Source organism: Haliotis cracherodii, unplaced genomic scaffold (genome assembly GCF_022045235.1).
Source record: "Haliotis cracherodii isolate W230 unplaced genomic scaffold, xgHalCrac1.p SCAF_8, whole genome shotgun sequence".
NCBI classification, from domain to species: domain Eukaryota; kingdom Metazoa; phylum Mollusca; class Gastropoda; order Lepetellida; family Haliotidae; genus Haliotis; species Haliotis cracherodii.
This window is the reverse complement of record NW_027266341.1, coordinates 38,142,681-38,278,556: the sequence shown is the minus strand read 5'-3', so window position 1 is coordinate 38,278,556 and position 135,876 is coordinate 38,142,681. Positions and strand designations below refer to the sequence as shown.

The following is a 135,876-nucleotide window of genomic DNA, read 5'->3' as shown; positions in this document are numbered from 1 at the left end:
TGGTGGTGATCGGCCTACCAACAGTGTTCATGGAGATGGCCCTTGGTCAGTTCGCCTCAGAAGGCGTGATCACGGTGTGGAAGGTCAGCCCGGCATTCCAGGGTAATGGTCTGTTTGGACACCTAAAGAATGTCACATGAGCAATATTCCTCCTTCTTGTTAGAAACGTCTACGTCAGACACTAATCAGTCTCGATTATCTGCCGAAACACGAAAAAATAACCGTTTCATATAAAGATGAACAAAACATATCTATTCTGAAATTAAACATGCATCTTTCAATACATATTCATAAAGACTTCTTCTCGACATCAAGGGCGAGATTGACAATTTGCATGTGCATGTTCATTTGGATGTTTGCATCTTCGTTGGGAGCATGGCACACATACACGGGATCAGGTGCTCAAACAAACATTTTTGTTTGACTGTAAATAAGGCTCACCTAATGCCACGGCTTGCTGAAAGTCAACGTCTACGCTGTTGCTATGTTGTAAACAGAAATGGCGCAAAACGAAGTTGCCAGACATTTTAATGTTCATCTCAACACACATTTTTTTCTTTGGAGATGTAATCTATAGCAGAGCAACACTCATGACTGACAACGTGCCGTTCGTCCACGTGTGAAGTCACGTCAACAAGACAACAATATTTAGTTGGTGCATCTACGGAATCGATACCAAACTGCCACAGTAATACCTCGGACAAGTCCTGGGCTGATAACACTTAGTGGCAGAACCGGTCGCAAGCGGTTCAGGGAGCACAACATCCGGCCCAGACGTCCAGCGATATGCCGAATTTTGCTTCCACATCCTGGCTTGGTGTATACAGCATCTGCGATTCGGAAGACAAGACTGGGACAGTATGCTGTTCACAGATGAGTCCAAGTCTCATCTGTACAGCTGTGATGGTCGTGTAATGGTTTACAAGCGTTCAGTAGAACGTTTTAGTGAGGCTTGTGTTACTCAACGTCGTCAGGTTGGGGGTGAAAACGTAATGGTATGGTGTGGCATCACAACTCATAGGAGAAAACAACTCATCATTGTTAATGGCAATTTCTATGGTGTACGCTACTGTAGCGACATCAAGTTCTACCCTTTGTTCCAATGCAGGGGGGTAAGTTCTTCTTGCAACAGGAACAGAACAAACCGGTAAAGCTAGTTCATTTGTTCCAATTTTTGGTTTACATTCGGAACAACAGCCCCCAGGCTCATTTCAATCATCTTGTGTCTTCAATGCACCCCTTCTGCCTCGCTTGTATCAGTGCAAATGGTGGCCACATTTATAATTGAGTTGTTACACTACTTTCAGACTGTGTCGCTCTGTTTCCTGTTACCAGGTATGGTTTTGTCAATGAATTTGTAATGATAAGATATTGACTAAATATCATGTTGTTATTCTTAATAACATTACATTTACACTACGTTATATGAAGCATGAATGGATCACTGAAAATCAGTGATGACACATTGTATCCGCGAACAGAATAAACGTGTCCTACGTTACCGGTAGCACCCGCAAGTTTTTGTTTGTTGCCTAATACTGCTCTCGTACTCCTGCCATGCGACGGCTTCATGTGAACATTCGAATCAAATACGACATTAATATATAATCTGATGATATTTCTCCATACAGGATCATGTACACATAGCTTTACTCCACGGGCATTGCAGTGCATTACACATATTGAAAAAAAGACATTCCACATACATTGTACATACACAAATTACATCACTTCTCCATCCCGATTTAAGATTCAACGACTGTATGTGTATTACATTAACTCTGAATATATATATATATATATGCCATATGTTTTAACCTGCATTATCAATTCGTTTAGGTCTTCTGTACTATGTTACACTTACGTATTTAACATTCCCTTTTCTACTTACAAAATGTAGATGATAGAAGAAGACATTTTCATGTTCACTGATGTATGCAAATCCCCTTTTTTCTGATTTATTCCAGGTATCGGGGTGGCTATCGTGATCACCATGACCATCGTTGTCATCTACTACAACGTCGTCGTTATGTACGCCATCTACTTCATGTTTGTCAGCTTCGTTAACCTTGACGACAGGGTACCCTGGGGGTCGTGTGGCAATCTCTGGAACACAGCTTCCTGTCGGTCGGAGCCTTTCCCTCTGCTAACGTCGATGGATGAGGCAAATAGAACAACGACTCTGTTTAGTAAGATTTCTTTAGTGGCCCTTAAAAACTGTAGTGACAATGACGATAGAGTTAGCTTTGGGATTTAAAGTCAATGAATGTGGTTTTATGCCACTTTTACCAATACTCCAGCAATATTATGGAGGAAGCCACCAGGAGTGGGCCTCACACACTGTACCCATGTAAATAATCGAACCCCGTCTTCGGAGCGACAAGGTTACGCTTTTACCACTAGGTTACCCAGCCGACCCTCGGATGTAGAATAAAGAAATTGAAATCCATAGGTCAACCCTATCTTTTTTGTTTGGTAAGTGAATGAGTGAGTGACTTTTTAGCCGCTTTTAGCTATATTCCAGCAATATCACGGACGGGGATTCAAGAAACGGGCTTCACACACTGTACCTATGTAGGGAATCAAACCCTAGTATTCGGCGTGACGAGCGAATGCTTTAACCACAAGGCTACCTCTCCGTCCCAGTAAATCAATTGCTGTCCTTTTAGGCTTTACTTTTATTGGATCTGCTGTTACATGAAATATACCCACCATTATTCATTTGTCTACAGAAGTGCTGTACAAACAACCATGTCTAGACGGCCTCCTAAGCAACATATCCGACGTCTACAACTCCACCTTCAACAGCACCGATGACCTCAACTCCACCATGATCCAGGACGACATCACCAAGAGCTGCCTCATCAAGTACACCACAGCCAGTGAAGAGTACTGGGAGTGAGTATCCGATTCGTCTATTGACGGACGCGGTTGAGGCCAATTTGTCCACTACCTATTGTGAAGACATCAAAGGCACTATTATCCTTCAACTTAATTTAAATTGTAAAACAGTTGTATTTACAGACATGCTCCCTACAGTATAAATAGTCATCTCAAAACATCTTGTTTTGATTATCGAGAACAGGCATGATACTATTGCACGCATTTAATAATAATTATTATAATGATGATATTTGTAATTTTGGCGCTATGTACTTCGTCTCCATGAATCGGTTGGATTTGAGGATTTGGGAGGGTTCAGTCTAAAGAACACTATGTGCCTATTCCTAACCTGGCTCCTCATCTTCTTCTCTCTGAAGAAAGGAATCAAGTCATCCGGCAAGGTACCCAAACACAAATTATTTGTTTCCCAATCTCTGGAGGGGCATAATGACTCGGCTACTATTGCTCGTCATACAGTAGTACTTGGTGATTCTGATGTATTAATCTGTTATAAAGTAGTTCACGTTCACATTTGTGTCATCCTGATGTAAGTTTCTGCTATTAAAATCAGAAGGCAGGGCGGGAAAAGTTTGGCCAGAACTTGGCCATACAGAAGGAATCGAGCTGCATGAGCAAACTCTTCGGAAAGCTATGGATGAATTGATCTATTTTATGTCGTAACATGTACGTATGACCATTTGCCCAGAAATACTTTTCTGTTGAGAAATCATGCAGAATTATATTGCTACCAGTATGTTCCTTTGTGCATCGAACCAATCTAATATCTCTTAAATATGAGCAAGTCTTTATATCTTAACCAACATGGTATCCGCGTTTATTTTGGTGGTGAGTATACATGCACTACCATGTTATGACCTTGACGTATTTTTGCAGTTATAAAAAGTGTTCTTTCAGTGCATGACGATGTACACACTCTTTGGTTTCCCTTTGTCTGTCTCCCCTGTCCAGGTTGGACAGGTGTTTGTAATATTTAATCACATGTATTCAGACTAAAACATGAAATTATCGCAAGTCGTATGCAAATTTCAATTTACTTCCAATCTTGTCTCCATTAACAGTGACAATAGGTAGACAGAAAAAATAATTATTATCCTGGTTTTAAACTGAGATTAGTCCTGGTAGTAATTCCAGTAATTTGATAGGCCTTTAGTACAATTGTAGAGAGAGTTCCGGCACAAATAATGTAATAATTTAACAAAAATAACGTTATACAAATGGAGCAGTGTTCATTTAGGTGTAAACACAAGTAATTTTTACAAAAGCAATGCAAGCTGCTGCAAGGCTGCGTCATTAACATGAGTTGATATGACGTACTCTTTAACTGAAGGATGCGTTTGTTTTTGAAACATTATATTTTGCATAGTTATTCAAGATCCGGACTAGAATAGGTCTTCAGCAACACATGTTTGCCGTACAGGGCGACTATGCTTGTCGTAAGAGGCGACTAACGGGATCGGGTGGTCAGGCTCGCTGACTTGGTTGATGCATGTCATCGATCCCAATTGCGTGGATCGATGCTCATTGTGTTAATCAATGGATTGTCTGGTCCAGACTCGATTATTTCCAGACCGCTATCCAGACCGCTGGAATATTTCTGAATGGGTCGTTAAACAACAACCAACCAACCATAAACTCTGTTGGTAAAAAACATGTTGTCATCTCTCATAGACATTATGTAAACATTGCAAATTTTCCTGGAATGTGCGCATTAATATAAATTACGCCAGAAGGTCAGTGATTTGTCTGTCAGACAGTGACAACGGTTTACACAGTTCCAACTAAACCCTGTTTCTTAGACAGTAGCATAACTACATATAGGCAAAATAACAATTGCCTACTCACATATTGTTTCCATTTCACTTTCATGGCAATCTATCGGTCCTTCCGCTGGAGTAACTACCCTCTATTAAAAGGAGGCTACTCTAGCCCTAGTCTATGTGACGTCACTTTTGTTTAGAGTCTGCATGGCCATTCCTCATCTGATCATTACGTTACTAAGTTCATAGTCAGATGTACCCACTGCGACAACACGAAACAAGGTAACAATTCGGACATATTTCGGCCAAATCCAACTGTTTTAAATTTGGTAAATGATCCAAGCCGCAGAGGTATCCAAGCAAAGATATGGAAACGGATCCCGCTAAGCTGCTGTCCTCGCTAAATTGTTTTGCAATTTATATCTCAAAAGCTGACCAAACATGTACAATGTCTCAGCTACGTCCCTGTTTGATACTGATTTTCAGAATCTTTTTTCACCATTGTTTTGATAATAACAATTATCACAGTCGTTTCTTCATATTTGGGATATTATTTGTGGCGTGATCGCCGATTGACAAGGGCGACGCCATGTTCGTTCGGAGACACTGAAAGTAGTACCAACTTGACCTTTCATCTCTATCCGCATATGACCCTAACATATATCTTGCCGAGAAACCACCTCGTGATAAATTATATTATCATTTCTCTATACTGTATACAATTAAATGATGTTAGGAAGGATGGAATCTGCAGTGATCCCTTAAGGGTTATTTATCATGGATATGTGTGGCATGTATTTCTCGCAGTGAATGAATGAATGTATCTCTACAGCAAAAGGAGATAAATAGTCTGGAATGCCACTTGTGAAAGCCTACAGCTCTTGATATAATTGTTCATTCTTCTCTGATAGATGAACACCAACATTGCTCGTGTTGATATTATAGATACATTCCTGAATGAGTTTGACTAGTTCAAAACATGTTAGGGTTAAACCTGAATAAATACAATAGGTTACAATTGAAAGAAGTTTATGTACGACAAATAATTCCTTCCCAACAAAATACAATCAGATTTGCTTTGTCCAAATGTAGTCATGCCAACCAACATTCCAGCAGCTCCAGCATTTGGTGTCTACATTTCTACAACTTTTGAAGTACAATACAGCTTGCTGTTTCTACGAAGAGCTTCACATATGGCCCCTGTTCAAATGTTGTTCAATCAGGGTTACAACTTAAAAGGATAAAACTCGCAAAAAGTTCATGGATGATATTTACAAATTTAACGCATCAGTTACCAAAATTATGCCCGATTCATATCCATAGATTGACTAGTACCATATCATGTTATACATGATATCATATCACGTGCTTTTTCAAATGAACAATTTACTTGCTTTTGCATGTATGTGTGATGCGTGACACAGGAGGAGTCCACCTTTTCGGTATTTAATGGTGATCCAAGCTCATGATAAAGTCAGATTCGTACCATCTACTGCTTTTGCAAGAGAATTCTTATACATATGGAACAGATTTGTCACTATTATTTTATTTGTAAGTCATCCTCACGTTGTTAACTTTTTATTTAAGAAATCTTAGGCCGATGAAACAGAAACTTGGCATGAATGATCCTAGCCGTGGTGCCTCCAAAAGGTGCTCACATAATTCGGATCCAACTTTTAACGTGTGCAAAGGCGACATAGCCATTTCTGTGCACGTCATTATGACATGTGATATGTAGCAAGCAGCAAGTAGCAAGTATGTAATATCATAAATATTTTATTTTTTTTGCACAATTATATTTTTTACCCATTATGGATATAAGATTATGTATTTTGTCTCTGACAATGTGACACAAAATTCCTATCAAAAACATGGCTGCCGTTATTTATTTATAATTCATGTGAGCTACAGAGACTTATGGTTCTATTAGTAAATAACAAATTACTACTGAGTGAAGTTGATGAATTCGACCAGATATTTCTGCAGAAATGCATTTTGTATGGAATACTGTAAGGGACATATTCTCGCGATCTCGCATTCTCGCGATCTCGACCTTTGGAAACGAGGTATATATGCCCAAAACACGAGAATGCGAGATCGCGAGAACGCGACATTTGGACATGATGCAAAATCTCTCAATCTCGCAATCTCGAATTGTCAAATTAGGCCACAAATAAAAAGCACGAAATCGCGAGAATGCGACATGTAATTTTCTCGCAATCTCTCAATCTCGCGTTTTAGACGCAGTCCGTGCGCATGCATAATATCATAGGTCAAGGCTCATGCGCACGTTAGTAGTCCTTTGGTCATGCTTCTTTCATGCTCTTCATTCTCCAAGTAGCATTTAGCAAAATTATGACTTGAGCTTGAAAATGCTATGTCCTATGTGGAATAGAGCAGAGTCCTCTCCTGTTGTGACACTTTCCTGTGTACTTTATACTAAAACCCTCAACATGCTCAATATGATTAAACAAAAGAAATTGTGTACATGAATGTCCAATGATAGTGAAAACATTAATGTGTCCGAAAGCTGGAAACAAAGCTATCACCGTCAGTGAGTGAGTGAGTAATATTGCTTAAAGCCTCATCAGCAGCATTGCAGCTTTTCGCGGCTACACTGTCAGTTACAGAAATAATTACAAGCCAGTGAGTTTCTCAATGAGGCAATATTATAAACCCGCTAGCATATTCATGAAAGGAAAAATTCTCACAGACCAATTTGAAATACGAAATTAATTATCATATTGTCATCCGCTCCAACTTGACTACAAAACATCCCCCATTTACATTATTTTATTGCTAAAATGGATAAAATTATCATTAAACCGGCCGCATGTTATCATCAATGAGCGGGCCACTGATGAAGAAATAAACGACGAGTGGGGGTACAATACAACAGGGAGAATAAACCATGAGGGGCGATCGCGAGTGTTTAATTGTGCAATAAACAACAACCACGAGTCGTTTAATGATTATATGATATATCAACATTATGTACAGCCTCTTTAAGGATGTAGATAAAATGTACAAGGTTTAAAAATATTTACCCCTATTTAAGGTGGGTACTTCCCGCATATGCTCACACAAACCTCAGGTCGATTACACGTATCTTTTCTCCCAATACCGATTGTAACCGGGGTTTGTGATGGAAAATACAATTTCAAACATAGGCTACGGGTGTGAGTGTTTATTGCCCGAGTAGATAATGACATCCTGTAATGTACAAAACAATAACATTATAAAAACAATAGTACATAGGTTTCATACACATAGATATTCATACAATTCAAAGCCACCATTCATTTCATATAAACATACGTCTATATCCTGTACATGAACATGAACTTAATAATCAATGAAATACAAAATCATTATCTTAACCCTATAATAAACAAACAATTCATCAAGGGTGATAACTCGATCACGACATCACTTATAAGATACAATATAAACCTAGTCCATGTTGTAAAATACACTTAACATATAACATGTTTCGAGACACGACAAACATGTAAATTACCCGTACCCTGTGGGTGACACTGAGATGTTTATCGTCTTCAGGCAGCCGCCTTGACGAAGAAAGTGATTCAGCATCTATTGAGAGCAACCTAATAGACACTTCCTCTCACAATTAACGTCGTCAAACACACATGCAACTCAGCAGTAATAAGGTCATGAAAGATCCATGTTTAATCGTATAATACACCGCGCTTCGTTCTTCATTGATCTTAGCGATTAAACGCGTAGTCATCTACAGAGTGAGTTGGTTTTAACACCGCTTTTAACATTATTCCAGTTATATCACGGCGTGTCAGCTTAATATGAGAGGAAAGCCCGAAGTGATGCAGGTATCAGACGTTTACCTCTTCAATGAAACCCACGAGCACGGGTATGGTGCTGACAAACCTTGAAACATAATCGGGGCGAACCGTGATTCGAACCCACAATCATAGGTTTCTGGCGTGCCCAAGGGACGCAACACTGCATAGCGAATCGTGGCGCCTTAGACGATTGGGCTGGGCCACCCTAACAAATGTTGATATATTTGATGTCAGACCGTCGTCATATAGCTGGAATATTGCTGAGTGTGGCGTTAACAACAAACAAACAAACAAACAGATCTTTCTGAAAAATACCATTGGGGATCCATGTTGGTTATTTGACTCTTAGTTTTCAGACAATATTTGTCAAATTCAGTCAGTTCACAGGCAAGAAACGGAGCGTGTTCTTGACTATATTATGTTACTAGTTATATGTGTACAAATCTACATATATGTTTATGTATAATCAAAAGACTTGGAAATTTTGCATTGTGACATTGTCAAAAGTCACGTGCTTTTGGAGCAGCCATTTTGAATAAAAAACTGCTTTAATTTGCAATTTTCTACGAACGTAGTGGTTCATCTCAACGTTTTGATGTCAAAGACACGAGCGTGAGATTTTATTCATCATCCAACATCATTATTCCAACAGTAATAAGCACTGTCTTAAGTGTAAAAAGTAATGCTAACAGCTTCAGTGGCAGAGTCATTAGTTATGTCATGTGATTGTGACGTCATGGTAACCAATGTCATCACAATTGTCCGCAAGGCATTGTGATGCAATTTGATTGCAGCCACATCTGCATCCAGTTTTGGATGATAAAACTTGATAATGCCCTCATATTGATTTACGACGGGCCATTACCACGCCCGTTGTCAATTGCCATATGACGTTCATCTGGTTTGTTCCAATCACATTAAAATCAGATCTAAGTTCTCACTGCCGCTAAACAAAGATCTGAGGACATCCCATTACGGTACACGTCAAAACGCGAACTTTGACCGACCACTGATACGAATAACAAGAAGTCGATATCAGCCAATGAGAAAGCAGCTTTCTTGAGCTTTACGGCACTCGTTTCAACCTGGCGACTTCCATCTCAGACTACGCTTGAAAAATATGTTGACACAGTTCTCGATTAAAATTTTGAAAAACTGAACAAAAGAACAATCCGGAATGTCTAATATAGGGTAACGATTGTATGGTAGTGAGTGAGTGAGTGAGTGAGTGAGTGAGTGAGTGAGTGAGTATGGTTTTACGCCCCTTTTAGCAATATTCCAACAATATCACGGCGGGGGACACCAGAAATGGGCTTCACACATTGTACCCATGTCGGGAATCGAACCCGGGTCTTTGGCGTGACGAGCGAACGCTTTAACCACCAGGCTACCCGACCGCCCCCTGTATGGCAGTGCTTCCCATGTACTTTGCAACGCCTCCTCCGTTCAGATGTTTATCCTACGGAAGCGAGAGACAGACGATAATTTTGACTGTCGTTCGGAATACCCCGTTTCAACGTTTTCGAGGTTGCATGTTTAGAAAACACACTCCGACTGTCACTTTCATGATCTGATAAGCGATGCTGTGGTTGGTCGGATGAAAGGTCGTTCTGACGTGACCCGTAATGGGATGTCCTCAGATCTTTGTTTAGCGATAGCGAGAACTAAGATCTGATTTTAATGTGATTGGGTTTGTTCTATGTTGTTTCCTTGTTTGTAAACGTGTGTCAGTGACATTCGTTGTTCGTTAATTGCAGTAAATGTTTCAAAACCGATACTGTATAATTTAATTTGATAACAAATGCTATCCGTTTGAGCTAACGTCAAATTAAAAACTTCACATTTTAAAAAGTAATCCCAGATATGATATATAACGGACAAATGTACCAGAGAAGGTAATTTTTAATCATTAATGTTCAAAGAAGGATTTTAATTAACGGTGGTAACCATAATTTGTTCCAAGCACCTACGGTATTCGGTAATAACATCAACAGTTTAAATCATAAGTCCCAAGCACGATAATCACACAAGTTCAGTAGCATGTATGGCCACCATGTGCGTTGACAACTGCCAAACAACGCCTCCGCATGGACCTTGTGATGCTTGTGAACACATGATTGGGAAGACGACGCCATTGTTGCTGCAAAATGGTGCCAAGATCTTGCAAATTCTGTGGTTGGTTCTGGAAAGTGCCCAGACTTCTGCCAAGAGCATCCCAGACGTGTTCGATGGGATTGAGGTCGGGAGACCTTTACGGCCAGTCGATGACGTTGACTCCCGCATCCTAAGGGAAATTCCTTGTCAAATTGCTGTGTGGGGTCTGGCATTGTCGTGTTGGAAGATCAAACCAGGTCCATGTGCTGCCATAAAAGGCAGAAGTTCTGGTGCCAGTACCTGGTCGCGGTAAGCAGCAGCGTTGAGGTTGCCACGGATGACAAGAAGCCTGGAACGTGCATTGCCACAGAAAGCACCCCACACCATGACACTTCCGCCTCGAAATCTGTCAACTTCCTGTACACAACACTGGGCGTAACATTCATGACGGCACCTCCACACCCTCGCCCTACCATCAGCAACCGCCTGCAACATGCCGATGGCACGTTCACGTTGCACATTTGAAAGGCGTGGCATGACAAATGGCCGTAAAGACTTTTGTTTTCCTGTGTTTTTCTTTTTTTGTTAATGACTGCTAACAAGTATGGCTGAAAAAACGTGCGGTATTATGGCCACGTGACCAGTTGCACGTGAAAAAACACTTTTGCCACTATAGTGCTGTGCACATGATTTTGATCGATTCACCTGCACAAAAACGGATGTTATCTGAAGACAATACGTGGCCATTACTGTTTAAATACACAATAAGGGCCCACAAAGATAACTGGTCAAAATGTTAAAATTTTAGGATTGTGAAGTTTTTAATTTGGTTCAGTATATTTGCAGAAGGCCTCGGTCTTTTCAACTGCTCTCCTTCGTCGGGCAGTTAATGGAGGCCTCGGGATTCTGAAGAAAAATAGAGGTTACCCTTATACTATTGCCTCCTAGTTCCTGGAACTTTATATACTTATACATATCGCTAATATGTATATGCCTTCTTTCTTTACTTGATGAAATACTCCAAACACGTAGCCCTACTGAACATGCATTATGCATGTGAATCGCACCCTTCGACAGTAATCAATCAAACTCTAACTATTAATTTATTGCGGCCTGGCCATCTACATGCTGGGCAAGTGTGTGATTTTCGCTTATAGACACAAAAGCACGAGAACGCGTGTCGTGCTTTTTTGCTAATTGCCTATACAGTTATATGTAAGATCACGACTCTTGACCAATGTCGCGATCTCGCGATCTCGTTCATTTGTGTCAGTTTCGTGGTTCTCGTGCTATTTTGCTCATTGCTTATACAGTTATATGTAACTATTTTCAAAAACACGGGAACGCGATAACGCGAGATTTCGACATTTGTCAAGTATCGCGATCTCGCGTTCCCATGTTTTTGTGCTTATTGCCTATACAGTTATATGTAACTATTTTCAAAAACGCGAGAACGCGAGATTGCGACAAAGGTTAAGTGTCGCGATCTCGCGATCTCGCGTTCTCGTGTTTTTGTGCTAATTGCCTATTCACTTATATGATACTATTTTCAAAAACACGAGAACGCGAGATCGCGACTCTTGACCAATGTCGCGATCTCACTTTCATGTTCTTTTGTGTCAATTTCCCATACAGTTATATGTAAATATTTTCAAAAAGGCGAGAACGCGAGATCGCGACACTTGGCTTATGTCGTGATCTCGCGATGTCGCGTTTTTCTGCAAATTACCCATACAGTCATCTTGTGGCTCAGTCGTCTGAGTTGTCGCAATTCGTTGTGTAGAGTTGCGTCCCTTGGACGTGCCAGAAACTTACAATGGTAGGTTTCCTCCAATTTTAAAGGGGCACTGATCTACAGCAATGCCCCGAGACTGGTTGTCGCCATTGTTATTGTTTTTCCCCCGTGAGTATCCGGATGATATAGCAGAAATCTAGACTAGTTCGCGACCTGTGCTGCGCCATTCGTAAGCGCATGTATCCCTTTTATTGATAGTATTTCATTGTGGGTATATTGTTTAGCCAAAAGGTATAAAGTTTCACTTAGGCAATTTTTAAAAGCCTAAATATTCAGTTATTTTACAAATTGACTGAAAATCGGTCCATTTATGTTATTTTTATTACGAATTCCAAACATTTTTATGTTTTAATTTCATCACCCAGTGACTGAATATGATAGAATTAAAAGAAAACGAAATTCAAAGTACGTTTCTATAGTTTTGGCTTCTAATACTAGCGGGGCGGTCAGATAGCCCAGTGGTAATTGCTGGGTATATTGCTAAAAGCGGGTTAAAATCAAACACACTTACTCACTCTAATAGTACAGGATAAATAGTCTATTGTGATGTTTTAAGCCCTTTTGAACCTCTAAAACATTATTAGTCAATCTGGACTTGGATTCAGTCAATTTGAATATAACTGAAATATCTAGACATTTTATAAATTGCCTGAGTGAATCACTTTTTACACATTGAGTGTAACATATACACGCCTACAGGAACAAGAGGAACAAAAATGATTCTGTCCAATGCAACAGCAAATGAATGAAAACAAAATGCAAATAAAATGCATAATTACGACCAACGGAAGTTTATGTATAAATCTGAGCAGCTTCCTTGTTCGAGGAATGTATCCGTGAATATTCACATTTAGGAACAATATCCCATACGTCTGCAGCTGTACAAATAAACTTATTCGACGTCACGTGGCTCTGTTACAATCAAATATTTAAAAATATATGTATAGCGTTCCTGGATATTATGACCCGTGTTCGTTTCTCAACTGATCACTAAGTTTGTTTCAGATGTTTCACAAAAGTGTCAAGTCTCATCGGTCAGCACATGTGACAAGTATGTTCATGGGGTTAGAAAGCAATGAACAATCAATATACGTATTATCGGCTAATCCTTTGAACCACGTATGTTGTTTTTACATCGGCACTTCACGCCATGATATGAGTGTATTCCGTCTGCTTTAGTAAACCTACACATGTAAATACTTACTTTTGTCAAATCCACTGTGCAAGATAACAGTGATTAATTAATGAACGTATTTTCTGTGGAACTTATGATGGCGAGGAATGATCCGTTTACAAAAAAGTAAATGAACTGATCACTCCTCTTGCTGGGCTGGCATGTGAATATTACATAACATACATTTCACCTCACTTCAAACCTGGATTCAGATGAAATAATTACCCAAGACACAAGACATGCCAAATGGGAATCTTTGTCAGGTAATCTGAGTGGTGCTACCACTAACTATACCTGTAACAGGTTCATTTACTGAGCTTCAAGTGAATGACAACAAAGACAACGGTGTAGGGTTATGCCAGATAGCAATCGTATTATCCGCGCAATCCAAAATCCGAAAATGCTTTCACTGCTGGGATACCAATTTTTAAACTATTAAACTATAACCATCTGGGGTATTTCCAAATAACGACACCCGAGGGGCTTCCATCGTTCTTTTGTCCGTTAGTTCAGGCTGAAGAAATTAATTAACATGCGCCCTTTGTCTGAGATTCATAGATTACAGGTAACCAATCAGTGTTCTTGTAGACGGTAGCCCAGTCTCTTGTCACCCTCAGTTGCGTCAGGAAGCAAATCGATTCATGGCAATTAGTGAAGATTAGTGCCCCTTTAAACCGACAAGCCGAAATATAAATACTGTTCAAAGCAGTGTTAAGCCAAACTCACTCACTTATTCAGAGTCATGCCGGTCCCTCAGGCTGGATATTGGGGGTACTTTTCCAGTATAAGCATGCCTGTCATTTGGATGTTACGGCCGCAATAAATTAATAGTTACAGTTTGACTGATTTTTAAAAAAACCATGGGAGACAGGAGGCATTTTATTTGTAACGTTTTATTTTGTTCTTATCGACCTACTTTAGGCATATGTGTACAATTGCTGTCGACGGGTGCGATTCACATGCATCGTGTGTGTTCAGTAGGGCTACGTGTACGGAGTATTTTATCAGGTAGGAACGTAGGAAAGCAGGAACACTCATATTAACGATACTTCTATTTCAGGAATTTGATGGCATTAGAATAATGTAAGGCAGGATGTTTTGTTGTCAGGCGGGAGCGGATGAAAATCTATTAATTAATCTTTTAGCCGAATGCTACAAATTGGTCTGTGAGAATTGTATTTTAATGAATATTCAAGCCGTGTATAAAATTGCCTCATTGAGAAACTCACTGGCTTGTGATTATTTCTGTAACTGACAGTACTAGTGTGGCCGCGAATAGCTGCAATACTGCTGATGAGGCTTTAAGCAATATTACTCACTCACTCACTGACGGTGATAGCTTTGTTTCCAGCTTTCGGACACATTAATGTTTTCACTATCATTGGACATTCATGTACACAATTTCTTTTGTTTAATTATATTGAGCATGTTGAGGGTTTTAGTATAAAGTACTAACGTGCACATGAGCCTTGACCTATGATATTATGCATGCGCACGGACAGCGTCAAAAACGCGAGATTGCGAGAAAATGAATTGTCGCATTCTCGCGTTCTCGCGATTTCGTGTTTTTATGGCCTACTTTGACAATTCGAGATTGCGAGATTGCGAGATTTTGCATTATGTCCAAATGTCGCATTCTCGCGTTGTCGACATTTGACAAAAAGTGCTATGTACCAAAAACACGAGAATGCGAGATCGCGAGATCGCGAGATTTTGGCCAAATCTCGCATTCTCGTGTTTGGGGCATATTTACCTCGTTTCCAAAGGTCGAGATCGCGAGAATGTCCCCTACAGTATTCCATAATTTTGTTATCTAATTAGACGGTTAACAACAATGAATACATATTGGGACAAAGTAGATCATTCAATCTCATCCATAACTTATGTAGCTCGATTTCTTCTGTATGGTCAAGTTCCGACTCCTGGCAAATCCGAGGTTACTTGTCTGCTTTGCAGGCAGTTTGATTATTCAATACTTCTTATTTAGTTTAAGTTTATATATTAACGCTATTATCAAGCTGTTTGATGTAAGTCATCTATTGCCCATTTTCATAACGTCTTATTATGTATAATGTATAATCTTTGTGTGGTTACATATAATTATTACATATACAACTGTGATAATCTAGTAATTTTACTGTCCTTTATTGATGGGGTATAGTGTAAATATATTTATCATCAATGTCCTTTCACGATATGGCTGAAATATTGCCGATGTGACTTTATTTCTTAACTCACTCACTCACTCACTCACTCACTCACTCCTAATATTTTCATTATATATGTACAATTTTATTTTTTCAACGAACACACACACGTTTTTGTCAAAAAGCATGTATATATGTGCACATGTGTGTACCTACTCATGCTTCTCTGCCAGGTTGTGTATTTCACCGCCACCTTCCCCTACGTCATCATGTTGGTGCTGCTGATCCGGGGCTTGACGCTGCCAGGACATGAGAAGGGCGTCGCATTTTACATGACACCACAGGTTCCTAGGTTGACAGAGGCCAAGGTTTGCTAATTTTTAAAGTTTTGATTCATAACTTTTGCAGAGAATAAGCAGAATAATTTTTATTTACCTGCTGGCAAGTTACATTATCAAATCAAATAGTTAAATATCATATAACAAATACATAACAGAAGGAAGACCGATTAGAAATAATGAATTGCCATCTTGTCACCATTTGCTCATTGTAATTCAGGTGTGGGGAGATGCAGCTACTCAGGTATTTTACTCTTTGAGTGCTGGCTTTGGCGGTGTGTTGACTATGTCAAGTTACAACAAGTTTAACAGCAACTGTGAGCGGTGAGTTGATTGTAGAATCATATTACCTTGTTTCCAACAAAAATGATCGGTTGAATGGTGTGTTAAGGTGTATTTTTCAACATCGCTTTTTTCAATATTAATTGGGATGGAGAGGGAAGAGGAGCGAGAAGGACAGGGGGCGTTAAGTTTTTCGAGCATGTGCCTATGGTCATGTTTACACAGTGTTCTGTTTAATATCATGTTCTGGGGTCAAATCATTTAAATATATAGAAATCGTAAAATGAAAGTAGAAAGTCGGTAGGAATGGCGTCTTGTCATAATCAATGGCGTCTTGTCATAATTAATTTTTTTAATGGTGCTTTCAAAATGTTTTATGTTTGACTTGTGGAGACTTGTGTTTGTCCATTTACCAATTGACTTGCCTTTGCATGAGTTTGTTATGCATACGGGTGCCACCGGTGGGGCAGCATACGCACACCTGTTTGCGAACACCTGATATCAACACTATTTGATAGTGATTAATACAGATGTTCTTATGACATCGTACAATGGACTTAGAAGAGATTTGTTTTGATTAGAGAATGGGTTTTGTCGATATTTAATTAATTAGCCTAAGTATACCAACAGTAAGACTCTTGTTAGTCTAACTGCAACGAAAATACTTGTCAACGTCTCTACAACAATCCTCTTTGTGAAACGATAACCGATTCTTGCATAAAGACATGTTGAATGACCATAGACATTTATGAACTTCGTTTGTGGAGTTTATTTGTCTTATTACGGAGTTATTATTTAACGTCATCTTGACAGAAGGTAAGCCATATAGAGATGAGAAAAGTTATATAGAAATAGATCTGCCACAAACGACAATACGATGTCAGCAATACAATTACAAACTGTAGATTCAATCTTAAACGTTTCAACTACTAAAGCATTCAAATCAACACATACATCAATAGCACCTTTCAAAATTTAAAAATACCAGCTGCAGCAACCAAAACTACACGTTCTTACTGGGGACCATGGGGACTTATTATACCTCTGTTTACTTCATAAGTGCCCATCAGGGTTGAAGCTATCACTCAAGCTACTGGTAGTTGTAGAAAACACTAGCCATAAATCAAAACCCTCTTCAGAAAATTAAGTTTCCTTTGCGATGCACTCAGATACTATTTAGATTAACGTGCCACCATCACGGGACGATATTTCAAACCCCTAAAATGACAGTCTTTATAATATAAGTTCTCAATTATATCAAACTTATCTAAACACATTTATTCAAACTGTTTTGGCAAAACATCTTTCCCTTTTAAAACCCATAGTTGAATGAGAATTTACTTATATCAAAAGATCATTTTAATTTAAAACTTGATCAAAAGTAATCCTTGTTAGGGAAACGTCCACCCAGTCACGACAAGGGACACGCACTGGAGGGTCATATACATCTAAAAATACTCATGGACTTAATCTTAAATGAGTGAGTGAGTATGGTTTTACGCCGCTTTTAGCAATATTCCAGCAATATCACGGAGGGGAATACCAGAAATGGGCTTCACACATTTTACCCATGTCGGGAATCGAACCCGGGTCTTTGGCGTGACGAGCGAACGCTTTTTTGACTATTCTTTTTATTCCAATATTCTTTTTTGACTATTCCAAGGCTGTTAGATCAGCATTGCTTCAGCAGTGAAAATTGATCTATTGTCTGGTTTTCAGATTAGTTTTTGGTCTTATTACAGAGATACTATTATAGTTGCTTTCGTCAACTGTGTGAGCAGTATTCTGTCTGGCTTCACCGTTTTCTCCATCCTCGGATTCATGGCTCACACCACCAACCAGGACGTTGAGAACGTGGTCGACCAGGGTAAGTCAGAAGGAATAAGAGTTATGGTACCCCGTTGGATACAAACTAGTCCGTCACATAGCAAATACTTGGCAAATATGTTATACATGGTTTTAATTATATCAATGATAACAGGAATGCGACACGCATATTTACAAGTTATTGCAAGAGAAGGCATTTCGATTCTTTAATTCGTCTGTGAATCAGAACTGGGTATAAGAAAACAAGTAGGTATAACTAATCCTTAATCTATGCATAGATTTATGATTGATTAGTAATATGACAAAGTCGACATCGTATTTTACAGGTAAGGTAAAATAAAAATGAATATACAAGAGTGACAAATAGCACAAAGACTAGCCTGCTTGTCTGGATTGGGGAGAAATGACAGAGTGAATTTAACAGATTCTCTTGTATGAATTCCCCACGTGTCATAATTTCCATTACCTGGAGTTTCTCAACTGCAGTACCCGATCACCACATTACAGCGAAAGACAACCTTAAAAAACTTAAGTGTACATCCATTGTTTGACTACACATGTTGTGAATGATCTATGAATTATACCTTCAACTGGAAGTTCATAGCTCGAGTATTAACGGTCCACGCTGTCCATCTGCAAGGACCACTCACCAAGATGATACACTGTAACCTCACGATCCTCATTTTAATGGGCACCTTCAGCGCCATGGAAATAAAATGCGTGGCATTGTTTCAGGACCTGGTCTCGCTTTCATCGCTTTCCCAGAAGGCATTGCAAAGCTTCCGATGTCCTCATTGTGGGCCTTCCTGTTTTTCTTCATGCTGTTTACACTTGGAATGGACGGTCAGGTGAAACAAAACATCACTCACCATGTGCCTAAGGACGATCATTTTGTAAATTAACTATTTCTCGCAGAATAACAAACCAAAAGCAACATTTAAAGAATAATCCATAAGCTAAGTGCTTTTACCGACAATCTGCTCCGAATTAGTTAATTCCCATATCAAATATTCTGTGACACCATTAACACGTGAAAAGCCGTAAAAGGGTATTTTTTCAGGCGTAATATTTTAATGCTGTAGAATGGTTTTGTAATGAAGGTATCAAACCTTTTCTAATCTGTTCGTACATATATAGTAGTCATTCGTGAAAAGATGGTAATTGATTAAACGATCAAACTGGAACTAATGACAGTATAGACATATTTATCAAACCAAATTAAGAATAATTAACAAAATAGAAAAAAACCCATATTGCTTGCAAAGCAACAACAAAAAGGTGTTGGTTGCTTGCAAGGTGTGATAATTGGAAAATAATTGACAAAGTAATCTTCGAGCCAAGCACAGAAAGAGAAACTTCTATACTTTGTCTTTCTGTAGTTTACACAAGTGCAGACGGTGGTGAGCGGCATCAGTGACATCTTCCCACGCTTCCTGAGGCACCACAAGACTGCCTTCACCGCCTTCTGTTGTCTCATTTGCTTCCTCCTCGGGTTGCCCATGGTCACAAAGGTTGGAGTCCTAGTCATTGATATTTGTTATCCTCATCAGCTAGTAGTTGGGATCTCTACGTCACCTATACCACCCTATTTCTCTTGATATATGAAATGTGTGTCATTGCCAACATCAGTCATTCTGATCCAGGACGAGGATGAATATTAGGTTCAATGTCTGTAAATGTCTGATAAACGTTGTACATGCCGATACCTCGATCAACGTTTGTAGATTTCATTATCGTCTATATATGTTTCACTCCAGGGTGGTATTTACATGCTGACACTGATAGACTGGTACTGCGGCAGCTACAACGTGATGCTGGTGGCTCTGTCGGAGATCATTTGCATAATGTATGTCTATGGTACGTACGGTCTAAGTTGATCTGCAATCTCCAGCTAACCTACATCATATGCACGGATAATGGAATGAATCAATGTAAGACCGGTGAGTTGAGTTGAGTTGAGTTGAGTTGAGTTGAGTTGAGTTGAGTTGAGTTGAGTTGAGTTGAGTTGAGTTGAGTTGAGTTGAGTTGAGTTGAGTTGAGTTGAGTTGAGTTGAGTTGAGGTGAGTTGAGGTGAGTTGAGGTGAGGTTGGGTTGAACGTAGCGTTCAAGATTATTGCACCTGTAGCGTGTGTGTGTGTGTTTGTACTAGTCCGGACTGATGCCGATTTATACTGCTAGCACACTGAGATACCATGCCGCAGTTTATCATGAATACCCCACTCAGACACAGTATACAGCCTCTGAGCCGACCAGTCCTTGTTTTAGCCCCTTCATGCCGAGCGCCAGATAGGGTAACAACAAGTATCATCTTTTAACGTTTTTTTGGTATGACGCGGTAAAGGGGATCGAACCCCGGACCATCCGCTTTCCGGGCGGACGCTCTACCACTAGACCACGGAGGCGGTCGACCGTGGAGGGTTAATCACTTGAAATATGAAGGTGATTACTTGTTATGACATTTTGTTTAACATGATATTCTAAACTATAAAGGTAAGTCAAATTGTGATTTTATATCGCAGTTATAACCACCAAGGTACTACTAATTTATCATCGGTAAGAGGACTGTAATGTCCAATTCGAAAATTGGCAAGCAGGTAAACACTCAAAAGTGACCTGCTTAAATTCGTTCAAGTGGATTGAAGCGTTTGTAAAATCCCGCTTTTTCAACATGACGTCAAGCGCAAATATATCGCCTCCTAAATCGATATAATCATGACATTGGTTTTCGTGAAGTATCTAATTCAAGTCTTGGAACTTGCTAAAAAGGTTTTCTTGTGTTGTTATTGTTGTACAGGCGTGAAACAGTTCATGGAGGACATCGAGATGATGCTTGGCCACCGACCCAACCCCTACTGGATCTTCAACTGGGTCTTCCTGACTCCTGTCACCCTACTGGCAGGTGTTTTCATCTCCGTGGTGTCTCAGAACAGCAGCTCATCTGGTTGTTTATGTAGGGGTGTCAAAGAGGTCATGGTGGTATAGAGCTGATGTATTGCCGAGTATGATCAGGGTGATATATGTCAGCTGTAGCTCAACTGAAGAAGCATGATCACCAGTGCAGGAGCAGCGATTCATTTTCCCTTTGAATTTTATACCAAGGAAGTTCTTTTGATTTTTAAAAGGCTCTTGTCGCTTTCATTATAATCAGTTTCAGATATCCTGAACAATATCTTTTGAAATATATAAGGACTGGATTGTAGCTAGGTTATTGAATGAGTAGTGAACTATTGCCGTGAAACAGTTACACACGGTGGTAGATGGTAGATGTCTGTTTTTCAATATGAGTGTGTCATTTTGTAAACAGAAAAAAGATGTCTTCAGGCAGCCAATTCACGCAAGATACGACTTTGTCATGGGAATATATAGAGAGCGTTGCATGACGTATTTCTAGATGTGTGCCTTTATTTCAGTTCATCGTGATCGTGTCAGCCACTCAGTACACCCCAGCCAACTACGGAGACTACAAGTTCCCCCAGTGGGCTGAGGGCATGGGCTGGTGCATGGTTGTCGCCCCTGTTGCTATGATACTCCTCGTTATGGTGGTTCAAATTTACAAGCTCGGACCAGTAAGTTCGATAAAAATCGGTACTGTTCAGAGAACCCTTAACGTTTCAACATCGGAACGTTTCAGTTTGTTCTATCGATCATGACATCTATTCACATCTACGACCGCCGTGATATAGTTGTGATATTGCTCCGTACGGCGATAAACAGTCTATGACATAAACATAACATTTGTATGAAAACAAGTTTCTGAGTGAACATTGCTGACCAGTCTCTAATCTAGGCTGTTTTTCATGAGTTCAGGAATAACGTTTTCTTGCTGAAATGTTGATTCATATAAAACAGCAGTGCTTACGCTTTGGGGTTGTTGTCTGTTCAGAGGAAAGCAATCGCACCAAGGAGCAGCTGGGGACCTGCTAACCAGGAAAACCGGACAGGAAGATACTTCGTCACTTCTGAGGTTCCTGATAACCACATGCACTCTATGGGCACCAATGCTGCGTACACTGGGAAGAGGACCACAGCAGGCAGTGCTAAGGGTGGTTCTGATAACCCTGGATACGATAGCAATAGACTATAAATTGACCGCCGTGGTAACACACATGTTGAGTGAGTGAGTGAGTTTGGTTTTACGCCGCTTTTAGCTATATTCCAGCAATATCACGGCGGGGGACACCAGAAATGGGCTTCACACATTGTACCCATGTCGGGAATCGAACCCGGGTCTTCGGCGTGACGAGCGAACACTTTAACCACTAGGCTACCCGACCGCCCAACACACATGTTGAGACTCGTTACCACGAGTATCCAAAGTAAGCAACTTATTTTCCCCAAATAACAAAATCATCGACGATATGTTTTGATATTACTGAAAAATGAATGCAATTGGTTATGTACTTTGTTATTGGGCTGTGTAATGTATTGTTTAAGAATGATTTAACTGTGTTACATTGCTTCTTTTGAGATTCGGTAGACGCTCGTTGCACATTATTTGGGCAGTGATTAGTCGTCAGGAATGTAGTACTCTAACTTTAGCAGTCGTCAGGAAGTTATTGTATTTAGATGTAAGTGTGGTGTGTAAACATCCGGTCGGGGATACCGCGGACCGTAAGAGTGTGTTATAGAAACATGAAGAATGTTCAATTTTTGAGGGTATTACAGTGTCGGGTTAGACTATATATAGTGGGACAAGAGCGTGTTTACGTTTCTCTCACACATTTCGTCTCTCACACATTTCGTCTCTCACGCATTTCATCACATCAAGAACGGATTTCATGTGAGGATCGCTCATCATCCCTGATTCCCTGGGGAGCCCATCTCGCAAGCTTGACATAGCTGAATAAATGTTAGTATCAATGACTTTTGCTGTCACCAATGTATTTTTGTATTAGATACTGTCCACTGCCATTAATTTATTTATTGCCATTGGATATTGTACTACCTCTCTGTTGTTTACTGCCATTGTAATTGCTGTGTAGTAGTTTGTATTGAAGTGTAAACTTCGTGAACTTTGTGATTCATTTATTGATTGTACACCACTTGTTGTTTTTTGTTTGTTGGTTTCACACTAAGTTCTTAAGTACAAATTAAATGATTAACAATTGGTGTCAATTTGGGAATCAACACGTAACAATTTATATAGTCTGACTTTGAATGAGTGCTGAGAACTAATAAATGTTTCAGTATGTTACAACACGTACAGCGTATGGGCGGGCATTAACCTGCAAACACACAAAATATCCAAATTGTGCGCTGTGCAAATTGTAAATCACGCCCCTCTGTTTTATCCCGCGGATGAGGGTTTAAAATATCATAAATACATTCGGACCTGCTTTATCCTACACATAAAGCTGACTCACCATCGAATACCTCAAATACTCTGCAATGTTGAAAACAGATCGTCAGCCCTTTCTGCAACAAACTAAGCCTGAACATTGTATTGTGTGGCTTCAAAAGACCAACAAACAATCATCAGAATCACGTTCTCTTTTATTCTTTCTATAATATTTAACTCGCTATTTAGAATAGGCGACACTTTCTGTCAACCAGCAAAACACTGCACAACACTTATCATATTCAAAAACATCACACTTGGGTCTTCAAATGGTCGTTATTGAATTGAAGTTCACTTTAGGTGAAGAGAAGCTGACGTGTTGAATGGACTCCCCCGGAGAATACAGATTAGTTTTCTGTGCAGCTACATTCTTCATTCCCTATTGTGTCATGCTGGTAGTGATCAGTCTACCGATGATGTTCTTGGAACTGGCCCTCGGTCAGCTCTCCTCCGAGAGGAACTGTTCACTGTGTTGAAGGTCAGCCCAGCGTCATAACCTTTTTGATTATCTTTCAAATGAGTGAGTGACCAAAGCTTAATGTTGAATGAGCGATAGCTGGCCTACCTGCTACTCAGAGGGAAATTTTAGATAATAACCAGGTGATATCTTTGCATTAGGAACTTCTAGCTTCACGATCATTTCCGTAGAGTCTTTGGTGTGTTATTTCGATTCTCTTCGCCAATCGCATATCGCATATCGCATGCACATTTATAAGCCGACACATATTGCATGCACACAAGAGATTCTAGTCATCTGATATAATGATGATGTTTCAGGTATTGGCTTAAAGATTGACTGTGTATTTTTTGGCTTATTTAGGTATGAATCGAAAAACCGATGTGCAAACTGTATGAATCCGCGTAGCGTAGCGGATTCATACAAAAGTTTGCACGTCGGTTTTTCGATTCATACCTCAATGAACCGAAGAAAATACACAGTCAATGCTTATAATTAAATTCGACAACGTTAAGCATGTTTCATCTACAATAGTTTAACCACAAACAGTTGTATATAATTATCAAAACAGACAAAAATGATGAGATTGATGAACATTCCAAGTGTATGAGTACATACTGTGGCGTGACATGAATCAGGTGATCGTTTAATTTAAGTTGACACGCCTACACAGTCAGTAACCAATCAACAGAAATGAGGATCAAAACAATGTTCATGGGACCTGTCAGTTACGGCAAGAGGCGAGAAGAACTGCAACAGTCAAACTGTAACAAACCTGAAGAAAGTAAGGAGTAAGGCGGCTGTTTCAAATGACATGGGCAGTTACCGCCAGATTAAAACATTACTTCCCTGAAAACTAGAAAACACAGTTTGAAAAAACTGCTAGTTAGAAATGAAACCCGAAGACATGAAAGTTGAACCGAGGGAGCGGGAAAACAACAGGCGAACGAGTCTACACGTTTGCTGTTTCATTCATTCTCGGCCTTCGGTTTAAAAGGGTAGTTTGGACAATGAATATGCACGGATGTCGCTAAATTTCCAGCGCATGACGATACACGTGAGCAGAAAGAGAATTCCGTCGACTGTAATATAGGGATCCCCCGACATTCCGCAGTAATAATATAATAAAAATAATAAAAGCTGTGCGCCTAGGTGGGCGTGGCTTAATTTGTTACATTCATTAGGAAATGAATGCAATAACACGTGACCATTTCAGCCATTCAGAATTCAGGAATTTTAATGAACACAACGAAAATTTAATTATTTCGCTGTGATGATCACTATCTCCATACTGTACAGCGACTGCAACGTCGTCATTTGTCAGCTTCGTCAATCTGGATAGCACAGTTCCCTGGGGGTCGTGTGGTAATCCCTGGAATACCAACTGCTGCAGGACGGAGCCCTCATCAGAAGTAATGTACAAACAACCTTGTGTAGACGGCATCCTCAGCAACATCTGTGACGTCTACACCCCCCCCCCCCCCCCCCCCCCCCACACACACACACACCCTGCCTTCAACATCACCGATGACTACAACTCCACCATGATCCAGGACGACATCACCAAGAGCTGTCTGATCAAGTTCAACACAGTTAGTGAAGAGTACTGGAAGTGAGTAACATGAGAGTAGTGGAATTCTGTCGCTGCCATGTGTTTGGTCACTGCACCGCTGATTGTGAAACATGTACATGACATGAGATTAAAGGAACAGACATTTCGTATCTAGATCAGCTCAGATACAAATCAAAACTGGGGCCACCAACCCATGGTATACAGCATTTAGGAAGCGGTTGTTACAGAATTGACTTTCACTTTGTGTGAATTCACTGGAGTATGAACCTTCAAGCTCCGACGTTCATATAATGTTTGACCCTCACTCTATGAAGGTTCATACTCCAATGAACTCACACAAAGTGAAAGTCAATTCTTATAATTTTTGTATCACAATTTCTTACCTCAAAGGATGGAGGCCAAGATCGAAACACACTTTTATTTAGTACATATGACTTCATGTTTATACTGTCAGCCATACAACAACCAGCTGTATCGCGGAATATAAAAGTTCCTCAAAATGAGAGGTGGCTCGAGCGTATTTATGCTCAACATGCTCAGGAACAACTTTTGTAGTTTCTTTTCAATAAGTGTATTAATATAATATCATCATTATCTGTTAGGAACTATCTCTGTAAGTCAGTCACAACAACAGCGCGTCGTAATACATTTACATCAAGTACAAGACGTCAAAATGGCCGACTATAAACGTGACGAGTGAAATGTCGGAAGTTGTTAATGAACCTGTGGCGTTTACATGTTCTAGTCATCATTTATCAATTGGCCGATCAGTGAAAGGTGATTAAAGACGTGTCAAATAGACACTAAGGTACATTCATTGAATTCTGTAGACTGCCACTGTCAGCCTAGACACAGATGGAGTCGATACTACAATAGTTTGGATGTGCATTTCTTCGTTTTGTGCACTAGGATGGGTCGTAGCGAGGGTATTCGTGAACGATCATGCAGTCAAACTCTGTGATGTTGCTTCAATGTATACTAAAACGCTGAGTTCATGCTTGAAGGGTCTGAAGGATCATAAAAAAACGCTTCTGTATGTATCCGTGCCAAGGAATTCCCAGGAATGTGGAAGTAGTCCGTCAGTGTTTACGTCATTTTAAGAAAACGGGCTCCATAAAAAAACGTTTAAACGTCAAATTGTGTCGTACACTTATGAACGTCAAACGTCCAATGGAAAAGCCGTATATTGTGTAAACTTTAATTCAGAACATCATGTACAACATTAACTAATTTCTAACTGACATAGCATGGTAAATATACATGGACAAAATTCGTATAACATCAATGTTAACTGAAGATATTAGATACTTGGATTTACATAAAACTGTCGTTTTAAGTATATACTTCTCAGATTATCATATTAATGGCATATTAACAGGAAGTGATATAGTGATATAGTAATTACGTTTACAAAAAGTGCATACAATATCTTTAAGGGTTTGACTTATGGCCAACAATTCTTTATCTGGATTTTCTGGTATACATTATTCATTCAATACATAACTGTATCCACATTCGTTTGATAAACTTTTTTACATTTTCGACCCAACTCCATGGCATTCATATTACAACATCATATTTTAACATTTTCTTGGCAGTTTATTACACGGCATCTTAAAAATACCAATATTTAATTATTCTAAAGTACTGACACGCATATAAAGTAACACACCCACATTCGCCATAAACCATAACATTTGGAGTACATTCTTTGTCACCAAGAATTTTTTTACAGGAATACAAGTGTACCAATTCCATCGCCCTTAACTCATAGAAATCCCATATCTCTGATCCATATAAAAGCATGGGACATATTTTAACAGCAAATATTTTAACGAATGTTTCATGAGCAAGATCACTCATTTTTTTTTAATTTAGTAAAATTCCAGATAATATTTCCTTGGCCTGCGTTGCATCTTCACTAGTGAGTGAGTGAGTGAGCTGGGTTTAACGCCGCTTTTAACAGTATAACAGTTATATCGCGGCGTTGCATCACTAGTATGCAGATTCCAGGATAACTTACTTGAATATGAAACCCCAAAGTATTTATATGATGTGACAGTTACTAAATGTTTTCCATCGAGATACCACTTTTCATTCGCTGAAAGTCTTTTTCCCTTCCTCTGTTTTATCCATATTAACATTAAGTTTTCATTTCTCACAGTATAATTCTAATTGATTGATCAAATGTTGTAAACCTTTCATTGTACTTGGAACCCCAAAAATATCATCAGCAAAGAGTAGCACGAATATCTTAACTGTTACAGGGTAGAGTTGAATGCCACTTTCACAGATCTGTTCCGTCAACTCATTAATGAAAAAACAACCCTTTAAACACAACCCGGTCGCATGGCAAGTAAAAATATCGGAGTAGGCACCGTTTTTTCAGCACCTTTTGTTTATACAACGTAGATTCGAATGTTTTTCACAAATCTATGAATATTGCTTACAGCTTGAGTATGAGTAAGTAAGGACAACAGAAGGATAATACTGTCACAACATGATGAACAGAGAACACATAGGTGGAAGCCAATGGGACATGAAGCCAATTAGACCTGATAAGTTGTATGGGTGTAGTGATTATTGCTTAATTAGTTCATAGTATGAATACATAATGCCACGAGTTCGAAGTAGGCGGATGGGATGAAATAGCCTTGATCTGAGTTGATTGATGGCTTGTGACGGCGAATGCAGTCTACTCTACTGTTAAGCCTTCACCTACTGTATATATTCTGTACTATGAGAGAGAGAGAGAGAGAGAGAGAGAGAGAGAGAGAGAGAGAGAGAGAGAGAGAGAGAGAGAGAGAGAGAGAGAGAAGAGAAGTGATTATTAGAGTATGCACTGACAAACATAACGGGAATGTGGACACAGTACACATGACAAAGCCTCACCAGACAAAACACTGTTTTAGCAACGTCTAACGATTGAAGCGGACAAAGCGTAACCAAACCAATTTACATTGATCTTACACATACATCACAACAGATTGGTCGACTCTAAATTTCATTGGTATTGATCACCATTTGTGTCCACTGCCATGTGTTGCCTAATCCATATAACGTACAACACAACTGTTTAATAGGACAGCTGATGACGTGAGTCTCCGTGTAAGTATTCCGAATTAATGTTCACCATATAAGGCATAATTCGGCGCTTATTTCGCTGCCTACGCTAAAATGTATTGTTTGGAAATGTGTGTATGTACTGACCCGCTAGTGCTCAATTTGAGACAAGGCGGTTACTCATAACAGTAAGTAGTTAGTTAAAATTGTCTGAGATTTATGTCGTATTGTAAAATTTTGTAAATGTCCGTTGATTAACGTTGATTTGTCTGTGTAAGTTTTCTTTTTGTAGATATTTTACAAACACGGTTCATTATATTTGTAGTAATTTGGTGACATGTTTAAACGCAGCATACTTAATATATGAACAGAGGATGTTGTTTACTATCTAGACCCGGTAAGGGGTCTATATACGCAATGTGATATATGTCAACCTTTCCTGTTATGTTTTATAGTACATTTAACATACTGTTCTCTTCATGATCACCATATGACTATAAATTATGACTAACTCACTCTGTTCTTAATCATAAACACGGTCACAGTTAACATGTCTTGGTATTATTGACGTTCGAAGTAAGGGCCTAAACCAGGGCTTGTCGGCTCGGAGTCAGCATACTGTACCTGAGCAGGGCATTCGTGTTAAACTGCGGCATGGTATCTCAGTGAGCTCTCACTATAAAGTCACATAAAATTAATCCGGACTAGCCTACGCACGCACGCACACACACACGCACGCACACACACACACATTCATGCGCGTCGCTATAAAAATGCAATAAACCCTATTTTACCTCACCTCATAAGGGACATGTATGTAACGCCCATTGAATTATATACTGTGAGGCCTTTATTGAGATAGCGCTGAAATAACAGACATTCATTTCCCTCATTCTCGGATATTTAAACATTAATGTTCACTGGTTCTTTAATCAAATGTATTGTAGGACATTATACAAACGGAAAATGTACACTGGAAGTTCGAGGATCACATTTATGAATTTAACAATGATTGTCTAAGATACATGGCTTTAGCAATGACCAAAGATAGACTTTATACAGTTACTTGATGGACAGATGCCATTAAAATGTTTGAACTTTTGCCTTGTTGGAAATTCAAAAACATTTTTTTTTGTATAAATTGTGCCCTCTGAATCAGGGAAAATTTGCATATTAGAATAAAATTGTACTCATCGTCAACATAACTGTATTTTGCATAACTATAATTAAACTCGATCGACTCTAGGTTCCATTTTGTGTTTGCCAGATTCGATCCGAAGACTTTGGGAACTAGGCCGTAATCAATCCAGAGCAAGTCGAAAATTCTCTTGGGGTAACATAGTAATATTTATCATATAATGGATAGGTTTCTCGGCAGGATAAAGCCAACGGATAAAAACGATATCCGTTGGGGTCATATGCGGATAGAGATGCAAATATCAAAGGTCAAGTAGGGACTACTTTCAGTGTTTATAAACAAACATGGCGTCGCACTTGTCATTCGGCGATCGAGTCAGAATTAACCATCGTGAATCTGGATAACATACAGGGATAATTGATTCAATTATTTAAAAAAAAACAGTCTTATATACTGAAAGTTAGTGTCGAACTGCGACGTAACTAAGGCATTTTATAAGTTTTGGCAACTTTGGAGATATAAATTTCGAAACAATTTTGCGAGGGCATTAGGCCTAGCCAAGCGGGATCAGAAGCCATATCTGTGCTTGTAGAACTCTGCGGCTTGAAACCTGTTCCACAAATCAAAATAGTTTGGTTTAGGCGAAATATGTATGAATTGTTACCTTGTTTCGTTTTGGCGCTGTGTGTACATCTGACTACACTTCTTAACGTTATGACAGAACAGGCCGACTGTGAACAATCACTGGCCGTGATGTCTCATAGACTAGGGTTAGAGTAGCTTCCCTTTGACAAAGGGCAGTTACTCTAGCGGACAGACCGATGGAATGTCGCGAAAGGCAAGTAAAAACAATTCTTGTTTTGCGTATATGTTGCTTCGCCACTGTATAAGAAACAGATTTCAGTTTGAACTATATTGGCTACTGTCACTGTCCGACTGACACATCACCTACCCTGTGACGTAATAAATATTAATGCGCGCATTCCAGGAAAACTCGCAATGTTTAGGTAATGTTTGTGAGTGAGGGGAAGCGATTTGATGAATTGATGAATGACATTATATGATAAAGAGGTTATCACGCTTGTGTGTTTAGGGATGGTAAATATCCGGTATTAGGACTAAACAAGGCTCGCTAAATACAATGTTTATTCCTAATGCAGGATATTTACCATCCCCAAACACACTCGCGTGATAACCTCTATATATTTCCAGGCCAAACGTTTGCTTATACAACGAATAGGTATATCATGCAGTGCTTTCCGAAAGATTTGCATTCCAGTCTTGTTCATATGAAGATTTTAATCTATATAGAAATTAATTTATAAACATGGGGATATTCGTAATACATTGGTGCTCCCACACAAGGCCAAAACCTGTTAGCTGAATAATACTTCTGATTTATGAAGCCCAGTTAATTTCATCATTTGTACCAGCGCACGAAGTTGCATGTTATAACATTTGTTGATATATCATGAATCTGGCATTTTCACAATATTACACAAGAATTTAACAGCCCCTTTTCACGCATAAATATACAGCGGATAACGCCCACATTCACTTGAGTTTCGAACTCCTAAAAATCGCTTACAAGCAATCTAATGTACGCCCTCAATTTCGTTACAAATTTCTGACCCATATAACATTATAGGAGTTATTCAAATATAAAATATTTTAAACAAAATATTAAACGATAACGGCTTCAGCTGTGCTAAAGATTTAAGTACTCCAAATAATAGTAATCGTAATAGTAGCACTGCATCCTTTACATGTTTACCCCATGATAATGAGCTATTAAATATTATCACAGTGGAGCTTGACTCCATGAAACAACAACATTTCTCATGCCTAGATAAGGCACCACCTCTTTTAAAAACAAACACCTTGGTTTTCTCTAAATTTACATATAAATTCTATTCATCGCAAAACAATTCAAATGTATTAATACGTTGCCGAAGTCCATACACACTGCCAGACACCAAAATGATATCATCAGCAAATAATAACAAAGAAAGTTGAACAAGATCAGGATGTAGTTTTATTCCATGCGACATGATACTTCTATATCCCTTGCCAGTTCATTGATGAACATAACAAAGAACGTCAATGTTCAACGTCTGTATTTACTAAACTATGCATGTGATCATGCATGCACCGGGGGGACGGGTGTCCCAGTCATCTAAGGCGCCGCGTAGAGTTGAGTCCCTTGAGCACGCCAGAAACCTATCGTTGTAGGTTCGAATCCCGGTTCGCCCCGATTATGTTTCTAGGTTTGTCAGCACCATACCCGTGCTCGTGGGTTTCACCGAAGTGGTAAACGTTTGAAACCTGCATCAATTCGGGCTTTCCTCCCACATCAAGCTGACACGCCGCGATACAACTGGAATACTGTTAAAAGCGGCGTTAAACCCAACTCACTCACTCATGCATGCACCAATATAACACCAGCCAATGTTTTAGTTATGATGTACGAACATCTGGCTATTAATATATTCCATGTCTTTTCAGCCATCCCTGATTAAGGTACAGTCATGCTTATTTCCCATCTGGTGTTTTTGAGTATTTCTATACATTCAAGTCTCTCCTTCCCACTGACTTCAAGAGCTGACGTCGGTGTCCCGTCAGGTAAACATATTTCTCGACAATGGATGATTGGGAGTAATAATAAACACAATAAAACACTACAGGGAAGTAAACCTTGAGGTGCGCAGCCCCAAGTGGTTCATTTTCACTGCAGTGTTTTACAATAAGATAAAATCGATCGCGACTACCAGTCGTTGTCGTTTACTTCTTGTATGAGATATTGACATTATGTAAGCCTCGTTAAGGGTGTTGATAAAATGTAAAAGCTTTAGAATATTTACTCGTGACTCTGTGAATAGAAAGTAGGCATATTCACACAATCCTCACGTCGATTATCTGTACCGTTTCTATTCAAACCGATTGTCATGCGATCGTCCGGCCACTGCGTTAATCCGCATAGCCCATCTACATCTATGGGGAACAACATACTGGACACTTCCCTCTAAAAAATAACGTCGTCCAATATACCACGTCATCAAGTTGCGAGCACCAATCTCCAGAAATGGCGTCATGACAAAGTCTTATCGTGAAATATATCACCCTTCGTTCTTCATGGCCCTTTGCGATTTATCGTGTAGCTATCTTATATTTGACAGTAATGTGTGATATAAGAAAGTACTATTTGGTATTCGAGTTTTTTGGGTATGATAGTTAAGATATTGTAAATATTCATAAACCATTAAGCCACGTAAGTCATTCTAGTCGTGCCACAATAACCACATTGAAATTCCCAAAGAAATGGTGTCACTATATAATTATGTATTTATATTACATGGCTATGCATTCGTGTTTTCCGTATATATAGTCTCTAAATGTAACGCAGTGAAACGTGTATCAATTTCATAGAAGAAACAACCTTTTCATAGACTACGTTTAAAATTAACTTAGAAGATCCGTCCTCTTTAGTTCAGAAAACGTTGCCCGAATCAGTCCATAAGACGTGTGAATGAACACAAAGTTATAAAGAAATAACTACACTGGATACCACTGCACCCCCAAAGAAAATGACAAGCATCGCCTGTGTCACCCGCTGCAATATTTGATATCACTACCTTTTCAGATACTGAGGATGCATGTGAGAGAAATGAAGCGGCAGTAATGGGGACCACAACTGCCGAAGTGACAGTAAAGGAGTCCACAACTTCAGGCGCGACAGTAAAGGAGACCACAGCAGCAGACGCAACAGTAAAGGATACCACAGCAGCTGACGCAACAGCAAATGAGACAACAACAGCTGAGGTAACAGCAAATGAGGCCACAACAGGTGACGCAACAGTAAAGGAGACCAAAGCAGCAGATGCAACAGTAAATGAGGCTACAACAGCTGATGCAACAGCAAATGAGGCCACAACAGGTGACGCAACAGTAAAGGAGACCACAGCAGCAGACGCAACAGTAAATGAGGTCGCAACAGCTGACGAAACAGTAAAGGAGACCACAGCAGCAGACGCAACAGTAAATGAGGCCACAACAGCTGATGCAACAGTAAATGAGACCACAACAGGTGACGCAACAGTAAAGGAGACCACAGCAGCAGACGCAACAATAAATGAGACCACAGCAGCAGACGCAACAGTAAATGAGGCCTCAACAGCTGACGCAACAGCAAATGAGGCCACAACAGCTGATGAAACAGTAAATGAGGCCACTACAGCTGACGCAACAGTAAATGAGACCACAGCAGCAGACGCAGCAGTAAATGAGGCAACAACAGCTGATGCAACAGTAAATAAGGCCACAATAGATGACGCAACAGTAAAGGAGACCACAGCAGCAGACGCAACAATAAATGAGACCACAGCAGCAGACGCAACAGTAAATGAGGCCACTACAGCTGACGCAACAGTAAATGAGACCACAGCAGCAGACGCAACAGTAAATGAGGCCACAACAGCTGACGCAACAGTAAAGGAGACCACAGCAGCAGACGCAACAGCAAATGAGGCCATAACAGCAGATGAAACAGTAAATGAGGCCACAACAGCTGATGCAACAGTAAATGAGACCAAAGCAGCTGATGCAACAGTAAATGAGGCCACAACAGCTGATGCAACAGTAAATGAGGCCACAACAGGTGACGCAACAGTAATGGAGACCAAAGCAGCAGATGCAACAGTAAATGAGGCTACAAAAGCTGATGCAACAGTAAAGGAGACCACTACAGCTGAGGCGACAGTAAATGAAGCCACAACAGCTGATGCAACAGTAAATGAGGCCAAAGCACCTGATGAAACAGAAAAGGAAACCACAGCAGCCGACGCAACAGTAAAGGAGAAAGCAATATCTGATGCGTCAGTAAAGGAGACCACAACAGTAAAGGAGACCACAACAGCTGAGGCGACAGTAAAGGAGACCACATCAGCAGACGCAACATTAAATGAGACCACAACGTTATCTGCTGAAGTGACAGTAAATGAGACAACAGCTGAGGTAACAGTAAAGGAGACCACAACAACTGAAGCGACAGTAAAGGAGGAGACCCCAACTTCTGGCGTGACAGTAAATGAGGCCACTACAGCTGAAGGAACAGTGAAGGAGACCACATCAGCAGACGCAACATTAAATGAGACCACAACGTTATCTGCTGAAGTGACAGTAAATGAGACAACAGCTGAGGTAACAGTAAAGGAGACCACAACAATTGAAGCGACAGTAAAGGAGGAGACCCCAACTTCTGGCGTGACAATAAAGGAGACCACAACAGCTGACGCAACTGTAAAGGAGACCACCACAGTTGAAGCGAGAGTAAAGGAGACCACAACAGTTGAAGCGACAGTAAAGGAGACCACAGCTCCTGAAGCGACAGGAAAGGCTACCACGACGGCAGCTGACACGGCATCAAAAGAGACCCCGACCACTACAGAAGCGACTGTAAAAGCAACAACAAGTATACCATATTATGATGACGAGAATATCAGGGTCATGGTAGAGCCACCGGAAACTACCACAACAGAACGTGTTACATTTCAAACTACTACAACTATTGATCCTCCCATGTACTATGAATATTAATACAGATTTATCCGTCCCAATTGTTGCACACGTACCAATATTGATTATAGCTTTGAATATCGTCAGCCACAGGCAAAATGGACATCATCAATGAGCATCAGTATTTTCGAAAGTGTGTTTGATTATAAGACATATTGTGTATGCCTGCATCGTCATCATTTGACGTGGCGAGGGGGGAGCCTAGTGGGACATTTCTATCAGCGGCGTAGAGCCAAATCTACCGTGGTGTATTCATGTTACACTGCGGCATGGTATCTCAGTGAGCTAGCACTATAAATCGGCATCAGCCCGGACTAGTACAAGCAGCCACTCACACAAACGTCGCTATATCAGTGCAATAATCTTGCACTCGACGTTAAACCCCATTTCACCTCACCTCTTGCAATCACATTTCATAAGATGACATTCCTTCACGTATTCCACGATCTATAGTCATAATCTCTCATTTCTTTTTGGACATTTTTGGAATATAAATTAATATAATATCATAACAATTGCTCGCACCCCAACTTGTACACATATACATAAAATGGTGATAGTCTCTCATGTGTTAATATACCCATGCTCGCGGGTATAGCCAACGTGGTAAGCGTCTGAGACCAACTTCACTTTAGACTTTCCTTCTCAAGCTGACACGCCATGATATAACTGAAATACTGTTCAAAATGGCCTTAAACAAATCTCGCTCGCACACACTTTCGTTTAAGATAGATATCCAACCATGACGAGCAAATTAGTGTGTGCAGTGTTGTTATATTTACATTAAAATAGTTTCTTATTCTCAAAATTGTTAGTTTTCAAAACAAGCTGATAGTATCATCCACGCGAAACAAATGTCAATTGTACGTCAGAAAAAAAATTCCAAAAATTGCATAACATTACTAAATTATCAGATTATTATGTCATATGTTACAGAAGTTATATCTCGCAGACAACCACAGCGTAGCGTCAGTATGCACAATGCCTATTGTCGTACCTGCTTTCGGGTGTCAAATGCGACCCTAATACAGTTTCTAAAAGTACTGTCGTTCCTGGTCATCACGGTCAGTTGACTGCGCCTCAGCTCAGCTCAAGGAGTGGTTGGTCTAACGACGCTTACTATAAGTTGTCTCCATCAGGATTCATACTCGCATAATAAAGAAACGCAACACCAGCTTTATACTCACATTGTTTTACTTACTCTCAGCCCATCTATCAATACACGACAGGATCAGACCGGCCAGACTCGTCACTAAATGGAGAAAGCTTAGAACGATCGGGATACAACTCGATGATTGCAAACCACGCTCTCTTCTCCTAATGTTGAAGGTATCATTTTATAGTGTTCGGGCCTGGCTTGTCTTTGTCACATGTCACAATAACTCATTTTCATTGGTTAAAAGATAGATCTGACCATGAACTCATGTTTGTCGTAATCGGAAAAATACAGAAGCCTCCGTGCCAGATTGAACGTCTCTCTATTGATTTTGTGACTCACTCCGGATGCTACAAATGAAAAGTATCTTACCTCTCTGCTTGTTTCATTAACTAATCGACGATAACATGGAACCAATCCAATGATAAATATAAAATGGCCAGAATATTCTTGTGATAAAAGTGAAATGTCTTTTAGCTATTAATTCCTTTCGATCTAAAAGTTCTATGTCACAAACTTATGTACATTTAGGTCTGATTCTACAGTGTATAAGTTTATTTTCTTCTAGTTACACAGGATTGAATAAAGGATAAATATTGCTAATAATATATGCTTCGTTCTTGGCCCTCAGTACAAATGTTCCAGATGTTATCGCAGTAACTGAATATTGGTAATATAAAAGAGTTATACAACGTCTGTAGGCTGTTTCTATTTAACCGATATTTGAAACTTCTTTAGAAATTTACCATTGGGTTTACTTTGGTAATAATTTCATTAATATACAATTGCCACTGACCATCACTTTCAAAGTAAGTCCAAGGTGTTTATGAGAATCTACAGATTGAATCTTGAATTTCATAATGGCTCGGGGGGCACGGGTGGCCCAGTCGTCTAAGGCGCCGCGATTCGCTGTGCAGAGTTGCGTGAAACCTATGATTGTGGGTTCGAATCACGGTTCGCCCCGATTATGTTTCTAGGTTTGTCAGCACCATACCCGTGCTCGTGGGTTTCACCGAAGTGATAAACGTCGGAGACCTGCATCACTTCGGGCTTTCCTCCCACATTAAGCTGACACGCCGCGATATAACTTGAATACTGTTAAAAGCGGCGTTAAACCCAACTCACTCACTCACTCATGATGACTCTTACTTTCCTTGCCCGTGATCATAGTTGTATGTGGGTTTTAGCGTTCCTGTGCGGAGATGTCGCCTGATTCGTTCACAACACCTTTGTGAGAAAATACATCCGAAACTGGATCAACATTTATGTACCTCGATATAGTCCAGTGTTTAGCGATACTGCTCCTTAAACGTTTTAGGTATTTCCACATTTGTTAACCTTCTTAAACGCTTTTCTAGTATTTCATAATCTACGTCAAGTACGCTTATTATCAACTTATATTATCAACTGGTAATAGTGTACTGGGTACTTGTCTGATCATTCCCAATGCGTGTTATATTTGCAGTTAACTTTTGTCATCGCTGTCATGAATTGAAATGTTCTTCCTTTGATATGTTTTTTAATAAAAGGTGTTAAACAATTTTGTTGCCTTCCCAGACTTCATATTTTACAATGCTGTGATTCACGTTCAGGAACGTTATGCCACGTGCTTTCAAAAGCATATTGATAAGCAAAAGCATATCCGGTGAGATGCAATTGTTATGTATTACATGGACACTCATCATCATGTAAGTGGACTATTTTGGCAGTGAACAGTTTAAGGATTAAATTATTTTCTATTTTCGTAACTGTCCCATTGATCTTTATCAGGTAGCCTAGTGGTTAAAGCGTTCGCTCGTCACGCCCAAGACCCGGGTTCGATTCCCGACATGGGTACAATGTGTAAAGCCCATTTCTGGGGTCCCCCACCGTGATATTGCTGGAACATTGCTAAAAGCGGCCTTAAACACTTCTCACTCACTCACTGATCTTTATCGGGGCCGTTCATAATTCAGACAGCTCGAGGAGGCGCACAGGAAATCCTTCCCGAGGACAAAGACATCACTGGGACACACTTTCTGCAACTGAACATGAGTATGTTAATTCACCAACCTTCCATACTTGCCTTAGAATATGTCTTGTAATAGAGTCTTTGTATGTTGGATCCAAATACGCTATTTGTGTGTAAAATCTTGATACCCCTTAAACCAACAAAACAGTTTGGTATATGTACTACATTTGAACCACAGGGCTATTTTTGCTGCAATGTCTGAATCTCTAATTTGTTTTATTGAAATAGCTATTTGATGTTATTTTGAATATTTCAATTCTCTAACAAGTTCTGAACTGCGAAAAAAGGATGTGCGCATATCGTCATCTATGGTGCACAAACCTGTTGACAGCAGGGTATTTTCCTTAATCGTTACAAATATGATACGTAATTCAGAAAATGTTTACTATATAACACTAAGAAATAGTGTACTGCGTTCTAAATCACGGAGTATCTCTGTTGTTGAACAATTTCTTGTCAGACTGGCCTTCAAATTGTCTCGAATGACACCTATCAACAGCGATCATCACGTTGAACAATTACGTGATGTTTTTTACAATGCATATTTTTGTTGTGTATGTACGTTTTGTGACAGAACTGCTGCAACGCGGCAGCTAGCAATTCAGCTTCTTTTGACGGCGGCTTGTCACGACAACATCCGACCCATGTATTCGCTGGCATAGGTTACCGGACATCAGCATAACGAAAATCCGAAAGTTAGGCTACCATTTGTCGGACTTCCATTTTTTGTGGAAGCCTCGGTGGCTGAGTGGGTTAGATCGCTGACTTTGTGTGCTGGCGATTTGGTGCCTCACTCTGGCAGTGTTGGTTTGAATCCCGGACGGGACTCTACCCAAAAAAGTACGAGAATCTGAACTTTACTCAGAGAGTGAAATCCCAAATGTAACATTTGTTACATTTGACCACTTTCTAAATGGCATTGTGTGTTCATGTCTTTAAAACTAAAATGTTTTAGAATTATCTGCCATCGGTCCCTGGGCTTATGTGTCCAGGGTAATTTTAAAGACGTTATCGACGGTAATTGTTGCGTTGCGTAATCGGAAGGTAGCCAGTCGTGTACCTCTTCATCTGAACTACGGCAATCCCCTCGTTCTCGGTGCTGACAGTCTGGGATGTGCGAGAGGTACAATGTCAGTACCCAAGGGCCTTGGACCTATTACCGTAGTTCCTCCAACAAGCACAAAAAGTGATCTTCGTTTAACAGCTTTTATTCCCACTTTGTGTTGCCGGTCAAGCCACTCTATTTGTCACTTAAATACGAGACTTCGGCCGCAAAGCTTCAGTCTCAGTCGAAATGCTGGTCCCTAGGTTTGGTTTTTGGTTCGAAAGATCGTGACAACAAGCCGAGAACTGAGCACCAGTCCAGATGAAGTCTCCCCAGTCGCTCTCTCGATCTGGGGGCTTTTGGCCCTTTTTAATACACTGCAAACACGAAAACGTCGTTTTTTTCCGTATATGGTCATTGGACGGAAAAACGACTAAAAATTCATTAAAATTGATTAATTGGTCAGCGTCTAGAAAGTGTCCAGAAAAGGGTCGAGTTTTTCAAGCGTAAAATGGACGGAAAAACGATGCTTTTTGCTCCGCCTTGTACAACTGTTAACGGCCAATCAGATGGCGCTGGTCCCCCGACGCACGTGATGTCCAAGGCTTCCTTTCGGAAGCTTTAGGTTTCGTATTTCTGGCATGCCTTGCTCTAGTATCTGTCGCGCGCAGTGCAGCGAGATTTGCTGATAAGCTAGTTTTAGGATATGTTACATGTTAATGGAATTCAGAAACGCGCCAAGAAGTCAAACCAAACAATGTTACTAAGTTTATTGTGGTAACGGCTATGTACAGTTACCCCTATCGGATAATGGGTTGTGTTTCATTTGGTTATAACAATAACTAATTTTTTAATGTGAAGTTTACAAGATATACGACTTGGACGCGAGGTCGGTCACATGACGTTCTTCACGTGACTGTATTCTTGAAAAGGCGTAAACACTGACTACTTCCACATTCCTGGGGAAAACCCTTGGAATTCCCTGGTACGAATTCATACAGAAGCGTGGTTGCAAGCCCATTTAAGGATACCCTCGCTACAACCCATCCCAGAGAGAAAAAAACACGAAAAAAAATCCAAACTGTCGCAGTGACAATTTACAGAAATCTATGAATTTACCTTAGTATCTATTTGACACATCTTCACAATCACCTTTCAATGATCGGCCAATTGATCAGTGATGCCAAAGGCTTGAAATAGCCACAGGTTAATTAACAACTTCGAAAATATCTCCCGTCACGTTTATCGTGTCGGCCATTTTGACGTATTGTACTTGATGTAAATGTATTACGACGCTCTGTCATTGTAATTGACTTACTGGGGTAATTCTGTAAAAGATCTTCTCATCTAATGAGCATATTGTTTGGAATATATGTCTTGTAAACATACTAAAACATATGTTCCTCGCTTTGGGGGGAACTATTTTATTCCGGGATGGCCTATTACAGCTAGTAGTAAGTCAAGGCACCATGCGTGATCTGTTATTTTATGTGTTTAAATTACGATTTGGGGCGTTAATAAAATACACTGACGCAAGTATATTCTATTCAAATCAATTGGATAATTGAATATGCTTTCTTTTACATATTACATAACATCACTGCACAAAATATGAACAGTTGCAGTAACACACTACGGTAATCGCATTAAACATCATTTTCAACTGTACAGTATTTCAGTTATATCATGGTGTATCAGACTGATGTGGGATAAAAATCCGAAGTGGTTCAGGTCATCCAATGGGTGTTCGGGAAAAGGTGAGCGTATCCTGCCACACAAGTGGCACCCGTCACAAACACATGCAAGGACAAGTCAATTGTTCACCTGAACAAAGCACGGAAACACATAATGATGCCCGTCCTCAGTTTTACCGAGCATGTAAATTATTTTGTCCGTCAAAAACATGGACGAGTATAAACAATATGTTCATTCACGTAATACATGTCATACATTTGACAAAATGTATTGACTCGGAGCATTATTGTTAATCACAGCGTATGCAGTTGAACTCATCACCCATCCCATTATTGATAACCCTTCTTGAAGATCTATGAAATCAGAAGCTGCAACACTATCTTTTAACTGGCGTGTCAGACTTCTATTTCATTACTCAGTTTTATTTGCACGGATTACTATGGAAGGGACATTGTCTCGTTGTCGCATTGTCGCATTGACGCCTTTACAAAAACAAGCAAAACGTGTCAAAATTGCGCGAAAATTGGCCATTTGTCGCATTGTCGCGTGTTCGCATTGTCGCTCTTTGATAATCCTTTTCTTTATTTTACAAAAGGGCGACGATGCCGTAACGCGACATTTTCAAGGTCAAAATATGTCTCGTTGTCGCATTGTCGCCCCATCACAAATGTGTATAAAAGGCGTAAAGTTCAGTTATTGTTACAGTTAGGAAGTTCAGCCTGATAAATGTACGTCTTGAAATGAAAACACAAGTCCGTCCGCGAGTCCATAACGTTTTATTATGAGCTCTTCTCTAAAAGTGCTTAGTGTTCAACTCCCAGTTCCAAACACGTAGTACCTCCTCAATAATCCACATACCTCCAGTGCAGTGGTCTTCCGGAAGATCTTACTCTTTACCGTATTAGACAACTGACGAGTGCACGCCTGACCTGTGACCTCGTTGCAACCCTCGTGATGTGTTTGCCGAAGGGAGAGGTGTAGGAAATGTGTGCTCCAGCCCAGCGCAGAGCTCGCGACACACTGTATACTGATGTATACAGTATATTGCAGTTGATAAACTGTATACTGCATGTGATACTTATTTGCGGAAATGTTACAACTTTCAAGATTCAAGATTCAATTTGCATATATTTCATATACAACAGACCGCCGTCATATATCACTGGAATCCTGCTGAGAGCGGCGTTAAAACAAATTGTTTTCATAATGGAGCGCTGCAGTCATTTAAAATAGAACCGTACATATGTACATGTAGTACCAACTCACTCTATTTGTTTCGAATATTCAGCAGAAAATATATTATTAACCAGGTCTTTGGGAAAAGATATCAGATTTTTATAAGCAGCCACATAGGGATGATAAAGGACCCCTCGCTGATTAGGTTCTTGTTTACTTAAGAGCAGAGTTGGCCATGTTAGATGATATAACCAAAATCCGGGAGCTCCGGCGGGGGGCAAGCTGGTCTTGTTAGTGTATGGTATGAGCTGTGACGTTGACCAAAGAGAATAATGTAAAACATGGGACCAACTCAAGTCTTTAATGATTGGGAAAGTCTAGATTTCCACAGCTCTAGCATGATATTAAGAATTGTTCTATGCTCCATTTTAATTGTATTATTTTCATTTTGTAGACATGGATGGACCAACCAGGAAAGAAATTGATGGAATATTAATATCACATGTTACCACTGATCCAGTTAAATTCATCACACAATAATAAATTAGTATTTGACATTACGGCATTTGATTATTAGGGCATGATTATGTACATGTTCACTGTAGTAATGTACACACCAGTCAACTTGATTATAATTTTTATCAAAGTGTAGCGCGGCATCAACGATTACTTTATGATATCCTCACTTGTCATCGATGTACTGACATCGAACAATGGACGGCAATTCGAAATTCTTATGGATAGCTTCAATAGGGACAGCGCCGGTGTCAGTACAATTTTCCTAGTTAAAATAAGTATCTACAAAATAATATCTGAAGCAGACAAGAACAGTATTTTTTTATTAATGCTTACTTTCATCACGGACCTATATAAATACAAGTCCGTGCTTTCATGGATAGAATTAAGGCAATCTAGGCTTGCCAAATCGTTCTAGACTTGAGCTGGATTCCTTTTAAGTTTATTATTCTGTATGGTCTGGGAGACGAACGGGCGTCGGTATCGCATGGAGAACTTAACAGAATAGATCATATTCGTGTATATCACTATCTGATGCTAAGGTTTTATTTCAGAAAATATAATTAATTCAAAATGTAGAAAGATACACAATTTGCCATTATTTGACTTTTAAACTGTACAAAGTATGATATAATGATCAGAATGCCTGTAACGGGTAGTATTTAAGAAAGAAATATTTGTCGAGAAGTCCCATTTTTCAGATATGCCCTTCAGTAGTATTATTGCATATCTCCAGAGAGAGGTTTACATTGTAGTTCTCATTATTTGTGGATAATTCAAAAAGCAACATAGAAAATATATATTCTACCATGACGAAAGAATACAGAGTATACGTAACTCGCAATTCTATATATTCAGCAAACAGCCCCAAACCGAAACTCCACAACATATCCGATTACACTGATTAAGGCTGTCCCAGTTTGTTGGCAAATTGTGTATCTTTCTACATTTTGAATTAATTATATTTTCTGAAATAAAACCTTAGCATCAGATAGTGATATACACGAATATGATCTATACTATTATAAATGAATTAACAATTTCGTATTATGAATTAGATAAACAGAAATATGATAGTAAAACAAATTATTTTAATCTATTCTTGTGAATAGGTAACGAGAGATCTAGGCAACGCACTAACGTAGCCATTTATGAAAAATGAAATATCAAAAGTTTAGGGGTTTGAACATGCACATTGAATGACAGGGAAGAAAGCAACGCAATAATTAAATTATGAATCAAATTATGTTATAAATATAACAGAATATTTAGAAAATATAAGTTTAATTTCTCATTGTTGGAAGGTGTTTAATAATTATATAGATTTTGTTTGATTGTTTGTTGTTTAACGCCGCACTCAGCAATATACCAGCTATATGACGGTGGTTCGTAAATAATCCAGTCTGGACCAAACAATTTAGTCATTTTCATCAAGAGCACCGATCTACGCATTTGGGATACGATGACATGCATCAACCAAGTCAGCGAGCCAAGTCGCCTTCGTACAAGCATGGGTTGTTGAATGCCTATTCTAACCCGGATCTTCACGGGTATTTTTTTAAATAATAAGGTACAATGACATTCTGTATATGTCCATAATAAGTGTGTATAAGTAGATGGATAATATGTCCATACACGCCAAGTAAATGGTATATGCATTAATTTAAATGCAAATGATTCAATGATGAGTTCTTTCACAAGTCCATATTTTAAGGCATGTATTTGATATTCATAGTAACTCCACAAAAGCTACACAATGGCAACAAAACGGTACCAGCATCACAGATACCAATAATACATGAGATACATATAATTACTTTAAAGTTAAAACATGTATCTAAATAGAAAATTAGAAGGATACACTTCCGACATTTTTCGTATTTTGTTTTCGTTTGGAGAGAGAAGTTGTGATTGGTATCTGATGGGTGCAAACAGGTGTTCCCTTCCGCCCAGGCCTTGCGGCAATGCTATAGCCCAAAATGAAACAAGCCTTGTTCAACAGGTTCAGACTCAAATTTCTATCCCACTTGGGCTCCTTTTAAATTTAAATATAATTTCTCGTGTCGATATGTGTCAGAAGAAATGAAATATTACAGCACTGGTGAATAGGTTATATGCGCATGTCAGCGTCGATCCTATAATATCCTTTTATGCAAAATACATATATACTGATGAATTAAGGTAGTAATACTACGCAAATATATGTCCAGATGCATACATCAGTATCATCTCGTGATCTTAATTCGTGCTTTGAGCCCTTTTTCTACCGGAGATTCTGGGGTGTTACATCACACCAGAAAGCCAGGTCCAAATTCAAGTCAAAATTTCATGGTCCGTCTTGTATGTTGGAAACCAATATCGCAATATGGCTAAATATTGCTGAACGTGGTATTAACCCGATTACTCACATAATTATTCCATTTTCTACAGTCATCTATGAACACTATCTTTAAGGAGGTATATCTGTATCATCCAAATGTCCATACATATATGTCCACATTTATATGTATAAAGCAAGTCGTCCTGCACTCTTCCTTAAAAGATAAATGTTAAGCATTTCCTCTGTGTGGATTTATATAATGTAATATCGTTTTAATGTAATGCTGATGCAGTAAACGTACCACAGACCTGATGCTAGAATAACATCTAATTTCTGAAATGAACATATTTTACAGAAAAAAACAGTTGTTTAAACAATACTTATAAAATATAAGAACAAGGAGCCAAGAGCCAAATATTGGGCTGTGTTGGACATATTTGTTTCGGGGTCTTATGACAGACAAACCTGATGCCTTTAAGTATAAAGATAAGTAAGTATAGATGTTGTACATATTCAAATATGTTCGTGATTAACCCAACCTTGAAAAATATTGAAAGATGAGTGGTAACTATTTATGCCATTATTTCAAATTAGAATGAGAGCACATCAGGAAAGCATGGTACTTTAATATACGTATCTTGTTAACCCAATATTCTTTTTTAAGTAAGAGCAGTGTGAACTCTTAAATTATCTAATTAATGGAGATAGAGGATATCAAAGTTTCAACTCGATCCAGCACTTTAATATTGTCTTTAATTTCAAACTTCACAAATTCCATATACCATAATTCCATATATTCAGTGAATATCCACACAATGATTGAATAACATATCACACACTCCAAGAATAAGTCGTAATATAATAAACAGTCGCAGCACAGTTGCAGAATAAATGCAGGATAGCTTGTACCGTGGCTCGGACAGTAGCTCGGACAGTAGCTCGGACAGTAGCTCGGACAGTAGCTCGGACAGGTTGAAAAACCGTATGTCCTCTATTCCCTTAACACAATCTTCTTACACTCTCTTAGAAACATGTCTTACTTCTTTCGTATCTTAAAACTCTCTGCTCCCTTTCTCACACTCATTCGTCCAGCTATATATCTGAAATTCTTGTGGGATGCTTATCGTTGTTGATCAGGTCACGACCTCTAAGACTCCACACAAAACAATTAACTTTAAAGTCTTAGCTGCAACATTATACTATTGCTGTCACCAACCCCTGGGAAAATAGCCTGAAACGGCCACTGGCAGCAAGGGCTGGCTGTTTCTAATGTTTTATCTTATAATTATACTAAACACATGCATCCATGCACACATACAAACCCTAACAAAGTTCCAATTAAAAGGATTCTCAATGAACCACAAATACCTAAAAATTCGGCTCTAACATTCCGGCCCCTAATTGTTACTTGTATTTGACTATAACAATTACCAAGAACTCATGGACAGAGCGAATTTTGAATGTACAACAATGTCTTCCTAAGCAACTGTAATTAGCTGCATAACTACATTCTATAACATAAGATGATCCTGTTTGTCTTATTTAAATCTTTTACATTATGCATGAATGTAGTAAACATACAATACTGATCGATGCCATTCATCTTAACATCAAGACAGCTCATTGTCATTGAACATTGTACAGGAATTACATCCTATGTTCTATACTGTCAACACTTCATAAGCCTCAAAGTCTTGATCCTGTCTTTAAGGCAGTGTCCACATCACACAATCTCAAAACACAGCTTAAGTGTCACTCTCTAGAAGCAAACATAGCTTGCTAATAGGTCTGTCCAAAACCTTTGTCTGGGTTTTCACCTCAACCCGTCTTACAACACCCTTTCTGTCAGGCATAAGCTTCACAACCTTGCCCATCGACCAAGAGTTTCTAGGTGCAGTATTGTCCACTATGAGCACAATGTCACCAATCTTCAAATTTCTTCTAAGCTTCACCCACTTCTGTCGCTCCTGTAGTAATGGCAAGTACTCTCTTAACCATCTCTTCCAAAACAGATCTGCCATGTACTGCACTTGACGCCACCTCCGTCTTGGATAATGACCATCCATACCAAACATACCTGGTGGCAAATTTGGTTTTCTTTTCAAGAGCAACAAGTGATTTGGAGTGAGGGCTTCCAAATCATTTGGATCACTTGATGCTCTGGAGATAGGTCTATTATTGATAATAGCCTCTACCTCACACAACACAGTTCGCAAAGTTTCATCATCTAACGTTTGTTCTCTTACCAGAGATCTCAACACTTTTCTCACGGTTCTGATTTGTCTCTCCCACACGCCGCCATGGTGGGAACCAGCAGGAGGATTGAATGTCCATTCAACATTTCTTTGTAACATCTCTTGATGAATCTGACATTTGTTCCAGTTTTCTAACTCTTCTCTGAGCTCACGCTCACTTCCAACGAAGTTGGTACCATTATCTGATCTGATGACTTTGACTTGACCTCTTCTAGCCATGAAACGGCGCAATGCATTAATACAAGAGTCAGTGTCTAAGCTATACGCCACTTCTATGTGCACAGCACGCGTTGTGAGGCACGTGAACAAAACTCCATACCTTTTTTCATGCTTTCGTCCACGTTTTACATCAAATGGACCAAAGTAATCCACTCCAACAAAGGTAAAAGGAGGTTCATCAGGAGTCACACGTTGAGCTGGCAAGTCGGCCATCTTTTGCTTACCTGCTACAACTTGATTGCGTCGGCAAGTTACACATCTGTGTATTTCTTGCCTCACTGCTGCATTGGCTTTGATAATCCAATATTTCTCAAACAATTTTGAAAGTACAAAGTTTCTGCCTGAATGCCCACATTCACGATGAACATGGCGAATTATCAGTTCCGAGACATGGGATTTCTTTGGTAGAATCAGTGGGTGTTTGGAGCTTTCGGGCATGTTAGCGCGACTTAGTCTTCCACCCACCCTAAGCACACCATCTTCTACAAATGGATCAAGCTTGGAGATTGGACTACCTTTGTTCAAATCAAGCTCTTTGTTTGAATTAAGTCTTTCAAGTTCACTTGAAAAGTCTTGCTGTTGAACATAGCAAACAATGGCTTTCTCTGCATTTTCTAAGTCTTTCACAGTCAACACTACAGGCATGCTTTGCTGAGGTGCTAATCCTGCCTTCTTCTTTTGACTGCGATCCAGGAGTACTTCCCGTATCCTGAGCACCCATGCGATAGCCTTCTTCAGTGCAAACCAGTCAGAATAATGACTGATAAGGCTGTCTATTTCCTTACATGGCTTGCTGTAGTCTATCAAGTTGACTCGGGCAACCTTCTTTAATTCAACGTCTTTCTTGGGAATATCTGTTAAAATGTGTGTCTGTTGAGGCCACATTTCTTCATCTTCCCACAGGAACTTTGGTCCAGAGAGCCATCTGGTATCTTTCAGAAATGCATCTATTGACAGTCCTCGAGATGCTTCATCAGCAGGATTGTTCTGGGTGTCCACATACTTCCATTGAGATGGGCTTGAGCCTTCATGAATTACTGACAGCCTATTTGCCACAAAAGTATGGAATCGCTTTGAATCATTGGCGATGTATCTTAAAACTGACATACTGTCTGACCAAAAGTAAGTTTGGTCAATTGGCATTTCCAGCTCTCGTTTGAGCATACTGTCTACCCGTATTGCTAGAGTAGCGGCTGATAGCTCCATTCTTGGTATCGTGATCTGCTTAAGTGGGGCAACTCTTGATTTGCTGATGAGAAATGCACAATGAATTTGACCAGTGCTACTGACTTGTCTTAGGTAAGAAACAGTTCCATAACCTGTTTCACTGGCATCCGAAAAATGATGTATTTGAGATACCATCTTCTGATTACTATCATTTGGTTGAATGCATCTTCTAATCGCCATTTCCTCAAGCCTGCGTAGTTCCGACAACCATTTGGTCCAGTCCTTCTGCAAGGGAACGGGGATTACGTCATCCCATCCTATCTTAAGTCTGCAGAGGTCTTGTAGAATTCCCTTTGCTTTGAGAACATAAGGGCCTGCAAATCCTAATGGATCATAGATGGAGCTGACAGTTGACAGTATTCCTCTTCTCGTTATTGGTTTGTCTTTGATTGCAATCCGGAATTTAAATGTATCTGATTCGACGCACCAGTGTACACCTAATGCCCTCTCGATTGGTAAAGCATCATCCATGTCCAAGTCTTTAACTTCTTTGGCTCGCTCCTCTCCTGGGATTGATTCTATCGCAGCTCTGCTGTTACTTATCCATTTTGTCAAGCGAAATCCACCCTTCTTACAGATTTCTCTCAGCTTATGTGACATTTCAATGGCCATTTTCTCAGATTGGACTGAAGTAAGACAGTCATCCACGTAGAAACTCTTTTCAACAGCATGAACAACTTCCTTGCCAAACAAGTCCATGTTGTCCTTCGCTGTTTCTTTCAAGGCAAAGTTGGCACAACTTGGTGATGAGACAGCGCCAAATAAGTGCACTTTCATCTGATATTCTTGTAATTCTTCCTCCAAGTTTCCATTGGGCCACCATAGGAACCGCAGAACATCATAGTCGTCTGGTTCAACTCTAACCTGGTAAAACATAGCTTCGATGTCTGCCATCAGAGCTATTGGTTCTTGGCGAAATCTCAGGAGCACTCCCAGTAGGGTATTGGTTAGATCCGGCCCCTGTAGAAGGTGGTCATTTAGAGATTTCCCTCTGAAAGTTGCTGCACAGTCAAATACAACTCGTATCTTCTCTGGCTTTTTTGGATGGTACACACCATGATGTGGTATATACCACACCTTTCCATCCTTACGGTCTTTCTTATTCTCTGGTACTTTCTGGGCATAGTCTTTGTCCAGGAGATCTTTCATGAATACCTTGTAGTCTTCATAAAAGTTTTCATTCTTCTTAAATTTCTTCTTTAGTGAAATGGCTCTTTGCTCAGCTTGTACTTTATTGTTGGGCAAATCTAATTGGGCATCTTTGAATGGGAGTGACATCTGGTAATGTCCTCCTGTCAGTGTCTTTGAGGAGTTCATGATGTCTAAGAATTGCTTGTCGTCTCTTGACATCTCAGGTTGATCATTACTGATGCGCTCGTTGAACTCCCTGTTGAAGTATCCTATTAACTGAAGATCCAATTTCTCGTCTCCAAGAACATCAGTCCTGTTTACTGAGATCTCACTGGGAGATTCTGATTCCTGTACTAGCCCATTTACAATCCATCCAAGAATGGTTCTGACTGCATAGGGCCCGTTACCATCGCTGTTGATTATCTCATAGGGTTCCATTGCTCTTGGGACATTGTTGCCAATAAGGAGTCCTATCTCCGCATCTATAGGTGGTAGTGTGACGTCCTGTAGATGGGGCCATTGATGGATGAACTTTTCTTTGGGGACTGTGCTTGTGGAAATTGGCATTTCATCCTGTGTAAAGACAGTAGGCAGTTTGACCCAATTGTTTCCGTCAATGTCACCAACTTCTAGATTTGATAGGATGGAGGTATTAACAGTTTTCCTTTGAGTCATGGTGCTGACAACTATGTTTGTCATCTTTCCAGTGACTTGGAGCTCCTCTGCCAACTTGCTGGTACAGAAGGTTGCTGAACTGCCGTTGTCAAGGAAGGCATATGTTTTTACATATCTGTCACCAGAGTTGACTTTAATCCTAACAGGGACCACAGGCATGTAGCTCAAGTCTTTGTGGTCCCCGCTCTCACTCGTAGCCAAACTGTTGTTTGTGACAACCCTTGGCTTCGTTTGGTCCATTTCTTTCTTTTCTCTGTCCTTACCGTTGTCATGAAAACAGGTTGCATGTCTCAGTTTACATATATGACATGTCAATCTGCTGGGGCACTCGCGACTCATATGTCCAAATTGTAAGCAGCCAAAACACAAGCCCTTTGGTCTTAAGAAGTCAGTCTTCTCATCCAACGTCTTACACTGCATTCCCTTGCACATTTCCATGGTGTGGTCCTCATTGCAGAACCAGCATGGCTTGATGAATGCTCTAGACGTGTTGGCTGTTCTTTCTCTAGTTGCAGATGGCTTACCAGATGTCATCAATTTTGGTTGAACTGGGTAGGCTGCCCTGGTGGCAGTTTCTTGACCTAATTCAGACTTTGATGTGTCGGTAGCAAAGCTCTTATATCTCTTTGGCGCTTCTTTCATCTTTGGTCTTGCTTGAACTTGGATGTCGTCGATGATATTGCCAAACAATGGGCTTGACAAGATCTGTGCTTGTTTATCTACGAAACCAACAAGGTCCGCAAAGGTGACATTTCTCCTTTCCAAGATATTAAACGAAACTGTTCTCCATCTTTCTCTTAACTTATATGGCAACTTTTGGATCAACTCTCTGATGTTCTTTGGATGTTCTAATTCTCTTAGATAGTCGATATCGGTCATGGTATTTCCACAGCTGGTCAGGAATACAGCAAAGCTGTTGAGTGCTTCGCTGTCCTCTGACTTAATAGCCGGCCATTTCAATGCTTTGTCCATGTAAGCTGTTGCTATCTTGTACTTGTTCCCAAATTTCTTATCCAAAAGTGTCCTGGCTTGTTCATAGCCACTTTCAGGGTTCATGAATAAGCAGCTTCTTACCAAGTCATTCGGTTCACCGTTGGTGTACTGATCCAAGTAATAGAGCCTATCTTTTGGATTGATGGTTTTATCTTCTATGCCATGCTCGAATGCTTGTATGAAGGGCTTAAACTGTAGTGGGTCACCACTGAACACAGGAATCTTCCTAGTGGGTAACGTGGCCAATTTCTGGTGTTCTACCACTAGCTGGATTATCTCATTCTGTTGCTTACATACTTCATCAAATTTTGAATTGTGGACTCCAACCTGTAGGTTTGTACTCTGAATAGGGGTAAATTCTTCAGCTTCTGGGTTCAAATCTTTATTTCGGGTCTTTACTTGCTTGAAGGGCCTTAGTGAACTTTCTGGTTTTCGAGAACTGTGTGATTCTCGGTCATACTGGTCAAAAATTTCATACTGGGCATCGGCAATTTCTACTTCTGTCTCAAGTTCTAATCTTTCTCGTCTTTGTTTTAATCTGTTTTCTTCTTCTTCTAATTGGTGTCTTCGTTCTAAACATTTTTGTCTGGCAATAAGTTCGGCCCTTTTCGCTAGGATCTCCATTTTGGCAGAGGAGGCAGAGGAGATTACTGAACCCTTAGGTAATCCAACTTGAGAAACGCTATCTTCTGGTCTAATGTCATCTCCCGTACTGTAATGTTTAATGAAGGAGGTAACATTTCTTTCAAACTGCGAAAAGGTGCATAGCTTTGATTGGAACCAAGTTGCTTCATCGTCTTTAGCTGATTGGCTATGAAGTTTTTCATGATAAGCTTTAGCCGATTCTTGAAACTTGTCACATAATTCCTTCCAATCTTCAAATTCATTTTTGACGGCATCTAAATCTGCATCAGAGCTCATCAAATATTCAATGTCCTTTATCTTTGAAGAAACCTGCTTGTATAAGAATTTCATTTTATCCTGTGCCATGTTCAAAACATAATTTTGGCCCTTTTCAGTCTGTTTTCTTAATCTTGATTCAGTTATTAATGATTTAGCATTTCTTGCAGGTTCATGAATCAGTTCTTTGTCACTTGTAACAGCATCACTCAATGTTCTACTTGCCATGATTTCAAATCGGTTCAACACCAGTTCCAATAATCTTGAAATATTTGATGTAACTTATAGTTCTTGAGTTCCGTAATCCTATGTGATAAGTCCAATTCAGTGTATACACAATTCCAGTGACATATAATCCCTCATGTATTTGCTTGTTTCTGAATAAACACACACTTCAATACTCGAACAGGTAGTCTTATTACCCGTAAGTTCTTTTATCACGCATTGATAAAACCATAAAAGTCACATTTACTTCACAATCTCAACTTCTTGAGAAAATAAAATACCTTACTTCGACTTCGAGTCCTTAATCCAATCTGTGTTAATCCGTTTTGAACTTTGCAGGATCCTGTTGCCAATTCACGAATGGAGACACAATCTTCTTTATGTCCAAGTCTTAGGTTCACATCCGGATTTTCACGGGTTTTTCAACTTTTAATGTGAACTCTTAAATTATCTAATTAATGGAGATAGAGGATATCAAAGTTTCAACTCGATCCAGCACTTTAATATTGTCTTTAATTTCAAACTTCACAAATTCCATATACCATAATTCCATATATTCAGTGAATATCCACACAATGATTGAATAACATATCACACACTCCAAGAATAAGTCGTAATATAATAAACAGTCGCAGCACAGTTGCAGAATAAATGCAGGATAGCTTGTACCGTGGCTCGGACAGTAGCTCGGACAGTAGCTCGGATAGTAGCTCGGACAGGTTGAAAAACCGTATGTCCTCTATTCCCTTAACACAATCTTCTTACACTCTCTTAGAAACATGTCTTACTTCTTTCGTATCTTAAAACTCTCTGCTCCCTTTCTCACACTCATTCGTCCAGCTATATATCTGAAATTCTTGTGGGATGCTTATCGTTGTTGATCAGGTCACGACCTCTAAGACTCCACACAAAACAATTAACTTTAAAGTCTTAGCTGCAACATTATACTATTGCTGTCACCAACCCCTGGGAAAATAGCCTGAAACGGCCACTGGCAGCAAGGGCTGGCTGTTTCTAATGTTTTATCTTATAATTATACTAAACACATGCATCCATGCACACATACAAACCCTAACAAAGTTCCAATTAAAAGGATTCTCAATGAACCACAAATACCTAAAAATTCGGCTCTAACAAGCAGCATGTATATCGAGAGTATAGGTTTGGTGCGTGACTTATCACACAGTACTTTCAGAAAGTGTGCATATTCTGTTTATCGGCAATAAATAACATAAGACGATTCATACGGGTAAATACGATTTACTTCAGAACTAGTATAGATTATTTAAGGTTAGGGGGAAATGTATGTAATTAACAGAACTTTGGCCGGGTTTGAAGGATTTGGGTCCTGGCTTGGGCTTTGTGTTGGACGTGTAGACGGCATTTCCAGGTTTGACGTATCAATGACAAAAATGATGTCAGATGCAATTCTCTGCCTTTTCGGGTGAACAATTGGCTTGCCTTTGGATGTGTTTGTGGCGGGTGCCACTAGCGGATCGGAATGAGCTCGCGTTTTTGCGAGCATCCAATGTCATCATTTATTATGATGAATCATGAAACATGCCCCTGATGTTGTCGCAATGGTGCAGTTGGCGCTACTTTTGGCAAGGGTTTCTCATGATAATGGAAATGCTTATGTCGCTTTTGTTGACCGATAAACATGAAAAGATATAATGTTAGTGTATTGGTCATGTAATTAAGAAACAAACGATGAGTGGGAGTTGTTTATTGTACGATAAACAACGACCGAGACTCGTTTATTTCTATATGAGATATCAACATTACGTACAGCCTCTTTTAGGGTGTTAAATTAGGACAAAATACACGCTTTACAATATTTACCCGTACTTAAATAATGATGATTCCTTGAATAGAATCCGACAGCGGCCATGCTAGATAAATCCATTTTAGGATTTGAGTTTGGTCCCGCATATTCTCACAATTTTCTCGTCAATCATCTGTACCTTTTCTCCCAATACCGATTGTCATATCACTCTCACTTTCGGATTCTCCAGCAACATTTATTGGGAACAACTCACGAGACACATACCTCTCAAAAATAAGGTCAAATTTTACTTTTCAAGTTGCGAGTGCATGTTCGAATCTCAATAAATGACGTCATGATAGAACAATGTTTTATCGTGAAATAAATATCGCTTCCTTCTTTGTTCTTTATCGCGTAGCTATCTTATATCATCAAATGCCAATTTCTAATTGCTTTATCATGACGTATCCGTGTCATGTAGCAGGTCTCTGTAACATTTGCAAAATGATACAAATATAAAAAATACAACTGAACCTAAATGTAATGTTTTAATATCCTTACATTGCTGAGTGCAGCATTTAACAACAAACAAACAAAACATAATATCTTTAAGAATTATGTTAACAATTCCGATGCTAAAAATAATCTCACAATCTCCATACCTCTTTCTCTCTATGAAAACATAATAACTTTTTTTTTAATAATCTGAAGGAATAATAATGGCAATACTATCATAATTATCATCATTATTTATGTTACTTATCCTCAAGTGAAGTAGTCCTCCACACTATACATTCAGTGAGGAAGCCCATGAACATATGAACTATGTAACATACATTCATGGAAATTAGATGAACAGTTGAAGTTAGCAAATGATATTATTCGGTCGAACGTCTATCAGCCATCTATTCTATTCATGAAGAACATTTCACGTGGGACCAACAGAGGGAATTATGACTATCGACTTGCTAATTATTTTTTATATTCATGCCAGCTCAAACGATCTATTGGCTTAATTTATTGCTATGGTATCCACAAAATAAGTAGGATCCGATTTTTTCCGTTTTTGTTGAAATAAAACTGAATAATATTTGCTGTTTACATATCAAAGTTTGCCAAATTTTTACAAAATGTTTGCCCACAGCAAGGCTACGTATCCCCAACATATTGTGCTAGGCACAGTATCACTGGACTGAGGGAGGGCGGTATTCCTCCTTTTGGGTCACCTGCTTGGCAATATGGGACGGGGAAACTGCAGGGGGTGAGGACAGTTAAGTTGATGGTACAGACAGATAAGAGAGATCATTTTACAAATGTGAAACCTCAGTCCACAAAGGAAGAGGCGAAAGCTGAAACTTGGTGAGGTTTACAGAACAAAGGCAGTTATTTCTAGTTTCTTACTGACTCTCGAAGATACATTTAATAAAACAATAAAATGCGTGTGTGTGGGGGTGTGTGTTTGTGTGTGTGTGTTTGTTTGTGTGTGTTTGCTCGGCCAGTATCACCTTTGAGTCACTACAGTTTCAGTCTGCATGTACCAATACTCATACCTGCCACATCCTCAACCACTTAACTTACTCACACAATCATCTGACAACATGTTCGCCAACCCTCGTATCACAACGCATGCACGCATGCATGCACGCACGCACGCACGCACGCGCACACACACACACACAGACACACACATCACATTCTTCTTTCCCCACCATTATGTCTACGTCAGCCATCATGGATCCATGCGCATGCTTTCATACATAATCCATCCTCCCACCTTTCCCCAACATCCATCGAACTATAACTATATCCGCCCTCATGTATCGGTATTCGTGCTTTAATACATACATACATATACATACACCCCCCTACCATTCCCCTACATCCATCGCAATATAACTATGACTATAACCGCCTTCGTGCATCCGCACTTATGTTCACATTGCATTGCATATGCATCGAATTAAACGTTTAAAATATCGTAAATATTTTACAACATGTACATATTATATATCAGCAATTAGAGATTATTATAACGCAATAGATTTCATCCGTCAAAACATCACAGAAAGAGGGGCGGCCTGGAATTTTACAATGGCATCTGAATGCACTAAGACGTTCAACTGGTCAGGAGGTGAGAGTTGCGGAAGATTACGGTAAACTTCAGTTACAGATCTCCATTACGAATATCTAAAGTATGAATAAAGATCACAGCTTGCTATGACGTTTACTTCATGCCTGCAGAATTAGCAATGTCCTTAGCTTTAAATTGTATATCTAAATGCTTATGTAGACAAAGACCCAAATGTATATAGGCATGACCATATTATATTCTACGCAAAGATCACCACATTTAAAAACAAAGCTAGATTGAGTCTTTGAAGGGCATTAAGAACTGATACACACAAGGAAAATATTTATAGATGTCAACGGAGGAACACTGCGTTTCGGAATATGTACTTTCTGCTTCATCAGGTGCATATCATTAAATGCTATGAGGCAGAGAACATATATTTGTACCTGTAAGAACAACAAAAGTAAAAAGATAGCAAAGAAGGGAACGCAACAAGGGAAGCCAACAGATAACTGGCATGGCGCTGATTACCCCGCCTCCCGTTTGCCCATTGTCCATTTCCCATTACCAATCATTCATAAGTTAAGTTTTGGCTTTAATTTGTCCATTGATAATCAACCATCAACGTCTATTATCTCCACCGTAAAAATATGTAGTTTACTGAGAAAGTGGTATCCAAATATAATGTGTGTTACTGTTGACCACTTTCTTAAAGGCATTGTTGGTTCAAAGTTTTCAGTCATAGAAGCCGTGCCATTTTTCTCTTGTCAGAGGAGTACACAAAGTATACGTCATCTGGACTAACATTTTGGGTTCGGCGGCTGGGTTAGATCGCCAACTTTGTGTTCCGGCGATTGGGTGCCTCACTCACAGTGTTGGTTCAAATCCCGGACGGGACTCAACCTAAGAAAGTACGAGAATCTGTACTTTACTCAGAAAGTGTTATCCCAATTATAACATTTGTTGTCAAGAAATCACAATAAAGGTATATTCGGCTTTGGATGGGTAATGATATCACAGACATTTACGGATATTGATGATGACTTGGAGGAGCTTCGTAACGCACGTCTTCTCATTTCAGGGATTGGTAAATCCAAATATGTGTGTGCGCGTGCGTGCGTAAATGTGGGCCTGTTGGATGTTACATAAAACATTCATCTTGAGCGGGATGGTAGTTCGAGTTGGATTAGCATGTTAACTATATGATCTTCTTTAGGCAGAGAATGCCGCGCATGAATGTATTGATGAAATTCCTAGGTACATGGGGCCTTTTCGTCCCCAGGAATACCCACAGTGGAGACTTCAATTGGGATAGGGTGTACACAATGTGCTACCTGGTAGATTGTGTGTCATCAGACCGGACAACGTTGGTCTTTGACTGATTGTGGCGTAAAACACACTTATTCATTTACTTATATCGGAAATTGAATGTTCATCTTAATTGTTATTGTTGAACATGTAATTAATATATTTTTAAAGAAATAAAACAGTGACATAATAACTACAACTTTATGTGAGCGCGAGTAGCTTTTTTGGAATGAGATGAATAAGTCTTATAAAGTTGTAAGCTTCTTCACAACCGTGTAACTATGAATTGACTTTATTGGGTAATCAAAAAAGAGATAGGACATAAAATAGCCAAATTTCATACGATTTCACTTGTCCACCATCTTGGATGCAAGGCGAAAACATTTCAGCGCGTTTGAAGCCACTGAGAATGCCCCCCTGCAGAGTTGGACGAACATTCTGCGGTGGCGCGGCTGAGTTGACCAGAGGCTATCAGCAGTATTTCCTGTCCAGGTTATTTAGGTCAGTTGTTTGGGTGTGTGCGTGTGTGCGCGCGCGCGCGTTTGGGTGTGTGCGTGTGTGCGTGTTTGCGTGCGTGCGTGCGTGCGTGGGGGGGGGGGGAGCGTGGGGGTGAGATTGGGGGGATAGATGATAGATATAGCAATAAGTAAGGTCATCTTGAGTGGGAGGGTATTCACAGATGGATTAGCATATGAACTATGATTATCTTTAGGCAGAAAATGAGGATCCACGATGTTCGACCTGGTAGAAGTGTGTTATCAAACCTCACAGCATTGGTTTTTTGACTGACTGTAGCGTCAAAACAAACTCATTCATTTACTTGAACTGAATGTTCATCTTAATTGTTATGGATAGTCACGGAGCCATGATCCAGGGTACAGGGTGTCATTAGATAGAAATAAACTAAGTTATAATAGGATTACCAGAAAAACGGGGTTTTACACACAAGCCAATAAACTTCGCTCATTTACACCAGAGTAAGTCAGTACAAGATTGAAAACTGCCCCATAATTATGTATGACATGCTTGTCGGGTATTGCTACATATATATGTGAAAACAAAGTTATTAAAATGAAGAGCAAAACTGATGAAAATTAACAATAAACGTGTATACTTGTTATATCGTCACTGCAAACATAATGATTGTTTGTCTTTAGTATTAACATTCAAATACGTTATATCTGTATTAGCGATATTGTCTTTGTTCTACCGGTGAGTCAGCGTTAGCCGTACTATCTCGTAGTATAATTGTATTTCTGAAGACATCACGATACAGTTTTTACGATGCATCACGTCTGCACTAGCGCTTGATAACAGCCTTGTGTTTGGGTGTTTCAGTGGTTTAAATCGCTGCTCTTGATATTGTTGATTAAACTTTGATACTATGAACAATATAATGTTATGTGAGAGGTTGACTTTAGAACGGTAACATACTAATAGTATATAGGATGACATAAACAGAACAATGAGGATTTCGTCCAGATTAGTGTATAGGCAACATTTAATAATTTAAATAATTACATTCAACAACTCCCCCTTTTAAGTACATTTTCCTGACTTATATGCAAGAACAATCGGCCGGAATACAATGTATAGTTCTTGTCCACTTCCATATGACTATATAGCATACAATAAGCTATCGGGTCCCGTTTAGATCGGTTTGGGTGGCAGCCTAGATAGCCATAGAATAGTTTCATCTTGGAATCTCCCATATCACTGGGGATACTCTTCAATTTAGATGGAGTTACTCGTTACGATTCCGAACCTTCACGTGACTGTGTTTATGAACCATTGTCAAATAGTGGTGACATTAAATCTAGGAAACAATACGCGAAATCGCGCATGCACAGAACGGAAAATTTGGTCAAGGCATTAAGTAATCCGCATGCGCAGAACGATTGATTTCAGTACTTCCGCTAAGCGCTTCGAGTACAGCGTCAAACGCGGGCCTGTAATCTAACACGCGAGGACTGACCAATGAAAACTGAGAAGTAGAAATACCGGTAGACGCTGTTGCTTGATTGACAATGTCAATCAAGAAAGGGAGGAGCTTAACGCTATCGTCCTCTCCCAGTAAATTCCGATGTCAAATAACGACGTTATTTGGACGGAAAAACGATGGTTTGAAAACGTCCAAATAACGTCGTTTTTCCGTCCAATGACCATATACGGAAAAAAACGACGTTTTCGTGTTTGCAGTGATATAAACCGGCACTTACGTCACAGTTCTATCATTGGTCACCCCCCCTCCTCCCCTCTCTCTCCCCCCCCCCCCCCCCCCCCCCCCCCCACACACACACACACACTAGAACAGTCTAACCCACCCTTATTAGGACTTGTTGTAATATGAACTCCTCGACTCCCGGAATCTGAACTATTCCCCCCCCCCCCCCCCCCCCAATACCATATATATACCTGAGGTCAATCTCATCTAAGTTTCCTCTGTTTATCTATTTCATTTCTGGTAACTTGGATGTTCCTTCCGACGTTACTCTTATCGTTTTGCTCTAATACTCCAATATCTCTTCCCATGTGCCTATATATTACTGTTTAGCCCCTCATATTGCCCACTTATATAATTACTGTAGGTGTCTTAATGAGTTGATTCGTGTTATAATATCTGGTATACATTCCCTCTTATTTCTATGACCTATTGGTTTAACTTCCCTTTAATTATCTAAATATATATTACACGTTCATGCCTATAATATATGACCATGGGACTATTGTAGTATCTGGAACTCAACTCAGGCACAAGTTATTGAGTTATGTTTGACACAAATCGGATAATAATCGAATAATAATAGTTACAATACGGTTCCCAGGCTTTCGGCTTGGGGTCCTAACTTATGTCAACTCATAGCGGCTGCCTTACAATTATACAATTAGGTAAACAAAATGTAAAGAAAGTTTTTCATTTGAAACATATATTCATTAGTATAATGAGGGTGGCAAATGTGTAATACAAACTCACCATGGTATTACCTAAGTGGTTTATATTCGTTACGTTAATTATTGGTTTGTAACTGCTTCATGGTATAGAAAGAGGACATGGTGGCTTGTCTTATCTATCCATCATTACGATACATGTGAGTGAAGTAAGAAAGTAGAATCCTTTATATATTTACTGATCCGCAAAAGATACGTCACCATGGATAGATATGTGAGAAACGTTATTTGTCCAAACACTGTAAACATACTTTGAGACATATTAAAAAGATGAAACTTGGCCAAACTGATCATCAAGGATGACATTAAAGTGTCAAATGTTCTTAAAGTGAAACACAACACCAGTCTCTGAGAAAATGGCATCACAAGTCAGTATAGCGTGTGTCCGCCATTTGCATGGATGACTGCCGTGCAACGTCGATACATGGGATGGATGAGGCGATTGATGAAGGCCACAGGCACTTGAGCCCACACTCTGAGGAACGCCTGACGCAGTTCAGCTGCAGTTGTCGGCCTTGGTCGGCCTTGGTCAGTCTCGGGACTGAGGGCAAGCCACTGCATGATTCTGATGCCATTCTGCTGGGGAAATCTCTTGTTGCTCTCAGTGTGGGCACGGACGTTATCATGCTGAAACTCGTGGTTGCGTCGGCGTGCCAAATGAGGTATGACGTGTGGTCATTGTGGTCTCAAGACATGATCAATGTACCGAGTTGCTGTGACACCATTGCCTCTCCCTGGACCGATGTACTGGAAGACCACTGGGCCGAATCTCAGTACAAGACCAATTCCATCCCACACCATGGTGCCTGGACCACCCCGCGAGTCTCTCTCAACAACACAAACATCCGAATAACTTTCCCCATGGCGTCGCCAGACTCTCTCTCTCTCTCTGTCATCTGTAGATGAAGAGGACTCTTCTCTAGTGCTGGTGCTGTGTTGCCCACTGAAGACGGTCCCGGTGTGGTGTCAGAATGGGTCCTCGGTGTGGCCTTTGACAGTGGAAATGTCTGCTCCTCAATCCTCGACGCACGGTGTCCGCACTAATGTGGTGTGCCCCCATGGTCTGTCGAGCAGTTTCCGCAGCAGTAACAAAGCGATCGTGAAGATGCTTTCACACAATCTGACGATCCTGACGTCGGGTGGTGACCCTTGGTCTTCCACTAAGTGGTCGGTCATCTGTAGTGATGGTGGTCTGGTACCGTTGCTGGAGCCTGTATATGGTCCTTACATGGACTTGAAATGCATTGGATGCTTGGATTTCTTGTCAATCTTGGCATGTTGTAGCAATTCAATAACCAATGAATGTTATCCGATCTGGGTGAATTTTATATATATATATATATATATATATATATATATATATGCGTTCCTTTGTTTTCATGAAATGCACATTCAAGCCTTTTTATATATTATGTTTGTTAGAATGTAAACTTAAGTTACTGTGTATTGATATTTTATAGACGTTTTATTTGCACTATTATAGGCCTCATCTTATACATGTATGTTAACCGGACATGATGATCAGAATTAACTGCCCCTGATGTTTGAATATACATTCATGCATCGTCGATGTCAGACATGTGCACGGCTCTGTGAATAAATCTTTTATCCAACGAGAGTACTTGAATCCTCTATCAAACAAAAGGTTAGAAGTATGGCGAATTCAACAGGTTATGGTCCCAGGCAACGTTTGCTGTTTGATGGAGATGAAGCAACAAACGAATTATGGGAAGTAAAATTTCTTGGACATATGAGACTGCAGAAACTTTATAATATGATTATAGCACCCGAGGAAGGTTTGGGAACAACCGCTAAAAATGCCGATGCTTTCGCCGAGTTGGTTCAGTGTTGAGATGACAGAAGTTTGAGCCTAATAATGAGGGGCGCATAAGACGATGGGAGACGGCTGTTGGAGATTTTACGGGTGCACTACCTTGGACGGGGTAAGCCACGAATAATATCATTCTCCACAGAGCTTACGTCGTTGAAGATGGGCGACCATAAATGTATTACGGACTACGTAAGTAGAGCAGAAACTGCATCGGTGAGACAATCGGTGACAGTTTATTGATAGTCATGGTTCTTAAAGGACTCCCTCCCTATTTCAAGACGTTTTCAACTGTGATCACGCAGGTGAAGCAAGTGACGTTTGTCGAGTTCAAAACGGCTCTTAGAAGCTATGAAGTTATGGAAAAGATTCAACCTACACCCAATTATGAAGACAGTGTCATGAACTTTAAATGTTTTTCATGTGGGAAGCCAGGACACAGGGCATCGGAGTGTAGAAGTAGAAATCAAGGTTATGATGGTGGTAAAAAGAAAGGTTACCGTGGACATCAGAAACAAGACGGTTACAGTGGACAACAGAGATCGGGTAGGTGGTGTGATGTTTGCCCAGAAGAACTCTACCCAGGACACCAGGGTCTGTAGTGTACTCGTGGACTGTGGGACAACCGCCCATATAATTACTGACAAGTCCAAGTTCTTGACATTTGATGACAAAACACAAGATCACTGCATCGAATTGGCTGATGGAAGCAGAACGAATGGTATTGTACAAGGAAGAGGGAGTGCTGACGTCCTGTTGTGTGATGTAAGAAACCGGCAACAACTTGTGTTGGGGAATGCTTTGTATGTGCCATACTTCAACCAAGACATTTTTTCAGTGCAAGCAGCTACAAGTAAAGGCGCATCAGTTCACTTCAGTCCAGAGAGTGCAAATGTCAAGGCTCCAGATGGTACAACGTTTGACATGCACAAGCATGGGAAGCTGTACTTCTTGCACAATACTGCTCCATCCAAGTGTGTTGTGCATTCAGCCAACGACTGGCACAGACTCCTTAGACATTGTAGTATGAAATATGTGATGAAGCTTGAGAATATTGTAAAGGGAATGAAGATAGCAGGTAAAGAGACTGAGCTAAGTGACACCTGTATCCAAGGGAAGATGTCGCAGTGTAGAAATAGATATCCATACACAAGGGCGACAACTCCACTTGAAGTTATTCATTGTGACTTGGTTTGACCTATTGACGAAGCAGCTCGAGGTCATTTGTCATTAATTTTGTTGATGACTATTCTGGAATAATCACCTTGTATCTCCTGAAGCAGAAGAGTGATACTGCCGCAGCTATGGTGAAGTTCCTTGGAGATATATCACCTTTTGGAAAAGTTGGAACAATAAGGTCAGACAATGTTACAGAGTTCACCTGTGAGAAGTTTAGAAGTATCCTCACACAGAACAGCATCAGACATCAGAATTCTTCACCATATTCACCACATCACAATGGGACTGTTGAACATGCCTGGCGTTCACTGTTTGATGTGGCGAGATGTCTGCTGATAGAAGCCAAATTACCCAAGTCGCTGTGGTCCTATGCTGTTATGACAGCAGCATACATCAGGAATCGGTGTGACAACCAGAGACTGAACATTACTCCTCTTGACGCATTGACATGGGTGAAGCCCAACCTGTCAAATATGCATGTGTTCGGTACAACGTGTTTTGCATTCATCCAAAGCAAAAAAGAAACTGGACGAACGGAGTGAGAAGGGCTTCTTTGTGGGATACGACAGAGAAAGTCCTGATTATCTTGCATACTCTCCTGAGAGAAATGAAGTAAGAAGAGTGAGATGTGTAAAGTTCACAGAAAAGTATGAAGAAAGTGTACCTCAGCCAGAATATGAAGAACATTTAGTGTACAGGAAGAATGAAAGTGGAGAAGAAACTGAACAGAATCAACAAAATGAAAGACAGCAAGCATGTGTGCAGAATGAAGTCCAACAACATGGTAACAGATAACAGGAAACAAGAAGATATCCCAGGAGAGAGACCACCAGACCCAAGTACCTGCAGGATTACGTCACAGGGTCTGACTTGTCAGGATCTGAGACGAAAGGTAGTTCAATGTATACAGTGGATTACTGTTACAAGGTGGCTAGTATTCCTGGATCATATTCTGCAGCAATGTCATCATGTGATGCACCCAAGTGGCAGAAGGCAATGCGTGAAGAGATGGACGCTCTGAAAGAAAATGAGACATTTGAAATCACCACATTGCCTGAAGGTAGATCTACAGTGGGGGGAAGATGGGTATTTGCCGTGAAATATTGCCCCGATTCTGAGAAATACAAAGCAAGGTAAACTAGTGTCCAAAAAAAATGATACCAACTTATTTTCAAAATTGTTTTTTACTAAGTGAATTGTCTAGCATGAAAACATGCCAATTCGTATTGCACATCCCAAACACAGCATAGTCGATAAAAAATACCGGGAACACGTGATCACTTCCGGGAAAAAACGTAAATTTCGTGAAAGTGACATTTCCCTCTCTAGCATGTTCTGCACGTGCATAAAAACTGTATAAAACGGCTGATCAGACACGTTGATATTACAGCAACAAAAAGAACACAAGATGCCACGTTTGACAGCCATCGAGAGAGAGAGAGACGTTGGAATGGTCCAACAAGGAGCGTCACACGTCGACGTCGCCAGAAGGTTGGGCTGCGCACGCATCACTATCACCAGGTTGATGCAGCGGTTACGTCAGACAGGTCAGACGTCAGACAGGCCCAGGAGTGGAAGACCACGAGTAACCACGTCCCGTGAAGATCGTTACATCCGGGTATTACACCTGAGGAACCGCACCGTAACAGCGACGTCCACGGCGGCTACAGCACTGGGACACAGGATCAGTCGACAGACCGTCTACAGGAGACTACGGCAGTATGGTATCCGGCCACGTCATCCCTACCGCGGACCGCTCCTGACGCCTCGACACCGGAACAACAGACTGATCTGAGGGTTAATGGTATGGGGGTGGCATTTGTGGTGACGTCAAAACGATGCTTGTCGTAATTCGTGGAAACCTGAATGCACAGCGTTATCTTGATGACATCCTTCAGTCTGTTGTGGCGCCCTTTATTCAGCAACAGCCTCGTGGACTCCTTTTCCAACATGACAATGCAAGGCCACACACAGCAAGATTGACACAGAACTTCCTTGCCAACGCCAACGTACAGGTTTTGCCATGGCCCGCATGTTCACTGGACATGAATCCCATCGAGCACTTATGGGACCACCTCGATCGGCAAATCCGACGTCGCCGTGTGCCTCCAGTCAACGTCCAGGACTTGGAACGATGTCTCCTCGAGGAATGGCAACGCATCACTCACAACGTCATCAGACGTTTGACGTCATCAGTCCGTAGGCGTGTTCTGGCATGTATTGATGCTACTGACTTGACTTTGAGACGTGTGGTGTGACATTTCCCGTTGTTTCTGTGATCAGTGCTCTAACGAAATGTTCATTTTTCGACCCCACCCATCTTTAAAGGCTTGTCATATTGGTTGTACAGATTTTATTGAAATGAAATTTTTGTACAGATGTTGTGAAAGGATTTCTCAAAAGCATAACACCAATCCTAAACTTCTGCCTTGTTTAGTTTTTCTTTTATGTCGTTGCAAACAGGTGGTATCGTTTCTTTTGGACACTAGTTTATGTTGCAAAGAGATTCTCACAGGTGCATGATATCGACTATAAAGAGATTTTTTGCCCAACTGCTAAAATGACGCCAACTCGGACTCTGATACAACTTGGAGTTCAGAAAGATATGGTGGTTCATTAGATTGATGTGAAGACGGCCTACTTGAACGCACCCATAGACTGTGAGATATATGTGCACACAACCGGAAGGTTTTGAAGATAAGCCACAGACTGGTGAGAAAGTTGTTTGGAGGTTGAAGAAATCCCTGTACGGCCTAAAACAAAGCAGTAGGAATTGGAATTCCTTAGTTCACACGTTCCTGGTTGAAGATCTGAACTTGAACCAATCACTTGCTGATCCATGTGTGTACCACAAGACGACTTCGCAATTATGGTAGTGTGGGTCGGTGACATCATCATTTGTGCAGAGAAGACGACCATACTTCATGGGGTAAAAGATTCTTTGTGTCAGCGATTCAAGATGAAGGAATTGGGGAAGCTGTCATGGTTTCTGGGAATAGAGTTCAAGTGGAAGAACGACAGAGTTGAAATGAACAAGAAAAGACATATTGAGGAGATACTGGACTGTAAACCCAAGACGACTCCAAGTGATCCGGGCGCTGTCAAAGAAAGGGAGACAACTGCAATTGAACTGGACGATACCAAACTCTACAGGGTGATCGTTGGAAGACTTATCTATATTATGACTGCTACGAGACCAGACCTGTGTTATATTGTGACCAAATTGTCACAGTATATGGCTAAACCCACAACAACCCATTTGGGCATGGCAAAACACACTCTGAGGTATGTCGAAGGTACAGCTGAACAAGGACTGACGTTTGTAAAATCATGTGATCCTCTACAACTTGTGGGATTCCTTGATGCTGACTGGGGTTCATATGCAGACAGGAGAAGCATCACCGGCTACGGATTCCAGTTGAACGATAATAGACCCTTGATTTCCTGGAAAAGCAAGAAGCAGACGACTGTGGCATTGTCAACGTGCGAGGCAGAGTACATGGCAATGGCTGCAGCAATACAAGAGGGGAAGTTCCTGTGACAGCTGCGGAGAGATATGACAGGTCAGTGTAAAGGTGTAACATTGATGGTTGATAATCAGGGAGCAATAGCACTCGCCAAGGATCCAGTGACTCAGCAAAGATCAAATCACATTGATATTAAAAATCTTTTCATCAGAAATGAAGTGCAGAACAATGTGATTGAACTGAAGTACATTGAGTCAGGGTGCAATGTGGCGGATGTGTTCAGAAAACCAGTGTCATGTAGCAGGATGAGGAAACTCATCAGTGTGAGTGGTGTATGAAAATACAGTGTTTGTAAATATGGAAAGAAATGCAGTGTTTGTAAATAAACACCATATGTGTGTATATGTGTTTATTGCCAGTAGCATGTTAAATAAAACAAAAACAAGTTATTAACTTAAGTTTAAGTGGGGGTGTTAGAATGTAAACTTAAGTTACTGTGTATTACATTTTTAAGGACGTTTTATTTGCACTATTATATGCGTTACCTAATCTTATACATGTATGTTAACCGGACATGATGATCAGAATTAACTGCCCCTGATGTTTGAATATATGTGTCTGTTGACATTCATGCATCGTCGATGTCAGACATGTGCATGGCACTGTGAATAAATCTTTTATCCAACGAGAGTAGTTGAACCCTCTATCAAACAAAAGGTTAGAAGTATTGCGAATTCAACAATGTTGCTTGTGTAGAGATTGCCAGTGATTATCACTGACCTGTTACACACCTTCACATTGCCTGTATGTAAGCTCTGGTACACTCACAGCCACGTAAAGGCTGATGTTACGCAATTTTAAAACATATCTGTGACGTCATTCCATTGTTTTAACGCTCCACTACCTTTCAGGAATGGAGTTGTTTGTCAACTTTTCATTATAATGAACCAACATTAGAATTAATTTCCACTTGGAACAGACCGAACTATAATTTTAACATTTATTGACAAGTAAATAATTTCAATTTCTTTCCGAAAACATTTGTTGCCAGCGGGTGAACTTCAAACCCGCATCGTTTGATTTGAAAACGGGTAGTTGTCAACCTCAGCTACGGCGGCACATGAAGGAACCGTGTGAAATTAACTATTAAATATTTTCATAATTTTGCATAATGCTTAACAGATCAAAATAATACGTAGATAATATTGTGTTAGAGCAGGTTACATACAACAATGTTGATATTTACAGCAATTAGATAAACCGTTGACGAGAAATACAAAATAGGTGATAGGTACATCTTTGTTCGGGGCTCTATATTTCCTCTTGTTCCCGTCATCATGTATTGACAATATGCAAGCGATTGATGAATACTAGTTTCAGACCTAACGAAATTATGAAAAGTCGTGTACCATGCATTGTAAATGTCAGCTCGTGTCGAACCTTGGCGCACGTGCAACAGCGCCAGAGAACGCATTCTTCGTGCTTCACGCAAGGACTCAAGCAGTATAAATACAGACAACTAAGAGTTCTGGTTCTTTTTTCAAACATTTTCCACAACAAAATATTTTGTTAAAGTGTAAAAGTAGGGATGAGTTTTAAGTAGGGGAATATCCTCGTAACTCTCCATTCATTAAAATCAATGGCCCTCGGTCCCTGCAGGGCCCCTGCTTCATTATTTTTGAAGGAATGGATAGTTACTTTGACATTCCCCTCTACGTAGCTTGGCTTTTTGTCTCTTCAGTTAAGATCAAGACAAAGTGGTCATCTCCAGGTCGGGATTGACGTGCCACGCGGCGATATTTGAAACATTGATTGAATATGCCATGTCGGCAAAACGTGTACTTTGTACAACAAATGGGTGTAATGGATTATGTGAAACATTCAATTGAACTTGTTGGGATATGAATGAATATTTCAGCATGAAGTAAGACCTTTTTATTGTGACCCTTGATACGTGCTGAAAATGTGATGTTTGATTAGACTGCCAGAATCAAACTATTTTTAAATTGTTGTGTGATCTATCCTTGTCATTTATATAGACTGCATAATAGCTCCACTCATAACACTACCTCTTATCACTAACTAGTAAAGAATCTACATACCACCTACACGTATACATATGACTTTACTCAGATCTACCTACCTTCAACACTACCTACAACCACTTAGGGACCTCCTTGTGCCAGCCACCCTATTCAAACATACACGCTATCGCTCTCAGTATTATATGACGGTGTTTTATATTAACAATTGTTTGAAATTAAAATACAATTGACTATTCATTATTTGATATGGCAACAACGTTTCAGGGGAGTATCCATCCGTATATTGTGACTGAAACTTGGGAATTAATTAAAACATTATTAAACATGTTGCTCTCAGTGAAGATTCAGTTCCAAAAGGACATGGCCGATAGTAATCTAATACACAATTCTCGGTGTTCAGTTTGAATGTATCAATGTGAAATATTCTAATATTCTCAGATATTAAGAAATACAAGCTTGTTTTGGTCTTGTTAACTGGAAGTATGATTAATTCTGAGATTATATAAATAAGCTTTGGATGTCGTGGATAGCTGCGACTAGACGACAGAGAGAACCACCATAGAAAGGTAAGATATTCCTCTTAACAAAATAACACTATTGTCCAAGGTAATTTTAAAACGCCTTAAAGACCGGTGGTAATTGTCTTTAATTAACGGAGTGTGGCCAGTCGCGTACCTCTTCTTCTGAACTACGGTAATCCCCTCGTTCTTTAATGCTGACTGTCTGGGATGAGCGAGAGGTACAATGTCAGTACCCGAGGGCCTTGGACCTATTACCGTAGTTCCTCCAACAAGCACAAAGAGTGATCTTCGTTTAACAGCTTTTATTCCCACTTTGTGTTGCCGGTCAACCCACACTATTTGTCACTTAATTATGAAACTTCGGTCGCAAAGCTTCAGTCTCAGTCGAAATGCTGGTGCCTAGGTTTGGTTTCTGGTTCGAAAGATCGTGACAACAAGCCGAGAGCGGAGCACCAGTCCAGATGTAGTCTCCCCAGCCGCGGCCGCTACCTAGCCACTCTCTAGCCGTCTCTATTCGTCTCTCCAGCCGTAGTCCTTGAATTGGGGCTTTTGTCCATTTTTAAACCGGTACCTACGTCACAGCTCTACTCATTTTTCCATCTATCATTGGTCAACCACCTTTTCTCCCTACACTAGATCAATCTAACCCACTCTTATCTAATAACCAGCACCTTATTCAGACTTGTTATGATGTAGCTTCTCACCCTTCTGGAATTCGAACTATTTCCCCCCCAATAGCATATATGTCTCAGGTCCCTAACATCTCCGTCCTTCTCATCTCCGTTCCACTTTTTATCTACTTCCCATCTGGTTAATCATTTTTCATTAATGTATAACCCTCGACCTACTACCCTCACCCCTGGTTATTCGTGGCCAAGTATGTTTCCCGTAGTCTTCAACTATCAAAGTTGCCCGTCTCCTATATATATATATATATACCAATGTGTTATGTTCATATCTTACTGGTTTCAATTCCTTTTCTTGACCTTTAAATACAATCACGTAGGTGTCTTAATGAGATGAGAGATTCAGCTTTGGAAAATTGTAGACTTGCTTCATTTTTAGGGCTATATCGTTACAGTAAGAGCTAGGCGAAAGAAAAATAAGGTTCAGGTTCTGTGAGGCAGGCTAGTAATTTAGTAGCATCATGGTATTTACAAGGATAAGATAAGAGAGAAAAGATAATATTTATTGCAGAAACATTCCATTACGGGGCAGATGCAATTTGTAAGACGAAACATTATTATTCATATATACATATATACAGACATACACAATTTACATCCCTGTAGACACAAAAAACAAATCAATATTACATATTTGATGATATTATTATACATAAAATGTCAACGGTTGGACAGTTCGCCGTGATATTGCTGGAATATTGCTAAAAGCGGCGTAAAACTAAAATCACTCACTCACGCACTCACTCACTCACTCACTAAACGGTTGATTAGGATGACGGGGTATTTATTGTTTAAAAAAATAGACATGGAAGCAAATGCAATTGATAGTGATGGCTTCATTATTGACAGGACGTAGTGAAATAATTTGTTTTCATGGCTGTGAACATGTACATTTACATTGTGTGTGGATAATTGTCCAAAGAGTTTATTTCTTTCTTGAGCGTGTAGGGTACAGTGAAGTAGGTAGAGCTTTCCATCATCAATGGTTAAACATGTAAAGCATAGTCTCTGATGTAGTGGGGTTGGTGGCTTTGTATGTCTTACAAGTTCATTATTTAATTTATGGTTACCTAATCTTAGTTTAGAAATATAAATGTTTCGAAAGTTGTAAAAATTACATCAATATCAGTACGTCAGACCTTTTACCCCTCCACTGCATTTGAACTCGTCAATAGATCACCAAAACCTGGCCCTTCCCCAACAGTAGACTGCCCAAAGGAGAAACCATGGCATGTGCTCATGGAATGCCCAGTAATTATTCTCTACCAAACCCCAAACACCCTGTCCCCACTGGTGATATGTCACCAACCTATGTGTCAATTATGGTAGCATTTAAAGGATCTCATGGTGGATAGGATTTCAGGAGAGAAAAGTACAACAAAAACTACCGAAATTCAAGCATAGCTGTAGCATCTGACATACGACACATACCAAGAATGGTGGCAGGCACAACTCAAAACCAAAGGGGTGTTCACCTAAAGATGTACATATATTGATCCATTTGAATGAAGTGAATATGCCGACGAGATGGTTCTTGTCGAGGAAGTAATGCCGACGAGATGGTTTTTGTCGACGAAGTAATGCCAACGGGATGGATTCTTGTCGAGGAAGAAATGCCGACGAGATGGTTTCTTGTCGAGGAAGTAATGCCGAAGAGATGGTTTCTTGTCGAGGAAATAATGCCGACGAGATGGTTCTTGTCGAGGAAATAATGCCGACGAGATGGTTCTTGTCGAGGAAGTAAAGCCAACGAGATGGTTTCTTGTCGAGGAAATAATGCCGACGAGATGGTTTCTTGTCGAGGATATAATGCCGACGAGATGGTTCTTGTCGAGGAAGTAATGCCAACGAGATGGTTTCTTGTCGAGGAAATAATGCCGACGAGATGGTTTCTTGTCGAGGAAATAATGCCGACGAGATGGTTCTTGTCAAGAAAGCAATGCCGACGAGATGGGTTCTTGTCGAGGAAGTAATGCCGACGAGATGGTTTCTTGTCGAGGAAGTAATGCCGACGAGATGGTTTCTTGTCGAGGAAGTAATGCCGTCGAAATGGTTTCTTGTCGAGGAAGTAATGCCAACGAGATGGTTTCTTGTCGAGGAAGTAATGCTGACGAGATGGTTTCTTGTCGAGGAAGTAATGCCGACGAGATGGTTTCTTGTCGAGGAAATAATGCCGACGAGATGGTTCTTGTCAAGAAATCAATGCCGACGAGATGGGTTCTTGTCGAGGAAGTAATCGCGACGAGATGGTTTCTTGTCGAGGAAGTAATGCCGACGAGATGGCTGCTTGTCGAGGAAATAATGCCAACGAGATGGGTTCTTGTCGAGGAAATAATGCCGACGAGATGGTTTCTTGTCGAAGAAATGGATTGGTGACACTTGCGCAATGGAGGTATGCTAAACGTATTAACATACCATCAGGATATCGAGAGGTGCCTGCCGCCACGTAACTTGAAAACGAAAGTGAATTTTGTTGCCCGGACCGAATAGCCATCTTCTGCAAGGGTGATAGTCAGTTCTGTCGTACAGGACATGGGCGCCAGGAATTATTGATGTTACCATAACGACACAACATGATGACACCAGACATATTGACTACTACACCGGAAGATAACACACTTACATTACAGACAAACTGACTAACGAACCGACAGGTATAATAGCCAACTATACCACCTTGGGGCCACCGAGAGAGATCTGATATAATTGCCGACCAGGTCGTGTTGCTTATTGGGCAGGTACACCTTAAATAACATATGACATGTCATGGCCCCTTATCAGACAGAACCCGATACACGGAAAAATAACTTGACCAATCCAAAACGCCATATCACCAGTAGTGAAAGCTCACTCCCACGAGTCACCGATACAAGAGCAAATCCAAGTTTAGCCCATGGTGTAGGTACTCTTAAATTAAAAACAAAAACAACAACAACAAAATACATAATAACAGACAGAAACAACAACGATTGTGACAGTCATATTTTGGCTGGCTACTCCTATGAGAACGATCCTTGGCTCAGGGTCTCACCATGTCGCGTACACGACTATAGACATAATATAATTTCGCTTACACAGATATCCATTGGGATACCTTTGAGTGAAGATTGTTGCCTGAGAATTATTAAAAATTACATTGGTGTATCACCCTTTCAAATTATCCATCCTTCTGATGGAATTGAGAATCACATAGGTGTGTGACCCTTTCGAATTGTCCATCCTTCATGTTCTGTTAAGAAATATTGGACTAACCTCTTGTAATCGTACAAATCATAACATGGTGATTCATTGTAATTTTACGTAAAGGGTGTGACCCTTTTGAACTTGTCCATGCTACTTGTACTTCTACGAATTATTGTACACTGGTTAAATTGTCAAGGTTATTCACGGTATCAAGAATACATGGAAGGTACATTGGTGGGATCGATAAAGTGATGATCCCTGACAGGTCTGAAAACATTGCAGGTAGGTTACTCCTGAAAATATTCAGTTAGCAAACTAGCGTGTGGTATTATCGAATTGTTTGTAATTGTTTGTCCAAGAGCATTGTACCCGGATCCCTGCATCACACCATCTTAGAGTGTGGGGACACACTCTTCGCAAGAACGGGGGTCGTATTATAAGCATGGAAGTGTAATACATATTTAGATAATGAAGGCGAAGTTAAATCAATAAGTCATAGAAATAAGAGGAAATGTATACCAGATATTATAACAAGAATTGGCACCATCTCAGACTGTGAGGACACACTCTTCGCCAGAACGGGGGTCGTATTATAGGCATTAAAAGTACAGTAATTAACAACTAATTAAAGTAATTAACAATTCATTAAGACACCTACTTCATTGTATATAAAGGCCAAGAAGAGGAGTTGAAACCAGCAAGATGTAAACATAACACATTGATATATATACGAGACGGGCAACTCTGATAGCTGAAGACTACGGGAAACATACTTGGCCACGAATAACCAGGGGTGAGGGTAGTAGGTCGAGGGTTATACATTAATGAAAAATGATTAACCAGATGGGAAGTAGATAAAAAGTGGAACGGAGATGAGAAGGACGGAGATGTTAGGGACCTGAGACATATATGCTATTGGGGGGGAAATAGTTCGAATTCCAGAAGGGTGAGAAGCTACATCATAACAAGTCTGAATAAGGTGCTGGTTATTAGATAAGAGTGGGTTAGAATGATATAGTGTAGGGGGAAAAGGTGGTTGACCAATGATAGATGGAACAATGAGAAGAGCTGTGACGTAGGTACCGGTTTAAAAAGGGGCAAAAGCCCCAATTCAAGGACTACGGCTGGAGAGACGAATAGAGACGGCTAGAGAGTGGCTAGGTAGCGGCCGCGGCTGGGGAGACTACATCTGGACTGGTGCTCCGCTCTCGGCTTGTTGTCTCGATCTTTCGAACAAGAAACCAAACCTAGGCACCAGCATTTCGACTGAGACTGAAGCTTTGCGACCGAAGTCTCATAATTAAGTGACAAATAGTGTGGGTTGACCGGCAACACAAAGTGGGAATAAGAGCTGTTAAACGAAGATCACTCTTTGTGCTTGTTGGGAGGAACTACGGTAATAGGTCCAAGGTCCTCGGGTACTGACATTGTACCTCTCGCTCATCCCAGACAGTCAGCACCAAAGAACGAGGGGACCACCGTAGTTCAGAAGAAGAGGTACGCGACTGGCCACACTCCGTTAATTAAAGACAATTACCGCCGGTCTTTAAGGCGTTTTAAAGTACCTTGGACACTATGTATTACAACGTAGGATGAGGGACTCTTTTCATCCTTATTGCATCTGCAGAACTCAAGAATTGAGCAAAACATTTAGAAATGTTCATCTGAATGAGAGATAAACTTTCTTCATTTCACAATTGCATATTAAAGACTTCTGACAACACTAAAGGATTGAGGTACGGATACAATGTATTCAATAAGAGGCAAGTCTTTGAACCAAACCGATTTTTCATAGACGATAAAATCATTACAAACACATGGTAAAACATTCATCTTCGGTCACGGACTTGCTCAAATTTAGAAGTTCCTTTGAGGCTCTAAAAATCTTTTTTGACTCCATTTAGCCATATATATGTTTTGACCATGTCGGAAATCCAAAATTTGCAAATGTAAGAAAGGAAAATGGATAGCTTAGAGCCATTTTAACACTAAGTTTCATTGGTGTACAATTTGACATTTCCTATGGGCCAGAAAGGTCTCTTTAGGTCGCAATTCGCTGGTAGTGGTTAATTTGGTGAGTTGATACAAGTGAATACAATGTATTTTTAGTGTCAAAATAACGTAAAAGTTACAATCGCCCTGTCAAGCACAACTCAACATTCTGTTACAGTAAACTACGTGTATAACGAACACACTTATAGCGATGTGACAGATATAACGAACTGTTTTATTGGGGTCCCGGTCATTTGCGAGAACCTTCAGTTGAAAAACTTGTAACGAACTACGATATTACGAACAAAATATTTGTCCCTTGGAGTTCGATATAACCGTAGTTTACAGTATATTCATACACCGTTGCTGCAGCTCCAATATCTTGTCTAAGCGACTTTTAAAAAATATTTTAAAAATATTGAATACAACTGATTTTATATGACAACAGACTTAACAATAGTCCACATCCACCTACTTGTTGACTTGATAAGCGCTAAAGAAGGCGTTATTGTACTGTGGATTTTCATAACAACGGATTGATTACCACAAGGACAGTTGTTCAAATCCTAAATTATAAAAATAGGTGTACATAATATTGCAAGTCAATAATGATTATTGAAAAGTTAGCATATTCATTAATCTAAACTGTGCCAGTACACTATATCAAAGATGTGATCCTTGGCCTGCGGACCGCCTTCGTGGCCTAGTGGTAGAGCGTCCGCCCGGAGAGCGGAAGGTCCGGGGTTTGATATCCTCGGCCGCGTCATACCAAAAGACGTTAAGAGATGGTACTTGGTGTTACCATGTCTGGCGCTCGGCATCAGTCCGGACTAGTTCAAGCAGCCACACAAACACACACACGTACATGCACTTCGCTATATAAGAGCAATAATCCTGGACGCGACGTTAAACACCATTTCACCTCACCTCACCTTGGCCTGCGTGTATTCTTGATCCCATTCCACACATCACAAATGATTAAACAAACCAATTCTTCACTTAGGGACACGTTGATAGCATTAACCTCCAATATATTGTGTACATGTTTATGGCTTTCGTAACATAAGCGGCAAGTTATATTTAAAAAACAAAGTTTGCTTTACTTGCAGAAAATGATGGTGACAATCCTCCTCGCTGTGTGCATGTTATCCATGTGTTCAGCACAAGACGAAGCACCAGACCAAGCTGAGGGAGATGGTAAGTCTATACCGCCCTACATGATTGAGGGTCGTTGAGTTGACAATCCTTGAAGGTCCTGTGACGTTTAAGGAAATATAATGTGTTCCTGAACATGCTGAAAGAAAATTCTTTGTCCTCAGGTTTTATCCAAACATTCTTGATATTCTGAAGAATAATGTGTTTTCGTGAAATAATGTATATCTTGAAGAGAGGAAATGTTCTATCTAAAATATCAGAAAACTTTAATACTGCATTGATGACATAAAAACTTTCATTTATATTTTTTAGTTCAACGACTTGATTTGAGGTTTCATTGATGTAAACCGCGAGCATGCTGCAAACAATATGTGTATGTCTACTGAGGTATCAACCATTCTAAACAGTTATTACAATTAGGTGTGCATGTTAACAAATGACACCTGCATCGCCTCGGGATTAACACCCCTATATTGTTTTGGCATTTATATCTATCCATGTAATCATCATCATGGTACCTATCCCTACTTTAGTAGGCTCTTTCCACAAACAATTATAACCAGGAATTAGCACAAGGCATATTGTCCTTCAAATGCATATCATGTTACTGTTATATACGATAATAATCAAACATACATGGCTCGTTCACATTTCACAACACATCTTTCAGACTTCTGCCAGCGTTCAGCTTTCGCTCCAAAACTTGCGGAGCGATGGCCATTTTTCGACTTGCAAACTGGCTTGGATGACACAAAACTTGCAAGGACATATAGAGCATCGGATGGTGGACATCTCTTGGAATATGCTCCAGCGCTTGATGCATGTGGTGGGAAATACCCAATCTGGAGAAAACGTAACCATATCCTTTACTTCTTGCTTTAATACTTGATACACTAATATATTTATGTTCCTCGTGACGGCATTTTCATTTTCCGCATTTGGTCTTTTTATGGTTATTTCACTCCGCTATTACTGGCACATAAAGCGTCCTGTTGTAAATAATTTGAGTGAAGAATGGAACGGATGATTAGTGTAAACGCCCGGAACACAATATTCCGATGTCGTAGTTAAATCAGGAAAGTGGGTAAGTGTCAATCAAGACACAATATGGTAATTCATACCACAGGACGTAGTACGATATGATGTTATACCTGTCACCAACGTCTCGACATGTTTATCATAAAATATCTTTGAATTTCACCAGTACATATTCAATCTTCAGTATCCAGAACCAACATATCAGTGGTGTGCATTAAAACTGAGAAAAGCGATTGTGCTCAAGAAATGGAGATAGAAACACGAATCTGTAACGGTGTTGAAGTGTACAGCCTGAGAACTGATTTTGAAGGAAGTACCTTTTGTTTTCGTAAGTATGTTTGCATTAATCTTATAATGTGAAGTCAAAGATGTTGGAGTAGTCAATTTTGATATTGTTGAAAACCTCAGAGTAGCAAAAAAAGCATTAGATATATCCATATCCATGGTTCAACGATACCTGCCTATTTTGAATCAAAGTATTAAAATGGAGAAGATATTGAGCAAATACAAAATTATCAACAGCCAAAGACAACCCAGAAATCTTAGAAAGATTTTGACAAGTTCTAAATTTGATTCAAATTACAAAGGACATTAAATTTACTGTAAAACAAAATATGACTTGTGACACTAGAAATGTTATTTACTTGATTGTTTGTAGTGGATGCAATGAAAAGTATATCGGAAAGACAGAACTTAAATTAATAAGAAGAATGTATCTTCACCGTTCACAAATAAAGCAGCCACACAACCGCACGATTCCACTCAGTGAACATTTAGATACATGTGGAAGCGGCAACTTTTTAGTTTTCCCGCTATATAAGCAAAATTTTTATCATGAACCTACATTGTTTCAAAAAGAGCAACATATCATTCATAAATACGCGCCTACCTTAAATGTAAAGGCGTAAGTTATTTGTCCATTGTCCCTTTGGTATTGTGACGTCATGGTTCCCCTAAATGTAATGACGTCACGTAACTGTATGTTACTACTTCATGTCCGTTATTCAGTTAAGCGCTAGCCAATTAAAACTGTGTTCAATCATAATTGAATAAGTATTATTATATATCCACACACATGTGTGTGTGTGTGTGTGTGTGTGTGTGTGTGTGTGTGTGTGTGTGTGTGTGTTAATCCAACGATGCTTAGTGTTACATATGTGAGCACCTTTCTTTTGTGCAGTTTGCAACTTGATCAAGATCGATATCAATCTCTAGGATTTGTTTTTAACATTATTGCAAATTACGTTACATGTTACTTACTTCATGTGATGCAGTTTTACTATATATTTGTGTTAAGGCATATTTCGTTTACTTCATATACTTCTAGACATTCAAGCACTTGCTGCAATATTTGTTCTTTCAGAACCCAATTTCTGTCAATTCCAACCATGTCAAAATGGAGGCAAATGTGTTAACAGACGTGACAGCTATCACTGCGAATGTCCTGCAGGGTTTTCAGGTCCTACCTGTCAAGGCGGTATGCATGCATTCCTTATGAAACCTTAACTAATAAGTACAAAATACGATGAGGATATGATATGAACAGTTGTGAACACGAAACAGAATGATATAAGGAATTTTGACCGTAGTGTGTGTCTGTAGGATTATAAATATAATGATATCAATGTATGACTTTAGCCGACATGTTTAGCCTGGCTACATTATGATTTCCCTGATAGACGTAACGTTCTAATATGCATAACTTACACTGCAAAAGAATCTGAGCATTGACTTTGAAACATTTAAAACATAATGTTATTACTATGGTACCCAGTTTATCAATGGTACTCCTTGTTTGTCGTAAATTGGATCGGATGGTCATACGGAGTGACATGGCTGGGTGTGTCACCGATTTCAATGATCCTTATATTGATCATGTCTCACATCTTTCCTTGTCCAGACTCGGTTATTTTCAGACCTACATGCTTCAGCTGGAATACTGAATATTGCAATGTGAAGCAACATTCCCTCGTTTGTGCACTTGTGGCCCATATATATCGTTCTTAGGGCATACTAATGTTGAGAATGTTAATTCAATTTCCAAGCGTAATGTGTTTCTGAGCTGTTTATTGTGAAAATATTTTGATTTAAGATCCTTGCTACAACTATCAGACGTTACCGGACATGGAGCTACGATCCCCAAGCAACACGGTGCCTCATAGTTACAATGACACAATTGCTCCGGGATGGTATGAAGCACCCATGGGATGGACAATGGCTGATAGTGATCCATATTTTGCATGTGGAACAGAGTTTTCCTTATATACCTTAGGTTTGTAATTTTGTTTTATGGGGCCTGTTCACACATATGCGTTTATTTACATGCTCTACTAAAATACAGATGAACAAATAGTGGAATTCGTTATTTCCCTCTGTACACATCTCTTAACACCAAGTTGTACAGCATAACAATGTGTGACTTCGTATTAAGAAAATATAGCAAGGAAACAGAACAGAAACAAATATAAGGATGTACTAAGGATTATGAAGGATTTTTGGACTATAATTATTCCTTGCAAGAACCGAACATTCATCACACTTTTGGCAAATCATGTAATATTCACACATGTTGATATTTTTTTCTCAATTTTAAATATTTAGTACACTAGGTTTACAAAATCGTCTAAAGGCTGTGTGAATCTTGTGCACCTATCTTGTTGTAAGCCAGTAAAACGGAGTCGACAGCATATAAAGCAATAAATAGTTAGGCTGGCCATCGAGAACGAGAGAGTAATAATCTTTGAAATTCACATTTTTCTTCAAAGAGGAAAGATTCCAAGTCATTTAGGTAAGGTGTAACCAAGACTGGAGATAGATTTGTTGGTTTTTGCTTGCAGCGACAGACGGAGATATGATGCTTATGTGCGAGTCTTTCTTTACCCCTGGTCAGTGTTACCTGCCATTCGTCCTGAAAACAGTGACCTGTGGGCAAAAGCAATTGTATGGAATTTTCCACCTGAACGGTCTCGTCACGCATTGTTTCGGTATGTTATTTAATCAACATTCTACCAAGTGATATATATCTCTTATTTTGAAAAAAATCCAAAATACTGAATGAAATCAATGAAATGGTTTAAGCCACGGTGATTTTAATATTTCAATTCTCTATAATGGTTTAACAAATGTTGCATCTTCGAAGACTTGTATAATTAAATTGCTCTTCACTTTCGTTTTTTTATTTTGAAAATTAGATAGTGTCACTACGAACAAAGTACACACAGTTTATGGATAACACTTTCTTTAAATACTGTAAGGCCGACATTTCGGTAAAGATCCTTGACAACGGTATAAGGATCTATACCGAAACGTCGCCTTTACAGTATTAACGAAGTTGTTATCAATACATTTGTGTCATCTTTGACATCCGTCAACTTCTACGTAATGCCTATCAAACAATATGAACAGTTCGTTTGAGCTTAGAATTAAATAAATATGGCAAAAGGTAAAGCATGGATTCAGTTCCCAGTGACCTAGTTGGTAGAAGAATTATTATGTTTATGACAAACATTGAGAAATTAAATCGCCTACCATATTACACCATTATGAAAGTATAACTTCTTGAGTTTGCCTTGATTTGTTTCATTCCATTCCATAGCACACAGATTGCACAATAATGTTACCCGTTGCAATTCGCTATGCAGAGTTGCGTCCCTACTCATGCCAGAAACCTTTGATAGTGGAGCGAACCCGAGGTTATCCCTTAGTGTGTTTCTAGGTTGTCAGCACTGAACCCGCTGCGTGTATTTCCACCAACCGCTTTGAACAGTCTGTCATTATTATTGCGGTTTACAACAATGAAACCATAGTAGGAGAAAGAATATATTGCATTCACACAGAGACCCCTTGTGTGGAGCCCTATTCCTCAGCTTAACAAGCAATGCTTTCCCCACGAGACCTCCACACAACCTTCTCACGGAAGTAAAAACGTACATCAAGCATAATTTTACAAAGCACAATTAAAAGAAACTGAATATATAAAAAATATGGAATTGCATTTGACATCATGTTTGTCAATAATGCGTCAAATTTGGAAATGTCCTCCACATGTCCCTCATAAAACCTTTTGAAAGCTTTACTGAGGCCTTGAATGTTGACGCTCTTTGAAATCTTGGTAGAAAGAGCATACTCAATTGTATCTCAAAACTTTTGAAATGTAAACACGAAAGGCTGGAGCTGCTGGAATATTTGCTGGACATGAACGAAAAATTGACTTTTGGAAAGTCATCCCCCTTGTCTTTTGGATATTGTTTTCTCACTCTGAATCTTTATTCATAGATCTAAATATGAAACAGTTGAGGCGGTCTCACTGATATCCTTTATTTCTAGTTCATGTACCTAAATCAGTGGAAAGGAATTGGCTATTTGATTGTTATTGAACGACATCAGATCATCGATATACCTGAATCTTAAGTAAAACTTTAGAAAAAAAGTCAGAACACAGCTAACAAGAGTCATATTCACCTCAAGTTATCTTACCATCACGAATGAACCTCAACAGGTTGGTAATGTAAGTTCAACTGACACCATCGCTGGTGTGTATCAACTTGAAACATTTGTGTGAGGAGTAATTAATTTCAAATCAAACGAATGCTGCGAGTAAAATACTGCTCTCCTGCAGTGTTTGTCAAATTATTGAAGAATTGATCTAATATGATTTCTTTGTTTTGTTTTAGAATGTACACCATATCCCCTGGATGTTCTGATCATAGAGGACGTATCTACCTCAGTAATGAAACATGATTATATCAAGATGAAGGAATTTGTCATGAGAGTTGTCCGTGGACTCGACATAAGTCCAGAAGGTACCAACGTCGCCTTTATGTCTGTAGGGCAAACTGCGAAAGTTGGGTTCCACTTGAATGCATACCAAAACGAATCAACCCTGTTAGCAGCTATTGCTGCTCAACGTGGTACCGGTGGACGCACAGTCCTAGGTGATGCTATCTTACTGGCAGTATCTGATATCTTCGAACCGGCCTATGGTGATCGTGCAGAGGCTCCAAACGTTGTCATAATTTTCACCGATGGAAAAGCCAATGGCGGGGCAGATATCTACAGAAACAGCTGGCGTTTGGGCATGAGAGCTCAGGTGATTGTCGTGGCAGTGACGTCGGACGTGAATGTGGGTATAATGAGAACACTGGCAACGAACATGCACCACGTACTGGACATCAAGGACCAAAATGCCATAACTTTGGTCAAGAATGGAGTCACCCCATGCAAACGGTACAAAGGGTATAGGCCTCAATAATAATGTAACTGCGTCTGCAAATAAATAACTTGCATCCTATCAGTTATTTGTTGTTGAAAACATTTGAGTATTTGAGCAACGGTCCACAACAGCTGCTGTTTGTCGTCGGATTTCCCTGCTTTAAAGGATTACTTTATTTGACGAGTAAGGGTTTTAACCCAAACCTTTTAATAGTTCAATCTATAGTAGAACGTCCAAACAAAACCTGAATTAAGGACTGATTGACAGCTGTGTGCATGGTATGGTATTTCTTCTGATAGATGCCGGGGTTTTTAGTCAGGCAGTATGACGGCCAGACGTATATTGGAGTCGACACGTCTATGAGAGACCAGGTCACTACTTCTATTGCTAATACTAATATGGTTTCTAAAGGAGTGCCAATTATGCTTTGGTTCATAAGATATGTTATGGTGATGTTGTAACACTGTAATACAATTACAACATTGTTTCACAATAAATTACACTGCAATATAACAATATCACATTAATTAGAGGAAATACGACACATCGTGAAATGTCAGTCTGATTTGAAAGGAGAACCTCCCGTGACAAAAGACAAAGATATTTATCAGCTTCTGGGAACACTGCAACGGTCGATATAAAGAATGTAACTATGTTGTTTAACGCCAGTCAGCAATATATCGGCTACATTAAAGAGGCATGTAATGATACTAAACCACATTAAAACCTGCACACTTTCACTTATCTAGCACTCTAAACAGATCAGAGAGAGGACTGTTTGAAATACGTAATAAATGAAAATGACTCCACAGTTAATAATATCCAGACAGCTTCGAAAATATTTATTTACAACATGACCATATCGTAATCAATTTACTTCATCAAATTAAACTATAATTCCCCGCGGTAGTTGATAATTGCTAAATATGTAAAACTATTTACATAATTTGTATCATTAATCCCTCTTAAATGACAAGAAGAACGATCCGACATTCACGTTTTGGTGACTGAACTTGCATAGTTGTTCAGTCCGCATATTATTGCTGTAACATGTACACGGAATGCTGGGAGTTCTCGAAATTCTCATTCTGAATTGTTCAATTCAATTAATATCTATTATATTTGTGACCCCTGTCAACAAGCAAAAGTGGTCGGTGGGGTAGTCTTGTGGGTAAAGCATTGGCTCGTCACGCCGAAGATCCGGGTTCGATTCCCCACATGGGTACAATTTGCACTAGCTTGGCCCCTTGATCGCGACCAGCTATGTGGTGCTGACAAACTCTCTAGTATGCTACATTATCTAAGCCGTTACGGTGACGATTGCCTCTCATTAACTCTTCCAAAAAAGAAACTCATAGCTGAAACATGCAACCTTTAATGGGATTATTTCGAAGCGTGATAGGCTATGAACAACTGCTCTGTAAAACAACGAAATGTCACACAATTGGAGTTACGATGTTTGTCCGTATGATGTTTCGGATTTCATAACACACGTATGTTGTCTGTGGTGACGTCAGGCTCAAAACCAGTTATAACCAGCATGTGCGTGCATAACCGCACGGCAACGTCCAGGCATTGACTGTATTAGTCTCTGAATTCTGTCCTGGAGAATCCTTACGCACGGGATTGCCTAAATGTCGGGCCAAGAAAAGTCTAAAAATGGATTGCAGAATATTAAAACGAAACGTGCATATCTAGGCAGATCGCAAATGTCCACAAACATATAGTTTTGCTAATTTAATTGAGTTTGACTCAAAATGCATCTTCAGCAATGTAATAAACTGATAATTATAGCTACATACTTACTTACTTACTTACTTTGGAGATTTAACGTGCGCTTTCCGACTGATGCGTATTTCGCACACGGGCCCGGCCAGGCCATTTAATGTGTTTCCGAAAGGGGCGAAGGTGGCCTGTGCAACCCTAAGATGTGGCTTTAGGGGTTGCTTATATAGGATTTGGGAATTTTGAGATTTGGAATAGATGCCAATGGGGTTGGGGAGGAGAACTAAGGGAGCTGGGAATGGTGGATGTTTGTTTATTTATGTGATTTTGATTTGGTAGGTTATTATGTTTTTAGATGCGTTTTATTAGTTCCGTTTTGATTAAGAATACGCTTAAGGCCTTGAAGTTTTCTAGTTTATTTTGTGGGTTTAGTATTGCTTCTAGAGTGAGAGCCTTGTTTAGATTGAGGGTGGTTTGTAATGCGGTTCGATGTGTGAGGTAGTGTGTGCAGTGGATGAGTGCGTGTTCTGGGGTTTCTGGTTGTTTGCAATGTGGGCAGTTACCTGTAGTATGTTTTTTAAAAAATTTTTAGGTGGTTATTTAGGTTGGTGTGTCCTTTTTGGAGTTTAGTGATTACTCTGTCGATTTTTTTTGATGGATGGAGAATTTTTGGTTTGGTTAGTGGTTTGCTGAGCACTTTTTTGATTTGACTATTTGAGTTTAGATAAAGGTTATGCCATTTTTGGGTGATTTTTTGCTTGTTTACACTTTTAATTTCTGATTTTGAGGTGGGTATGTTTAAGCTTATTTCTGGGATTTTGAGGGATAGTTTAGCTGCTTTATCGGCGTTTTCATTACCGTATATTCCTACGTGGGCGGGGATCCACAAGAAGGTTATTTGTTTGCCTGCCTTAGTTAGGTCGTTGGAGCTTTTAAGTATTTGATTTATTAATTTAGGTCGGTTTTTGGTATTTTTGTTTTTTAGGGCTTAGGGAGTCGGTAAGTATTAGAATTTTTTGGTGGTTTTTGGATTCTTGATTATGGAGGGCTGAGGCCATGCCCATTAGTTCTGCCGTGAATATTGATTGGTTATTTGGGAGTCGGAAGGATTGTGTGGTTTTTGTTGGTTGTGTGGTATGGACTCCGAAACCTGTGTGTTTGGAGGTCGGATCTGAGGATCCGTCCGTGTAAATGTGACACCAATTTGGCCAATTGTCGTGTATGTATGCTAGTGTGGTAGTTTTAGCTATGTTTGGGTCGGTTTGTTTATTTATTTGGCTAGCTAGTGTTGTGTCTATTTTGGGTATTTTAAGTTTCGGGTGAAGATATTTGATTGTTTGCAGTTTTGTTTAAGATTTTTAATTTGGTGTTCATTTAGGTAGTTTGTTATTCTTTGGGATATTGGGGTAAGTAAGGGGTGTTTACGAGCTAGAGCTTGGTTTTTAGGGCTGATGTTTTGGTTTATTAAGTTTTGGATGAGAGGGTTTGATTGGGACGCGGCCCAGAAATTTAAGCTTAGCTGTTCCCTGCGTAGACTTAGTGGCATCTCTCCTGTTAAGGCCTGAAGTGAGGTGTAGGGGGTGCCATGTTGGGTGCGTGTAATGAGTTTGAGAGCCTGATATTGTATTGAGTCAAGTTTTTTAGATAGGGAGTTGTTAAGGGTGTTGTATATGGCGCAGCCGTAGTCTAGTTTTGATCTAACTGGTGATATGTAGAGAGAGAGGAGAGTATCTTTGGAGGCTCCCCAGTTAGAGCCAGTCAGGCATCTTAGGGTGTTTAGGTCTTCACTGCATTTAGTTGTTAGGTTTTGGATGTGAGCATCCCAGGTGAGATGTTCATCGAAAATAAGTCCTAAGAATTTGTTTTGTTTTTGAAATTTGATTGTTTGATTGTTTAGCTGGAGGATTGGGGAGGCGGGTTTCATGTTTTTATGTTTGAATACTATTCCTGTTGTTTTTTCTGAGTTAAGGGAGAAGCCCCATTTGTCAGCCCATTGTTGTATTTTATTAAGAGATTTTTGGAGTAAATTTTGGGCCATTTTCATGCTTTTAGTGCGGATCCAGATGGCTCCATCATCCGCGAATTTTGATGTGTTTACTTTAGGGGATAGGCCCTCGAATAGATCATTTATCATTATATTGAAGAGGGTGGGACTGAGGATACTGCCCTGTGGAGTGCCATTTTCTAGGGGACATTGGTCCGATAGAGTTTGGTCTATACCCACGGTTATTTTACGATTGTTTAGGAAGTCCTGGATGTAGTTTATTATCTGACCTTTGAGTCCTATTTTTTTAAGTTTTTGTATTAGCCCGTCGTGCCATACCATGTCGAAAGCTTTAGAGAAGTCTAAGAAGATGCCTGTGGTATATTGTTTATTTAGTTGTCCTGTCTTAATATCTTGTTCTAGTCGGGCGAGGTTATCTAGGGTTGAGCGGCCAGGAGTGAAACCGCTTTGATCTGGGTTTATGATGTTATTTTGGGTTAAGTAATGTTGTAATCTATTTTTAGCCATTGATTCCATTACTTTGCATAAGTTTGAAGTTAGGGATATTGGTCTATATGAGTTAGCTTGATTAGCTGGTTTATTAGGTTTAGGGATTGGTATGACTAGGGCCTGTTTCCAAGGAGTAGGAACCTGTCCGTTTAGGTAGATGAGAGCTACATACCGAGAATCCTCATAGAAAAGTCAGTGTCTTGACACACGTCTTTTCTTTAATGAGAAGGTTTCTCACCGAACTCAGCGTATGATGTCCTTGGCATGAAATTACAGTGTTTTGACTACTCTTCTTTCATTAATTAATGTGTCTGGCATCCCTAATTAATTAACCTTTACTAATTCATGTTAAACCAACACAGGATGTTTTCTGCAAGTGGATATTCGCGAATGTCATAGGGCTGACACGACACGTGTGAATAACTGTCAAAGCGCTTCTAAAATTGCAACGCATACTTTACATCTATAGACTAGTATTTGAAGATACATCTGTGAGTTTAAAGTGAAAATGGCACTCCCCAGGGCAGCAAAATTCACGGATGATGGAGCCCTCTGGATCCGCACTAAAAGTATTAAAATGGCCCAAAACTTACTACAAATAAAAATACAAAAATGGGCTGACAAATTGGGCTTCTCCCTAAACTCAGAAAAAACAACACAGGAATAGTATTTAAACACAAAAATATGCAACCCGCCTCCCTAAACCTCCAATTAAACAATAAACCAATCAAATTTCAAAAACAAACCAAATTCTTAGGATTAATCTTCGATGAACATCTCACCTGGGATGCTCACATTAAAAACCTAGTAACCAGATACAGCAAAGACCTAAACGCGTTAAGATGCCTAACCGGCTCCAACTGGGGGGCCTCTAAAAACACCCTCCTCTCACTCTATTTATCACTAATTAGATCCAAACTAGACTATGGCAGTGCCATTTACGACACCCTAAACAACTCTCTCATTAAAAAACTAGACTCAATCCAGGATCAGGCCCTAAAACTAATCACACGAACTCAACATGGCACCTCCTCCACCTCACTCCAGGCCTTAACAGGAGAAATGCCACTTAAACTACGTAGGGAACAACTTACCCTAAACTTCTGGGCCGCGTCCCAATCAAACCCTCTAATCGAAAACTTAATAAAAAACAATATTAGCCCTAGAAAACAAGCCCTACCCCGGAAAAATCCACTACTTACTCCAATTTCCTAAAGAATAACCAATCGCCTAAATGATCACAAAATAAATAATCCTAAAGAAAACAATAAATCATCCAATATCTTCACTCCAAAACTTAAAATACCAAAAATAGACAACACTAGCCGATACACTAAATAAACAGACCGATCCTAACATCGCTTAAACCACCACACTAGCATACATACACGAAAATTGGCAAAATTGGTGTCACATATACACAGACGGATCCTCAGATCCGATCTCAAAATTCACAAGTTTCGGAGTCCACATCACACAACCAACCAAAAACACCCAATCTTAGCGACTCCGAAACAACCAATCCATATTCACTCCAAAGCTCAAACAACTTAATTATGGCAGGTAAACAAATAGAGTTCGTTTGGATCCCCGCCCACGTAGGAATCTTTGGAAATGAAAAGGCACATAACGCAGCAAAATTATCCCTTAAACTCCCAGAAATAAGCTTAAACTTACCCAGCTCAAAATCAAAAATCAAAAGTCTCACTAAACAAAAAATCAACAAAAAATGGCAAAATATATACCAAAACTCAAATAGCCAAATCAGGGAAGTACTAAAAAAAAACCCTAAATAAACCAAAAATACTACACCAATCAAAAAAAATCGACAGAATAATTACTAAACTACAAACAGGCCACACCAAACTAAATAATCACCGTCAAATAGCTAATCTACACACAACAGGAAACTGCCCTCATTGCAAACAACAAACACCAGAACACTCACTCATTCACTGCACACACTACCAAACACACCGAGCAACACTACAGACCACCCTAAATATTAAAACCGCACTTAAATTGAATCAATCTTAAATCCACAAAATAAATTAGAAAAATTCAAAGCCTTAGGCATATACCTATTTAAAACAGGACTTATTAGTCGCATTTAAACCCCAAATGAAATATTAAAACCAAAATTCTAACAACCACCCAACACACACAGCTCCCTTAGTTTGTCCTCCAGCCACTCTTGGCACTAAACACACAAAATAAACTAGAAAACTTCAAGGCCTTAGGCGTATTCTTAATCAAAACGGAACTAATAAAACGCATCTAAAAACACAATAACCTACCAAATCAAAGTCACATAAACAAACAAGCATCCACCATACCCATCTCCCTTAGTTCTCCTCCCCAACCCCATTGGCATCTATTCCAAATCTCAAAATTCCCAAATTCTATATAAGGAACCCCTAAACCCCCCTCTTGGGTTGCACAGACCACTTTCGCCCCTTTCGGAAACACATTAAATGGCCTGGCCCGGCCCGTGTGCGAAATACGCATCAGTCGGATAGCGCACGTTAAATCTCCAAAGTAAGTTAGTAAGTAAGTAAGTAAGTAAGTAAGTAAGTAAGTAAGTAAGTAAGCACTCTTGGCATTCATTCCAAATCTCAAAATTTCAAAATTACTATATAAGCAACTTCAAAAGCCCCTCGTGGGTTGCACAAACTCACTTTTCCCCTTTACGGAAACACATTAAATGGCCTGTCCGGGCCCGTGTGCGACATACGCTTGCAGTCGGAAAGCGCACGTTAAATCTCCAATATAAGTAAGTAAGTAAGAAGTTTAAAGTTGATTTTGATAGCCCGGGCCAAGTCGGACCCAACACAAGACAAACACTTCTGATAGAGACTATATATGTTGAGAATGTAGAGGGAAAAGGGCTTCACTTTGAGCCCCTTGTTTTCTTTAAATACCGCGATCTGAGACACTGTAAAGGGATATATAGGTAGATATAATACTAATCTATAGATGTGAATCCATTTGATGATACATCTATATGTTTAAAGTTGATTTTGAAAGCCCGGGCCAAGTCGGACCCAACACAAGCCAAACACTTCTGACAGAGACTATGTTGAGAATGTAGAGGGAAAAGTGCTTCACTTTGAGCCCCTTGTTTTCTTTAAAAACCGCGATCTGAGATACTATAAATAGGTATATAGAAAGATATAACACTAATCTATAGATGTAAAAACATTTGAGGATACATCTGATCATGAGTGTTTAATATAAAGTAGATGTTGACAGCAAGGGCCAAGTCAGACCTAACACAAGCCAAACACTTCTGATAGAGACTATGTTGAGAATGTAGAGGGAAAAGTGCTTCACTTTGAGCGCCTTGTTCTCTATAAATACTGCGATCTGTGACATTATAAAGTGGTATATATGTAGATATACAGTAAAAGTGTTTGACTTTAACGGACTAGTTTTCTTTAAATACTGCGATCTGAGACACTATTTAGTGGTATATAGGTAGATATAATACTAATCTATAGATGTAAACACATTTGATGATACATCTGTGTGTTTAAAGTTGATTTGGACAGCCCGGGCCAAGTTTGACCGAACACTTGTGAGACCGTTGAGAGTATGAGGAGAAGAGGTCTACTTTAACCAACGTGTCTGCTTTAAACATGATGAACAGTGACATAATAAAGTGGTGTTTACTTAGATATAGTACTATCCTATCAATGTAAATGCTATGCCGACAGATTGAAATTTGTATCACGACAGCTCGAAGTATTTGATACGTTTCAAATCCTATTTCGTTTAACGATCTATAACGATTGCTCTTTTACATGTTACCTAGATTAGCGACGCTTACACACAGCTCCACTTTCTGTTTTTAAAAATCCGAATCACTTAATTATGGTGCGCGTTTTTGGTTTGTGATTGTTCATTAATGTCATGTGTGTATGTTGCATCAATAATATGTAGGTATGGTCGCCTATAATGGAGTAATTAGCCAATGAAACATTGGCCCGTCTTGGCCCGGCCCGGCCCGACTTTTAGGCAACCCCCCTTCTCCATTCCTCCTGCAGTGTTCGAGTCAGTTCATGAAGTGTTGCAGGCTGTGGTTGAGAGGTACGTCCCTTGATGTGACAACACCATGTAATGTCGAGCTGAACTATTTGCAAAATATATGCCAGACGTACTGTTTCTAATAGAAATATCTACTGCAAAAAGAGAAATCAGTATAAATCTTGCTGTAGCAGACAAATAGAACAAATAGTATCTCAAAGGCTGAGTGGCTTATACATTTTATGAATGTTTATTTTCCAAATGACACTGTTTTCAACACTGACAGTGATGTGTTTGATGATATTATTGATGTTTCCTCTTTCATGTTATAATGATGTTGACGAACTTATTTTAGATTCACCCATATCACAGGATGAAATTCTGGACGCTATAGTCCATCTAAAAAGTGGAGAAGCTGCTGGTCCTGACCATATTGTGTGGGTGTTTATGAATAACACGGGTCGTTTATTATCAGAACAAACGCCCTGAAACATATTAAACTTAAAGATAAATATACACGTAAATATATATCTATATTAACATACACAAACATAGATATGTAAGAGCACACCACATTATATTATATTCATTCACATCGCCTCACCGGCGAGAACATAGCAATAGAAAGAACAAATACGTTGTAGAATGTGTTATAGTTCACAATAACTTTGTATACATTTGTATTCATATACATGTGTAAAAATATGATAAATGCAATTAGTTAATTTCATTTATACCCAAGAAAGTAGAAGCATACCCTGTAGGTGAAACTGGGGCGGGAACTGCGTTCACCAACACAACTGACAGGACTTATGATGCCTGCATCTAATACAAATATAAAGACAAATATACTTACTTAAGTAAAACGGGTTACCTCAGAAAACATGAATTATGTGTTACACATAACATACCAATGAATGCTTTACATTATACATGAATAACATTGTCATAAGCAAACACATACATCATAAATACAAACCCACTCGCTCACCCATTAACAAATGAAACATTTAGGAACGGTGAAGATATACAGTGCTAGATTTCTCTTGGAACGTACTGACCTAGTTAAAACATTTACATGGCTGCAATTATATGTAATGACCTGTCTAAATATGTATTAAGACTGTGTAACACTATAGCTGATTACACAAATAGATTCGAACCACGGACCTTGTCCACATGACCAAAGAGGTTAACCCCGCCAGCAAGCTGACAAGGTAAGGATGTCATCTGTGGGACGACTCCACGTCCTGCTACACTTGCCCATGTTGATGGGCCTATTATGAGCAAATATAGCCCTGATCAAGATAATAGTAATTTCTTTTCTATCTAAGCTACAAAATCACAAGTACTGTACAAATACTAGAATGCATAGAGTAACATACTGTATAAAAATTGCATAAAACACATTTCGCAGTTCATAAAGGGATATGCAGTTGGTACTGATATTTAGTTGTTAATTTCATACCCTTTCTCCAATGTCGCCGTGGCTGAAGATTACATTCGTTTGCCTTCAGTGCGGACTTCGCGGGTTCGAATTCCGCTGGCGAAAAACGTTTTTCATGAAATTGTTCTTTCATCAAGACAAATGATAGCTGAAAAAAGAAGTTCCGTCATTGCCAAGTGGTGTTTTACTAACAATTCAGTTAGTTAGACCACGGTCAAAGACAAAGGTGCCATGGTTTAAGTATGGTTGAACCAAACAGTTGGGGATGTTAAACTCTTTTTGAAACAATTTCGTGAACAATCTATAAATACGTTTTATTGGGAATGGCATTCCACTCTAAAGAAACAGTTCAAGGTATGACTTGTACAGAACGTTCAAGAGTATTATTCAACCAGGAAAATTCTATGTCCTTATTATTGTGATCCAAGAAGAAAGTTTATACCAGAACGCTATCTGTCAAATTATCCTGTACCTGTTTTTATTTCTCTTCTTTCTTCAAACGATGATGCTGTCATATCAGAACTGGCTATATATGTTAAAAATTCAATTTCCCTCAGAAACAAATGGTTAAACATGAGTACATATCCAAATATGTAAAACTACTTATTTGTAACTCTCTTGTATATGAGCCGGAGGCCTTACATGCAATAAATATCTTTGACTTTGACACTGGCGTAGGCGTCGCCCGAGTTCATCCCAAGATTCTCAACTGGGATCAAATCTGGTTATCTGGATGGCCAAGGAAGTGAATATTTACGTTGGTACTGGCTAGAAAGGTTCCGTGACCCGAATTGTGTGATCATGTTTGTAAATCTCACATCTCACAGGAAGGAGGTGTTGATGCAAAATCTGTCTACTTGACGTACACAATTACAGATAAAACGTACGTTAACACGTCTGTACACACAAATTCGGCCATCACGTCTTTGATTCACCACTAAACCATATTCATCTCCGATCTCGCGGATTCCAGATCTGAACGTTAGTAAACCAACGAAGGCGTTGAAGGAGGGGATGGCGTCGTAAGACGTAGGCAACCTGCAGCTGGTGAAGATGATTTAGTACTGTCTGGGTGGATATCCGTGGCACGATGGCAACTGTGTGTTCGGCCATGACAGTTCGATAACGTAAATGCAGCACCCGGATGTACCGATCTTTGAGAAAACAACATCAATTGTAATGTAATCGGTTAAGCGTTTCTTTTTATGGAGAATATGTTATTCGGCTTCAGTCATGAAGTGATGTTTTCAATTTCTAGAAAATACTTACTCACATGGGTATTTTGGGGGGAAGAATTTACGTCTGTTTATCACGGGTAAGGTTTGGAAATACAGTTGAACATTATACAAACACATTAATTACACAAACACATTCACATTCAAGGCAAACAGTACTTCGATTACCGAGGTTGTATTTTCTAGTGTCAGACCTCGTTGTCATTATACACCGATGGCGTTTAGCGTTGCTCATGCTATCAACATCATATTTAAAAATCTTCCCTGGGGTAGCTAAGACAGCACGGCGTATAATGACATTCACACGCACACCCGCTCATCGTATGAAGCTGATCCTTCTTTGGGATTTGTACGGATTAACTACAGCTACGTCTGATGTCTCCAGTGGAGATGTTGTATTGGTGCTGAAATGTTACCTTCTTATGTTTAAGTGGGGCGGGGCTTCATTTCCTGAGCATAACGCCATAAACCGTTCAGGAGAGATCCAACAATCTTTGTTTACTTTGGGGTTTGGCTATTTCAAATATGAAAGCAAATAATTTTCCTGAAATATTTTTTGGAATTTATGTTCAGGACTTCCTTATATATGACTGACCATGCACAGCATCTGCGAACTATTCATGCGCATACTCAGTTGTTTGTGAAATTGTGCAAACACTTTACACATTATCTTGCTTTCTTCAGTCCGACACAATTCACTCCAGTTAATGAAAACACATGCCTACAATCGCAAGCAATATCAGGTATCATGCCTCCAGTTAACATGATGAGGAACCCACGTGCATCTCCGGTCTAACGACAGTAGTGCAGTCTCATAAGACACGACCTGAAGCCTGAAAGTCGAAAGCTAAACAATTTGAAATAAAATACTCTTTTGTAAAACAACATCAATACGATACACCTTTCAACAAGAAAGTCACGTGCTTCTATCTACCTCAATAAGAAAGGCATATGCATATACAGTTTTGGACCAAAGATATCTTATAAATCATGCTTCCAAACAGAGGAAGTCCTGGAAATAGTGTCAATAGACTTATACATCATCGTAAGAATTATCCACCTACAATTTTCTGAACTAGTACTATTAAAGACTTGTATTGCGAAGTTGCATGTTACATCGAGTGACGGGGAAAAGGAGATATTTTCACGGGTGGCATAGCCACGAGAGAAAATATCTCTTTTACCCCGTCACGAGATTTTTTGTATACTTTTAGGGAGTTGTCTATCGGAAAATTAAATTAATTCATTACAAATGTAAAGCCTTGAAACGTAAATTGTCCTTACATAATACGCAGAGACGTTTCACCACCCCTTGTAATTGCGACTTAAAAAGTAGTTTCGTGTTTGAATAAATCTTAGAAATTATAAACAAACGTAGCAACAAATATTTGAGGTTGATAAAATTATAATACAGTCGGATGTGAATATAAACAAAATCAACGTCAACAAAATAATTATTCTTGAAATCTACGATACCGTTGTTGGAAACGATAGAATACATGCTAGTCAAATAACAAAATAACGCTTTGCGAAGTGAACAGTCTCGATTGACGAGTTTTAATCAGAAATGTACAGTTCATAACAAAACATTTTCAAGAGAATGAAAAAGGCAAGAAGCGATATTAACTACATAAATGACAATGTCTCATTATTTTACCTTGTCAATGTGGAACTAACGTAAATAGGAAGTTGACATTTTGTGTACGGGCAAGACACTTACTATAAAAGGTAAATAATTTGCGCGGAGGTAACGCTTGTATAACAATAGTTCCGTCAAAGTGTCATGTTCACTGCAGTGAAATATCAAGTGTTATGCTCATTGCAATGAAAATATCACCTTTCCAAACTTCAGAAAACTCAGTCGTTCACAGTGAAGAATATAATACATGATTATTCTCGTGTTTATGTTGTTAGTTATGTAACAATTAAAACTGTCTGGTTAAAAGGAAAACAATTGCAACTGAAAGGAAAACACCAACTCTTGCATGTGTTGATCTTTCAGTATACTGTACAGTCAATTTATCACCATCCCAAGTGTGAGAACCTGAAAAAGGCTGTAAACGTTTACTCATTAACAGAACAGATCTGAAACAACAATCGATTGCGGCGGAAGTGTGTATGTGCATTAGTATCTATGGTAGATGCCATTATATATTGCATGTGTTTCTTCAATTTACTTATCAAAAGTTTTAAAATGATTACCAACCACGATTCAAGAAGTTATGTTTTGCTAATGCCTCAGGAACAAACAAACAAAAGAATCTCAAGAGGACCTGGCAACACATGGAATTCAGGCTTCCTGAAACTCATAGCATTGGTGTGTGCAAATTTTCATCCTGCGGCAAATGAAATAGGTGAGGCACGATGACGGGTAAAGCTGAAGATCGGCCCATCATTGCCCCTGCCTATCCTGTATTCGAGAACCAAAAGAGTGTCTTCTTAAGTGCGCAAAATTTATGGTTCAATCACCAATTTAAAAATAATTTCAGTTTAAAACATTGGTTTAATAGGGGTATTCATAGTTTAAATGATTTATGTAGCAAAAACAGATTTTAAACATATGAAAAATTACAAGACAAATTCAAATTAAAGGTACTTTATTTGACTACAACAGAGTAATGCTAAATATCCTAAAATCTTTGAAAAAATCAATAAAGATTTTGTATCACAGCTAATTTATACCTCATTAACATTTTGAAAGACTTGTTGATAATTACAAAGGGCTTAAGAATAATTTATGATAAACTCATTGTTACAATTAACTTTCCTCTGATGTGTGATAAATGGGAAAATGAACTTAATCAAAGCATTTTATGGAATTATGTTTTCATAAATTGTAAAATGTGTACCAACGATTTTAAACTAATACATTTCCAGTACAGATTCATATATAGAGCTCTATATACCAAAAAGGAATGATTGAAAATGAAGTTGATGATGATATATACTCTTCTTGTATCTCTGAATCTGAAAACTTATACCATATATATGTAGAATGCGTTTTCTAAAGGAATTTTGGTTCGAAACTTGCATATGATATTCATATTATCGTTGTGGATATATCATTTTGCTACAACAAAAACAACGATCTTTTCAACCATATAATTCTTCTTGCAAAAGATACATCCACCAGTCAAGCTTTAACAAAACTCCACTATGCTTTCCTTTCTTCATAAAAATATTGTCAGATGTATGTAAAATAGAATTTTTTTATCGCAATGAAAAATGGTAGCATTAATAAATTAGGCAGAAAAAGGAAGGAATTATCAGCCTACTTAACATAATTCATCAGTCAATCCAATATATGTATATACCCATATCTGAGCATGTTTTAAGATACCATGAATTGCTACATTTATATACCTCATGTATCACACATGTACTACTCTCAATGTTGGTGCTACACTTAGGTTATTTGTATTGATGCTTAACATTTAAGACAATCTTAGATACTGATTGTTTTTTGTTGTTGTTTTTTCAGCCCGACGACAAAATAACTGTCTGCATGTCCAATGTATAACTGGACGTTGATAAAGACTTGAACCAGATGGCTTGATATCATATATCTGCGTATCAGGTTTGTTAATAATAAATAATTGTTTGTTCATAAATTCAACACAGCAGAATAGATATTATCAGCGTGTGTTCCTTCGTCGATGTACCATGCACCGCATTTCCTGCTTAACTGGAGTTAAATGGTACAGATGTCCAATCATTGTCCCTTAATATAGTCCGCATCTATAAACTGCTAGCAATGTCCAACTTTTCTTTTGTACTTTACTTACACTGAAAAGAGGATTTATAATAAATAATCACAGAGATATTTTAATGAATGTCCACGTCTAGATACGTTGCAATAGAACGTTAATAAAGAATGGAACCAGATACGTTAATGAAGACTGGAACCAGATAGCTTGGTCTTAGAGATGCGAGTCACAGGTTAATTAATATAATCAAACTCAATACGACAATTGATAATGATACATCGGTGTGTGGCCTTTCTTCAATGTAGTATGCAATAAAGTTCCGCTTTTAATTGGATTTAAATGGTAAAGATAGACAATCCGCCCCGCATTTGCCCTTGGAAGCCTGACAATGTATACCCAACTCATGTATAATTAAGTTCAGCTTCAACGAAACACAATCTATATATACCCTTGAAGATTTGCCATAAGTCGTGGCGATCAGACAAACGACACTATCACCATAGACGAACCGGTAAGATTGGAACTGCATTCTGTACGTTAAGTTTGGTCGTTTGTGTTTTGATTTTTGTATGTGTTATGTTGTTTTCTTGTTGTTGTTTCCTTTTCTGCTTTCTTTGTGTGTGGTGGGTGGGAGGGTGCATCAACAGATCGATTTTGTCGAAACCTGTTCTCACGGATACAGACAGGATGAAATGTGTGAACACGATTTTCATTCTCAGTTCCCTTGGAAGTAAATAACCCAATCAGCCTGTGAGACGCAACAAGGTTAACAGTCATATTGCCACTTCTCCTACCGGGTAGCCTTTCGGCCTATACGCTTCTGTTCACGTACTCACCCCATGCCCAATCCGCTTCTGTACACGTACTCAACCCACGCCCCATCCACTTCTGTTCACGTACTCAACCCACGCCCCATCCACTTCTGTTCACGTACTCAACCCACGCCCCATCCGCTTCTGTTCACGTACTCAACCCACGCCCCACCCACTTCTGTTCACATACTCAACCCACGCCCCATCCGCTTCTGTTCACGTACTCAACCCACGCCCCATCCACTTCTGTTCACGTACTCACCCCACGCCCAATCCGCTTCTGTACATATACTCACCCCACGCCCCATCTGCTACTGTACATATATTCACACCACGCCCCATCCGCTACCGTACATATACTCACCCCACGCCCCATCCGCTTCTGAACATATGCTCACTCCACGCCCCATACGCTTCTGTACATAAATTCACCCCACGCCCCATACGCCTTTGTACATATACTTACCCCAGGCCCCATCCGCTCCTGTACATATGCTCACTTCACGCCCCATCCGCTTCTGTACATGTACTCACTCCACGCCCAATCTACTTCTGTACATGTACTTACTCCACGCCCCATCTACTTCTGTACATGTACTCAACCCACGCCCCATCCGCTTCTGTTCACGTACTCAACCCACGCCCCATCCACTTCTGTTCACGTACTCACCCCACGCCCAATCCGCTTCTGTACATATACTCACCCCACGCCCCATCCGCTTCTGTACATATATTCACACCACGCCCCATCCGCTACCGTACATATACTCACCCCACGCCCCATCCGCTTCTGAATATATGCTCACTCCACGCCCCATACGCTTCTGTACATAAATTCACCCCACGCCCCATACGCCTTTGTACATATACTTACCCCAGGCCCCATCCGCTTCTGTACATATGCTCACTTCACGCCCCATCCGCTTCTGTACATATACTCACCCCAGGCCCCATCCGCTTCTGTACATGTACTCAACCCACGCCCCATCTACTTCTGTACATGTACTTACTCCACGCCCCATCTACTTCTGTACATGTACTCAACCCACGCCCCATCCGCTTCTGTACATATACTTACTCCACGCCCCATCTACTTCTGTACATGTACTCACTCCACGCCCAATCCGCTTCTGTACATATACTCACTCCACGCCCCATCCGCTTCTGTACATATACTTACTCCACGCCCAATCCGCTTCTGTACATATACTTACTCCACGCCCAATCCGCTTCTGTACATATACTTACTCCACGCCCCATCCGCTTCTGTACATATACTTACCCCAGGCCCCATCCGCTTCTGTACATATGCTCACTTCACGCCCCATCCGCTTCTGTACATATACTCACCCCAGGCCCCATCCGCTTCTGTACATGTACTCAACCCACGCCCCATCTACTTCTGTACATGTACTTACTCCACGCCCCATCTACTTCTGTACATGTACTCAACCCACGCCCCATCCGCTTCTGTACATATACTTACTCCACGCCCCATCTACTTCTGTACATGTACTCACTCCACGCCCAATCCGCTTCTGTACATATACTCACTCCACGCCCCATCCGCTTCTGTACATATACTTACTCCACGCCCAATCCGCTTCTGTACATATACTTACTCCACGCCCAATCCGCTTCTGTACATATACTTACTCCACGCCCAATCCGCTTCTGTACATATACTTACTCCACGCCCCATCCGCTTCTGTATATATACTTACTCCACGCCCCATCTACTTCTGTACATATACTTACTCCACGCCCAATCCGCTTCTGTACATATACTTACTCCACGCCCAATCCGCTTCTGTACATGTACTCACTCCACGCCCAATCCGCTTCTGTACATATACTCACTCCACGCCCCATCCGCTTCTGTACATATACTTACTCCACGCCCCATCCGCTTCTGTACATGTACTCAACCCACGCCCCATCCGCTTCTGTACATGTACTCAACCCACACCCCATCTACTTCTGTACATGTACTCACTCCACGCCCAATCTGCTACTGTACATATACTCACCCCACGCCCCATCTGTTTCTGTACATATACACACCTCATTCGCTTCTGTACATATACTCATCCCACGCCCCATCCGCGCATGTTCACGTACTCACCTCACGTCCCACCCGCGTATGTACACGTACTCACCCCACGCCCCATCCGCGCATGTACATGTATCTATATTTACAAAACTGTGTCATAAAGCTGGAACATTGCTGGTTGCGAAGTTCAAACATGAACATCGTGATACCATGATCCACAAGAAATCGATTACAACCTTAGGATGTAATCACCACGAATGTGACGGGTTTACAATGGTTTTGCAAAGGTTCATAGTTTCCCTGACACTGGGAGGAATCTGTCTGTTTTGCTAACTTCTTCATAATCTTGTAGGAGATGATCATGCGGATCCTGTTTGTGCTGTTCCTGGTAGAAGCCTGCGCTGCTCAGGAGGATGGAGGTGAAGATGGAGGTGAGTGTTGAACCATGGAATCAACATTGATTTGAATTATATGAAATATTAAAAATAAAAAAACTTTCGAGTCGTTCCATTTAGACAACGCTACAAATAGTCGTACGATTATATTTACACTGTTCTTATGTGAACGCATTCTGTGTTTTCTCCACTTCGAAACCTGATGGGCCTCCTAACATTCATGACTTAAAAATGATTTTATTTTCTTCAAAATAGACTGGTCAACAAGCGCAATCCCTATTTGAAGACATCTCAGACGCAAGAATATTTATAACATATATCACAACACGCAGTGGATGATTTAAGGTTTCAAAATCAAATATAAATAAATGTGCAAAACATATCTACTTTTCTTTGAAGGTTTTCAAAGCGTTTTGTTGGGGTAAAATGTGTATAGACAGGTTTTATTAGTATTATTTGCTCAGATGGCAGAGATACATTTCCAAACAACACGGTTTTAAGATCCTAACAGCGCTAGCGTATATAAAAGAAACATTTTTTACATTGAAATAGATAATGAAGATTATCTTCGTAATAATGAGCACATCTACACTTGGAGTCAATAGAAAGAAAACCATCAAACGTGTGCCCATTTAGATGAATACAATTGAAGCTAACTCCACAATGTATGATTAGGATATTTTTTTCTAGTACCATCACATTGAAATGAAATATGTAAATTACTAATAATATATGTCTCCCAAAGCTTTTTAATTGTATTAAACATGTGTACATCTTAAAGTGTCATCCAACATATTCTGATCATGTTCTGGTGATTCCGGCGATATGAATGGACTTAGTATATTGGAAGATCTTGTGTTAAATACATGGACGTGACAGAAGTGTTAAAAGGAATTAACAACGTTTTTTTATTCAGGCGTTTTATTACAGAACATTTTATTGAAATACACCTATTTTGTTCTTTTTCGAGCCTTCACTTCGTGAAATATAAAAGAGTTATGCCGAGCCTGTAGGCTGTTTCTATTCAAACCATATTTAAAACATATGTGGAGGAATACATACTGTGGCGTGACATGAATCAGGTGATTGTTTAATTTATGCACTCTCAATGTCGACGGATGTTTGCAAATGTTTCTTGTTGCATGTGGCCAAGATATAGAACTCTCATATACACTTTAATGATACATTGCTGTTCTGATATGTATAATTAGTTTGCCTGACAGTGTTATATTTTTCAGTTAGGGCAAAACTGGTTAAAGCATTTCGACGATGGCCGGCGCTGAAAGAAGATTTTGGGTTGAATGACAAAAATCTAAGCAGATCAAGGAGTTACTTCACACATGACTTGGGAGTCCTACTCGACTACCCATCTGGCGTTGGTTCTTGTGGTGGACGATATCCAATCTGGGAGAAAGGTAATTAATACTAATACTAATACTAATTCTAATACTCTCTTGTATTATGTCTGTGCATGGCCGCTTGGATACTACCTCCTTCGGTTTCAAGGCACCCTTCAAGGATGTTTATCGCCACTGACAAATTTGGGAGAGGCATTTTTGTTTGCTGTTTAACGCCATACTCAGCAATATTTCAGCAATATCATGGCGGTCTGTAAATAATCGAGTCTAGACCAGACAATTCAGTGATTGACATCATCGCGCAATTGGGATACGATGACATGCATCAACCAAGTCAGCGAGCCTGACCACCCGATTCCGTTAATCGGCTCTTACGACAAGCATAGTTGCCTTTTACGGCAACATACATGTAAATATTTTAATCTGTAACACATATATGGGTAAATTGTTTGATTGTTGACGGATGACAAAGTAGACACAATTTATGTCTTGCTTGACGACAGTAAAAGGATCTATCCCGAAACGTCGCCTTTACAGTATTAAAGAAGTTGTTATCCATAAATTGTGTCTACTTTGACAAAAATGGGTAGCTGAACACATGATCAATGAGACACGTTTTCAGTTTGTCGATCAGCTTACGGTAATGGATCCAGTATCCCATCTGATCCCGGCGCAGAAATAAGAACATGGGGCCATAGTCTGGCCCAGAATTGCCACAATGACAAGTTGCGTTTGCTTGCTTGTTCATTTGTTGTTTACCGTCGCACTCAGTAATAACTGTGATTGTTAGTGGCTCTACCTTCAAAGGGGGTTGAAGTATCGTAAAACAATTGTCCCCCAGAGAGGGTGCGTAAGTCCCACTACCTTCAAAGTATATGTCATGTTCCTGGATTTTAATCGTAGAATATTTGTTGATTTTTAAATACTTTGGCTTAAAATATCTAACAATCAACAGTAGCCAGAGGGATGGTTTGAAGCCTGCTTGGGTACCATCCAGGAAGCAGATGTACAGTAAGTCCCCATGGTCCCTAGTATTTAGTATTTTATAATGTATTGTTAGAATAGTCACTTTTTTATGTACCATGCTAGTTTTAAATCTATATCTGTGATAGTCTAGTGATTGTACTGTCCTTTGTCGACAGATTTTATAGTGAATATTTATATATTATTCCTGTACAACTTCATTTAGTCACGATATGGCTGAAATACTTCCGACGTGACTATAAGTTTTAACTCACTCAATCACTATATCACGGCGTTCTGTAAATAATCAGTCTGGACCAGACAACCCAGTGTTTGCCATCGATCTACAAAATTAGGATACAATGACTGACCACCCGATCGCGATCAACTTTAACCCTAATATGCATGGGTTCACCAACGACAAACTGAAAGCACCTTTATTTATTAATTCTTACTAATTAGGTGAAATTAGGGATCACCAATGTCATATTTAAGGATTCTTATTTAGACATTTATGAGAATGCTCACTGGTGAAATCAAAGCCTTGTCATTTTTGCACAACTCACTGCCTCCTTTGTTCTGCGAAACATGTTTCATTCATATCTTTCATGCAAATAATCCATGAGTCTGAACCTTTTTCTTCGTAGAAAAAAAAGGAAAGACATCCGTTGTGTGTATCCAAACCTAGGAGAGTACCTGTTCCAAACAGTTTGTGATAGACTCCGACACGTGCTTTGGTGTTATACCCACGTACAGACTTAAAACTGATGTCACCGGGAGTGTTTTCTGTTTTCGTAAGTATGTTCATCAGTACGTGGGAGTTATTATTTATTATCTAAAGCTGCGTCGACAATATTTCAGCAATGTTGTAAACTCACTTTGGTGGTGTTGCTTTCTGCGGCCAGCACGTGTGTGTTAGGTCCAGACGAACAACCATTACGTTTATTTTGGCCCCAAAGAATACAGGTATATGAGGAGTTGGATTGAAAACACTTGAACACACTCGATATCAATTGCGTCACCTATCAGAAAATGATACCATGATCATTTTTATAAAACTAATGTTCGTATTCTCATATAATATATATATGATTTAAATGTATTTTGCACAACGGGTATTTATCGGAAACCCCAGAAAATCTGCTTGCCTGTTGGGAGTAATATGTAGTCATAGAAAAACGTCGGAACAGTAATTCTTATATCGCTATGGATTGTAGTGATATGGCTGAAACGAAGAGTGTCACATAATCTATGTTTCTATCGTGAATTTGGAAAAAAACATGATTGTGATTGGTCAAATAAAAGTTTCAAATCACGGTAAACATTGGATTGTAAAAGTAGATTTTACGACCGCATAACCTCGGCAAAACATATTTTTAGGAACGTAATTCTTTCAGGACAATTGTCAACAATCACATTGAAATACATATTGTGGTGTACAGAATAAAAATAAATAAAAAGAAAACCATTTTCATGGTCAAGGGAAAGCTCACTAAAAGACACAATACAGTGTTTGGGTTACTACAGTATTTAAAGTTCTGTATGCGTCGCAGTACATTTTGGACTGAAACACGATAGAAACTACAATAGACAATAGAGCGTATTTTGTTGTCGTATTGGTGAAAAGTTATAGAGCTGTAACATAGCTATTTCTGCATGAACAGTTTGACTGTCACTCTGTCAGTAAGGTTAATTCTAAGCTATGTTGCATGACAGTTTGGATGGCAAAAGCTACCCTATGGTTATTGTCCAATGAAGCGCCAGTGTCAACGTGCCCATCTAGTTATGTACATGCATGCGTTTACCAAAAGTAGGATACAATGTATTCAGGATTCTTTGTATGGTGGCTGCATATATTGTTTTGATATTCAATCGATTATTCTACCGTTGTTCTTTGTGATGTCATCTGCAGGTGACTTTATGTGTCAGGACTTTTTAAATATCTGCTACGTGTATGACGAATAATACATGACTTCTCTTACTCTCTTGCTTATCAGGTGGTAATACCAGCAATCGTATTATTTTCTAGAGCCGAATTTTTGTACTAACAACCCATGTCCAAACAGGGGGTAACTGTACGAATGAACGAAATGGCTATACATGCAAATGTCCAACGGGATGTGACGGCCCTAGATGTGACGGAGGTGAGTTTGTTATATAAATATCAGTTCTTACGATCAGAACAGTAAAAGTAATTACATACATATCTTCATTTAACTATATGCAAATTCTATCTACCCGACAAACCAATTAATATCTATATCTGCAAAGGCAACATAAAGAAGGCATATTTTACTGTTTGTGGCTGGTAAACCAGAATATAGTAATACTACACGCTCGTCAGCGATTTTGAGGTTATGAAATTATCTGTTCCATATGGTTTGTTCATGGGTGCTATTCTTATGTGACTGACGTGATGTTGATATCTGTGGAAAGTTGAGTAAGAACAGTTTATACTTTCAAAATCTATTGAGATATACATGCCATGCAATCTAAAAAAATAAATTTCAACTTTCTACATTCTTACTTTGTTCTTCGTGCTTGAAAAATCATTGGACTATTTTTGTCCGAAAAACAAGATTTCTCACAACTGGTTGTTGTCAAAGCCATGTGCGAGGAACCTATGGCAAAGCACAGCAGAAATCACCCGTAGATCACGGTGGCGAACGTGGAACGTATGGCAAGGTCCTGGTTATTATACGGAAAACTCCGGATATACAATGATACTGATCAAAACGGGAGAGTAACAGTTTCTGTAAAAACTTGCAATGATATTTCTCTTGTAAAAATTTCATGGCGTTAAATATAGGACACCTGATAACATGGTCTGTATAGGATGTGTGAGATATCCAGTGTACATATATAGTATACTAAGCAAAAATTGAGTAATCATTAATATTTTTTGGGATGTTTTTGTACTGAAGACTGAGCACACAATTTCACAAAAAACAGGTCCTTACAGTGTTGTCACTACACCCAGTGTATAGTAGATATTCCCTGTGCACTCAAAAGAACCCACTCGGTAGATGACCAGATGGAGTAAACACGAATACGTACATACACCCGAAACACAGGTGTCAAAACTTGTGGGCTCACCCTGGGCAAGTGACTCAGTTCAAATGTGACTTTGTTCACCCAACAGGGAATGGGTACCCAATATGTGAGGTGGGAAAACCCCCCTAGGCAGCTTGGGTAGGGAGCTGAGCATGATAATTGGAATGCAAACGGATCCACTTTGGATTACACACGAACCCTACCTGCATTTGAGTTTATCTCAGAAACATATACACTCAAAATAAAAATAAAAATATCATGAATAGCAAAAGGCACCAGGCAAGTTCAGCACTTGTCTGTTTTGTTATGAAAAGCTTCACAATAATATTGAGTTAATTTCGAAAATGATCCGTTTTTTCAATAAAACATAAATTATTACTGACATGTTGCCTTGGAAAAGAAACGAATACAAAGGAGAAAATTACAAAGCGAATGGCACAAGTTCAGCACTTGCCTTTTGTGTTAACAAAGTTTCACAATAAATATTAAACAGTTTATGAGTTATTCACGAGAAATGAATCCAACTTTCCTTTCCGGACGAGTCCGACTTTCTGCCGTGGAAACACAGAAAATACAAACATAAAATCAATGTTGATTAGCAAGAGGCACTTTCAGCACTGTACTGGTGTGAATGCAGGTTCCAAGAGGTAATGGACAACCTTTCTTTAACCAACAGTGAATCTTGAAACATTGGACACAATACTGATATTCAACAATATTCAAGAATTAAGGAAAATACACGCTGTATGGCATCATGTCAACATCATGTCAACTTGAGTAAGTGAGTGAGTGAGTGAGTGAGTGAGTGAGTGAGTGAGGTTTTACGCCGCCTTTAGCTATATTCCAGCAATATCACGGCGGGGGACACCACAAATGAGCTTCACACATTGTACCCATGTCGGGAATCGAACCCGGGTCTTCGGCGTGACGAGCGAACGCTTTAACCACTAGGCTATCCGACCGCCCCTGTTGACTTGAGAGAGGTAGAGAGTGAAACACATATTGAAGCGTCACACATAACAATATTTACATGACAGCAATGCATTTTTATATAGCCAAAGTGTTCACAGAGAACTATGGTCACAGCTATTTGGTTACTGAATATGGCTGTTGTGTTGTAAGAGAAGAAAATAAATATTTGTAGTAACTGGATCCGCGAGCACGTTCAGCTCAAACGAGCCTCTTCGTTAAAAGGGTTAAAATACTCCAAGTGTTTTATCCTACACCACGAGATCTGACTTGGTTGTGGTTCAGGGAAATTTGACAGTAAATCGGTACATGAATCAAATTCTTCAACCTCACCTTCTTCCAAATATTGACCGCCAAAGGGAGCTGTTTCAACAGGACAACGCTCCATCGCACACAGCTCGTGTCACGCTAGACTACATTCATAATGCCAACATCAACGGCTTGCCCTGGCCGTCGAGATCTCCAGTTCACAACCCAATCGAACACCTTTGGGATGAACTCGATCGACGTGTACGTCAACGTCAGAACACGCCGCAGACACTCCCACATGTGGCCAACGCGTTACAAGCAGAATGGCGCAGAATTCCGCAGGACAGAATCCGTACACTTATCTGGTCAGTGCCGAGGGGATGCAGAGCACGAGACGGGGTGGTCACACGAGATACTGAGTTCAGCGTAACCTTGTGGCCTTATGTGACATGACAATGAACAGTTTTTAATGTCTTTGTGCCATAACATATGACTATCGACCTCCAAAATTTCATATTTGTATCTATAATATTAAATTAAATATATCGTCATTATTAGGTACAATAAATTTACTAAAACTCTACCTGTGCGTTTTTTGTTTTGAAGAGTGTATGTGCATGTCACATGTATATGAAGCGGTTTAACAACATATCAGGAAAGTTAACTTTTCCAGTTTACAGTTAACTTTTCAATAGCCGGGACCGGTCGAAGAGCCTTGTGGTTTTGTGGTCAAAGTGTTCGTCCATGTTTAAATCCCTACTTGGGTACAGTGTGTTAAGCCCATTTTTTATGTCATGTGGGTAAATAGTGCTAAAATGGCGTTAAGAAACACTCACTCCGTCTTCAATGGTCACTGAGGCGTACCTAAAATATATTCAGAAATCTTTCTGCGGGAAGATCTTGTAAGGTTCAAAATATCTCTCTCACATTTTTGCTTTGTTTTGTCTTACAATACAATAAATCCTCGAATTTAGCGTCTTTCCCCACAAAACTTCTGAGCCCTCGACGTGACAGCGTGGTACAAGTGGCCTCGGGAAATCTTATGTCCGTTTCAGTCACTTGTGCCAGGGGCGATACGTAAACATTCATTGCAACTGAAGCTGGTCCACTAAATTGGACCTGGTAGTCAGGCTCGCTGACATGGTTGGTGCATGTCATCGTACCATGGGTCGTTACTCAGAGCATCAATCACTGGATTGTCTGTGCCAAACTCGATTATTTAATGGCCGCCTTCATTAAGTTGGAAGAGTGCTGAGTGCAGGGTTATACAACAAACAAACAAAAGTTTGGAGGAATGCAATAACCCGTTGAAAAAGCTTCAAATAACATCACAGAAGACTAGGAGTACATGAACCTACTGTTCACCAAAAGAAACACGGAGAACTTCTCGCTCTTCATTCGCATAAATAAAATGTTTTAGTTTTAATTCGTTTTCTGTATTAATGTTTCTGTAATACTGAAATTCAGAGACAGAAATCGAGATTATAATGATATAGTTTCTTATAAGTACACTGCACTAGTTACTTGCTCCCTCTTGCAAGCTCGTCCTCTGATTCCTTGCCTCATACGACAGTGTTATAGCCAGTGTCAACTGTTTTCACGAAGAGATATCAAGATATGACGGGTGTGCTTAACTATTTTCTGGGAGTTTTTAATTGAAATTGGTATATTGGTCAGTACCGTAAGAAGGGGGATTAAATAGCAACGAGAAGGCTTGTGTACGGCAAGCTTAACAACACTTACACAAACTCAACCACTCACCCACCCACAATCCCACTCACTCACTCACTCACTCACACACTCACCCTCCAAACACACAAACCGATCCATCCAGATTGACTGACCCAATGAACACCTACTCACTCACTCCACCCGCAATCTCACTCACTCCCTCACTCACCAAATCCACTCACTCACTCCACAACATGACTGATTGTTCCTTGATACTTGATAACAATTTCTCTCACATATTTTCAAGACACAAATGTACATCAGTTACTGCTGAAAAAGGTAAACAATCGACAAAGGCGAAAGTCATTGAATGTATCGTCTTTCAATGAAATAATCTTTCCAATTTTGATAAATGTTTACATATTTTGTTTTATCTCATATATAAATTCCAGTTACTGAAAGGTAACTGAGAATACACGCACCACCTGTCAGATATTGACTGGGTATTATGTTAAGCTGTGTTTGATTGAAACATTTGACATTTATTGGCCATTTCGACAAGAATCATGAATGGCGATTCACATTTCGAAGTCCGCGGATGGCTGGCGTCGAAAGATGGAAGCTCGTAAACTGTCAATTCGTGATCTGAACCGGAAGTAATGAGGTCATTTCTCAAGGAGATCTCTGAACTTCAGCAAGGATTGACTCAGAAATACGAGCAAAAAATGCTGCTGATTAAATCTCGTGTGTTCATTTGTCTAAGAGTCTCTGCTAAATGTATCGCCAAAAGTTCAAACTTTTCGCTCTCGTGGCGATTTCTTGGCAAAATAAGTCCCAAGCACTTTCTGCAGTCAAAGTGAGTGAGTGTGTATGGGTTTCACATATCGTGACCATTTATAGAAATCGAACCTGGTCAATACCCTGTCCAAGTGAGTGTCGATTCCCACGAATATTCTTTCCCGGAACCGCCACTGAAGTGAATGTTTGTGTGTGGGTATTTTAACTTGAAATCGTTTTTCGGGGCTCACGTATATACGGTTGCAATACATTACACGTAAACTAATGACTTGTATGACTCGTAAAGTACTCAAGTCGGATCACACAGAACATAGATTTGTCTATACATTACACAAGAAAGATACATGTTTATGTTATGCTTCGCTTTGCTTGTAAACATTGAAATTACCACTGAAGAAAGCTGTCACTTTGCTCTGGTATTTTGGGACTTCTTTAAATACAATTCATATACACATAAACACAAGAAAGATCCACAATAATTCATATTCGTACTTAGTAAGAAACTACTGACATAATTTGTGTGAGAATTTGCAGAAATATGCCGAGAAGGTAGGTACTTGGCCGGCCAAGCAGATATTTCACATACTAGCCCTGTACAGATAATGTCCAATTACGTCATTAAATGGACGGAAATGATATCGACCCAACATTAGAATTCAATTTAGATCACTGTGTGACTGTTTTATTGTTTAATGAAAGAACAGCGATAAGCGGATCCTGAAGCACATAAGGCACATAACTCTGGGCAGAAGGCTGCTTCGCTTTAGCAGACTGATTATTCTGTTACCCTGCGTTGAAACAGAGATAGTGGCCCGGTGGATAGTGCGTTCACTAGTTACACCTAATTGTGTTAATTCGGGATCAGCATATGTGTTGATATGTTGAAATGTGTCAATCCGGTTATACGCCACCGCATAATCTCTATCACGCTCGTGTTTCTCTATTCAGCATTCCTGACCTGTGTTCATCTGAGGTCGATGACACACACTACATATCTTGTTAGTCGACAGGTAGACATTACCTTGTCAAATGGCGGTCGGGTGAGTGTTCGAATGTGACAGTATCACTCTGCGCTGTCTAGACCATCCTGTGGCCACTTCCCAATACACAACTCTATCGGTATACCAATATGCCATCATGCTAAACTGAACCTCTGCGTGTTGTTACATGTACTCCTTCCCTAGTCGTTTCCGAAACAAAACAAAACTCAATGTATCTGTGTCTCTCCCTTTACCCGGTTGGATATAATAATATCAGGTACCATAAAAGGAATTTGCGCTGTATTTCGTGGAGAAGTTTGAGAACTGGACCTGACACATATTTCACTGTTATTTCCTCATCAGTTTTTGAGGCGGTCTGGTAGCCTAGTGGTTAAAGCGTTCGCTCGACACGCCAAAGACCTTTGTTCGATTCCGACCATGGGTACAATGGACAAAGCCAAGCCGTGATATTGCTGGAATATTGCTAAAAGCGGCGTAAAACCATACTCACTCATCAGGTTTTGTACGTTTCTGAAACAACAGATTATTTTTTATATAGGGCAGATCGTCCTGGTTGGACTGATGGACACACATTCTATGAATCGTCCATAAAATCATTAACTGTGCATGGGGTACTTTTGTCCTCCTGATGATGATTATTGATTTCAGTTGTGATGGGTTGAGGTGAAATTGGTTGTATAATGCACGTGTGTCTGGTGGTTGTGGTGAGCTTGGTTCAAGGTCGCATTATACAGTTATATCACGGCGTGTCAGTTTGTTAAAGGAACAGAGGCTGATGTAAGACAGGTCTTCTCGGTGACACACTTTGGTGAAAACAACGAGCACGGGCATTGTTATGACTTCCGCACAAATACAACACGGGGCAATCTGTGCTTCGAACCACCATATACGTCTCTGGATCACCTTCTGATGCGCAACTCTACACTGCAAATCACGCCCTGATATACCTGTACTCACCTTAGTTACACACGGTGGCACGTTGTCCTGTGAATGTGGTACAGGTGAAATATTGGCGACGCTAAACAACGCCGTTGTATTCACCTGAGCTACAGGTGGTGGCAAGCTGTCCTGTGAATATGGTACAGGTGAAACATTGGCGAAGCTGAACAACGCCGTGGTATTCACCTGAGTTACAAATGGTGATACACCGTGCTGAGGATGTGGTACAGGTGAAACACTGGCGAAGCTAAACAACGCCGTGGTATTTACCTTAGTTACACATCTTGACACTTTGTCCCGTGAATATGATACAGGTGAAACATTGACGAAGCTAAACAACGCCGTGGTATTCACCTGAGTTACACATGGTAGCAGGCTGTCCTGAGAATATGGTACAGGTAAAACACTGGCGAAGCTAAACAACCCTGTGGTATATACCAGAGCTACACACAGTGGCACGCTGTCCTGTGAATGTGGTACAGGTGAAACATTGGCGAAGTTAAACAACGCCGTGGTATTCACCTGAGGTACAAGTCATGATACACCGTGCTGAGGATGTGGTACAGGTGAAGCATTGGCGAAGCTAGACAACGCTGTGGTATTTACCTGAGCTACAGGTGGTGACACGTTGTCCTGTGAATATGGTACAGGTGAAACATTGGCGAAGCTAGACAACGCTGTGGTATTTACCTGAGCTACAGGTGGTGACACGTTGTCCTGTGAATATGGTACAGGTGAAACATTGGCGAAGCTAGACAACGCTGTGGTATTCACCTGAGTTACAGGTGGTGATACACCGTGATGTGAATATGGTACAGGTGAAACATTGGCGAAGCTAGACAACGCTGTGGTATTCACCTGAGTTACAGGTGGTGATACACCGTGATGTGAATATGGTACAGGTGAAACATTGGCGAAGCTAAACAACGCTGTGGTATTCACCTGGTGACACGCTGTTCTGTGAAGCTAAACGGGCGAAGCGGTTTAGTTCCTCCATGTTATTTTATTGTAGTAGTAGTAGTAGTAGTAGCAGTAATAGTAGTAGGACTACTACGAGTAATACTACAAGTAGTAGTAGTAGTGCTTGTAGTAGTAAAAAGTATGATATTGCTGAATTAGCCGTTTGTTTTTTGTAGATTGTTAATAACACTGCACACTCGTCATCTAAATGTAATTATCTCATTTGATAATCCAAAAAAATAAAACAATGCAACAAGAATAAACATATGGTTTTGTAAATGTAAAAGATATCTCGCTCTTGTTATCAGCAGGAAAGGACTTCGCCGTGATCAAGTGTAGATCCCTTCTAAAATCCACTGTGCGCTTCATTTTACAGATGCCTTTTAGATATACCCGTAAACACGCATGCGCGGGGGGCGTATGGGCTGACAGATACTCTCTTGGTATGATATACTTCCTGTGTAACAGGAATACAATATCCACCATAGGGGGCAGTGCTAAGATGACCCGGGTATCTAGCAAGCTCCATTGTGTTCATCAGGTAGTGTGTAGTAGCTATCTCTTGGCGGCAGTCAACCGAGTTTCAGGGATTTCGGGACTGACCAAAGCAAATCTTTTTTCATAAATTATGAGATATAGTTCCGATGACAGTGTCCGATAAAGACGCCTGAAATGTAATAGTGATTGTGGGCAAAACGCGAAGTGCTTGTCAAATTGGACCCAACAAACTTTTGACAAAGTTATCTTGTCCATCTGATAATACGGAGCTGTGAATTATTATATTTGGGGGGTTGAAGTGTGCGTTTATTTCACATGATGAGTACGACTGAATCCAGTTCTCGACAACCCTCTAATCTCGTTTATTGTGGGGGGAGATGAGATACCTCTTTTAAATATGATCTATCCTGGCAATAAAGCAGAGAAATACACAAAAAAGATAACCCTTATGATAAAGAAAATGTATCTTGTGCGAAGGGTATGCGTACGTGTGAAGGGATTTCCTTGCATTCAGATTTAGAAGTGGGGAGGTGTGTGTGTGTGTGTGTGTGTGTGTTCGTGTGTGTGTGTGGAGGAGGGCGGGTGGGTGTGTATGGGTGTGTGTGGGGGGAGGGGGGGGGGGGGGGGGGGGCGTGGGCATCTGCACTACAATTAACAACCCTCGTTCTTTAATCTGGCAATTACATATTTCAAGTCATTGTTTCAGCTCATTCTCAAACAACCTCAAAAGGATTCTGTAAGTTTATTCAAACCAAAATACCGTTTTCATGAAATATCCCATAGATATGCAGTACGCTATCCGGAGCCATGGATACTCCGGATGTACATGGAGGCATGCCTTGATGTCAGATGCAACTTTCTAGCTCTATGTAGATGTGAATTACACCATTATGTACAGTCGAAGAAGACTAAGTCAAGGCATTTGGTAGTGTTTCAGTTTAGTAGTTTTATTGAGATTTCCCCATTCAAACCACGTTCTCCAAGTCTATCTACAGTTTACGTGATAACAGGTTTGTTGTTCTTCGATGTTGCGTGTGATATTTAATAAAAACACACATAAGGTCACTCGCATCCTATGGATGTCGTACAAAGCGGATGTATCAGATTGTCAGGTTTGGTCACTTGGTTTATTGCATGTCATCGTATTATGGAGGCGTGGACCGATGCTCATAATATCAATCACTGGGGGCGGTGGGGTAGCCTGGTGCTTAAAGCGTTCGCCGAAGACCCGGGTTCGATCCCCCATATGTGGGAAGCCAATTTCTGGAATATTGCTAAAAGCGGCGTAAAGCCATACTCACTCACTCAATCAATCACTGGACTGTCTGGACCGGACACGGTTACTGATAATTCGCGATGATATAACTGGAATATTCCTAAGTGAGTGCGGCGTTAAACAACAATGAAAAACGTATGATCCTGGCGTAATTAAAGTACTATAAATTACCACATGAGACCTGAGTGGTGAATTGGAAATAACGCCGTTTAAAATATATTTCAGTGATTTAAAAGGATGCAAGTCGTAGGAACAGGCGGCCGTGGGGCATTGGGTAGCCAAGTGGTTAAAGAGTTTCATCGTCTCACTGAAGGCCCGGGTCCGAGTCCCTACATGGGTACAATGTGTGAAGCCCATTTCTGGTGTCCGCCGCCGTGATATTCCTGAATATTGCTAAAAGCAGCGTAAAATCATACTCACTTACTCACTCACTCATTACCATCACTAAATCATAATCCAATCTAGCAATCGACCTCAGATAATTGGAACATTGAAATCCGAGAAGGTAACTTTTGCAGCTGCCGAGAGAAATGACATGTTCAGAATCTGCGACCTGGCTGTTTGTGTCACATCGTGCCCCAAGAGCATGGGTTGTTGCTCACTCACTCACTCACTCACTCGCTCACTCACTCACACACCCATCCACCTGTCCATCAACCCACCCATCCACTCACTCACTCACTCACTCATACACCAACCCACCCACTAACTCACTCACTCACTCACTCACTCATACACCAACCCACTCACTCACTCACTCAACCACTCAACCCCCCCCCCCCCACCCCCACTCCACACACACACACCCGCCCACCCACACACCAACTCACTCACTCACTCACTGTCAGTGGTGTTGGGAACACAGAGATCTAAACGCTTACCACTGGAGCACGGACAACCTATTAATTGAGAATTGTGGATTCAAACCCAGTATCAGCGGATCCTGGCGCGACAAACAGTTGTCACTGAATAATCAACAGTGTCTGTAGAGCGTGTACTACGTGTACTACTATTGTTTGTTGTTTGATTTGTTTATTTATTTGTTTGTTTAACGCCGCCCTTAGCAACATTCGAGCTATATTTTGGCGGTCTATAGATAATCGAGTCTGGTGATTGATGTTATGAGCATCAGTCCACGCAACTGGGATACGATGACATGCATCAACCAAGTCGGTGATCCTGACCACCCGATCCCGTTAATCGCCTTTTCCGTTATTGTTTAAATAGGTACATATAGTGAATGGTTCATAACATCGCATCCAGTTTATAAGTACCATTTAAAAATGTAATTACAAATTATAAAAATTAAGTCAAGTCAGTATCCTCATGTCTTTGAATGACGTTAAGGAGTGATGCACATAAGAGAGCAAATTTATGGATGTCAACTTCTTTGTAATAATGAACTCAACGAAGAGTGAAGAATGATTCACCTGATGAAGGAGTAAGCATATACTTCGAAACGTTGTGTTCCTCATAACAAAAACGTGACATCCATAAATTCTCTCCCTTAGAAATACAATGTATATCAATATTGGATCAAAAACCACTTTATACAAATTACTACAAAACCTGACGAATTGATTCAAGTGTACTGACGTGGATTGATCGAGTTACGTTTAATAAGGTAACTGATACATAAACCTCTCTGAGATGAAGTTCCACACAGAACAATTGCCAGTGTAGCATGCAACCACCACGCACACACCCCTGCTTATCAAACCATGTTCCGGTGATGCCATTATACACCCTATAACTTCAAAGATGAAAAATACAGGGCGGTAATCTTTTGATCTTCAATATAGGTTAGTTCATGTCAGTGATGCCTTTGTAAGTAACTCAATCGCATCAACAGTGTCTTCATGGTCAGTGTCCATAGGCCTCGTGTACTGGGCGAATCCGTATCTACATTCGGTGTGTTCCTACTTATTACCTATATTAGTATACAAGATAATAAACACGTTGAAGATCACCATCTGAAAAATAGACTATGACACCTGTTGACCTGCCCTTTTTTCTAAAGCCTCAAATATGTTTACAAAGCCCAGCATTTCAGAATAAGCAATTTTCTCAAGCTAAAAAAGCCGAGCCATAATGATACCATGCGAGCTAATCCCTGTTGATTTCGCCTAGCCCGGAATCTCCTTTTTGTCCTCTTGTTGACACAAATTACCTCCCTCAGTTAATAACCCCTCGACCCCCTTTCACCCAGGCGCAGTCCAATCTCCGGGGGTTGCGTCCAAAATGACACCCCGTGTCCATGCTTCAGTTCACGTTTTGAGTGCTTTGGAACGGGGACTGTCATGTTGGTTTTTGTTAGGTTGCAAGCTTGATTCTATTGTTCGTCAAAGGAGTCGCTGAAGCACAGCCCAGGATAGTGCTACCACTAGCCCTATTAAGCTATGGTTGGATACGACTTTAGATAATTTATTCGATAATACTTGACGGAGGTCTAGCCTTGATATTCTATTGTCAGTTTTAATGAAATATTCATGTAGTCTTGTTGGGGTCCTCTCGTGGCTATTCTTCCCGTGTTTCGAATACTTTCTTTCAATGATCGTAGTCAACATACTAAGTTTTCTACAACCAGCTCGCTTCATTATCTCGGTTGAGTGATGGCCGAAGCTGGCCTTTGGTCACGCGACTAGCCCATTTGGCCATCATGACACTGCCTTGACCACTCGCATTATTCACGGTGTATTCCTGTTTTGTTTCATAAAAAAGTAAAAAATAATATCAAAATAGCCGGGGTTCTTCCATCTGAACTTTGACCCTTCGTATCTGAAGCAGCTGTCACATTTTCTGCTTAAATTCGTTTTCTGAAAACTGTAAAATATGGAAAAACGGCGTTGATGAACACAAAGGTTTTATTGGCAATTTCTCACGAAAATACGGAAATCCAATTAGTTTTTAGATCCTTTGAAAATAAACAGTTTTTCATTGAGGTAATTGGTGCTTAAACTTTAGTTCAAAAGACAATTATATCCGAAAGCCATGAACCATCCGCACGTGAGTATCGCCTCTTTTTCTGTGTTGATGAAGGGTTTTTTCAGCAGGTGAATGAACACATAATGTTTTCATTTAAAAAGAACAAATAAACACACATGGCTACAAAGAACATATTTCAAAATGTACTTTTAAAATAAGTACATGGTGACATTGTTGTAGTAAAATAACAATTACTAAAAAGCAATATTTCTTGTTAAAACTAATTTTAATATTTAGACATGCTGTATTGGTAAATGTAAGTTTTTTAATACAGTTTACAATGTACATTTATGTGCGGGATGTTTAACATTAATACTTCATAAAAACAAATCTAGTTGTTTGTTCTTTAATATATATAACTGTTACATCAAATGTGTCAGATAATTTTGAACAAATGATATGACATTAACCTCTGATAAATACTCACACGTCTAATTTATACAGGTTGTCTGTAAATGAGGAAGCGAGTGAATATTTTTTTAAACAACAGACAATACGAGTTATATTAGTAATAGACATCATCTAGGTTCTTGACGAGCCGGTGTTGTGAAGACGAGACTCGCTAACAGACACACATAGAATGAAACCCTCTTAGTCAGGGCGTTACAGTTCACGGTGAAATCGTCCGGAATAACACCATTCTGGATGAAGAAATAATTTTTATTAAATCAAGTCCGTTGTATACAAGTAGACGTTCCAACAGGAGCCAGTGGGGGTCTAACTGTATTTTACTGTAACTTGTAAATTATTATTATGTATTTATCTTTTTACACAATGGTGTATTAAAGCAATATAACATAGACATGTACGCATCATCCCAGAAAGAATATTAAACATGTGCTTGTGAACTAAGGATTTTTCTCTTCAAGCGAGGTATATTTCTTGTACTCCAGCCTACCAGTCAATATTCAACTTGTTACCCAAGTGGCTCAAATAGCTAACATTCTGGTACAGTTTAACCTCCAGTCATTGCATTGAGGACAAAGACACGGGGTATGGTAATCATCTTCCAATCATGTTTGTCCATAAGGTGCACCATCTGGCTGAACTGTCCATGGATAGATTCTTGATTCATTTATCGTCAAATTGTATTTCTTACATAAAAATTATGAAAAACATCTTCAACACATTGGAGCTACGTGAAAGTTTGCGGATGTAACATGATTTGTTCATGTGCAAAATTGCCTTGCCTTTGCATGTGTTTGAAGCGGTGCCACTGGATCAGGATACGGTCACCTTTCCACTAAAACCTGGTGTCATCACTATTTGATAGTGATACGATATAAATATTGCCGATGTGGCGTTAACCTTTAACTCGCTCATTCGATCGTAATTCATAAAAGTCTAACGGGATCGTTGATTTGGTTCATATATGTGTTCGTATCCCAATGACGTAGATCATAATATCAATAACGTGATTGCCTTGCCTTATTGTCAGTGTAGCGTTAAATAACAAACTAACAAACAAACAGCTTTCTGGAGCTGACCGTCATTCCTGATGAAACACACTGATTGATATTTCTCGATTTTACCTGAGAAAACCATTTCACCTGAGAAAACCATTGTCATCCTCTCACTGGTTGAAATAGCCAGACATACCCTATCGCCTGAGTGTCACCGGTATATATTTTATCGGAGATAATGAGATTGTTGCACGCCGCAGAACAGAACTGTTAACGTTATACCGCGGCGTGGCAACTTCCTGAATGAGGAGCCCCACCACGAGGAATGGTATTTTGCAGAGTAGAGACTAATATGGAATCGAACCCTCTACTTAAACCAGAAGAAATATGCGATATGTTTATTGGTAAATGTCAGAGTGCCTTTGTATTTTGGCAAAACCCGCATCAATATCTAGCAGACCTCTGTGTTTACACCAATGATAAAGCAATTATAGCATTTTCTTAATAGAAATATGGGTTATTTTCGAAGTCTGTAAATAGGTCTTAATCTGGATATTGTTTTGTTAGGTTAATTTTGTCTAGCCAGCACAAATCAATAAGGTATGTACCAAAGTCACTGGTTTGAGAAGACCACAGCATACCATTTGGATTGGGATGCTTTTGAGACTGAAAAATGATACTGTCTACACTGCCATATTTCTGAGACATGAGTAAATGTGCTAACCGAAGTAGACAAAATAAATACAAAGTCAGGATTTAGAAATGTGCTTTGCTATTTCTGAGGATAATTCAAGTAGTGCAGTATTAGGTGCTGATATGAGACGGTATTTAAGTATATGTTGTTGCAGTTACTGCGTTAGGCACGGCATCCTAAATTCTTTCATGAAAATTGACACGGATATGTTATAGTTTCATACATCCGTAGATAGTTGAAAACTGTTGTTACATGAAGATCCTCTTCCGGATTCTCACAACGCAGAACAGACATTCAGCAACAACTTTGGCATGATGGCATCCTTATCCTTAATCACTAAGGAGTAACGGTAATTGTTTTGGGTCATTAAACCAGACATATTTATATGGAAGCGTATCAGTGCCATGTTCTAAAAAATACATATATAATTTAAGTAGATGATACTATCATCAGAGAAAACTATACTTACACCACGAAGATAATGCTGCCATCTGCCATAGATGTAAGTATGGTGGACGTAGATGTAAGTATGGTCCACGTAGATGTAAGTATGGTGGACGTAGATGTAAGTAAGTATGGTAGACGTAGAGGTAGGTATGGTGTACGATGATGTAAGTATGGTGGACATAGATGTAAGTATGGTGGACGTAGATGTAAGTATGGTCCACGTAGATGTAAGTATGGTGGACGTAGATGTAAGTATGGTAGACGTAGATGTAAGTATGGTGGACTTAGATGTTAGTATGGTAGACGTAGATATGGTAGACGTAGATGTAAGTATGGTAGACGTAGACGTAAGTATGGTAGAAGTAGATGTAAGTATGGTAGACGTAGATGTAAGTATGGTGGACGTAGATGTAAGTATGGTGGACGTAGATGTAAGTATGGTGTACGTAGATGTAAGTATGGTGTACGTAGATGTTAGTATGGTGGACGTAGATGTAAGTATGGTGGACGTAGATGTAAGTATGGTGTACGTAGATGTAAGTATGATGGACGTAGATGTATGTATGGTGTACGTTGATGTAAGTATGGTAGGCGTAGATGTAAGTATGGTAGGCGTAGATATAAGTATGGTAGACGTAGATGTTAGTATGTTGGACGTAGATGTATAATGGTGGACGTAGATGTAAGTATGGTGGACGTAGATATAAGTATGTTGGACGTAGATGTAAGTATGGTAGACGTAGATGTTAGAACCATTCTAAACATTTCTTGATATGCATCCACCTCAGCAGCGCCACCTGGTTGTAGAAAATCCAATGGTTAAAATCTCTTTTGATGTCAATTAATATTTAAATATCATAAATATTTTGTCAATATTAGTCATTTATTTAAAATTAATTGCAACAATGTTGAATATAATTCACATCTAATATGCAGCACCCACTGGTTGCAAAGAAAATCCGAGATGGCCGCGAAAATGACTTAATCTTCAAAAAAATTTCAGTATCATCTTTTCATTGCAATCACTTATAGCTTTTGGTACTTAAATTCATTCATTTGAAGCAAGATCTGTATTCCGGCAGATCTGGGGAATATATTAGACTACATGAACTTAGTTTAAATTCTGTAACTGAACTTAGAATTTGATAGAGATATTGGACCAGCACTGATACCTGCCTTTTTTATTCTGAACTAAACGAGCAACACTTATTCGTAGACGTGATTAAAGGTTGAAACAAACTTTCAGGGGAACATTTTCTTCTGACTGCCATAAACAGTATGTACCTGCCTCTTTGAAAGCTCTAGTCAGTATGAAATTTAAAGGACCAGGTATAAAAAAAAACAATCCTCAAGCGTTCCAAACTATCTCAGAACATCTTGTCTTCAAAGCGTGAAATGTCGCTGCACCAGCTCATCAACACAAAGACACCACAGAGACAGTTTACTTTGTATTAAACCAGAAAACGTAATCTTGTTGACACATTGTACAATATGGGTTTGTGCATTTAGCATGACTTTCTGGTGTATTTCAACAGCTTTAGCACAATTTGTGGTGTTTATGAAGACGAAGGTGTGTTATACCCACCAACATTCTCAAAACATAACATCTATCATAACCCCTGCTCTACAACAGCAACATATCCACTTCATGGTACCAGCATTTCACTATTGCAGCAGCGTCCAACAGCTGAAGAGGAAGGAACATCACATGTTCCTTTGGCTGAAGAAAGCACACAAACAAGGAAAACCATTTCCAAACAACCCACAGTGTATACTAATGTAACCCTATCCTGTTTTAGCAGGATGGGTAATTATGTGCCTCATTTACAAGGACCTTTCAACCAGGATGCGGATAGTGTTAACACAATGCCTGACCATGAATAAAACTGCTCATATCACATGAAGGAAGTACTGGGAAAACAAGACAAACATATCCTCCAAGTTCAGCCATGTTGGCGGCCATCTTGGATTTTTTACCACCAGGGAGATCTGCTGACGTGGATCCATATCCAGAAATGTTCGGAATGGTTCAATGTATAAGTCTGCCAAGTTTGGTGTTTTTAACCCAAAGTGCACAATTTTAGCCTTAACCGCCCCACTACTTGTCTTGACCAGATTGTAGATAAATGTAAATTATATGATGTTCACACAATAATGGATTAATGAATAGGGTTCATTTGTTTCCTAACAGTCAACTGGAATACCGCCCCGCCCCCCACTCCCATTTTGTGGTGAACTTTCTAAAATGATTAGCATTTATGAAAAAACACTGTAAGCATTGCGCATTTTGAAACTTTTTGAGTTTTTGCATAGAATATATGGTTGCCTTATTAGCCACTGAGGCCTTAAATGCAACAAAACAAACCTTTCGCCTGTGTTTACATCTTTGAGAAATGCTCAAACCAGTATGTGCTTCAATTTCAATAGAACAAACGAATGTAATAAGTGCTGACGTAGGGCGGTGACAGCGTGGAGCAAATCGTGACGATAGAATCTAATTATCTTTCTTTATCAGAGAGAAGGATAATTAAAATGATGTTGTACGACAACCCTTTGTAGCAGATGGATTAATATTTGACACACTATAAGATCTAGTAATAATGTTCTCGGTCGATTTCAGACGATTGTCCTCTTAAAGAACACATATCAACTTCCGTGATTGCAAAATTATGAAGTACGATATTGGTCTGTCCTTGTAAAAGTAGTTCTGCGTCTATATTAAATACTTCATATTAAATTACTGATTAAATATTAGGTCAATAAAATCCAAGTGTATATAGCAACAGTTAGTTTTGACCAGCCACCATACCTCTTCGACACGTTGTCAAGGTAAGATTTTAGTCGTCTTGTGCAAATGTTACTTGGTAGATAGTTCAGGATATTCATTCTTGTTTAAATAGAATGTAACATAAAGTCTGAAGCGAGACTACCTGCTGTTCAGCGTTGCTGCTCTACACAGCCAGGATCCGCTGAACTAGAGTTCGAATCTCAGATTGGCTAAGATTTTTATCCGTGGTATAACGCTATAGTTGTGTTTGTGAAACACCCGCACTATTGCTCTCGAAAAGTTCTGTACGTGGGAGACATCCTGAAGATTTGGACTTGAAATGTGTGGAGAGGAGATTATGTATGTTGCCGGCATTAACAGGCTTTTCATACTACTTGTGGTAGAAAAGAACACGCTGATATGTATTATTCTTGTTTGTTTGTTGTTTAACGCCGCACTCAGCAATATTCGCTCGTCAGCGAGTCAGACCACCCGATCCCGTCAGTCGCCTCTTACGACAAGCACAGTCGCCTTTTACGGCAAGCATGGGTTGCTGAAGACCTATTCTACCCCGGATCTTCACGGGTCAGATAGGTATTAAATAGACATCCAAAAAGTTACATCATTTAATGCTATTGTCAATTGACTTTACATTGCCCAACATTCATTGCCAAACCACCTGTTAAAATTACACAGTAAGATGTAGACGAGGTTGTATGGTTCGTTGATCAACATCGAACCGAACCTGCATCACACCACACCACACCACACCACACCACACCACACCACACCACACCACACAAGATCCACACCACACCACACCACACCACACCACACCACACCACACCACACCACACCACCACACACCACACCACACCTCACCGCCACGCAACACAAGATCCACACCACACCTCACCACACCTCACCACGCCACGCCACGCCACGCCACGCCACGCCACGCCACGCCACGCCACGCCACGCCACGCCACACCACACCACACCTCACCACCACACACCACACCACACCTCACCGCCACGCCACACAAGATCCACACCACACCACACCTCACCACACCACGCCACGCCACGCCACGCCACGCCACGCCACGCCACGCAACGCCACGCCACGCCACGCCACGCCACGCCACACCACACACCACACCACCACACACCAAACCACACCACACCACACCACACCACGCCACGCCACGCCACGCCACGCCACGCCACGCCACGCCACACCACACCACACCACACCACACCACACCACACAAGATCCACACCACACCTCACCGCCACACCAACCCAGTCGAGACTGTTCGCACCAGGGACACAATCGCGCTAACAGTTGATCAGGACATGAGCGCCCATCAGATTGGTTTGCATTAGGAAATAACATATATTCCTCAACCGAGTTATGTTGCAAATGCTAGATGATATACCATGGAAGGAACGCATTTGGGGGACTGTTTATATTTGTTTTACGGAATATTTTGTGAAAATTCCTGGTCGGTTGGTGAAACATGTAATTACATAAGAACAATATGTTGTCACGTGTGTAACGTCAGTATAACTTGTCTGGCAGGTGTGAACAGTTTGCATGATCCTTGTATTACGTTGGCCATGTTCGTCGGAAAACATAATAGCGCTTTTCTGATTTTCTTTTCTCTTATTAAACTGGTCGTGGAATTCGTCAACAATTTTTGTAAGTCTCGCCTTGAGCTTGACGAAAAAGCTCTTAATGCTTTATTTCAGGAAATATGGCAATGTTCATCTTCGTGTGGTTGCTGGCAGTAACGCTGTGTGCAGGCCAGGAGCGTGGAAAAATAAGCCCATCAGTTTCAGGTGAGTTATTTCCAATGCTGGCTGTAGACGGCCCACCCTGTTTCTGTAATGTGAACCTGTGTTCGATGCTCATAAAAAAATCAAATAATTAGTATTTGTAAACAACAACGATATTAAATGTGACGCTCTCAAAATGTTTCAGTGCTATATGTATTTTTAACTCAAGTTTGTAAATGTAAAATTGACATAAGTAGAGTTGATTGGAAACTTTATTTTGAAAAAGCGTTTCCTTTCATTAATGTTCATATTTAAAACATTTTCTAGATTTATTTTACGCTCAAGTTTAAAACGAGTTAGATTATTTCATTATGTCCGCTTGTTTGGCTAGGGTCTGTTTGAAATGAATGAAACACGGTAACAATAATTCAACTGCTTAATTAGCGCAAAGTTCTCTCAAAGTTAAAAGTTCCACGTCTTGGTAATGAACCATTCATCTAGTAAGACTAAGAATTGTCCACATGAACATCCGTGTTAGAATTGGTCTTCAGCAACCTATGCTTGTCCTAAGAGGCCACTATGCTTGTCATACGAGTCCACTCTACTTGTCCTAAGAGGCCACTCTACTTGTCATAAGAGGCGACTTACGGGACGAGGTCATCAGGCTCGCTGACGTGGAGGATGCATGTCACCGTATCACAACTGTGTAAAATCGATGCTCATGATGTCAGTCAATGATTTGTCTGGTCCAGACTCGATTATTTACCGACCAGCGTCAAGTAGCTGTGCGAAGTTCAACAACAAACAAACTTAATGTGCTATATATACTCGGTGAACACCATATTTTATTTATTTCAAGAATGGTTTGGTTGGTATGCTTATATCACACATTATAGTTTTATTAGCTTCAGGTCATCGTGAAAAATGAACTCATACATAGAGTTAACATAAGTGAAAAAAGCATATCTTTTCTAAAAGCGCCCATTGCACGATTCCGACTTAAGCCTATGCGACATAAAGCCACAATACTTCAAAATCATTATACCAAGTATCATGTATCAAGTGTCATGTGTCAAGCATCATGTTTCAAGTGTCATGTATCAAGTGTTCCAAAACATTAGATGAGGCATTACTTGTGTGTGGTGGTCATATTGATAATTTGCTTTGTAATCAGAATGTCTGCGTGTCACGAGACAAAAATTACCGTGTGAATTCATCATGTTCATTAAATGTTTATATGTTTCAGGTCTTTGCTCTGCTCAAAAGACGGTGTTTCCGAATTATGCAAATCGATGGCCGGCTTTCAATAAGGGTTCGAACCCTACTGATGACACAGTCCTCTCCGGTGTATACTCCACACCTGACCAGAGCCATCTCCTGGACTACCCTCCCGGGGTCAACAAGTGTGGCGCAGAATATTCCATCTGGAGGAAATGTAAATATAGCTTTACGTTTTCCTCTTTAAAAAATATACATTTGTTTTGAATCTAGGAGAGATTAAATTATGCCTAACATTTGACTTTGATATTGACAACCCCCTCCGTGGTGTGGTGGTAGATCCTCCGCCCGGAGAGCGTAACAGCGTCATACCAACAGACGTTAAAAAATGCTACCTGTTCTTATCCTGCCTTGCGCTCGGCATAAAGGGACTAAAACAAGGACTGGTCCGCCGGGAGTCGGTATACTGTGTTTGAGTGGTGTATTCATGTTTAACTGCGGCATGTTATCTCAGTGGGCTAGCACTATTAAATCGGCATTAGTTCGTGCTAGTACAAGCAGCCACACACACGTGCATGCACATAGCTATATAAGTGCAATAATATTTCACCTCGGCGTACGGAAAATCACAAGGGTACGTAGTCATATCTGTAGCGATCATAAAAAAATCAGAGTCCTGTGCTGGGATTCGAACCACGGACCTTCTGATCAGAGGTCGGATGCGTTGTCCACATGACTAAAGGCCATCTGTGGGATGACTCCACGACCTGTTACCTATCTTAAATATATAATGCCCTTAATAAAATAATCAATGTTTAAGTCCTAATGTGTTTTAGACTTTAGAAACAGTGTGTGAGTACAGTGATTTGCAGTCAAGTTTGTCTTCATAATCACCTCGAAAACCTTGAATCCAAATGCATTAGGAACGTTAGTCAATAATTCACTGAGCTAGCTGACATTGGTCCGAGCTACTGACATTAAAAATCGCCCTTGCTAGGTGACCTCATTTACATGTATATCAGATCTTGATACCAAGCTTATCAGATTGGGTCATAGCATGTATAACGTTATACATCATATGATATATTGATACTTATTGATCTAATTGATACAAAAATGGTAACTGATGCGTGTATGGGTATCTACTGGCCTCTATAGTTGTTATAATTTTGTATACGATCAACAAACAATCAGTCAACCTTTAAACAAGCATTCGGGGCTGAGCGTCGCCATTAGCAGTGTAGAGTTGCGTCCCTTGGGAACCTATGATTGTCGGTTCAAAGCCCGGTTCGACCCGATGATGTTTCTAGCTTTGTCAGCACCATACCTGTGCTCGTGGGTTTCATTAATGTCGTAAACGTCTGAGACCTGAATCCCTTCGGGTTTTCCTCCCACATTAAGCAGACATACCGTGATATTCTGTTCAAACTCACTCACTCACTCAGTCACGCACCAGATCGAAGAACATGTCTGACTATGATAGGATTAACCCAAGTGTCCTGCCTTATATGTTTTCAGCATATTCTAACGGCATATCGCTGATGTGTGTCCAAAGTGAAGTAAGTGATTGCTTCGACAGTTTTCGGATCGAGACAGAAACTTGCGGATACATTGGCGAAGTGTACAACATTACAACTAATGTTCGCTCAAGTGCCTTCTGTCTTCGTAAGTATCGTCCATATTGTTATTGCGGTATTGTCAGAACGGTGTTGTCGCGGTACAAGTATTGCCGCCCCGGTACTGTTGTCGCGTTAAGTTGTCCTGGTATTGCCGTCACGGTATTGTTGTCGCATTTCATTGTCCTGGTATTGCAGTAATCTGTTTCTTACACACCATAAGATCGCATCTTTTTAGTATCGAATCGATGCATTTTGTCTGTCCTCATGATTGCAGGGGCGCATTAACACATAACACCACGGTCTTGAGTGACGTCACCGGACGTACTGCTTACTAATCATAAATAATGTGACCTTATAGAAAAAGTTTTCCGCTCTATATGTAGATTATCAAACCGATGATGATAATGCAAACTAGATACAATCAAAGACCCCGAGATGATACTTTTCACCTCAAGAAATTACCAAATATGTACAACATAGTTTACTTCCGTATGACATCACTACTGATGACCGACTTATGTGTACGTGTACACTACGTGGGATATTCAGAGAAGGATTTTCGTTGATCGAGGGATCGTATATACAAAAATGTGTTATGTAATTAATCAGAAACAATCTGCGTACTGTTATTTGTTTTCCAATGTAACCAAGAGAATAAGTCGGTGACTACCTACACCTCACACCCTACACCTCACACCCTACATCTCACACCCTACATCTCACGACCTACACCTCACACCCTACACCTCACACCCTACATCTCACGGCCTACACCTCACACCCTACATCTCAAGGCCTACATCTCACATCCTACATCTCACACCCTACATCTCACATCCTACACCTCTCACCCTACATCTCACACGATACATCTCACACCCTACATATCACACCCTACACCTCACACCCTACATCTCACGGCCTACACCTCACACCCTACATCTCACACTCTACACCTCACACCCTACATCTCACGGCCTACATCTCACATCCTACATCTCACACCCTACATCTCACATCCTACACCTCTCACCCTACATCTCACACGATACATCTCACACCCTACATATCACACCCTACACCTCACACCCTACATCTCACGGCCTACACCTCACACCCTACATATCACACCCTACACCTCACACCCTACATCTCACGGCCTACACCTCACACCCTACACCTCACACCCTACACCTCACATCTTACATCTCACACCCTACACCTCACACCCTACATCTCACACCCTACATCGCACACCCTACACCTCACACCCTACATCTCATAGCCTACACCTCACACCCTACACCTCACATCCTACATCTCACACCCTACACCTCACACCCTACACCTCACACCCTACACCTCACACCCTACATCTCATAGCCTACACCTCACACCCTACACCTCACATCCTACATCTCACATCCTACATCTCACACCCTACATCTCACATCCTACACCTCACACCCTACATCTCACACCCTACACCTCACACTCTACATCTCACATCCTACATCTCACACCCTACACCTCACACCCTACACCCTACATCTCACGGCCTACACCTCACACCCTACACCTCACACCCTACACCTCACACTCTACATCTCACACCCTACACCTCACACCCTACACCTCACACCCTACACCTCACACCCTACACCTCACACCCTACACCTCACATCCTACATCTCACATCCTACACCTCACACCCTACACCTCACACTCTACATCTCACATCCTACACCTCACACCCTACACCCTACACCTCACACCCTACATCTCACGGCCTACATCTCACACCCTACATCTCACACCCTACACCTCACACCCTACACCTCACACTCTACATCTCACACCCTACACCTCACACCCTACACCTCACATCCTACACCTCACACTCTACATCTCACATCCTACACCTCACACCCTACACCTCACACTCTACATCTCACACTCTACACCTCACACCCTACACCTCACATCCTACACCTCACACTCTACATCTCACATCCTACACCTCACACCCTACACCTCACACCCTACACCTCAACCCTACACCTCACACTCTACATCTCACACCCTACACCTCACACCCTACATCTCACACCCTACACCTCACACCCTACACCTCACACTCTACATCTCACACCCTACATCTCACACCCTACACCTCACACTCTACATCTCACGGCCTACACCTCACACCCTACATCTCACGGCCTACACCTCACACCCTACATCTCACACTCTACACCTCACATCCTACATCTCACGGCCTACACCTCACCAGAAATGGGCTTCACATATTGTACCCAGGTGGGAAATCGAACCCGGGTCTTCGGCGTCCCGAGCGAACGTATTAACCACTACCCTACCGCCCCAACTTACCTAACAATGCCAATATGACCAAATCATTGTAATTTCTTCTCCAGAGCCCAATTTCTGTCGTGTGAATCCGTGTGCCACTGACGTGGAGTGTCGAAATGGCCGAGAAGGATTTATTTGTGAATGTGATACAAGTGTTTATGGACCATTCTGCTATGGAAGTGAGTACCATTTCGTCAACCCGCCATTGTTAGGATCGATACAGATCCTTCGTTATTCCCTCTCACCACGCATGTTGGGATAGTTTGATGTGTGCCTAAATCTGATATCGTAGGACAGTTTATCACTAATCTTGTAACAAAAACGATTATATGAATGCATATAAATGTAGCATCAAAATATATGGCATAGACACATGCACAATGAAAACACTTGTTTTACTGATCTCCCCCCAAAATAGTTTTTGCAAGCTAGTGTATGTGTTGCACTAAATTGAAATATGGTGTATAAATTGTCATGATGAAAACATTATACATTTCAGATCCTTGCGAACACTATAGACAATTACCCGATATGGACAAGCGGGTAGTGAATTACACTGATTATTTCACGGATGATTCTCTCCGAAATGGGTGGTACGTTGCTCCACCAGGAATGAATACTTTAACCACGAAGCCAGCTTCTACCCCTGCTTGTGGATCACACAACCCACTTTTTAGCGGAGGTTAGTTGGGAACCTACCATGCAATTTCTATAAGGAATTGGAGTGTGTGTGTGTGTGTGTGTGTGTGTGTGTGTGTGTGTGTGTGTGTGTGTGTGTGTGTGTGTGTGTGTGTGTGTGTGTGTGTGTGTGTGTGTGTGTGTGTGTGTGTGTGTGTGTGTGTGTGAGAGAGGGGGGTTGTATGCAAGGGAGAGCCTAACAATTCACTGTGCACCCTTAAAATCCTCGTTAGAATTGGTCTTCAGCAACATATGCTTGTCCTAAGAGGCATCTATGCTTGTCATTAGATGGCGACTAACGGGATCGGGTTGTCAGTTTGGCTGAGTTGATTGACATTTGTCATCGTATCCAATTTGCGTAGATCGAATATCATGATGTGAATCACTGGATTGTAGTTCCAGTCTTGTTTATTCACAGACCGACGTCATGTAGCTGGAATATTGCTGAGTGCGACATTAACAAACAAACAAACAAACAAACAAACAAACAAACAATGTGCATGCATGCCAAGAAGACGTGGAGGGGTCAAATTCCAGAAATGCCAGATTTTGTTTCTTGGTTTGTCGGCAACATACCTGCGCGGGTTTCATCAAAGTGGGAAACGCATTAGACCCGCATCACTTCGGGGTTTGAACCTACATGAAGTGATATCACTGACAATACTGTTCAAATTCACTCATGGATACTGGATAATGAAAATGATAAGGCTTGAGGTCACACATTTATAAGAGCTATTGGATTGACATTGATAAGTTCAGTTTGTTAAAGTCTTTACAATATGTTTATATAATACTCTTCTCGAATGTTATTGATACTTACCTCTAGTCACTTGTGAAATATAAATCGTTATTGCGTTATATATGTGCATTTGTAGAGGAAGTAAAGAAGTAAACTTCGCTCAGCACTACAGATGTCATGATAGTATTTTGATTACAGTATTAATCCTGACAATACCATTCCTATTCGTCCTGATTAAAAGGATTTCATGATTATGGCGTAATATCCCTTTGTTATTATGTCAGTAAATGTTTCCAAAGATAATCTTCCGTACTATGGAATCGCCAGACAAAACAGAAGTCAATCTAGCTGTAATATTCCCCTTCGCTTGCAGGAAGAAGTGGAGACGTTGAGCTGATGTGTACGACTGCCGGCCCAGAGCACTGCAATTCGCCATTGTTTGTACTAAGATACCAGTGTCCAGGTCCAATGATATTCGGAGTCTTCCATAAAGAAATGGCCGCAACATTCTGCTTTGGTAATACACATTCTTATATAGAATTATTTCATAAAATAGTTTTATCTCCAAGTAAAAGGAAAGAATAATGAATGTTTAAAGGTTCCGAGTGCAGAGTTATAGTTCTTTAGATGCCAGGATCCATTGCAGGGCAGACGCTCTACCACTAGACCACGGAGACGGTCCCTTGTGGTTAAACGATTCAGACACGATTGGCCACAAGGAGAACAAGTGAGACCCTGTTTCCTGGTGCCCATATCATGATAAGTTGGGATTATTGTAAAAAGGGGCATAAAACTATGTTCAATCACTTATTGATTTATGTCTGGTAAATCGATTCGAGGAATATCTCATCCTCTCGGCATCTGCACATGTCAACGTTTTCACGAAGTCCTAAGATCACCATCAATATGTTGGTAATGTTAAAAAATGTCCAAAAAACGTCACGGGACACGGGTGGCCCAGTCGTCTAAGGCGCCGTAATTCGCTGTGTAGAGTTGCGTCCCTTTGGCACGCCAGAAATCGTTGATCGTGGGTTTGAATCCCTGTTCGCCACGATTGTGTTTCTAGGTTTGTCAGCTCCATGCACGTACTCGTGGGTTTCACCAAAGTCGTAAACGTCTGAGACCTGCATCAATTGGGGCTTTTCTTTCATAGCTAGCTGAAACGCCGTGAAATACCTCACTCACCCTAGACAACAACTGATAATACGTTGCGCATGTGGAATTCTTCAGCAGAATAGAACCACATGGATTATATACGTCAAAGAGGGTGATGGCAGAGTGGTTACATCGCGTTATTTGGCTTATTGTTCACGCCTTTCGCGATCTGTGATATTTATTCACTCTATGAACTACTGGTTTACTAGGCTAAGATTCCATTACTCACAGACCGATGGTTGAGACGAAATCTTGCCGAGTGTGACGTTAAACAACAGTCACTTCATAGTTTTCATGTTTTCCGTGTTGTAGAGTGCCGACCGGAGTTTGTGGATCTTCTCATCATGCTGGACTTATCGTCTTCGATTGTCAAAGAAGATTATGACACGGTCATGGAGTTCGTTCAGAATATCATCGACAGAACTACAATAAGCAATACAACTAACCAAGTCGCCCTGATATCATTCGGAAAAACAACCCAAGTTGATTTCACTTTGAATAAATATGACAGCGTCCGAGGGGTCTTGGCGGGCATAGGCTCTGAGAAACGTCTTGGCGGAGGAACACATATGGCAGATTCTTTCAAACTGGCCCAAAACACAATCTTCAAGGAAGCCAACGGCGACCGTCCTGGATTTAAAAACAAGGTTCTGTTAATCAGCGATGGTCGAGTCAAGGATATTGACATAGCAATAAAATATGCGGGGAAGGTACATGCAGTAGCCGAGGTATATGGAGTTGGCGTGACGGATTCGATGAATAGACAATTCTTCTATGATTTTGTATCTCAACCGGCGTCGGGTCACGCCATGTACATGTCACCTCAAGCAACCGGGCTGGTAGAGAGCTTTATCCTCACTAACCCCGAATGCTACAGGACATAATCAGGATGTCGAAACATAGCTTTCTTCTGTAATTGGCCTAGAAGAAATAAAGCATCTAGCATACCATGTTAATAGTTATGTTATTAATAATATGTAATTAAGGCATGGCTTATTCCAGTAACATCACACTTTGGTTTTATTCTTGGGGACGCATTAATCACAATGCAATTCGCGTTTGAGAGATTTTGATTTGGCTTTCGTTTATAATGTACATAAGGAAAACGACATTGCTCAGGTTTTCATCAGCTGACATAGTAGAGCTTTCGTCAGCACCATCCCCGTGAAAATGTGGGGTTCAAACTGGTCATCCTCGACCTAGGTTTCTCGTACGAGGCGATTTAATGGAGCATATGGTCAAACTCGGTGACTTGGTTGGTGGGGTGTTGCAGGTTCAAAATAGCAATCATTGGATTGTCTGGTCCAAACTCGATTCTTTACAGGCCGCCGCACATAGTTGGAATTTGATGAAGCGCTAGGAGTAGTCAGACACATTACAATAATCAGCATATCCAAACACTTTCAATTCAATTGTTCGTCATATAGTAATACATGCAGACATACAAGTCTACAAAATACAAGCAATACAAACCAATTCACAGTTGGACAAAATCATATGCATTTTGGAGAGATTGGCAATAGCACTAAATACATCAAACGTTTGAATTGTGTTACGCTGTATTCAGCATTAGGTGAGGCGAAATGGGCTTTTTACGTCGCATCCAAGATTATTGCACTTATATAGCGTGTGTGAGCGCCAGACAGGGTAACAACAAGTACCATCTGTTAACGTCTTTTGGTATGACGCGGTCGGGAATCGAACCCCGGACGCTCTACCTCTAGACCACGGAGGCGGTCCTCAGCATCAGGACCCCAGCCTGAAATAATTACATCTGAACCAGGCATACCAGTGATTGATATCACGAGAAACGTCCGTCAGCATTCAATTTCACACAGGCATGTAAATATATAAGGTGACTAATAGTATCGATTATCTGCCGAAACAGATTCCACTGGGCGTAAAAGACATCGTGGTGAAAATTATACGAATGGATCACTGAAAACCAGTGATAACACCAGGTGTTCTTAAATAGTGTAAGAATGTCATGTCATGCCCTGTAGCACCCGCCACTCACAATTTGTATAAAAATAAGTGTTTGCTTGTTACCTAACGCCACACATCAGTACAGTCATACAACGGCGGCCTGTAAACAATCGCGTCTTGGAGAGACAATGCAGTGGTGAACCAGACAATGTAGTGATACGGTAGCGCGTTTAAGTTAGGTTCACGTCGCTTCGAACAATATTTCAGTGTCAGGCCATGTTAGCTAATACCCTAACGAGTCCCAGGATAGAACCTCAAGCAGGGATCCGGTCAGTTAGTGAGTGAATGAGAGAGAGTGTGTGTGTGGCTGCTTGTACTAGTTCCGACTAATGCCGGACAGTGCTAGCCCACTGAGATACCATGTCGCAGTTTAACATATTAAATACCCAACCTAGGCACAGTCTGCTGACTCCGAGCCAACCAGTCATTGTTTTATTCCCTTAAGACCGAGCTCAATGCAGGGTAACAACAAGTACCGTATTTTAATGTCCTTTGGTATAATGCGGCCGGACATAGACACCTTCTGCTCTCCGGCCTGATTTCCAAAAGGGGTTACGAAAATGTATCATCCAAAACTGGCTCCCACAGGAGATATCGCTTGGATTAGATCAAGCGTTATCTACACTGTAGATATCGCTGCAATAAAATTACATCATAATGGTTTGCAGACCATTGTGATGTCACTGGTTACTATGACGTCACAATCAAATGACATCACTAATGGCAACTGAAGCTGTTTGCAGTACTTTTTACACTGAAGACACTGCTAATTACTGTCTACAAATTGAAAAAGTTGAAAGAATGATGTTGGATGATAAATAAAATCTCACCCTCGTGTCTTTTGATATCAAATATATCAACACTCGTTGATAAAAGTGGCAAAAATCCTCGGCAAGCCTCGGAATTTTACCACTTTTATCAACTCATGTTGATATATTTGATATCAAAAGACACGAGGGTGAGATTCTCTGTGTATCTGAGCGGAGTGTGGGCAAGAGACAAAATACCAGCAGAAATGTTTTGTCGCATAATTGAAAACCTACTAATGCCATTACAAGCAACCACTCTCTGCAAACCAATACCAATATTTACATCCAAGACATAGGCGCGTGCGAGTATTATTATCCAAAAAAAACTATACCCGTCATAATTTGAATCTAAAATAATATTCGCGTCGCGTA

The 135,876-nt window shown here is 40.1% G+C and overlaps 4 protein-coding genes across 6 annotated transcripts in view; 3 read left to right on the top strand and 1 right to left on the bottom strand.

Annotated features, from left to right (window-relative positions):
- LOC139450979 (sodium- and chloride-dependent glycine transporter 2-like) overlaps positions 1 to 22,223 on the top strand; it is a 22,635-nt gene extending 412 nt beyond the window's left edge. The window contains exons 2-14 of the mRNA XM_071232802.1: positions 1 to 102; positions 1,968 to 2,189; positions 2,733 to 2,898; positions 3,146 to 3,284; positions 15,926 to 16,060; positions 16,251 to 16,354; positions 18,055 to 18,179; positions 18,875 to 18,987; positions 19,519 to 19,650; positions 19,897 to 19,996; positions 20,934 to 21,034; positions 21,550 to 21,705; positions 22,023 to 22,223. The exon at positions 1 to 102 is cut by the window's left edge and continues 30 nt beyond it. Of these exons, the coding sequence (XP_071088903.1) occupies positions 1 to 102; positions 1,968 to 2,189; positions 2,733 to 2,898; positions 3,146 to 3,284; positions 15,926 to 16,060; positions 16,251 to 16,354; positions 18,055 to 18,179; positions 18,875 to 18,987; positions 19,519 to 19,650; positions 19,897 to 19,996; positions 20,934 to 21,034; positions 21,550 to 21,705; positions 22,023 to 22,223 (1,796 nt within the window). The remainder of the gene's footprint in view (positions 103 to 1,967; positions 2,190 to 2,732; positions 2,899 to 3,145; positions 3,285 to 15,925; positions 16,061 to 16,250; positions 16,355 to 18,054; positions 18,180 to 18,874; positions 18,988 to 19,518; positions 19,651 to 19,896; positions 19,997 to 20,933; positions 21,035 to 21,549; positions 21,706 to 22,022) is intronic.
- Positions 22,224 to 28,679: 6,456 nt separating this feature from the next.
- LOC139450557 (mucin-22-like) lies at positions 28,680 to 37,893 on the top strand. 3 transcript variants are annotated; one of them, XM_071232314.1, is made up of 5 exons: positions 28,712 to 28,758; positions 29,838 to 29,903; positions 32,214 to 32,330; positions 33,349 to 33,692; positions 33,723 to 37,893. In XM_071232314.1, the coding sequence occupies exons 3-5, from the start codon at positions 32,237 to 32,239 to the stop codon at positions 35,298 to 35,300; spliced, it is 2,016 nt and encodes a 671-aa protein (XP_071088415.1). In that variant the 5' UTR covers positions 28,712 to 28,758; positions 29,838 to 29,903; positions 32,214 to 32,236; the 3' UTR covers positions 35,301 to 37,893. The 3 variants fall into 3 exon arrangements, with proteins under 3 accessions (XP_071088413.1, XP_071088415.1, XP_071088412.1); XM_071232311.1 differs by having other exon boundaries at positions 33,349 to 37,893; XM_071232312.1 differs by lacking the exon at positions 29,838 to 29,903 and having other exon boundaries at positions 28,680 to 28,758; positions 33,349 to 37,893.
- A 9,050-nt stretch (positions 37,894 to 46,943) lies between these two features.
- LOC139450978 (uncharacterized) lies at positions 46,944 to 52,688 on the bottom strand. Its single transcript, XM_071232801.1, has one exon. The coding sequence runs from the start codon at positions 52,686 to 52,688 to the stop codon at positions 46,944 to 46,946; it is 5,745 nt and encodes a 1,914-aa protein (XP_071088902.1).
- Positions 52,689 to 76,929: 24,241 nt separating this feature from the next.
- LOC139449661 (von Willebrand factor A domain-containing protein 2-like) lies at positions 76,930 to 83,261 on the top strand. The gene is made up of 7 exons (XM_071231142.1): positions 76,930 to 77,014; positions 77,643 to 77,825; positions 78,195 to 78,338; positions 79,374 to 79,487; positions 80,103 to 80,282; positions 80,848 to 80,994; positions 82,684 to 83,261. The coding sequence occupies exons 1-7, from the start codon at positions 76,930 to 76,932 to the stop codon at positions 83,259 to 83,261; spliced, it is 1,431 nt and encodes a 476-aa protein (XP_071087243.1).
- The last annotated feature ends 52,615 nt before the right edge of the window (positions 83,262 to 135,876 follow it).

Bases quoted from the DNA above. Each gene is read 5' to 3' on its own strand.
- LOC139450557 (XM_071232312.1), top strand. From the start codon at position 32,237: ATGCTTATTTCCCATCTGGTGTTTTTGAGTATTTCTATACATTCAAGT. The intron at 32,331-33,348 runs GTAAACATATTT...CTACCTTTTCAG, and splicing joins TGACGTCGGTGTCCCGTCAG to ATACTGAGGATGCATGTGAG.
- LOC139450978 (XM_071232801.1), bottom strand. From the start codon at position 52,688: ATGGCACAGGATAAAATGAAATTCTTATACAAGCAGGTTTCTTCAAAG.
- LOC139449661 (XM_071231142.1), top strand. From the start codon at position 76,930: ATGATGGTGACAATCCTCCTCGCTGTGTGCATGTTATCCATGTGTTCA. The intron at 77,015-77,642 runs GTAAGTCTATAC...CACATCTTTCAG, and splicing joins AGACCAAGCTGAGGGAGATG to ACTTCTGCCAGCGTTCAGCT. The intron at 80,995-82,683 runs GTATGTTATTTA...GTTTTGTTTTAG, and splicing joins TCTCGTCACGCATTGTTTCG to AATGTACACCATATCCCCTG.